This window comes from Spodoptera frugiperda, chromosome 2 (genome assembly GCF_023101765.2).
Source record: "Spodoptera frugiperda isolate SF20-4 chromosome 2, AGI-APGP_CSIRO_Sfru_2.0, whole genome shotgun sequence".
In the NCBI taxonomy this organism is placed as follows: Eukaryota; Metazoa; Arthropoda; class Insecta; order Lepidoptera; family Noctuidae; genus Spodoptera; species Spodoptera frugiperda.
In genome coordinates, this window is record NC_064213.1 from 5,471,594 (window position 1) to 5,615,772 (window position 144,179).

Sequence of the window (144,179 nt, forward strand, 5' to 3'; positions counted from 1 at the left end):
GAAATAAAATAAATATCATACCAGTACTTCAATTAACAGTTACGTAAATAAAACCTAAAGAGGTTGTGTATTTTTCATTTTATTACTTCGTTTATTTATTTTATATGAACAGCGAAGTCACGAGTCACGACTAACTTTAAAAAGTTTTTATATGAGAAATTTTAATGTAATTTTTACTAAATAACTGCTATTGTTTAGTTTCAAGCCAGTGTTATCTGAATGAAAAACGAAAAAAACTGGCAACATTAGCATAGATTGCATAAGTACCCTTTTATGCAAAAAATTAAGTATGTTATGCTTATAAAGATTCACCCGTTAATTACATTAATCCGTTACTATTCTAAAACTGTGGTGTGAATGACTGCTGTCAAGTATTTTAACTTAAATAGTTATCTTGAAGTAGATTTATTTGCATCACATTAATTTTATTCACGTGAAGTTTATATACTTTATATTACCGACTAAATAATGGAAGTAAAATCATTATTTCCTTCCAGTTCCTGCGATTCACCATTTTATTTTCTTAAGGTAAGACATCTAATTATAATATGATAAACATTATTTAGCGGTCGATTGTATTACGTAAGTTTTGTTATACAACAATATCCTTCTCATCATCGGGTAAAAATAGTTTTAAAATATTTAAGAAATCATGTAAATGACAACAGTTTTATAATAACTTTCCAAAATTTTAGGTTATAAGGTTTATAAGTTTTTTTAAATTAGAATTATTTTAAATTTTATATATTCTTTCCTAATATACAGAAACTTTGAAATATTTTACGTACCTACCTTTCATTTCTACTGATCTTTTATGTTTGTTTGTCCTTTACTTGTTACTTATTTTTCCAGGGTTTATTCGATGGAAATGGCGGTTCGCTCGGTAACCGACGCAGTAAACAAGGCAAGTTCTTCGAGCAGTATTCTTTTATTTTAATTCATGGTTACAAAACGACCTTCCAATTAACTGCTGCAGCATAAATTATCTCTAAGTAATCTTATCTTTATACTTAATTAAGTCTCCAAACTCGAGGTTATTTCTAACCTGGCTTGAGAAAGCATTAAATATTGCGTTAGTTCATCGGTTTCTTCCTTACAGAAATTATAGATTCAAGGTGTTTTGTCCGCAGACGCTCTAGAAGCTGTCAAACTGGATCCTGCCGTGCTAGAAGCACAGGTGACGGTGCATTCGAATGACAGAACTGTCAATGCCGCGGACACGAAGCCCGAAGCGGTTTCTAAGAGCAATAAAGGTAAAATTTATAACGTAACTACCACTTAGCTACTCGATCGTGTAGTCATATGAACAAGTTACCTAATTGCCCAATCATTTCTAGCTACCCTTAGTACGAGTTTGTTTTACATTTAAAGTATTCGAAATGACAGCGCGTTCGGCGCTCTGATTGGTTGGTTTATTCTAGTCGGCCAATCAGAACGCGCTCTCATTCTCGCTTTCTCAGAACGTTAAGGAAACTCATACTAAGGGCCAAAGCCAACCGTGCAGCCCAGCATTTTATGAACTGCACACCGACTGCATGCAGACTGCAATGCAACTGCAATCGGACTGCATGTTTGATTAGCAGTCCTATTGCAGTTGTGTCAACTGCATTCAAACTGTCCTTGGACTACAATTTACAGTTGAAATGCAGTCCGTCTGTCTAAAGCCTAACCTGTTACGTTGTCCGCAGCTCCAGAGAACTGTATGTACTGGAACTGGTATCATTATTAAATATAATCAACAAATGACGTCTTTAGCGTTATTATTAACAAAAGGATCGTATGGAATGCTTCCTTTTCACCAAAATAACGCATTATGAATGCTATTAAGGAAATATCGTAAATATGTCATTGAATACTAATATTTTTAGTTTTAAAGAAAAGGTTGTATAAGGTAGCTTACAATATAGAATCTGTATATGTTACATAAATATAAACTAAGACTGTTTAAGGCAGCATATATATGCATAAATTCGTTTGGTTATTAAAAATAGGCAACTAAAACTAGCCTCCAAATATCTGCAATAACAGTTATAGGTATAAATTCGCTATATTTTCGTTATCTTAATTGTTTTTTTTTGCAATATTTTAGATTGATTTGAGACCGTTTTTGGAATTAAATATGCAAGTTGACCGCTTAATATAACGTCACCGTTAATTTAAAACTCTCAACATCATAAACAATAATAAAATGTCAAGTTTGACAAAAGGAAAAAAAAGGATTCTGTAACCTTAGTATGAGTTTTATTTACGTTTAAACGAGAGCACGTTCGGCGCTCTGATTGGTTGGTTAATTCGAGCCGGCCAATCAGAGTGGCGAACGTGCTCTCGTTTCGATTACTTTAAACGTAAAGCAAATTCGTACTAAGGATGCTGCACTGATTAGTCATCTGTGTAAATGGACGCTAGGCCATAAACTAGATTGGATAGGTATATTTTTTAATTTCTTAGACTTTATATTTTTCGCTTATCTAAAGTATAAGCATTGGGATTGCTAAATTTGCTCACTTTTGTTAATTAGGAAAAAACTATCTTACCTAATTGTTTCCATCTTTATTAAATACGGTACATTTGTATAAATTATATTAATCTACTAAAAAAATAATGAATTTTTAATGTAAAAAATTAGACTGATGTATCAGTTTGGAAATTTTGTTTTGAATAAACTAGTTAATTTTATAACATTTAGTTAATTTTATTATAATTTTGTTATTTATTATATTTTTTATTCTTATTAGTAAAGATTTTGCAAACCAATGTTTGATGCATAAAATTATGAAACGATTCGATTAATATTCACGAAAGCGATAGTATCAAAATTAAAGAATAGTGACACTATGTCATTCTTTATCTAAAATATTAAAAAGAAACCGTTTTTATTAAAGGTAATAAACACAAATCAACATAACAACAACGTAAAGATTAAACTGTAAAAATCAAATAAAAAAATAAAAAATATTTCCGTAAACAAGATATTTCTACAATAGCTCATCATGTTATAATAATTTAGTTCCTCGTATTTTCCGGAGCTGCGGACAACGTAACAGGTTACCGGGACTCCGGCTCAAAGCAGGAATAGAAACGGGGTGGTTTACAGTCAGTAAGAGTCTGACACTCCCTCTCGCCTCATCCAAGGCAGAAGCCATAGGATACCCCTTAACCCTAAAAAAATCCTCTTTATTTTGCCTTCAATGTCGGCGTGCAAAAATAATACATACCTAGGTATTAATATTTTTAGAGTGAAAAGTAATGTACAGTCAGAAACAAAAACAGGTGCCATACCTATTCCAACTTCCATACCACCTACATGCGACTTCATACTGTTATCTTTTTGGACTGTTTACAGATTTTACGTGCTAATCAGGCATGTTTTACATTAACATTTATACCAATAATTTCGTAGACTGCCGGAATAATGACAATATAACCATGTAAAATTACATATTTTTTAAATTGTAAAACGTTTTCTTGTTGGTTTGATTGGTTGATCTAGCCTGCGACTGCTGGACAAGGGTCTCGGGTTCGATACCCGGGTCGGGAAAAGTATTACTGGGCTTTTTTCGGTTTTTCGAAAATTTCTTAGTCTGGAATTGTGCCCAGTATATGACAATAGGCTCACCCCCAATTAAGTGGGACTTATAACACAAATGGTGAAAAGTGGGTGTATATAGCGGCATTACGTGCCGTAATATGCACTTCTTCACCTCTTCACCCTTCGGGAATAAAAGGCGTGACCTTGCATAAATGCGTTTTCGTTCAAAAGTTGGGACATTCTTATTACAAAATCGGATGAATTTGGAGGTCCCAATTATGATCTCGAGCAGATATTTAAAAAAATAATCTTAATAATAGCGAAGATTAAATGGACTAGTAGAAAATGTCATGTTATAGACCGAATTTGTAGGTGTTGGAAATTCTTAATTATAATAACGAAAATAAGGTTATATCAATAATATTTTTTATTTTTTCTACCATCATATAACTACTTTAAGCGGTTTTCGACTGTACTAAATCTTATTACAACTGGTTTTTCAACTTAGGCTTTCATTGAGTTATCAATATGCTAATACTAAAATACTTTTCTTAATAGTGGATAGATTGTTATCGAGACTTAGAATTAATTTCGTATTTAAGATAGATCTTATCTAAATCGATATCAAAACTTTCTTAAAAAAAAACAAATAGGTACCTATCGAATGACTACTTTCAATTTATCTGTCCATAGATTTTAATACTAGAAATATAGTTTCCACTCATTTTGTGTAGAATATGTCAACATTAGCTTTTCCTACGCAGTTTTATCAGCTGTTCGGCTCCTATTGATCATAGCGTAATGTTTTATATCTTATAGCCTTGCCCGATAAACGAACTATTTAACGCAAAAAGTTTATTCTATTTGAACCAGTAGTTCTGGAGATAAACAAACTCTTCAGCTTTATACATACACATAAGTATATTATAAAGTTCTGTACTTTACAGTATAAATATTAGTATAGATAAGTAGATTCCAACTATACTCATCAAAACTGTCGACTTAAATGTTATTACTGCCTAGTCGTAAAAAGTTGTACTTAAAATAAATATTTACTTATTTTCAAGTAACATGACGTGTCAATCGCGGTAACGTAACAAAACTGTTGTAACTGTACAGTTATTTTTTGTTTTCGCGTGTGACGTCAACAGTTAACAATTAACAAACGAATAAACGGATAGATTGGTTAGATTAACGACACACAAAACCGCTTTTGATGATTATCCAATGAAAAAAAATGTTTCATAGTTTTACACAGGCATTAGTTCTGAATAGGCAATTAAGTAACTAATTACATACATACTATATGTATAAACAATAAACCTCCTGTATACTAAGTAGATAGGTAAATGCCGTCATTGAATAGTTGGGGGGGTTTCCCGAAAATGCAACGAGAACGGGAAGAATGCAGTTTTTATCCGCATAGGTACTTATAATATCTCGAAAAAACGCTAGTTATAAGTTTTTTTAACGATTTTAAGTCTGCGTTTGGCCACCAACCCGCTTACTGCCAGGACGGTGAAGCGAAGATGTGGCCGAAGATGGAGCACACAGACTTAGAAAGTACCTATTTACTCTGACCTTGAAAATACCCGGGTTGTATTTCTCAGGAAAGATAGAAGCAGGCAGATTGTTCCAATCCCTGGCTGCATGGATTAGGAACGTGGATTCGAACCGTTTCGTTCGCACCCAAGGGAAGTTTATAACTATTAGGTAACTATGTATATATATATATAACTATATGTATGTATATAACTATGCACAGTGGCATTGACATTTTATCGTCATGGGTCGTAGAATTCTGACTAAAAATAAATAAAGAAAATAACTGATTTATTAACCACAAGATTTATTTCTTTATAATATCATACAAACATAAACACAGTCTCACGGTTTGTGTATCTCCAATTAAAAGGATTTTTTACAAATCCTTACAAAAACACATTTAATGTTATAAATATACTGGCGACATTGAACACAAAAATATCATCTATTAATAGATACACAATTTAATATAAACAGTAGAAATAAAATGGTAAAATAGCAAAAATGATTTAACTGATGGTCGTCCTTTCAGATATTTGAATTTATTAATGCTCAAGTTCCGGGTCACATAGTATTTTATAGGTATTATTAAATAAATATAAGGTCATCCTCACTGTCGCATGGAACTTTTAACAGAACTAGAGAAAATGTAATATTTATTTAACATTGTCTGTCATTGTCATTTACTTCTATCAATAAATTAGTTTAGAAGAAAATGTTTTAAATTAAACAATTGCTTACCATCATATTTTATGATTCAACTAATGAAAATGTCCTTGAAGGTTGTAAGCGTAAATTTAAACTATCTTGTAATTTTCAAATGTGAGTAAAATATGTTTGATGTCATTTTTCAGTAGCTAAGCCACCTAAGTCAGAACCAGCGCCATCGCAGTGCCAGAAAGAGAAAACTTTTGAAAACATGGTGAAGCAGCATGAAGCAGCACTCCTATCTTTGACACCTCAACAACTGGAACTCCTGATGAAGTATGCTGATGTCCTCCGCAGACAGAGGATGATCACACAGAAATATTTGGTATGCTTTAACAACATTGTTTGCCTCTGATCATAGGAGACAGTTCAGGCCTATCTTTAAATCAATAAAAACTATTTTTTACACTTATTAGTTGCGATGAAATACTATAGCCGTAGCTCCGTAGCGCGTAGTCGAAGCGCCTAGGTCTTTGCACGCGTATCACCGTTTTTCGGCTATTAATTTCGTAGGTGTGCAAACCGTGGGATTAATTAACTGGCAAATCTACCGCACCGCACTAAAAAAAGTTTCTATAAATACCTACGAGCGCTGCGAGTACACGCTGCTACGCGCTACGAACAACGCCCTACGGACTACGCGCTACGAACTACGCCCTACGGACTACGCGCTACGAGCTACGGCAGAAGTATTTCGGCGCAACTTATCCAAGTGTAAAATCAGGGCTTGTAGATTTAGGCCTGAATTTTTAGGATTGAAAACTTGCCTGTAAATGAGATAAGATTACTTTTTGACAGTGCGAGCTATGCATACATATTATGTATGGTTTTGTTTAAGGAACATTTTACATGACAATGTTTTTTGTGGGGTTACTATTGTTGATCCTAATTAAGTTTTGGTTATAAAAGTATTTCAGTTGGTGATGATGTTGACGATGTTTGTTTCTTATTTTACAGGAGTGTGCATTTTGTAAGAACAACGGGAAGTCATCAGATTGGTACACGTCTCACGCGTTGAAAGATGTTCGTGGGCGTGTTCTGTGTCCAATTTTGCGAAAGTACCACTGCCCTCGCTGCGGCGCCACTGGCAATCAGGCCCACACCATTAAATACTGTCCGGATTTAATATTAGGTGAGCTAAAACAATTTCTCTCTTATAAAGAACAAGTATCAAAAAGGAAATAGGCGGCGTGGATTTTACCGTGTTCCATAAAAAGTGGAAGTCAAAGTCTCGAGCTGACCAGTCCCAGTTGAGAGCGCCCGTTCACAAACATGATACTTACACCAGCACCGCCCAACTCAACCATATTGCAGGGAATCGAGCGATCCAATGCCCGTGCCACCGTCAATAAGACCTTTAAGTGAGCATAACAACACAAATTCATTCACTAGTCTAATTAAATTTTAGTGACACAACTTAAGTGGATAATGATGAACAATTTTAAGTGGACAAACGTAAAATCTGTACCCTTTGGCTTCCTCAAATACCTACTTATGTATGAATAATGCCGGTAGCACTCTGTACTATATAAGTAATCGTTTAAAATTATATGTAACTAGCAAAGTCGGCGAACTCCGTTACGCCACCAATAGTTTACCGTTTTCCTGCTGCTAAACCTCACGGAGCCCGAGATCTTTCCAATGAATGCAAAACTGTGGAAATCGGATCTTGCGTTCTGGAGTTATAGCGTCAGGAAGGAAAACCCGACTTATTTTTATATAATAGATTACTAAGCATCAGACATAATCCAGATTTTTCTTGTTACTATGGCGAATTTTAACTTGGTAAACGTATGTACGGCGTGGCATAGCAACAAGTAAAATGTCTCCGTGCGATGAATTCAATACACCATTCTTTTAATCGAGGTTGCTTCAAAGAGATTGGAATTTAAAAATGGTTCCTCACATTCCTGTTGACATAACGGTAACCTCTTTTAATATTTTAATTTTTCATTATTTATTTAAGCAAACGGGCGTTATAGTTATGTTTTGAATTCCAGGTAATAAATAGGGTTGAGCCTATTGCCATGTACTGGAGACCAATTCGGGCTTTCTTCTATGACTAATAATTTTCGATAAACCGTAAATTTTCACTACCTTTCAAAATCCTTCAGCAATTTTATAAACTTCCTCATTATGTAATACTTTCATAATATTTTTTTCATTAAAAGTTGTTCCTTAAACCCCTTCTAATTTCCATTACCGTTTCTCACATATATTTACATTGAGAATTTTGTCAGAATTGGACCTATGTAAAGTTTTAAGTTACAATATAGAAAAAAATATAAAAAAATAAAGTACCTTTTTTCGTATCCCTTTTTCCCTTATTGTATACGTTTTTTTAAAGGCAACAATAGACCTATCTTAGTTATTTCTAACATATTTGAATAAACAGAGTTGAAATACATATACTTAAGAATGATTAAAAGACAAGAATGAAATAAACTTCTCACCATTATACATGATGTAATAAATAATAATTAATTTTAATTATAATTTTAATTATGTGTAAAAAACACGGCCTCGAGCAGTTTAAACAAACTTTTTTAAATAGATTAACTTAATTAGTAAACTCATGCGCAGTTTTTTAAGTAAACGAAAGAAAATGGTTTAACTGTTTTGTTTTTTTGTTTTGTTTCAGACTCACAAAGTACTTCTTCTGGGAAATCCTCGTGTTAAAATATATATTTGAAAATATAATATTTTAACAAAAATGTATCTAGTATTTTGCTTTAAGATTCCTTGTTTCAAACCCTTATTATTTATGCATGTGCTCTACAGGTTAGGCTCACGCTCAGTGAAACTCATAGCTAGTGAAAAATGTGTTACATAATTACATTGTATGAAAATGTTAAACAAACATTTTCAATAGAATGTACCTACTGAAAAATTTATAAATTTTATTAATAATAGTTAAATTAATATCATATCATCATATCGTCATCAAGGTCCATAATAGAAACGAAATATAGGACTGCCAACGGCTTCGCCCGTATATCTGTGAAATAAAAAGTATCCTGTCACCCAAATCAGCTCATACTGTCTGTATATCAAATTTAATCAAAATCTATTCAGTAATTTCAGCATGATTGACGGACAAACATCCAAACAAACAAACTTTCACATTTATAATAGCCGTCAGGGTTTCATAATTTTATGACAGGAATACGACTGATATAAAATGGTTTGATCGAAGTCCTTGAAACCTTGGTTTGTGCTTTCGATTTATTCCTAAACAAAATACGCCTCTGGCGGATTTGGGTAACAAGAATATAAAGGAAAATAGCTCCAAGGTTGGCTTTGTTATAACTTAGAGAGATATGTGGGTATTTCACCATATTTAACGAAACTCACTTTTTACCAGTTTTATAAATCATAATTATTTTTTACTTCTAACTTTTTCTTAAATGGTTTTAAGGTCAAAAGAGCAGCTGTGATCGCTTACAAGCCTTTTTCTTCCATGAGCCTCTCAATCTTCACCAACAGCCTAGAGCCCATTGCTGATAAAAGACCTCTTCTTGCACGGAGAAGGTTTGATCATTCACCATGTAAACGCCATCAATGCGGGTTGGCGATTTCAAACTTGTAATTAGTCAATGTATTAATAATGCTTGCTCAAGGTTTCTTCACTATGTTTTCCTTCACCTTTTGTCGCAGTGGTGTCTAAATAATCTTAGCAAGTACATATAACTCGGAAAAAGTCACATTAGTACTTGCCGTTGATAGGTTTCAAAGCCGCACGCATGCATGTGAAGCGGGCGTCTTAAATCTCCGGACCACCACGACAATCTCTGTAACCTTTTACCTTACTGTTAGATATATTCCTAGTATTCCAACCCTCGACTATCTGCAAATGGCGTAGACTGTAGAGTATTGTACGTGCCTGTGTCATTAACCTATCAATTTTAATGTTCGTCGAAGAGTTAACGTAAGCCCCAGGTCCTTTACAATGGGCTGATGCCTGATTTGCAGCTGCAGACTACCTAGCGGGTTTATCGGGACTGCGGCTCGAAGGGCAATCGTAGGAACAGGGTGGTTTTTAGTCAGTAAACAGTGGTATTTAGTCAGTGACATTCCCTCTCGCCTCGCCCAAGGCGGGAGAAGTCATTGGATGATTTTCCCCCCATAAAAAAGGTCCTTTGCCATAAGTAGGAGCCTTCAAGAGGTACCTTCTTCAAAAAACATAAAGAGATATATTTTATTTTATTACTCTCAAACATAAGTACGCTACAAATATCTCCAATCAATCTATAACGTGGAGTATCACAAAAGGCATTAAGTACATACTATTACCTACACAATACAGGCAAATTGGACCAATCTCCGGTTCTCAAAACATGCTCAAAATAACTTCTTCTGAAATTAGAACTGTGGCATGTGTAAGACGAATCAATGACTTACTGTATACACGTAGGTATACGCTGATTATTGATAATACGACCCCATTAACCAGCTAAAGTCCATGTTAATACCAAGAAAAAGAATATTAATAACAAGAGTTTTTTTATTTCATTTATTTAATGCTTCATTGATTTGGTGATCATAAGTTTGCTTGATGAGTTGTGGGTCCTAAGTTAATAAATAAAGAAATTTAATTAATTTAATTTAAGACTTATCAAAATTACTTATCACTAACTTGTTCATGCTTCTTTAAAGTAGGCATTCTGCACGGCATGTTAAAAGGATTTTAGAATCATCAGTAACCTTAATATAAGTTTGCTATATGTTAACAAGTAATCGAAACGAAAGCGTGTTCGGCGTTTAATTGGCCGGCTCGAATAAACCGACCAATCAGAGCGCCGAATGCGCTCTCGTTTCGATTTACACAAACTCATACTAAGGGTACTGATGAGTGGAAGTCTCGACGAAGAAATAGAAAAAGGAACACCATGCTTTGACTGCCAATAGAAAACTGTTGAAGACAAATCCTCCGCTAACGTCGGTCACCGGTGACCATCACGGCGTTCAATGTGTTAAATAAAACTAAGGTACAAATGACGTAGAAAACTAACAGTTAAGCAGTTATAGTATTAAATAATAATTATTATGATAATCATCGAATTGTTAGAAAACTCTCATTATTACACACATATCTACTTATTTTTTTTCTTTAGAATTACGTACGTAGTTGGTCGTGTAATGAAATTGAAAACAAAAGGAGATGATAAAAACAATGCGGATTATAAACAGCCATTGTAGTTTCCGATGTAGGTACCTACCGTGCTTAGTAAACGTAATCTGTCCGTGATGTAATTTCTTGTAGGTAATTAGTAATTACTACAATCAGGTCTTAATTGCTCTCGATATTTTTGTGACCACCAAATCACTACATAGTGTAAAACAAAATCGCTTTCTCTGTCCCTATGTCCCTTTGTATAACTCTTTAAAACTATTTTTTTTTCATTTTTTTTTCATCCAATGACTTCTCTTGCCAGGGCAAGGCGAGAGGGAGTGTCAGACTCTTGCTGACTAAAAACCACCCCGTTCCTAATCCTGCTTGTCGAGCCGGAGCCCCGGTAAACCCGCTAGGTAGTCCGCAGCTCCGGATTAAGCATCAGCCCTACTGGGCCCCATCTGTGGTGAACTCTTTAAAACTATGCAACGGATTTTAGATACAGTTTTTTTTAATAGATAGAGTGATTCAAGGGGAAGGTTTATATGTATAATACATGCATAATATATCACCATTGCACCCATACGAAGGTGGGGCGGGTCGCTAATTATATACCAATAAAATATTTAAAATATTTTGAAATTACTGTAGACATTAGAATACATCTATTAATACGCTACGCTTCCTTCAACTTGATGTTGGAACCTTTTTTCCTCAAAAAGTTAGGCGCCTTTTGAAGGTTTTCCCTCGTCAACAAAAAAAGTGTTGTAACTTGTAAAGACTCTTGTAAGAGTCGACTAAGGGGGCACATAAAACACGATACGACGTCGCGTTGTATATAATGATGCGACGTCGTATCGTGCATCGAGTCCGAATCTAATGATTATTTGAATAAATCACATGAACCAATACCATTACTCCAAACGCTTTACGACATTTCTTAAAAAAAGGAAATCAAAGGTGTAATGTTGATTTAACATTATGTTTAAGTTGATTTTATATCTTAGGGACTTCGCGTCGTTTTAAGATACATATCGTGCGTATCATATTTATCTGTGGGAGCACTAAGGAACTAAAGTTACTGTGGTGCACAAGATCCACAAATATGATGAAGTTAAAGAATTAGTAAAGGATTTTAGTCGCTGCCAACCAACCCAATGGAACAAAGGCGTCACATACTTAAGTATGTTTGGACTTTAGGGAAACAATGAAGAATAACACACACACATATACAATCTTACGGTCAGTTTTGGTTACTACTGGTGGTTGTTGACCCCTGAAGAAGTATAGAGCCATTGCCCTGTTCCCGATTGTCTCCAGAAATAGGTGAATCAACTGCCCACTATAATAACTACAAGTAGGTAGGTACTTGCATGTCAATGAACGGAATTGATTAACGCAAAAAAATATAGGAACTATATGTATTCTTCTGATATTAATGTATACGAGTATATTGGACTTTGGTTTTATTTATTTTAGTTCGAAGGTTGTAATATATTGGAAGCGTTCTTAGCAAATAATATTGTGTGTTATAAGATTCGATCCTAGTGCAACAGGAGAGAATGAAATCTGTTTCCATTTTAGGGACGGTTGTGATTCTATTGTCTTTTATTTTCATTTTAAGGTCTCAGCACACATATGGGATCGGAAAGGGATCGTAACCGTAACGCCTTTTGCCTCGCTGTCAACCAGGCGTCAACCTACCGTATGCACGTAACGAAAGCGTATCAGTAGCGCCTGTACGTCAACTCGGCTACGGCTCTAGGCGACACCGCGCTTACGCCTCGCCGTCCCGTCGCGGGAGGGGAAAGGGGAAAGGGTGGACGAAGAGATGTGAGCTCGGGTACGGAGAGGCGTAAGCGCGGGTACGGAGAGACGTAAGTGCGGGGACGGAGAAACGTAAGCGCGGGGACGATGAGCCGTAAGCGCGGGAATTCAAGTTCGGAGCCTGTTCCGAGGCGAGGCGATTACGTTATTATTCCGATTAGTGTGCGTTGCAGTAGGGAGTTTAATACAAACCATTCTGAACGGCTCGAGGCGATACGGTGACGATACCTTTCCGATCCCATATGTGTGCTGAGACCTTTAACTGGACATTCAGCCTCATTAAGTACCCTTAGTACGAGTTTGCTTTACGTTGAACAAAAATGAAACGAGAACGCGTTTGGCGCTCTGATTGGCCGGTTTGTCCGAAGCAACCAATTAGAATGTCGAACGCGCTCGCGTTTCAATCTCGTTAAGTATAGCAAAGTCGTACTAAGGCCACAGGACAGTTATGACTGAAGTGTATGGCAATAAACTCGTCACTAACATGGGTTCAATATCATTGCTAGGGAAAAATGGTATATATGCAGGCACCATGTACCACATCTCCTTCGAAGCAAACCTATAGAGTACCTTTATTACGAGTTTGCTTTACGTTGAACGAAAACCAAACGAGAGCGCGTCCGGCGCTCTGATTGGCCGGTGCGAATGAACTAACCAATCAGAGCGCCGAACGAGCTCTCGTTTCGATTACTTTAAACGTAAAGCAAACTCGTACTAAGGGTACAGAAGATCTTGTCTTTATCGTCATAAGCACTGATGATAATATTACAAAGACATATTTTACGTTTCGCTATTTAAAAACATTAAAATATTATACAATGGCGTAATCACAGCGTAAGACAGCTCGATAAAGATGAGGTCGGTCGGGTCACTAGGTTTTTGGATTTTTGAAAAACTTATCGGTGGTGTTTCTAGACCAATTTTGATATCAATTTATCCTCTTAACTTGACTTACATATTGACTTATATTATATACTGTTATAAAATATTATATAAAAGTGATTGGTTTTATTTATTTTTATTTTGTTTAGTTGATAATCGGTCTGGCTGTTCCAGGATCTCATATAGTAGATCCGTAGCTGCGGACTACTTAGCGGGTTTACCGGGGCTCCGGCTCCAAGGGCAGAAGTAGGAATGGGGTAGTTTTTAGTCAGTAAGTGCTTGACACTCCCTAAAGCCTCGCCCAAGGCGGGAGAAATCATAGGATGATTTCCCCCCCTTTAAAAAAAGGATCTCAAAAGTGAAAATCTGAGACAAACTCATTAAAATATGAAAAAATAGCAATAAAACACATGATATTCAATTGTCTATCTGTTATCTATCAATACGTAAAACTTTAGAAATCGTAGAATCGCTTGTGAAAATCAAGTTCAATCTTAAAAACGACCAAAGTCACGGACAAAACTTAACGTTAAATTACTATTTAACTTAATATATGTATAATACTCGTAAGTACCCATAATAGTACGTCACATTGTTAACAACAACAGCTTTACTTATATCAATTAAAATACCTGAATGAATGCCGCGAATCATGTTTAGAATTGTGACTTACTCAACCACCATACATTTAAATCAAAAGTCACGCAAATATGACCCTTATTGTTAAAAGAAGTATTGATTTGATGTCTCCTTAGTATCAATCGACGGCAACGTGTTGAATATACAATTATGAGTCTTATTTACATATAGAACCGGTATGGTGTGTGGTGTTTTTACCATGAACCTGAGAACAATATCTCGTCACGTAAAGTCATGTTAAGGAACATTTCAAGAATGGTTTCCCTTTGAATGAAAACAGTCTGCCCTAGTGCCAAGGTCACTATTAAATAAATGTGAATAGGTGAGTCTAGTAACGTGTATAGTCTGTAGTACAGGCACGGGCTAATGTAGGCATGGTGTTAAATTAAACATAAAGCTGTGTACACATCTGATGAACAAACATACATAAGTAAATAGGAGTGGAGGACGGAGTAGGAAAAGAAAACACCAATTTATGGCTAAAATTAATGGCTGGTCTTAATTCGGAAATTTGCTAATTAGGTTAATTTTTTATGGAATTAGTAAACGAGCAGAATCCTACTGCTCCTTTTGCGGCCTTTTGGGGGTTATTATTTAAGGATTGTTCGGGGATCGGGAAGATTGGGAAGGGCTGGGCCTCCGGTTACCTCACTCACACAACGCAAGTTGTTTCTCACAGTATAGTTCGAATTGAGTTTATTTTTGACATGAGTTTTTATGGAGTGTCTGTTAAAAATTTTAATCGATACAGAGATTGTAGATTAAAATTGGCCATTGATTTCAGCTTTTAGTCCGTCTGTTAGTTAGATTATGTAAAGTATTAGAAATCATATATTTTAATGAAATTTTTAATGAAAAGTACCTAGCTAGATAAAGCAATATTTTAAGTTTAGTTGCGTAGCGTAGTAACGTTGTATATTCGTTCTTCGTCTATTTTGTACTCCCAGTGACATCAATGATTCATAAGAAACCTGAAAAACGATGTCTAATATTTTTGATAACTCTACATATAAGCTACGTACAAAAATTCAGTCCACTTTCCTATTTGACTACGTCTACGCGGTTAGCGAAGTAGCTCGGCGATCGGTTGCTGCTTCGCGCTACGCAACATGTCGTAGACTCAATTACCTACGAAGCAATTCTTTGTGTTATCTCCAATTTATTGTTTCGGTCTGGGTGTGATGTGCCTGTCAAGTTATGTATTTAAACTTACCAGCCGACAGGAGAAAATCCTAGAGTGAGTCATATTAAAGAAGGCTGGGTTTTATCTTTTAGAAAATTGCCGCAACTGTATATGTTTACAAGATATCAAATCAAATAGCTTATTGTTTTTGTATAAAACGAGTACCTACCTAAAGGTAAGTACTTAAATACCTACACAAGCGCATAAACAATACATAAAAGTACCTACGTAGCACGAATCTTATACCTAGTAGGTGTATATCGTAAAAATAATCCACTACTTTACATGGCCATTAAATTTAAAACTTGAGGTTGTAAGTACCTACTTACAACTGCACAGTAAATGTAAACATCTACTTAAGTACATAGTACATACATATAGTACATAGTAGCTACAGCTACGATGTAGGTACTTACCAAATTTAGTTAGGTCATGTGACCACACGTGCCATTCATACAAAAAGACGATTCGTGGTTTCAAACCATCGTGTTTTCAGTACGGATTTATAAATATTTTGACTTCCGAACCCAAACGAAAACGTGGTTAACGTCAATACTTACAAAACCTATATTTATCACAGTTATTATGAGGTAACTACGTCACGTTACAATAGAAATGTGAATGTATCGGAGTGTTTCAGCGATAATGCGTAACGTAGCGACATGATAAAGTTTTGGGAGGCGTCAAAGATAGGAAGCAGCCATTAGGTAAATGGGTACAGCGTGAGTTCGTTGACCTGTACAGTGTGACGATGAGCCATCGTTCGTGGTGAGGCAGGTCGCGGTCGGGGAACACAACATAATGCCACGTAACTCCCCAAGGTCTCTGAGCTTGACACACAATACCTAACACTGTCTGTGTACACAAATTGCTATTCTCCTACCACGGAGATCGTGTCAGCCTGATCGCATGCGCAATCATTTGTTCTAATTATACACATAAGTCCAACAAAAAGTGACAAGTCATGCGGATACCTAGCTTGTGCATTCTTAGTCAATTTGCAACAACAAATAGATATAAAAAAGGAATTCATTTTATTTTATGTCCGCATGTCGATTTACAATATGAATGAGATGAGGTAATACGTAAAAGTAAATATGTATCTACTTATGTAGGTAATTCAATACTGCACTCAATATTATAAAACCAAACTGTCTCGTCGAACGATACCTACGTAGCCGGGTAGATATATATAGGTATATATGTATGTGTGTATGTATGTAAGCTATTTTCCAGACCGTTCTCGATGCGCTCCGGTCTCTAAAACAGTACCGATAATAAAACACGTGTTTAACAATTTAAACACACTTATTCTTGACAATATTTTCTATTCGTAGTAAAATTAAAGCTTTGTATAATCGTTCCTATTCAATTTATTTAATTAATTAGGCCAATAAATGCTGTTGTCATGTTGAATAAAATTAAAAAATAAAACCTAGATATTTACGTAAGTAGGTAGGTATACAGTCATCGGCTTTCGACACATGTGCATTTGACAACAAAAGAAAAAAAAAACAGCAACTCAATTTAAATGACGCGTTCTCTTGAATTTTAAAATATTCAATTCTCGAATTTAAATTAATGTAAGTATTTGAGTAAAGGTTGGTTCGGTATCATGGTCGTCTAGCTGGTTTGATGGGACGTTTGTCAAGCAGGTTCCAAGACAAAGCTTTCAATTTTATAGTATTTTATCTACCTATTAATATTCTTATTAATTAATTTCAAATAATATTTGAATAAAGTGAAATTGGTCTTTTGTGTTTCTCATCGAGTGTTATTGTTTTTTTGACACAAAACTGTCTGACTATTTTACGGAAAATATCTTCAAACTTTACTACAAGTATAATTTATTTTATCATTGGAAAGACAATGTCTTGTGTCGGCGTCATAATTATGATAATTTATGTTTTACTCACTCATCACGATTATAACCGCGCATTTTTTGTTAATATAAAAACCTTGTACTTAAATTGGTACTTATTACCAGAAAACAGGTATTATTGTGATTCTTGCTACGAAATAATAGCTTACTCTGAATTAATCTTGTTAAAATACGCATAAAAATATGATTTTCATAAAAAATTAGATATTTTAAATTGAAGTAGTAAGTAACGCCATCTAGTGATATCTGCGTGGCACTATCAAGTAAAGTACGGCATTACAAACATCAAGATATCCGATAGAATTTTATGAAACTGTTCTATCCTGTTGGTGTTAGTATCTGTTGTTTGAAATAGATGGCGCTAGCAGTAGCTAAATTGATATCGCTTTAAACTATACGACAGAGGAAAACGTATTGATAATGACGAAACATTATTTCATATTGACTGATATCTTTCGTAATTCTAAATGCTATATCATAAAGTATCATGAATGAACAACAATTAAATTTAATTGGGATACTTAAGAAAGTATAAAGGGGACGCTAACTGTATTGGTATAGAAATAGTTATGTTGTTAATTAGTTTAATTTGATTGTAATACACTTACATACTGTAGATGTCATTAAAAGCTATTGTCGCGTAGCACGATGGGTGTGCTACGAGGCGGCGCTTGCGCCTGGTGCCCGCAGCGCCATCGCTAGGCAGCAGGCAGGCCACTCGTCATTTCGATGTAATAACGAGCAGTCGTGTCGCTACAGGGCTCATTGTAGTTCACACGAAAGCCCTTAATAGTGCCTTTTCAAATGTAGTCCTTTCGTATTAATCAGCGCAAAGGCTTTAGTATCTGAATTTCGAGAGGAAAATCGATGAAATCGTAAGTACATTTTCATTATTTTTTCCATTATTTCTCACTATCGTTCGTAGCATATTGCACAATTTTACTTAGTTTTCAGGAAATAATCGTTTTTTCCGAGAAAATTGTGTTGTATATTCACTGTATTGCATGCAAGTTTGTAAAAGTAGAGTTTGTAATTAACTTTCTCTTCATCGAGATGAAACGTCTCGAGCGACCTTTAACTTCAAAAGCAGGAGAAACGAGTCCAGTGGTTAAATAAACTTAAACCAAATTCAGTATTAAATCCTTGTTCGTGTGTGAGTTGTAAAAGTCATTCATAAAAACGTAGAGCCGTGTACTATGAGCCGTAGAAGAGATATTTGTGACACAATGGTGTCTAGACGCACGGCATCTGACCCCAAATCACTTTATGAACCGAATAACTCCGAACATTGTCCCCTAAACGTGCACGTGGTGGTTATATTTAGAGCACGCCGTGAACCAGACAGCAGACGTGCAAACTTATTCTCACAAAACCGAACATCAAGTTAACATACTTTGTTATTCTATAAGGTTAAATACACAAGAACTTTGTAAAATTATGTTAAAACATATTCAGGAAAATGTTTATTAGTTTCTGCCTTGACTTGAATTGTGTTAAATGCATTTTATGTGTGGTAACGGTGCTTCGCTAATTAGCAGCCTGTGTTACGGCTCGGTTAAACCACAGTATTTTACTTCAGTTGTACCAGCCAGTAAACTCAGTTAGTTCTGTTGCTAGGTGATAAGATTGACCGATTGATAAGTAAATGCCAATGATTCATTCAATTTGGTTCGAAGCGAAAACGACGAACATGAATCAATTACTTCAATTAATAGCTCTGCCTTTTATACAAGTGTTAATTTACAATTTTCTTAGAAGATTAATTAGATTCTTTGTCTTGTTTGCGGAGAAAATGAATAAAATACTTAACTTTACATAAAGTAAGGATCCTGTTAGTACTCGAGTAGTGGAAACTATTCATCCAATAATCATGTATCGTGCGCATGATAAATATTAACACGAGTCATATAATTGTAGTAACTATGTGTTATTATTAGTTACACGTCCCTACGTACAATTCCAATACATACATAGAATACGTAAATTATTACCTACGACTTCACTCCTTATATCTTCTTTATATTAGGATCCAAAAGGTGTCACTCATTGTCACTCGGACTGTCAATATGTTGTATAGGTATACTCACTTAATAAGGTAATTATGAATGCTAAGTACTTTACTTTCATTTCAAAATTATTAGGCAAGACCATATCCAATTTACAGAGGATAACACTATATGTATACTTTTATTCATAAGGAGGTAAACCTTTAAAAGGCTTCAAATGTTTTTAAGGAGAAAAATTAGGGAGCATGGCATTCTTACCACTCTTAAATTTAAAACCCTAGTGGTCATCATCAGCCTCTAAAAGGTGGCACTGGATCCTTGGAATAGATTTCAATATATTGCATAACATGTATTTAATAAGAACACCTATGAATACTCTTTCAGGGAATAATTGAGGTGCGATGTTTGTTAGATATTCTATGATTCATTGAGATATGAAGAGTTGTATGTAGTTTAGTATATTTAGTAGTTATTATGTTGAAAGGTGTGATATGTAGCGTATTCTGAGTAATTGCGATACAGGTGTCATCGTGCCTATACAAACTATGGCTAGGTACTTATTGTGGCTCCGGGGTTGGTCTACTAAGGACCCGGTGCCTCCTTTAGGTGCAGATGGTGGCCACCGGGGAGGTTTTAATGCGGTAAAAATCCCACACTCCCTAGTTTTTCCCTAAAAAGCTAGGCACCTTTTGAAGGTCAACAAAAAAAGGTACTAATTGTGGAATACAGGTAATACCATGGATAATTCAACAGCCATTGCTCATTGCAAGAAAATTCCAAAGCACGTCTGTTTTTGTTCGCAATCAAATCATAATTACTAAACTGATCGGTATGCAGTTTTTACCAAAGAATAGAGCGGTTATTGCTTAGAGGAACATGTGAGTAGTATACAGGAGAAATCATGAGCAGCAAATAAGAAAAACTAAATTACCACGTGATATAACATTATCTATATCTAATTTCTATATAATTTCACTCCATAAAAAATCGCTTTGTAAAAGAATAAACTAGCATAAGCAACATAAAATAAAGAAAATGCATCGTTCATTAAGTACAATCGATTTCCGTTCGGCGTTGTAAATCGATAAGATTCGAAAACGACGGAAATCGATTACTTATGTGTGTTATTGCTAATCGATTTGTTGATGGATTGGTTGACCGCTAGATGTGTTTAACATGATTTACACTTAGTTTATACCAACCAGATTATCCTAACGTCGCATGTACATTATTTATTTTTTGGCTCCGGCTCGAAAAGCAAGAGTAGGGACGAGGTTGTTTCTAGTCAGTCTAATACTCTCTCTTGCGTTGCCCAAAGTAGGAGAAACCATTGGATAATTTCCCCCTTAAAAAAAACAAAATACCTTCTTTAAAAACATCTAAAGTACTTGTCGCCTCTTCGAAATCTCTTAATTACATAGAAAAACATAATATTTCCTAAACTACATTTGGCATCGGCCCTTCTTTTTAAGAACTCCAGTGTTTATTTTTGCTTAAAGTACATACTATACCCTATGTACTACTACATACACATACTATCTATAGTACATAGGTATTAATGTACATTAATGTACCAACCACTACTGCTTCAGTACCAATTCTTCAATTTTGTCCTCAAACTCTCTCTAAACCTTTTATTATCAAACTTAAACTATACAATTTTAAACTGATTACCAGTTCTAGGTAAATGGCTTTACCTTCCTTATTGCACAGGGTGGGAATTGTAAAACAATTCTATTATTATAATTCAATATTTGTCCTTGTACTCTGCTCGTCGGAATGTTATTACGGAGCTGATATTGTTCTAAATTGTCTTTAGTTATTCATTGTATTTCCCGTTGCTTTGTTCGTGTGAAATTTTAGAGGCCTTTACCTGTCTTTCATTGTTTTGCCTTGAACTAGTGAGAAAGTAAAGACGTCTTATCATTGAGTTTTGAAGACGTTGGACTATTGCCAATTGCTAAGGTTTTTTGTCAAAACATTAGCAGTAAATGATTCCCGATGTTTCTGTATTATCTAATCTGTTGTAACCTTTTGTTTTAATAGGGGAATATCATTCAATGAATTCTTTCGTCTTTGGGTGTACAGGCTAAAAACCACCTCGTTCCTTCTCCTGCTTTGAGCCGGAGCCCCGGTAACCTGTTACGTTGTCCGCAGCTCTGGATCGGGCATCAGCCCTACTGGGCCCCATCTGTGGTTAATATGGTGTAACCTACCTACTAGCTCTTTGAAGAAAAATCCTGTTAATTATGACATAGGGAATTTATGGATCTTTCCACTTTTTAACATTCATGGAATTTACCTGCTGATTAACTATACACTTAGTACCTTAGTTGAGTGTTATCAGTTAATTACTTAGTTCACTGGCAGCGGAAGAGTTTTTACATACATGATTGATTAGAGATAAATATGTACATGCATTAATGATTGATTGTTCAGTTATTTTTTTTACGAGACAAGCCCGTCATTTTACCCTAACGACTACAAATTCTGAATGTCAAGAGCTATAATAGAGACTAACCATAAAAAATCGAAACAATGAAGTCTGCTGCGTCCCAGAGACGGTATTTTTTTTTAAATGTGGGATTCATCCAATGATTTCTCTCGGCTTAGGTGAGGCGAGAGGGAGTATCAGACTGTAATTGACTAAAAACCACCGCGATCCCACTCCTCCTTTTCGAACCGGAGCCCCGGTAACCCGCTAGGTAGTCCGAACAGCTCCTAGATTCCAATCACAACTGTCCTAGATTTCATGGGTGCAATAGTGATATATTATGCATGTATTATACATATTAAACTTCCTCTTAAATCACTCTATCTATTAAAAACAACCACATCAAAATCTGTTGCGTAGTTTTAAAGATTTAAGCATACAAAGGGAAATAGGGACAGAAAAAGCGACTTTGTTTTATACTATGTAGTGATCATTTTAATTCCTCTGTACTTATTTGCTTAGTCTAGTTGTTCTGTTCTGTATTTCATTTCTATTTCACAATATTACGTACGACAACCAGCGGCAGGCGTTCAGCACAGTTTGTTAGTTTCACTTCAACAATAGAAATATAAACACGGTCAAGGAAGTTTCATAGTTTGGGAATTTGTGTCCTCTACATAATGGCAATGTGACCGAGAAGAGGTCACGGGAGCTGATTGTTAGAGTATGTGGATAGAGGAGAAATTGACACTTGGTAATTAATTAATATCGTTGGCTTAAGATTATAGGAAGATTCGAAAAACATATCAGGTTGTTTTTTGAGGAGGGAAAATCATCCAATGACTTCTCTCGCTTCGGGCAAGGCGAGAGGGAGTGTCAGACTTACTGACTAAAAACCACTCAGTCCTTACTCCTGCTGCTTGATCGAGCCGGAGCTGTCCAGCCCCAGGAGGAGAGTCCACAGCTCCGGGTCAAACATATCACTTGAGAAACAGAGGTACAAGTACAAAAAATATCTACTTATTAGGTGACTCAGTACTTACCTATAAGTGTTAATTTATTTTTAATTTGTTCTTTTTTTAAACTGTGTTATGTAGTCAATGTTGTGTCATCTTTGCTTTAAAGTCCTAGTTTGACAATTTGGGAGTTCATTGCGACTCTATCTTCGTACACAGAGTTTGACGTCATTACCTTATCAAGTAGGTACCTACTGGAAAAAGTGATTTAATTTTATCTCAGTCTTATGACACGGGCTATAATTGAGTACAATGACGTCACAGACGTCGCCACTACCATCGTCACGCGTCACAAATAAATGTGTAACGAAAAAAAATACTTAACATTCTTCAAACGAATGCCAAGTGACGTCGAATGTTCTAATAGTTCATTCATATTCCGTGTGGCACGATGTCTACCTCGGCGAAATATCGCTGGATGACATTGGACAAAATACTTATTACTATTTGGCATCTTTTATTTTGTTCCTTTTTTCCAATTGGATTTTACCAAAATTATAGATGTACTAAGTAGATCACACACTCTACTACTTAAAGTATATAGTACAATTATGTATAGTACGTTTAAGGAGTCATTAGATCCTACGTCCCTATATTTTATTTACATAAGAGAATATAGCCATTGAGGCAGAGCAAGCTCACTAGTTCTATGGTGACGAAGAAGGAAGACTTTTTGGTCACAAGAAAGTGCCTATAGAGTTTGAAACAAGGATACAAGTAGTTAAACAAGGATAAACCTATTTATAAGTAGATACTAAAGAACAACACATCTCCTAAAATCATATCCATATAGTTAATTAATACAAAATAGAGGTAAAACAAATTAAAAGTAGGAACCGGAACAAAAATGAAATACATACATAATTACAATCCGACCTCAGCGACAAACCAGACACAGTCTGTCGCCATGGTGACAATAGCTTCAATAAAACTTTATCAGATAACATAATGACGTCAGTACTGTGGTTCTTAGCAGTGAGGCCACCGGGAGAGCCGCGATTAATGATAATGATCCTCTCATCTCGAGTCTCAGACACAAAGACAGGTGATCATCACAGCTAATGGCTACTGTCTCAGATGACCGTCGCCCGCGCCGACCTCACTACTATATAATATGGCTATTAAACCGATAACAGTCGAACTCGTTTTTAATGTAACCGATACATTAAAGTATGTTGCCATTGAACACTTGGACATGAAAATCCTTGATGTATTGACGCGGTTTTGTGGTTTCTTAACAAATATTTGTAGTATTTTTTTAGTTAATCATTTCTGTATGTTATAAATGATTTATGAGCCCCTACTTTTTAAGATTAAGCTTGGCATTGTAAAGAATTTCGATGTGTCTATTTTATTATCTCCTTTTTGAAGGGTAAACATAATTATCCCAAGTTTTTGTTACCTAAATTTTTTATGTTTTTGAATTCCTTTAAGTTGCTTTGGAATTTGGATAGAGATAGCCAAGTATTGTTATGTTTTTTTGGTGTGGTACGTTTACTAAGGTATTCCCTTGCGTTTGGGAATGGATCCAATTTTTACATTTTATGGGAACGATAATCATAAAGTAAAGTTGTAAGGTGATTTGACACTGAATCATCAATAGCACATTAAATAGAACTTAGTTGTATGTAAAGCAAATAGTATTTTATGACGTACTTCTAAGCAAATAGAGGTTTAACGCACATATAGGATTTCCCCGTCGATAAGTAGTACTTAAAGCTATTATCTTCTAAACATTTTTGTCTGTCTGTTCAATAGGAACCAGAACCAGTTATTAGCGACCTCGCTGTGATAATGTCATAATAAATTAACAACTATTGCTTTTTTCTAATTGGTTAATTGTCAGGAATGTGCAACGCTATGATTTATTTATTATTTATTTATAAGCAGCGACAGAGATTTGCAGTAACTTTTGTAATACTTTTTTTGTAAGGAAATAATTTACATTGAATATCTTAGAAGGTCTCAAAGATTTTTATTAGTTTTAACCACAGAATAGAGAAGAAGAGATAGAAATAGTATACCGCTTGTGTTAGTATCAGAACCAGCGTGGCAATTTTTCTGAAGCCACGCCCAAATTAACACATCTCCAGGATAATCATAATATGTCACACTAGCAAAATCTTTCTGTGACTGGTCCGTGTTAAATAGCCTTTAAATCAGCCGTCACCACTTTGAAAAAACACATTAATTACATATTAATAGAGTTGACTTTTGTCTACTAATTTTAAAATAAAGAATCTTCTTTTTCAATGCAACATAATTTCAAAAACAAGTTCTGCTACTCGACGCTAGATGTCACTATCATAAATGCATTCAATTACGCTGTATTGCTATCATGTTAAGGTTGACATTTGTTTAACTAGCTACTTTATCGCTTGTATTTTCTCTAGTAATGTTCTGATATCGAAAGCTTACTTATCGATATAATTAAAATGTTCAACACATTTTAATACTCGTATACATTATAATATTTTATCTTTCTATAGAAATAAACATCTTTCCTTGTAAAACTGTAAATATATATGTTTTTCTTTTCTAAACTATAATTTTAAAGAGATAATAGTTGAAGGATTTAGATTTATTAGTATACAGAATAATAAAATAAGTATATATGTATTTAAAGTAAGCAGCGTCCTCTGATAAACTAATGTAGACTTTTCTACATTAGTTTATCACTGTACTAGTTTCAAGTCACATCGGGCGCAGCAAACTGAAACTGGACTGAAAAAGTAGTAGTATCTATCTATCTATCATCATCATCAATAGCCTAAACGTGGCCACTGCTGACCAAAGGCCTCTTCACGCACGGAGAAAGTTTGAGCATTGATCACCATGCTTGCCAAATGTGGGTTGTCGATTTCAAACTTATAATAGGTAATTAGAAAATAATAAGCCCAGGTTTCCTCACGATGTTTTCCTTCACCATTTGTCAGTGGTGTCTTAATGGTCTTAGTTAAGTACATATAACTCGGAAAGAGTCACATGCCGTTCGTAGTATTCTAACAAAATTTGTATTGCAAAAATAAAAAATCACACTTTATATATAAATTATTTTTTTATTACAGTCGTAAGTTACAAAAAATAGAAAATAAAACTGAACATTAAACAAAGTTACTTCCCTTCAGTTGGTGGCCAATATTATATAACGTGATTAGGTATTTCTGCCTGCGCAATCTGGAAATTTTATTGATTATTTATAGTAAAAAATTGCGCATTTTTTTCAGTTATACTCATAATATAATATCTTGTTGTACAACATGGTCCAAACAAATTGTACTAGTTAGTGGCAGGAAACCAATTTTGTCTTCCAGTCATCTCGATCCATTTTCCTTTTATTTCTGGATCCTTCGGAAATCTAAAACAACATAATTAATGTTTAATAGTTACTTATTATCCATTATTTTTGTATTTATCTATATTCGTAATAAAAAGTTTTAATTATATCGACAACTTGTTATCGATAATGTCAATCCCTAAACGGGTAGCAAAATTTTAGATGTCACGAATGAAATCTTCTAGAACAGCAGGTTTGCGTTTGAAAGAAAGTAGACCCTATCATCTTAGACATAAACTTATATTTAGTTTGTAGATTTAAAAAAATATATGTCACTAGTTTTAAGCCAAATATAAATTAAAATAAAATAAAATAGCACTTACCGATGATACGATATACCACTACTAGGCACATTTTTGTCATGGCTTTCATCTTTTGACTATAAAATAGCACATTTCGTCATTTTTATGTTTTTTTCGATTTTTGACGCTATTTTCCAAGTCTAGTTGACGTTATTACAGTCCAACGAAGACTGATATGCGTACAAACGTCTAAATGACGAACATAAGCATATCTGTACTTATCAGGGGCTACGCGTGCCCCGCCTACATACTACTTCTACTTATTTTTCTATGTTCTGTGGTTTTAACAATGTCGATTATGTAGTTAGTTAATCAGAAGAATAGCGTGGAATTCACTAAGAATTTAGTACTAGTCACCCATAATCGGTTGTGGAGAGTAGATAATAAGTTAGTCAATTGCTCCACATAAAAGTCACACTTTCAATAAATTTTGGACTCCAATTTTGAAAAAAAAGAAACTATCTACCACAATAAATCATTGGTAAATAAAACGAACGATAATTCCATCTGAAAAATCCGTAGTAGGTAACTGCGATAAAACAATATCAGAAATTCGAAGCAGATGAGTGTTACGGTGTAATTACTTAGATAAGTCTACTCGTGTAGTGTACAACTGTAGATATACACACAAATATGTATATAGGTACATAGTATTATAAGTGTATGTTTGTTTTGTTACAGATCAGCAGCGGTCTAGATCAGTAGTCGACCGTCTCCCACCGTCTACGAGAGTGTCCTATCCCGATGGGTTGAGAACGCCGACATTTTGTGATAGTGGTCACACCACTCACGCTGTAAGTCACTTTTCATTCATTTACTAGCTGTTTCATACATTATTTTGTCGCCTTTTAAATCTTCCCTGGACTTCTACAAATAATTCAAGACCAAAGTTTGCCAAATCGGTCCAGCGGTTCTCGAGTTTTAGCGAGACTAACGAACAGCAATTGATTTTTATTATATGTATAAGAAGATTACAATAATAATTATTAATATACAATGTTAACTTAGTAACCCCCGTACTCAGAGACATTTAATGATTAGATACTTAAACTATTCTTTAGTAACGATTTTGTTCCGAAAACAATTGGTAAGAACTGGGTTAAGTGATCATTAAATGACTCTGAGTACGGCGGTTAAACTACTAAATTGACAATTAGTACCTAAACAGCGTTAAATATGAACTAGTAACATTAACTTAATAATATTGCTGTCAAATTGTAACATAGAAAAGTTACTTATAATTAATGACGATATACCATTAGCTTGAATGCTGTTTCTAGATCTGTTTTAATGTGTTAATTAATATCAGTAATTAGAAAATCGTTTGTATTTAAAAGACCGATTCATAAAATCGTTTGCATTCAAAAGACATCATTACGCATTAGTCATCGGTAACCGGTACCCTACATTAGCGTAAGGTGGCCTAATTCAACTATGACAGTATTCGGCCAAAGTTTTTCTAATAGTTACATATCGAAATATGAGTCTTATAGAAGACCATCACTATATAGGAAGCACTTAAAAATAAAGCACGTGATTTAAGATAGATAACAGCGAAAAATTCATACTTAACGTCACGCAACAAAAGTCGATGACATCGCGAGATAGAGTCAATTTGTTTGAGATTAAAGTCCTACTTAAAATCTTGTTTTAGGACAATTTACAGATGTAATAGGGGTGCCATCTATACATTGTTCTCACATAATTGAACCAACGAAACATTGTAATTGAGAATTGTATTGTGAACCTGATTGATAAAGAGTACCTAACCTAATTCTATAGAGTTTCTTACTCGTTCTTCTCTATAGGAATCTAGAGGAAGCTTCACTAGAGGACTGACCGACAGACGTAAAAACTCATACAAACCTACATAACCTCACGCCTGTTTTAAATAAAGTAATTAACTAAAAACTTACATTCAAATATTTTAATATAGGTATTATACTTCATAGTATTTGTTACACACTATTACTTCAGGATCGAAAATATGTCGAGTTATACTTATTACTTTTGTATTTAGGACAAAGTTATAAATTTTTAAAATGGTGTTAAATATGAAACAAGCATGAAAGTTTACGTTTTCTACTTATTCTGTTTTAGTAACCTCGTTATAAAAAAATTGCTTGATATCACAGATTTATTTTATTTGTTCGATTAAAAGATGATTCGGCGAATCCACGCTGCATTTGTTTTTGTGAATTTATGTTGCACTTAACCTACATTTGTTTGTAAGGTTGAAAGTTGTTCGTCATGTTTTATTATCCTTAAAACATTGACGAAGACTTATAGCTTATATTGTACATTGTAAATGCGACTTTATCCGTTTCAATTTTAAACCAATTATACTTGTACCAAAAGGCCTAATGAATGTGGCTATTCTACATACAAGTAGTCTTAATTGATGTGCTTGCAAGAAAAGACTGATGACTGTTAATGAAGCGAGTTATGTAAGATTCGTAGCAATTGGCGTTCCATTGTCGCCTTACAGGCGACACAGGGAGACAGGCGTGATGTATGTATTCTATATACATAAGTATTGTTATTGGAAACTAAAAAAGCCGTTAGTATACTACATCTAATAATTGAAAATATTGAAAAATACTGATTTTTTGGTAAAAATAATTCACAAATGATTTTTTTTCTCACCAAAACATTATCAAACATATGAAAAAAGTAATGAATTAGTTAGCCAAGGTTATTAGCTACCGTTTGTCGTTTTTTTTTGTTTCTACGACGCTTACAACCTTTGATATCAAAAAAAGTTAAAAAAATATTAAAATAGCCATAATTTTTAGGGGAGGGGTTTTTATCAAAAAATGCAATCCTAACGTTGTAAATCACCAACTTTATAGGTACACTAAAGAAATACTTCAGCAAAATTACGTCAGTGTTACAATACCGATGTGTTATATAAATAAAATTGTATTTATAATAACATTATCACGACAATACTAACAATGGAACGTGGGGCGGTTGTTAGCAAGTACCTATGTACTATGTATGTGTACTATTAAGTAGTTACACATTTTACTTCACACGGAAACGTGTGTACTTCCTGTAATTGGAAAATGCTACTGAGTTAGGTAGCTGTGCACGTTTGTGAACACAATTATCATGACATTGTATATCTTTGAGTAGGTCTAGACTTCTTAGATATAATAGGTTAGTTGACCAATTTTTATTTTAATGGTCGTCTTTTAGATTATTTCATAATATTTGACACATATTTTTATTTTCTTATGGAAACATACTTTTGAAGATATGATGAATTGAAAAATGGCGGGACGTCACTTCCAGGTACATTTTAAACGCAGGAATGACGTATTTGCTCCTACTTCTAAATTTTGATTCGTTTTATCTAAGTATTGTTTTCTGACAAAATAAAAAATATGTGTCTAATATTGTTTTTATAACCTTATGGACGGACTAAATAGATTTTTCATTTTCATACCCCGCGTCATCATTCCTATTATGTACTTAATACACATAAGTAAGTATTATGTATAATGTATTTAGATCGATTTCAGTCGTGGCGGTAATTTTAATAAAATTCTAAACTCAGACGGGGTTCGAAAGGCTCCGTGATCCACGGTCATTTACAATCACTAGAACAACGATACACTTGATTCTAGTTTGATCAAGTCTAGATTTAAAAATGTCTAGTCATCTACATTTAATATTATACTTTTTGCTGGCACTGGAATCTACAATTATAGTCTTTTGGTTCGTTAATAATTTTTATGAAACCCAATGACATTATTAATCGAGTCAGAATCTCGTTTTGAGTAGATATTTAAAAAATGATATAGCTCTTACGTAGGTACATATACGGATATAAATTCCTAATTAATTTCTTTGAGAATTATTAGAAAGAATTAGCGTATTTATGTTAGAGGTCAGTAGGTATGTTTTTGATTAAATAAATTCATTTTAAGATTGAATTTACACTTCGTCTTGTGTGGCGTAATACGACTGCAGCCAGGCAAAATGTAAACAGATGCGATTTGTATTAAAATGCTATAAGTTAGAAGTTAGAAGTTTAGTTAGTTTTTATTAATGTTCCGGTTTTTATTGGGTGTTGACTATGTATTCAATAACACTCTTAAAACAATTGAACTCATATAGAACTAAACTTGCACAAATTCATTCCTATAAAAATAAAATCGATATTTAACTGTCCCATCCCTATTCGCATTCTATCACGCGCAAGCGCAACGAACGTAATTCGATTTATCGATGTTAATAAATGTGCATAAAAAATGTTTGTCGTCAGTCGCCCCTATGTTCGATGGGGTCCCGTACTGAACAGCGAAGCAGTAGCTAACCAAGGGTCGTTGCCCTTAGCGATCCATTCACTGTTGCAACTGCATTGAACGACACGAGATATGCGTTTGCGCTTGTCGCTGTGCGTTTATCTGGAGATTATTAAGATTTTTGTTTTATTTTTTACGGGTATACTCATCAAATCTTGTATAATATTAGAGATTACTTTAGTTTCCTTGTTGAGATTGCTGCGAAATTTTAGCTTAGAACTAAAGACTATAAGCTAGGTAGTCGTGTGTTGTAAAAACATAGCTAACGAGTCAGATTACATAAATTCTCATTACTAACGGAATTGAGGAACTAGAACTTTTACCACTTTATCTATACATGTCTAATTAAATCACTTTTAGTCTTCAAGCAAAGCATTAAGCATTAATCTTAAGAGAAAGTACATTAACCACAGCTCGGCAAACCTCGGGTGAACTCGACTAATTCCGACACACGTCAAATAGAAAAAAAAAGTATTTAAAAAAACTTTTTATTTTTCGAACGCAAGCAAGCATGCGACGGGCATCTAGAGACAGACAGGACTTTTTTATCCAGACAGGAATTTCCGGTCGTGTGCGAAGTCTCTCGGGGGTCGATTGAGGTTAAAGCTTCCTTAGTGATGGGACACGTGTGATTTTTATCGATATAAATATTGTAGATTGAAGTGGAATAACTGATTGCTACGATAACTGGGTAATAGGGATTGTTATCTGTCTACACGATTAGATGCAATGCTTTTATATGGTTTTGTTCTTTGGCTATGTTTTGTTTGAATCATTAGTAATGTGGGTATGAATGTTATTTGAACGATCTATAAAATGTTCATCATCATCATATAAGCCATAAGTCGTCCACTGCTGAACATAGGCCTCTCCCAATGACTTCCAGACAGGCCGGTTGGAAGCGTCCTGTATCCAGTGGCCCTCAGCGAACATAATCAGGTCGTCTGTCCTCCTTGTAGGTGGACTTCCTACGTTGAGTTTGCCAGTACATACTATAAAATATTATTATTAATTAAATAGGAGTTGATATTTACTTTATTGCTATAATTCGTAGCTAAGTCTCTAAACTTACATTACATAATTTACGCACTTCTTCAATTACATTGTATAAAACCATGATCCCTATGTAAACTTCTATAAATTATCTACAGATAAATTAAATACTTTTCATTATAACATCTTACTGCAGATTTGTTGTACATACAAACGTCAGCATTCAACAATGTTATTACTTTCATAATAACTATCGTGAGACATGCTAAATTAACTAAAAATCACGGTTTACTCACGCATATTAATGAGAAAAGCTTGCAAGTACAGGCAGGCTGCGCGACGTCGCGGCGTCTGCGCACGCTGCTCATGATGAAGAGTCCCTCTGTGACTCGAAACTAATAGAGCTTTTCTCTATTAATGTACGTGAGTAAACCGTGATTTTTAGTTCAATGTTATTATTATATACTTAGAGAAAATAGGTAATTATAATAAAAAAAATATCACGAATTGTTTTATATTTAAAGTTACGTATTTACTAATATTGGCAGTTTTAGTATGCTTGTACGTCCGTACGTGTTTCTATTGACACGACTGATAACATTGGACGTGTTTTCTTTACATAAGACAGTTATAAAAATAGAATGTTTAAGTAAATAGATCTTCAATACGAACAACATTCTACGTTTCATAAAAGGACATGATTTTATTTATAGGTATTATTTTACTCATCTCTATATGTCAAAATCAATTGCTGTTGGTTAGTTTCGCTATAACTCGAGAACCGCTGGACCGATTTGGTAAATTTTGGTTTTAAATTATTTATCTTTGAAGAATTATTGGTGAGAAAAAATGTTTGAGGCGATACGAAGTTAGCCGGGCTTTAATATAATAATGAAATTGATAAACACAATCTGATGTAACCACCTCTGTGCTCATTTCTTCTTGACTTTCTTTTATATTGCGCACTTATGTAATAAATAACATAAAATAATTATGCAAATAAGCATATTCTATCTACATATATTTTGTTCTTGTTCATCATATACGAATATGCTGTATAAGGTACATCTTGTTCATCATATACGAATATACTGAATAAGGTACATCTCCTCACTACGCTGTATGTCTAAAACTAATGTTGAACAGAAATCGCACCATCGGATGCCAACTGTCAAGGGCAGATTTATCTCTAGCTACATAACTGACAGAGTATATGTAAATAATGTTTGCCGTACACAAATACACCTCGATACATGTAGTAAATATATTTTTGCAGCCAGAAATAGAGTCAAAGTAATGTTCTGTCCGGTAACAGTACCCTTAGTACGAAAACGAAACGGGAGCGTGTATAGCGCTCTGATTGGTTGGTTCATTCGCGCCAGCCAATCAGAGCGCCGAGCGCGCTCTCGTTTCGGTTTCGTTCAACGTAAACCAAACTCATACTAAGGCTACTGAACGATCCTGTAGATGCGTGCGTGGCGCACACGCCACTCCCAACCATATTTCATGATTGACCTGTGAGCTCTGAGCTTGCTAAGTACCTCTCTATGACGCAAAATAATATTACTGTAACACCATTCGTATAGTCAGCAACACAATTCATACGTATTCTTATTAAATAATGATTATTTTACGTTAATAAGCACGATTGACGCGGGCGCAGGTTTTCGTTGACAAAGCAGCAGGTGAATGCAATAATACATGTTGATTTTTCATTTATACTCAACGTTTGTCGACGTCACTACAGACTTTACTTACTTAGATAAAATTATCTCGTAATTTATGAACTGATATCCCTAATGTGTATTGTGATTAGATTTAATGCCTCTAATCGGTACCAACTTAGATGTTTGAAGAAAATGTCTAGGTGTCTAAAATGGAAACTCTATATTCCAATACTGTGAATGGTTTAAATACTTATAATATGTTAGTCTAAATTTTAATTGTTCTTGTGGCTTGTTCATCCGCCGGTTATTTTAAGAGGCCAGTAGACTTTTTAATAAAAAATATTTATTTATTACGATTTAGGAATAAAAATATGTACCTTTAACTCTGAGATAAGTACTAAGATGCTAGATCCGCCATTATTTTTATATGTTCTCTGAAATAAGTTATTTAATACAAAGAAAATGAAAATATGAAAATCCCTGGAAACATGGTTCTAAAATGTGAAATACCTATAGCAAACGCTGTTCCTCGAATTTTGGCAATTGATCATGATTTTCAAGTACCCAGTTCTACTGAAGCCTGGGGATTGGTGGATGAACTTTTGGCGGTCAAACAGATATTTACCTTGGAGCAGGGAGAGACACGTGTGAGCATAAATATAGTATACTAGAACATCGTCATAAAATTCATAAAACCGTCCGTATGTGCTGTACAACCCGACTGTATTGATTTACTTTAGATATGTTTACGTATTCGCCGAACGTACTTTTGCAAATTCGGTTCTAATATTTATAATAAAGTAACATAAATTCAGTGAGTGCTACCAGAATAACTCGTCTACGAATAGGTGTTGCTCTTATTTCTGTACCACCTCGGTAATACGGAGCTTGCAATTTTATTCTCCAGTAAGGGAATTATTTCAGTTGCCTATTTCCTTGGCCGTGATCGTCGTATTACGTGTAGTCAGGAACGTCCTCTCACGGATCTCGGGTAAGTCGATACATTATTTAGATGATTGTTTAGAAATCTTAGCTAAAGAAGTGTTCTTTATTAAAAGGTGCGTGATTTGTTATCTAATAGTGTAATGTGAGGTGTGGTGGAATAGGATCCGTGGTCTGGTTGCTATGGCGCTAAGGCTGGTTAGGTAGTGCTCGGGTTGCACCTTACGCGATAAGCACTAAGTACGGAAGCACTTGTACACAAGTGACACTTCGGAGTACATCTACGGCCCACGCACCGTGTCACACGGCAAATCATAGGAAAGCAATGAACTTTTCGTACGAATAAACAACTTTTCTTGTTTAATGTGTTTTCTGATATTTTCATGCGCATCTACCGTGCATTCGTGATGAATAAAATGTGAACATTAAAGATTACTTACTTACGTTTATATGTTTTCTGTTATGATGTTCAAAGGTTACCTTGCAATACTGAAATAGCAATGATTTTTGAACTAAAGAAAGTACGTATTTATGAGTATTGTGTGTCTTAACGTATAGGTATTTTATTTATAAACTAGCGACCCGCCCCAGCTTCACATGGGTACAATGGTGATTATATTATGCATGTATTATACATATGAACCTTAAATCTGTTAAACACTATTACACTATCTATTAAAAAAGCCGAATCAAAATCCGTTGCGTAGTTTTAAAGATTTAAGCATACAAAGAGACATAGGGACAGAGAAAACGACTTTGTTTTATACTATGTAATGAAGTAAAGTGCACAACTGGCATAATAAAGTCGGGAAAAAATATTTTGGTTTGTTACGGAACAATTCGAAAGGGCTTGAATGTAGTACGGCAGGCGTAACGAGTAGCATTGTGTTCATGAAATACGGTTTGAACTGATCTGATGTTATAATACATGCTTGCATTGTATGCAGCCTACAACGGGTACAACCACACGATTCTACGTTTGTATCGATTGTTCATTGTGAGCAGTTTGTAAATGTATTGCACTCAAACTGGGTTACTACTGAAATGGGAAGCGATGATATAAGTAGGTTGATATAACTTTGTTTATCCAAAAAAAAAAAAATGTATAGAGATGAACCACCAGAAAAGTAGAGATGGTCCCATCGGTTTTTACATATTTCTTTGGCTTCATCTATGTTTAAACATCTATCTGGTCATGCACACATGTTGGCTATGAGTAACCCTTCCATTTCAGTGCCTCGCCAATGGTTCATTTTACATGATTTAAGCGGCCATTCACGGCGTTGTTATATTATTAGAAAAAAAAAACTAAAATATTATTTAAAACCAATTCAAAATCTGAGTGTAAACTTTAATGCCATCTTTTTATAATGTACAATTAAATTGTCTAATTAATAAATCTGTGTTCTAGAATATGATAATGGTTTAGATAATAAAACTGATGTCGAATCGAGGTTATAACTTAACGATTTTTGTAGACTTTTCATTGCTTCATTAAGTAATAATAATGTTATTGTTAATATGCCATAATCAAAGTTGATCTTTAGTTAAAATCTAATCCGAAGTTCTCTTTGAAGTAACTGTCATACGGTATATTGCTCTTGAAAGAATTTGACGATCTTTTTAATCTGGAATAGTGGGTCAGAATCTCATCATAAACCTAGCCTTTCCAGACAATTCTAGGTTTCTCGAACAAACGCGTGCAATTATTATTCACACAGATATTGTTGCCTAGGTAAGTTAAGTTTCCTTAGCCATTTATAGGTATTAATTAGCCTGAGATCTTACTCCACGTGTCTGTTAGGTAGTGTATGATTACAGGTTCGATCCATTGTCAGTGCACACACACTTAAAAACTGCCTATCTAGGCATATGTTATAGGAAACAACTGATTTTATATCATACTCCTATTAAAAGTAGGTACATATTGAATTGCCAAGTTTTGTCACATGTAAATCAATTGTTGTTTTTAAAGACGTTAGATCCAAAGTAAACGAAGTGATTTGGAACCAGAATACGATAAAATGTGATAGTGAGAGTAAATTAAACTGTAAGTACATATAATTCAATTGTTTCTATAAAGATTTGGTCGTATCTAAGTATTGTTTAAATATACGTAGCCCCAATGAAAAGTTTGGTATATAACAAAAACAATTTTTATATTATAACTTTCGTGAGACATACTAAATTATTTCTAATGTTTTTCGTCCTACTCACGTAATTATTTGAGGAGGAACTCGACTAGTTTCAAGCCATGCTAGAGGCTCACACTATGCGGCGACTATCGCGCTGCTACTGCGACAGTCGCCGCGTCGTGTGTCGCGGAATGCTGCTCATGAACATGAGCATCTAGCATGGCTTGAAACTAGTCGAGATCTTCGTCAAATAATTACATGTAGAAAATGGGAATACCTGGCTTAAGTCTTGTTGTACTAATTAAAGCCTGGTTGAGAATGTTTATTTGAATTTTTGTTAATAGTTACTTTTCTCATTACCGATGTTATCAAAGTTTTCTTACAGTAATTTGTTTTTACATTTGCTGAAACAAATTATTTGTTACGATACAATTATCTGTTCTTTTTTAAATACCTACATCTAAAGTGTGGGATGTATTTATTTAATTTGGCATTGGCAACTAAATAACCTTTACAGTCTGTTAAATTACGATTGCACTGTGATATTTATAGAACGATTGTAGGTATTTCTCACTTTTACCACATGTTTTCTGTAATTTCAGTACCTTTAGTGCTTTGTAATGAAATATTTAGTCGTGTGGAAATTCAGGGAACTGTTTTAATAGATATTGTTAATACACTATGTAGGTACGGCTTATTCAGGAAACTGTTTGAGATGGTTCGACCAATTTCAAGCCAAGACAAGGTCTTATAATCATGAGCAGTAGATTAGTTACGATTAGAACGATGAGGTTTACGCCGGTTTCAGGATTCAGGTTATTTTAACGGATTTATTTTTATAGGTAGCTTATTTAATACTCTATTCTATTTATCCGATTTTAGAATCCTACCTAACCCAAACTACCTGTACCTAGAGTACCTACGTATAAAAGTCGTCAATTTATTTGCCAGATATTTCAGTTTTAGTAATTAAACACTGTTATAGATAACGTGAGAGCGCAATCCATAGACATTAGAGTATCTTTTATTGGTACAATGATAACAAAGTATATCTACCCGACTACTGAAGTTTTCTACCAGTTATAACTAAGATCTACGAACATACACACAAACGGATATTGAACAGTGAACTTGAGGCACCCGAAAGTGCTAGAACGTTATATGAACAATTTTTTTTTGTAAGTAAAACTTTACTTTGCGTACGCGCCGGTTATCACGCCTGCGCAGTGGTCCCTACGGAAATTTCTCCCGTTTTATCAGTGCAAGGTGTAATGTTTGTGTTTTGCGTAGGAATGTTACTAGTGTTTGTGTTTCTTTGGATTTATCTAGGTATTATGTTATGGCACAACAGTTTCGCAGATAATCCTCTAATGTCCTGTGATAATAATAACATTGCTGTTGTGTTAGACACATTATCGTACAATGGAAAAGCGATGTTTAGTGCAAACTTTGTTGATAACCGCGTATTTTTAGCTTTATCTAATAGGTGTCAAAATAGTTTTCCTCTGAGATGTTTCTAATTATAAATTATGCAGTGTCGCAGTTTACCTTAGTAGGTAAACTTGTTCTTTATTTAGGTACATAATAAACACATTACTCACATTTCTCAAAGGATATTTACCTACATCAAACTAGAATGATAAGAGTGTGTGAAATCTACTTAAGCTAAAATAAAGGCCACCAAACATAGTACATGCGTAAAAACTGTTTAGAAAGTTCTAGAAAAAGTTCGTTAACGTTAAAAAAATAAACAAATGACAATCTATGAACATTCTTGTACTTCCAAATACAAACTGCGTATAAAAGCAAGAATAGAGCATAAACAAACTATTCGAAATTTAAACGAATGACAATAGACAAATGTCAATTAGTTTGACAGACGTTCCAAAGTACTAAATTCCCGCCAATAACATGAATCAAGCATGGTAATGGTCGCATGCACAGATAAATAATATTGCCAGTAGCGAGTAGTGCAACGATCTCTATGACCCTAACTACTTATCTGTCCATGCTCTGATCACTGTCTTGCGTAGATAGATACTTCATGTTCTATATGGAATGCAATGCAAAAATTGTTTCGACGTTTCTTTAATATTAATACCTGTTTTTTAGCATTGCATATTCAGTTTACGTTAGTCAGTTAGGTAACTAAAAAGACACTTATCCAGAGGTGGTACTTGATCCTGATATTTTTGAGCGGTTTTGTATATCTTAGGTATATCTATATAACAAAAAGAGATGTAAAAGATGTCTGTTCAGATTAACTTAGGTATCCTGATTGCTTTCTTTGACTTGTTTGCTTAGGGATAAACTTAAAGCATTAACTGCCGAAAGAAAACTGTTGAAGTCTATCCAAAATCCAAATTGGTGGCGGTTAACGTGTTAAAAGGCTATTTCATAATTAAATACCTTGTAGGGATAGTTTAGGCTTTAATCAGTCAGGTGATTCAAGGTTAGGTACCTAAATTGGTCCTAAAGTTAAATAAACTACCTACCGTTTATTTTTTAAGCGTCATTACTAAGGAAAAGACTGCAATAAAAGTTTGTTTACAGATCTAAATTCGTATGTACATTGACGTACCACCAGTGGGTGATGATAGTGACGTGGCTTTTCATGATTACTTATTGTTCAAAACAACAAATGTTTGCGAAAACTTCTGAAATTATGTTACCTACATTTTTCTCTTTTTTGATGACGGGAAATCTTCAGAATTTAACTAGCTTTTTGGGGGTACTAGGGAGTATGGGTTTTTGTATCACTAAAACCACCTCGGTAGCCACCTTTAACACCTGTAAGGGGCAACAAGTCCTCTTAGTAGACCTGCTGCGGAGGCCCCATAATGTTACCTACCTAATTAAGTTCCAACAGATAGTACATTATATCGTAAAATAAGTCATTTAATGTAATATTTTTCCTTTCAACATGATTCATTCGAAACCATCCATAATGCAAACGACGCGACGTACCTAATTAAATTGTCGAATTAAATAGGCTTTGACTCATAATATTGTATATATATGTCGAAATAAATTAACTTTGACTCATAATATTGTCTCTATTGTTTCAGATATAAAAGGAAAGTTAATTGGGAAATTGGTGCTAAAGTACACCTTAAAAATACCTGGCCGAAGAGCTATAACCAATGAAGACTCCGAGCGCAGCATTCGGAGCACAATCGTCATCTCTACCGTGAACAACTGGCCCCACCATCACAATTTTGATGGTCACTCTCCCGCTGGAGAAAATTATCTACACGCACTGTCACTTCATTATTATTAAGTTTCTAAACATCTTCTTTATTTTGTAGTCTATTTATATATCTTTATATTTCAACTTGTAATCAAAAGTTTGAATAATGAGCAAGATTTTAAAAGTCGTCGGGGCCTCTTGGCTCCAGACGAAGATTAGCTCCTACATCCTTGGGATCCTCGGCATTTTATCAATCTTGGCCCTGTTTGTCGGACAAATTGAAAGGTTAGTACAATAAAAGTTAATCACTATAGTAAATACAGGAAACTGTCTTAATCTCTCGACCAAGGAGAACAATCTCAGACTATAATTGCGTTGCAAATCAAACAAAATATCTTGTTTACTGCGCTGCAATTACTCTCCTTATCAGAATCTGAATGCCATCATTATGAAACTGCTTACCTTTTAACATCAACTGTAACTTTGTATACAATTATATTTCTAATATCTCTTTATGTATTTATAACAGAATTCAAGAAGATGGGAATTATGCAGCAACTGTGTTCTTTTCTAACAAAACTGGATATCGCATCGAGTACTGGGGACAGAGCAATGAACTGACTGACATTCCCCGAGGAGTAGCGCGCGCTTACTTCAGAATGGACATTGATACAACCGGGTAAGCATAATATTATGAAAAAGCTTTACTATATTTTAAAACCCAACGGAGAAAAGTGCATGAAAATACTTCTAAAGTTGGATTTTAAATCATATCTTCATTGCCTTTGAATCTATTTCTAATAGTGTTGCCCAAATTCAGTCTTGGTCTTGCAGTCTTGGTCTTGTTCTTGCGTTTTTGCAAGACCAAGACCAAGAACAAGACCGCGTATTTTTAGCAAGACCAAGACCAAGACTGACCGTGCAAGACTTGAGCAAGAACAAGACATAGCCTGCAAGACTCTTGCGTCTTGCAGCTAGGACTTCGCGCTATTTCACTGAGTAGTTAGGTGTAACAGTTCGGTGTATAGGTAGGTACGCTTAGGAATTCAATGAGACGCAAAAAAACTGTATCAAAGAATATGAAAAACTGGACCTATGCGCATTACGACTAATACTATAAACATAGCGAATAAAAAAATATCTATTAAAATCAAACTGAGTGCATGCATAGTTATGTTTTAACCATCGGCACTTTGATAATGCGGCATCAAAGGTTTTGTACTTACTTCTCAAAGAAATTTGCCGCTTTTCGGAAGTACATGGTTATGATACACGCGCCGGCGGCTTCTTTTGAAATCTAAAACAATCGTTGCCGCCACGCCGAAATCATAACATTTGACACTATTTGATTGCCGCCATAGGGCGTAGGTATACTCATGCAAAATAATTTCGAATTTTAAGAGTACCTACAGGTGTTCCAAGGAATAAATAAGTTTCAGAGTGCTTAGAATGAAAATGAATACATTATACTGATCACGCAAGTAGTATTATGATTAGGATAAAATGGTAAGGATAGGTAGTAGATGTCATGTTAATTCATTCTAGTAAGTATATATTATAATATTGATTACTTTTATGGTTTTTTTACATGTTTTAGCAAATGTAAGCTTATAAATCATAAATGTTTATTAAGAAACAGTTACTTCCATGGAAAACGACATATAGGTCAGTTGATTTTTCGAATTTCTTAAATCTTCAGTTATTTATTAATCTGCTTGATCTTTACTATGGCTATGTTAATTCAAGCTCACAATGTTCCAATTCTAATACGTTTTTCTAAGATTTAAAGTAAACTTTAATAAATAGTAATAGGCTAATAGGTAATTGCAAGACTTGCAAGACTCTTGCTGCAAGACCAAGACCAAGACCAAGACTGGCAGCGCAAGACCAAGACCAAGACCAAGACCAGGTGTATTGGCGCAAGACCAAGACCAAGACTGGCTAAGTCTCGTCTTGTTCTTGCATTTGGGCAACACTAATTTCTAACCTTTTTTATAATAACTATCGTGAGATATGTCTTACGATAGTATGATTAAATTAACTAAAAATCACGATTTACTTACTCATGTAAATTAATAGAGAAAAGCTCTACTAATACTACTACAATACGCGCACGTCTGTGCACGCTGCTTATAATGAAGTCCCTCTGTAACTTGAAACTCTACTAGTTTCAAGCTTTTTCTCTATTCCTAACTTTTTCTGCCAATATACAAATACCTTATTCCAAATTTTATCATTTCTAGCTGGTCTCTCCTGGAAATTGAGACTGACCCGTCCTATTCTGATGAACACCAAGCTTATGCGGCGGGCATTGTAGAGGGCGCTCTAACCTGGTCCTTAATCCACACACACATAGAAAACACCATTACATCAAAGTGTGAGGAAGATCCTTCTACAATGAAAGAGTGTAATAAGTTCAAGGACGCTCTTGATAAGTCGGTTGATATCTGGAAGGCGCATGCTGCTGAAAGAAGTGGAGAAGATCCGTTCTGGCATCATGTAAGTTGAATGTTTTGTTTATAAGCTGGAATCATCGCATCAACCTACCTAGTATCTTAGCTTAACTGCCACACTCAGAGTCATTTAACCCGTTGTCTGTCGGAACGCAGATCTACGCGAGACACAATGTGTTTTCTATTGTGTCTTATATACCGACATACAACCCAACTAACATTAAGCGCTAATATAAGAGTTATAACAGCTATATAAAGGAGCTAAACAGAACCTAAGGTCATCAATAAGTGCTATCACATAGGAGTTATAGCGAGCTATAACTCTATTATACCCCTGGATTGGGCACAAGTTCTTATAGCCTTAGGTTCCACAGTGGCGATATAGTGGAGTTACAGAATGAATTTAAGAGCTATAGTAGAGCAATTGTGGAGGTTCAGTAGCGCTAACTGAGACTTAAAGCGCTGTAAGAGTAGTATTTAAGTGACTAGTGACACCTCAAGCGGTATGGTAGAGCTACATGCTGCTTTGAGCGCTATAAAGGGAGCAAATGTATGAATATAAACTCCGTAAGTGGCATAGTAGATCTATGATGTACCTTACTTACTGTTTGAGCGGTTAGAGGGTGGCAATAAGGTAAATTGTAACACCTTGAGTTGCAGTATAGATCTACAATAAGAAATTTTAGCGTCTAATTTACTTTTTTTCATAGCCGGCTAATGCGGTATGTTTTATTTTATAACGTTGCAATATGTTAAATGAATGAAGATTTATCAAACAACCATAACACATTTTGTGTTTACGAAAATAAATGGCGGAGTTGGGTGTATTATTTTAAATCGTTGTTAGTGGAAGCTGAAGCGGAATTTTCATTGCGAAGGTAAGTTTACTGTGAATATGTGTATATATTATTGGCAAATAATTGAAGCGCCCACTCTTTGTTGTGTATTTATCTAATAAAATGTTTTGCTTCACATGGAGAAAAACATTTTTTTACTAAATATGTAACAAAACTTTGCCTATTGACTTTTGTCGGGACCCTGGTATTAGAACGCTAGAAAAATAAATATCTTCATTGTATTAAGTTTTCGTTTCGTACGTTTTACGGTTTTTACTTAACTTCATTAGGTATCTAAAAATGGTGGCCTTTGACGCTTTTGAGAGGAACTATGTTGCGACGCCATTTTACGTTCGTCACGTGACCAATTAGAGGTACTAAAGTGGTAACGAACTCAATAATTCAACCTTAAGTAATATAGAAGCTATATTTGACACTACAAGTTCTATAATAGGGAGAAATATCGCTACTATTCAGCCCTAAATCATACAAGGGAGTTTTGTATCACTTTAGGAGTTTGGTGTTGTAAAAGATTTAATGAACACCATTGTAGAGCTAGTAGCGTTAAATGCTCCTTTTGTGCAACTATCAGCGCTCCGAAAGAGTTTGTGGTAGCTTGCTTAGAACTTTAGAAGTTAATAGTAAATGTTAATTTCTTATATAGATCTTATAGTCGTAAAATTCGCTCAAAGCTATAACACAGAAGCTTTGGTCTGTATTGTAGGGATAATAATCGCTGCTCTACGCGTTTAACCTCCATATATTGCTCTTATAAAACTGCTTTGTTACTATAAGCGTTATATTTTATTACTAACACTCTTTTGGCGCCTGAATCTATAATTGCAGCTACTATTCTACCTTCATAACACTTTAGGTTCTAAAGTAAGCTCTATTTGCAGCCATAATGTTTGTTGGGAAGGGGTTAATGGTTACTTAAACCACCCTTAGCAATCGTTTTCGATACAAAATCGTTTCTAAGGACTAGTTTAAGTTATCATTAAATGTCTCTGAGTACGGCAGTAAGTGTGATTTTTTTGTTATGCTAGTTAAGAATTGTGTTATTAAAATGGAACTAAATAATCTTAATGGTGAAATATGGGGAATAACAGGATGGAATTTCTAAATGAAGGAATTCATATATCCGATAACAACGTATACCAACAAAGCAGTTTTCCTGGTAGTACCACTAATAAACAATAACACGATACAAATAATTTGCGTATGGGAAAACCTGATAAAAATATTTATGGTAGATATTTCCTCGCACGTATCATACGTGCGGATCTTAACTACGGACTAATATTTGCGAAGAGCTGACATAAATTACGTAACAACTGGACCAAAACAAAAACAAGCATGACTGGAGAAATAAAATTAAACTAGGTACATACATACATACATAACCTCACCCCTGTCTCCCATGGGGGTAGCCAATTGCCACGGTTCTTACACACTTCTATCGCTTCATCAACAGTCATCAGTCTTTTCATGCATGCTCGTCGGTTAAAGGTACTTTTGGGTGTGGCAGAAGAAGCATGAAAGCAGGATTAATGCGGTGGAAATGAGAGCCTTGAGAAGTATGTGTGGAGTAAAATTGAGTGATCGAGTGAAAAATAGTGTTGTTAGAGAAAAGTGTGGCTTGAAAGACGATGTAGTGACAAGGATTGAAAAGGGAATGTTACGACGGTTTGGACATGTAAACGCTAGGTATATATAAATCATATTTTTTTCTTGTTCTCAGGTATCTTTACACTACACACAAATAAGCGGTATATTCACTGGCTGGAAACATGGTGTTGACCGCAGTATGAAAGAATATGAGACCGACATCTCAGACTTATACTGGCTAAACTCCGTATCAGAAGCAATAGAAATCCAACGCAAAATGAACATCACGTTGGAAGACGAAGGTTTAGAAGCTATTCCTCATCTGTCCAGTGCCTTCTTAAGAGTTGTTGATGATAAGAAAAATGATGGGACTCCCACTAAGAAGCTTTATGTTTCGCAAAATGCGGCTGGAAGGTAAGATTAACAAATAGTCCATTAAATCATCAGTGTCAGTGTTTATTGCATAGCAGACTAAGGCCCCAGTTATTTTTTGAATTGGTTAGAGTCCTTTATTCTCCCTTCACTACTTATTATTAATTCAATTTTCTACATAATCATTTACTAGTTAGAAGGTAAAACACCGCAATCTTGATACTTTTACTCCTCGCCATTTCTCACGATTCTTAGCAGTGTCTTTAAACACTACATCTTATTGCTCTTTTACCACATTATTCTTCTAGTTTTTTGAAGTAGCTCTAACACCAATTCCTACAATTCCAGCTACTCATCAATGACACGTATCCTGAAGAAGTACAAATTGAACTATCACAAGACTGCTAAAGACGCCGACCTAGTTCCTGGGACATCGGTGCATTTCTCTGGATACCCTGGCTCCATCACCAGCCAGGACGAGTTCTACATCGTGAAGGGAGAGGAGCACCGGCTGGCTGTCACTGGAACTGCTCTACGGAACTATAATGCTAAACTGTGGAAGGAAGTTAATATTACGGAGCAAGTGAGTAATTTCTACTGGTTATTACCAAAATTGTTATTATGATTGTAACTCTGTATGTCTCTTGCGATTTCTTTAAACGATTGTGATATAAGTTTATAGAGAATAGACCTCGGGAAGTCTATCTACATACAGAATAAACGGAACGCTTCCAAACGCCGCAAACAGGGGATGGTAAAAACGGAATTCAATGTTGATTTTATGCAATAATAGTTGTAATCAGCTGCTTAAGACTGATGTTGCATGAATAACCCGAAAACTAAAATGATTAAAATTATAAAAACAATTAATTTTGTAGCGTTTTTCGGGAGCGTTCCGTTTAAACCCTATATGGGACACACTCATTTTGACAAAATTTTGCGCGGTATTATTACATTTTGAACAGTTTAGTGAGTGATAGGTAAGTTCTTTAAGTAGGTACTACGGTAGGTCAGTAAGGTAAACGTGACGTAGTAAGTACCTTCTTAAAGAAAACGATTGATATCTACTTAATTAACACCTCATTAAGTGCCTATTAAATCAACGGTACATTGATAACTATAAGTACGAACGAATTGTTCGTCATAATTAATTACCGTACGTGATACGAGTATCTTTGTGACTCTCCTTTCTGACATTTACTTTGCATCCGATATGTTATGTCCACAACGTGCGCGCACGCATTGTTTGTGCGGCGCGGCGCCGGCACATGCAACTGCGCATGTTTAAGGCCATTATACTAAGATGAATAACGTGTTCTCTATTACACGCGAACCTGTCTTTATTGACGACAATCATGATTATTTAAGTAAGGCATATTGCACACGCACGATGTTTTGTTGTTTGTAAAAGTATGTTGTGTTCATGGCAGATAAAATTGGTACCTCCTAAAAAAGTATACTTTCGACTTTTACTACTATTGCAAGGTTGATCTAGGTATATCTGAATTAGAACACGATGTCACAGAATAATAAGTACGGTACCATGTTTGATAAGATGGGTACCTATTGAGAGTATTAAGTTTTTATCTCTCATTCTAGTACCCCGAAAACACATTGAACCGAACTCACATCATCATCATCATCCATGATCATCATATCAGCTACAAGAAATCCTCTCTGAATATACATACATGGATCAGCCCCAATGACTTCCAGCTTCACCGGTTGGAAAACGTTTCTATAAAGTTCTGTATAACTATTGGCATTTTCTAATGAAGTTATATTTTTCTCAGGTACCTCTGGGTCCGAGAGTGTCAGCAGCTAATCATCTGGCGACGAACGTGAGCACATGGGGTCATATTCTGGCAACCAGTAACTCTGGAACAGCGAGCAAACAGTGGCTCATTGTAGACTTCAACCGATTCGACCATCTACATGCGTTGGCGCCTCGCCCCGTGGTTACTAAGCCGGTCCACAATGAAGTCGTCACTGAAAGCACTGTAGACAAGTAAGTTCTAAAAATATTCTGTTTAATGGACTCTCAAAAACTTTGATCTTAGTAAAACTGCCAAAATGATGACTACCGACGCATTCATTACTGATTAGTACCTACTATCGGAGAATAATAATTAGCCTTTAGCGGTTTTCTGTCGGCAGTCAAACTCCTAATATGTACTATAAAACTTCTAAATGTCATGAATTAATATTTCGTTCTCTTTTGCAGGGACGTCAGGCACATCGTAGTATATCGCAACAACAATGGCCACTCAAAGGGTCTACTAGCACTGGTTGAACAGGTACCAGGGCGCACACACTCCGCCGACCTGTCTGACGCTTTCTTGGAACAGGGCTACTGGGCCACTTATGGACTACCCTTCTTCAAAGTAAGTCATATTAAGTATCTTTACTTATTGTACCTACGAAGTAAAACACACTGTACATCCAAGTTCCCACAACATATCTATGTTCAAGATATTTAAAAAATAAATACTAGATTGATTTCGAAAAGTCCATTTTACTAAATAGTAATAGAGTAACACTTGAGGACTGCATTGCTTTACTGTAGGCTGCCATTCTGTCACTTAACTTATCTTAACTGAAAATTGATTTACCTAATTTGGTTTATTTTCAGGATATCGCAGAAATAACACACATCGACAAAATGCAAGAACAGTACGGGAACATCTTTTCCGAAACGGAGTCGCCTCGAGCGATGCTATTTAAGCGAGGACATCAAAACGCGACGACATTGGACAGCATAATATCGCTAATGAGACAGAACAACATGACTGAGGCAAATAGTACGGACCATGAGGATATTGATGATTGTGAAGATGTTGATGATGTTGACTGTATACTTCGCGAGCAAGGCTACTGGTCAGTCGTAGGAGTTAGAGGAGACATCACCAGACATTACTCAGAACCTTACGGAGTTATCGACACTAAAGTCGTCAGTGGTAAGTTTGTTTTGTCAATTTCTGTTACCAATAGAGTAATTGATGAAAATTAAGCTTTATCGTGTCAAAGCAATATTGATTATAAGTTCACAGGATTTATTTTTTGTTTACAGGAGCCCTAAACGAGACCAACTTGGACTTTTTCGCGATATCCGGACCACCGTACACAGAAATCCAACCAAACGCAACTAAAACATTGATAAACAAAGGAAACATTGCGCCAATCTACACAGAACTGATAAACAACAAGAGCAACATGAGTGGAATCGAAATAAGGGACTTGGTGATACATGAACAGGAGAAAGCAGCTGAAGATAAACTGGAACTTCTAAACAAAGACCTGATAAAACCTTTTGACTGGTCAGAAAGTGAATTCAAAAACGACACACATAACGGTCTACCAGACAGGTGGGCATTTAGCCTATACTCGCCTAAATGGTCGTGGTGAATCTCCAAGTCAATTTATCATATCGTTTTTCATAATAATTTGTTTTAATTTAATTTTAAGCCCTGAGTTCATCACTTCCAACTAGCAAATAAGAAAATTGGGACTAAAAATATTAGCACGCCTTTTTTTAAGTTTGACAAAAGCGATGATATACCTAATGATCTTTTGTTGATTCGACGCCATTCCGTTTAGACTTGAATCAAGTGCTTATAGCAAATTCTGTTCGTAGGTAATTGTATTTCAATGTTTATTTTAAGATTATTTATTGGATCTATGTTCGTTCCGTTTATGTTCGTTTGTATATTTGTCTTATAAGTGTTTTAGTTACTGTTTCTGTGTCTAGATCAGAACTTGGGTAACCACAAGGACTGTCGTCAAATGTTAGGAGAAATGACTATGCGTATTTAAGTATCAACCTATCTTCATAATTTTAATGAAATGTATGTCTACAAAATCATCTCCAAATCATTTTATCATTTCGACCAAGATTATTTTCATTAGAAATTATATTATTTGATGAATTCACAAAATGGCTCTGTACTTTATCGATGTACTTATAGAATATTTATATTTTTATAAATTATTTTTACATCTACTTACTGACTTTGTGAAGCATCAAGCTGTGACTTTAAATGTACCATGTGCCTATTTATTGTGATGTTAATAAAAATGAAGTGACTTATACATTTGATTTTGCTCTCGAAAATAAATAATTCCAACATAATATTCCTATGATTATTTTCTTATTTATTATCATTGTAATTTATAAGTAAATAATGTTCTTTTTCCTTGATTCCTGAATTGAAGTTTGAAAGGTATCTTAATCTCAAATAACTACCAAAGCAAGATTCTATCGTCTCAGTGGATGGATCGTGGGGATCCAACCAAGTAAGGGATCTCGAGTTTGATTCCAATTCCAGTCGGAAAAACTTTTCATCATTGAATACCTATACCTATTTAACAAACTGTGCACCCTTGTCTACCCCTGTGATGTGATGGGCCTCTTGTTGTATAGGAAAAGTAATAATTGGACCTGCTTGTTAGATTCTAGCTTGATGGTTATAAAATCTGTGGATATCTGACATTGCTGTCATTCAAAAACTGTTACTTTTATAAGCAGCTTTTCTGAAGTAATTTTTACTTACAGTTTCTTTAAAATATCTTATCTTTCATTGTGTATAATAATATATCAAAATAATAATACATAAATCTACCAACAAATTCCGGAGAACGACAACCATGAACTTCAATCACAGAGGTATTCTTTTGATAGGTTTTATTTTAAAATATTTAATGGTATTCGATATTTTCTTGTTTATAAGCATGATACGGGCAGTAAGAACCTACATTAACCCACGTGTGGACTTGGAAGATAATAATTATTATAAATATTTTAAGATGATGTTAAATTCTGGAACTGTCTCAGTACTTATAACTCGGTAGTTCGATTAGAAGTTGCAAAATTATAATTCACAGTAAAAATGGAACTGGGAACTGAGGCTGCGCTTTTATTTATTAGCCATGATTAAATTTAAATACGTCTTTAAAGTGGGATTTTGTCATATAATCTCAAATATCCCAACTTGACTAATTTTATGATCTAAAATCGAATAAGAATTCGATTTATTCTTATTGAGACATATTTTTATACATGGCAACACCACCGCGAACTGTCAAAATCTACCATGAGTCATATGATTGTCAATTTATTTGTCATCAGTTTGTTTTGATGTTGTATTTTGCAATTATTGGGAAGTGGTAGTTATATTTTTATAATAAACGTATAATTAACATATTTTACAATGGATTTCTTCTTTGGCAAGCAACCAACAGTCAAAGGTAAGTGTCTAGAAATTAGTTCAACATTTTTCCTTAATCCATATCATAAAGATTTGATTTGCAAGATTATTCAAGATTCCAGCTACTTAGAAACGTAATAATCACAGAATCAAGCACATTAATTTAATCTAAATAAGCCAACGAGTTGATTTAACAAAACTACGCTAACTTGGAAACAAAACTATCAAGATGGCATTGTGATACTATTTGATTATCACAGTATTACTACAAGGTCGCATCTTAGTGGCTAGACGACAAATATATTATAGGCGATGAGTAATTCTATTTTTTAACAGAACAGGTTACAATTGCGTTCTGTCGTCATTATAAAGTGTAGCAGAATTGTCTTTACAATTTACATTCCTAAGTATTTGAGAAAAAAAACAAATTAAATGCTTTAATGCTCCTAAGCTCCTTTTACGATAGACAACTAGACATATTTAAGTTTCACTCGAATATGTTGTTACTTACGCATTGCTTAAAAATATAACAATGTTTTAAACATAAACCTACATACATAAAACCTCATTCAAATCAAACATTATGAAAATAAACAAACTGATAACACATTAGTCTATGAGTCACATATCTATGAGTAATAATGACTATATCCTACATACCTATGCTTTCTCTTACAGAACAACAAAGACAAAATGATAGAGAGCTCCGCAAGGCTGCTCGGGACTTGGAGAGAGATAAAGCAGCCTTAGAAAGAGAAGAGAAAAAACTTGTATGTATTTACGTGAAGTTTATTACATTTTAGAGACATAAAGAAATTCACCATCACTGGTACTAATTCCCACTAAGCTTATGCCAAACTATAGTTAGCCGCTCCTTAGATGGCAAACAGATGATGAACATGATGGAGCGATTTGCCTACTGCATGCATCGCATTTGAGATTAAACAATGATGTTTGATTCCCAATGTTGAGATACCGTGAATAATTGTTTAATTATTGAAACAAAAGATACAACAACTTTTTTGCAACTTTTTGCAACTATTTCCACGCACACCATGAAGCTTATATGGTAGATTCTACTGTACAGTATTAGTTGTTTACCAAGCAATTACTAATTCTGTTTTATGAGATGTAGACTTCAATCCTACATTGAAAGTTTCCATCAATATGATGATGATGGCTTGTTCCATTTAGGGTATCGATAGTTAGTCTAGATCAGATAAAAAGATACTGGCTGTCCTAAGGAACTCACTGTGATACCTATGCCAAAATAAACGATTGTTTTTAAATATTTATTTATTTTTTACTTTTTTGTTTCCAGGAAAATGAGATTAAGAAGATGGCTAAAGAAGGCAACAATGAAGGTTGCAAAATATTAGCAAAACAACTGGTGCAGATGAGGAAACAGAAAGCTAGGATTTATAGTGCTAATAGTAAGGTAATGATACAAATGTTACTTATGTTAATCTCAGTAAGCTGCGTGACGTCGCAGCGTCTGTGCACGCTGCTTATGATGAAGAGTCCTTCTGTGACTTGAAACTAGTAGAGCTTTTCTTAATTGATTTATGTGAGCATAAAATCTTTATACATACATATAAGAATGCACTGATAGCTTAAGGTATATATTTTCATGTCTGAATAAAAAGGCTATAAATAAATAAATAAATATCTACATATATGTCTACTAAAATTAATTAATTTTCATTACAGATATCAAGTGTACAAATACAAAATAAGACGATGGGAGCAAACATAGCAATTGCAGGTGCGATGGGTACCACCGCTAAAACTATGGATAGCATGAATAAGGTCATGAATCCACAACAGATAGCTAAAGACATGGAGGCCTTTAGACAAGCTAATGCTAAGATGGATATGACAGATGAAATGAGTAAGTATTTATTCAGTGCTAGAGAGCCGCCCCAGCTGCGCGTGGTGATATATTATGCATGTATTATACATAAAAACCTTCCTCTTGAATCACTCTATCTTTTAAAAAAACCGCATCAAAATCCTTTGCATAGTGTTAAAGATTTAAGCATACAAAGGGAAATAGGGGCAGAGAAAGCGACTTTGTTTTAAAATATGGGGTGAAGAATGTAGACTGTCAGTTTTGGCTGTTTAGAAATTCCAGTTAAAGCTTCTTGTGCCATTTGGAAAGTAAAAGACGTATGTCATCAAGCCAGTTGCAGTCCTAAGTTTATTTTGTTTATTTTAGTTCGCATCGCTGACCGGTAATTAGTGAAGGATATTTAAACATGTGATGGTACTCAAATTATAAACAACTATCCCAAAGAGACTTTTTTTGTATACTCATTAGTTTTCTTTTTATCATGAGTACAATCACATGTTTAAATATTGTTCACTAATTACCAGTCACCCTATATAGATTAGTTCACATAGTTTGCGCACAAGTATGAAAAACTTTGCGAACTTAATTTAGCTCTTGGTCTGCAAATAAATTAACTCACCACTAAATCTTATTTCTAGATTCTTAATATTATTTTTTTTCCTTCAGTTTCAGACACTCTAGACGACATCATGGATGAATCTGGTGACGAGGAAGAGACTGAAGGCATTGTCAACAAGGTGCTCGATGAAATCGGCATCGAAATCAGTGGAAAGGTAATTATATTTTTATTTTTGTACTGGTGAAGCCTGGTAAATATCAGAAATCCTTTCAGAAATACAATAATTGGATGCTAAAGAAAAGGTGAAATTTTCGAAATTCAATTGCCACTAGTGACACAGCTAGTGAGACTTAAGATCCCATCCCATGGATGTTTTGACATTACCAAACCAAATAATATTATTTTCTCTTGGTTAAAAGATCTTTATCTTTTCCATTTTCATATTACCATTTATACTAGTATGTGGTATATACTAGTACCTACTAGTAATATACCTATTTTTAACTCTGCATCGTAAATCCTCGTTTACTTAACGTAGCAATGAGTAAATTAAACAAATAAATCTCTACTCATGGTCACTGGTAAACAAGGACGGATGGGGATAAATATCACCGGCCGCACAAATATTTGTAGCGTGTGGGGATGTAATGTGACCTTCAATGTATGGTATGGATGTGTATGTGCACCGGTCATTCAAATGTGCGGTCATTTTGGCGGTTTTTAGGGCATAAAATTTTAGTTAGTAGTATATTTAGGTTTTTGTGCTCAAATTAATAAGAGCGATTAGGTTAAAAAAGTATTTTTAAGGTCTACAAGTTAGAACTTATTACTTTATACTATTATCTCCTTTATAATGAACATTTTAATTTTAGGAGCCTCTTTATAGTATAATCACTCTAAGTATTTATTTTAATGTAGTCATTTAAAAAAAATAAGTTTATTGTTTTTGCTCGTTTTTGTTATGATAAGCCGGTAAATGACCATACAGAACACCTGATGATAAGCAACGAAACGCAACGCAAGCGTTGTTTCACGTCGGTTTTCTGTAAGGCCTTGGTATCACTCCGGTTGAGCCGGCCCATTCGTGCCGAAGCATGGCTCTCTCACACTTTAAAATAAACCTATTCCTTTTATTTTTGCAGATGGCGGGTGCCCCATCAGTGGCTCGCAACAAACTTGGAGAATCAACCAAAGATGCGGATAAAGAACTCATGGAACAATTAGCTAAGCTAAAGTCCTAGAATATTATTAACTGTTAATTATTACAAGTAAATAATATAATTAATTATCGCGCACATGAAATATAATCTCTATTTGTGAATTTATTCTTTTTTACAATGAATCATGTTTAATTTAATGTTTAAAGCAAATAAATAAGCTGTTTTTGTTATTATTTTTCTATTGTAATTATGAGTTCCGTTATTTTAATTATGGCAACTTTGTATTAATCTCGACAATAGACTGAATACACAGGAATTATTGAATTAAAGTTTAAAATTTTTGGAGTAAATCACAAAATTATAAAAAAAACACTACGTACGTAATTTAACGTACGTCAATGTATACAAAATTATAAAAAAAAACAATGTATGCCACCGGCTTTTTTGACCTGGTAAGCCGCCATTTTGTTACTTACATTTTTCATACTGGCCGCCTCGAATGCTACCGGCATAATTAATAATTAATAGTATAGTGTATTTATTATTTTGTAGATGTTAATAAATACTTAATTTGCATTTCTTAGAAACTATCGGTGTTCGAAAATACAAAAATTGTGCTGCTTTAAATGTATGATTAGAATTAATATGTACTGTTCCCGCCCTTTTCTTTTTCTTCTACACTTAATTTGAAATGAGAACACGTCCGATTTGTATAAAATTATTGTTATTATTGTTTTGTTTAACTTACGAGAGCCTATAATGTGAAAATAGAATGCTAACTGTGATATTTTTGTATTATATGCTACGGGTGAACTTAGTACGCATTTTTATTCCATATCTGATACCTAATATAATTTTCATACCATAATATAGAACTATAAGGTAAGCCATGAATTCTTGCATTTTTTTAATTTGGCGAGAGCGAATGGTTGTTACGTTTGTCATTCGTCGAGTAATCCTTTTTTGGAAATGGGATGGGGTCTCATCATCAAAGTCAAAGTCAAAATCATTTATTTCAAATAGACCAGAAAGGCACTTTTGAACGTCAAAGCAAATATAATAATATTAATAACGTCTGTCTGTCGGTCAGTCCTCTAGTGAAGCTATTTGCTCGTTCCAAAGTGTAGATTCCTATGGAGAAGAACGAGCAAGAAACTCCATAGGTTACTCTTTTTCAATCAGATTTACAATACAATTCTTGGTTACATTGTTTCGACTACTTCAACTATGAGAGAACAATGTAAAACTAATATACAGTCGAAGCGATAGAAAAAGAAAATAACCTAGAGGACAATAAAAATTAATGCAGTCCGGAGCTGACCAGTCCCAATTGACGGTGCCCGTTCTCGAACATGACATGTACACCAGCACCGCCCAACTCAACCATGTTGCAGGGAATCGAGCGATCCAATGCCCGTGCCACCGCCAATGAGACCTTTGAGTGAGCATGACAACTCCAAGCTGACATTAATGCATTCTACTAGTCTAATTTGATTTTAGTTAATTACAGGGCTCTCACATTTACAATGATTGTATAAAGTAGAGAACACATCGATCAGTCTGTAACTGTCCTATTTGCTGCGGAAATCGAATGCCTGTTCTTACACAGAGAAGGAATAAGCATTAATATCTACGCAAGCTCAATGATGTACAATTTTAAACTTAAAATTTGAAATTATAAAGTTTATCGAGTAGGTAGGTATAATGATTTATATTATGTAGACAACTACCTATTTATTCACTAATGTGTAGTCAAACAAAATGCTGCCAAGTAAAAAAATATCCGCGTCATAAAAAACAATTTAAAAGTCTTTAATGCATATTTTACGAAAGACCTTGGGGGCTAAACACAGGGTGGTGTTTTGTGGTAACTACCAAGCATTAGTCAGGTAGGTATGACGAGTTGACCGCGTCATTGATATGCAAGGGGCGACAATCATTTACTTTAAATTTTAATTAATTTAACTCCCTTTGTTTACTCTTTCGATAATGTCTCAAGAAACTGGATAAGGGTAAATTCACGTTACAGTTTAGTAAAGAATACAGCGAATGACAGTTGCTTTTAGTTGTAATTCGTAAACATGACGATTCCAGACCATCTTTTTGATGAAGGAATTAATAACACCCTGTTTGATCGTGACATGAGGCATATACAGCAAAACAAAACGGTGTACGAAAAGACTCAGCGTGATTATGTAAGTACCTGTTTTTGATTACGTAGTACCTACGTTCTTGTAATTAGATTGTTTTGCTCTTTTTCATGCATAACTTCACGCTATTTGTTCCTAAAAGGATAGCTCACTGTATAAATGTAGGAATTGTAGAAAACTAAAAACTGTAAAATAGTGTCCAGTGTATGACAACAATCTCACCCTATTGGCTCCCTTTACTTTTTGGAATCGTAACATAATTCATTATATATTAATGTATTAGGAGCAAGAACAACGGGATCTGCTATCATCTCAAGATGGAGACACGTGTGAGATCCACGATCAGTTCTACAGGGACCATAAACTACTGCTCGTGTTGTTTCGAGCGCTTGCAGTCATGCCCATCACTCGCTCTCGACCAGGTTTGAAGTTACTTTTTATGAGTTAGGTAATTATTTCTTGTGGACAATATGTGTTATTTTTTTTTGAGCGGGGTATGTCAACCAATGACTTCTTCCACCTTGTGTGAGGCGAGAGAAAGTGTCAGACTCTTACTGCCTAAAAACCAGCCCATTCCTACTCTTGCTTCAAGCCGGGTGCTTCAGTAACCCGCACGAACATGGTAGAACATCAGCCCTACTGGGCCCCATTGCTACTGGGTCGCATGGTACGTGATCCGTCGTTCGCACGGGATACGAGATGTAGATGATTATTTTAAAGATTAGTAAAAAAAATCTTATGCCAAAGTAGGTAGGTTCGTTTCCTAAGTAGGGTTAAAAAATTAAGGAGTTATTGATTTTTTAGGAAATCCTTAGTAAAGTAAAAGAAAAAGATGTTTCTTGGAAAGTCTTAGAAATTTAAATAGGAAATTGGAAGACTTCTTCGTATAATCTTATTTTCTTATTTGCAACTTTATTTTTATTTTAGGCACGATTACATTTAGCTGGAAATCCAGAGCCACGATGTACGCGGTATGTTTCTACATCGCTGCCACCGCCGTTGTTCTAATCGTGGGATATGAGCGGATAATGATACTCCGATCAATTCGACGCTTCGACGACTATATTTATGCCATTCTTTTCGTCATTTTCCTCGTTCCGCATTTCTGGATACCATTTGTGGGTTGGGGCGTGGCTCATCAAGTCGCTATTTACAAAACTAATTGGGGGAAATTTCAGGTACGTGTGTAAGTATGGATATAACTATGTATTACGTGAAACACGTGAGACTAAATAAGAAGTCTGAAATCATGTGTTACCCATATTGCCATAATTTTTTGGGAGAAAGTTAATTATGTTGCTAGCTACTCTTTGGTCTAAGCTATGTATATGTTACGGGTTCTAAGGTCTTGGGGCTTCATACTTGCTAAATGGGGACTAACCGATCAACACCATCGGTACGAAAGAAATAAGCCGCACCATTCTTTTCTTCCATACTTATACCTTATACAAGATACTTATACCTTAAGTACAAAAGAGCTGTAAGAAATGTAATGTAATAACCACGTCAATAACCACACATCTGTGGCTTAATTCCCCTTCTATTTATAGGTCAGATACTACCGGGTTACCGGCGAAAATCTTCAATTTCCCAACTTGAAGACTACAATCGTCATCATTAGCGTGGGCTGTTTGTTGCTCGCCGTGTGTTTCCTGCTCAGTCTCTGTATATTAATGGATGGATTCCTCCTGATACACACTTCAGCATACTATCATATCATAACTATGATCAATATGAATTGTGCTCTCTGGTACATAAACTGCAAAGGGATTAAGATTGCTTCGCAAAGCCTCTCGGAATGTTTTCGTAGGGTAATGTATCTGTTGTTTATTTTGTAGTCTAACATCAAATAATAAGCTAGTTAATTAGAACACTGATTATGTTTTGTCTGTTAAACAAGAGCTGTCTTGTACTAGGTGTATTCTTTGTAGCTCTTATTAGAATCGCACCTTTGATTCACCAACCATTTAAATGTAATTGTATAATATTTATTTTTTTATCTCATTATCACTAAACCATGTACAGACCTGCGGACAACCTAGCGGGTTTACCGGGGCTCCGACTCCAAGGACAGGAGTAAGAACGGGGTGGTTATTAATCAGTGAGAGTCTGAAAATCCCTCTCGCCTCGCCTAAGGCCGGGGAAGTCATTGGTGATTTTCCATGTGCAAACAATTGTATTTAGTTGAAAGACAACGTATGATACAGGAAAAAACCTGTAGTAGTGACAAAATTTTGTTAAAAAAAACCATTACTTTACATTTTATTGTAATGTAACTAACTAACTTTAATCGTAATATAACTAACTAAGTAAAATGTACTTCAACAAAACCGTAGGAGTTCTGAACAAACACATCTCTATCATTTCACATCAAATACTGAAAAATATCAGACAAAAAGCCACTGACATTTTAATTTCCACATCATCCTCGTACGCTAAAAGGTTATCTAGTATTTGGAGAAGCGATTCAAATGGGAGAGTGAGGAATATTTGCGTTTTCATGTAATATTATTTTCCAGTTAACACGTGTAATAACATTTCTACAGATGTTCATCAAACTAGTTACTACGAATAAACAGTGAGAACATTTTTCAGTGCATATACAAGGGGCGTTTGAAAAGTCTGTGCAAAGTCAGAGAGATAGCATCCATGGAGCGTATCGAGGTTATGCCTAGTTAGTAGCGTCTTAACTGGAAGACCACACACCAAGTTTCAGCCAGATCGGTCTATTTCTTTGTGTTTGGCATTCGTTTGAATCGAAATTAGTCGAGTGATTTTCAAAAAATGGACGAAAAGGAATTTCGTATGTTGACTAAACACTATTTATTTGAAAGACAAAACGTCCTCAGGAGGCTAAAGAAAAGCTTATACCTAACATTATGGAGACTCTGCACCTTCGATTAGAAGAGTTTATAAGTGGTTTGCAAAAGTGTTTTGAGAGAAGAGATCAACAAACTAGAGCAGCGTTGGACGAAGTGTATAAGCCTAAAAGGAGACTATCTTAAAAACTAAAAACGGTTTACCCCAAAAAAGTAAGAGTTTTAATTTTTGCACGGACTTTTCAAACGACCATTGGATATATTATAACAGACATTGTATATCTACTTCTTGGAATTTAGAATACATGGTTGCACGTGTAACTGTTAGAGGGTGCTCAACTAGTTTCAATTCATAACCGGGGTTCATAATCTTGTACATCTTTATGGTAATCTATTCGTGGACGCAACGCAACTGCTCGACGCCTTTTATCCCCGATAGGGGTATGTGGACTGCTCGCATTACCTTGACGGTACGAAAATGTTTTTTTGCTCATACTAAATGTTGATCGTACTCCACTATCAAGCAAGCGGACATTAGTGTTATATAGATCAAAATTGTAAAAAAGGCGTAGCCTATTACCTTAATACTAAGTTTTAGATCTACGTAATTCATAACATGTTGTTTTATGTAACTTACAGACGTTTATCCGAATTATGCTATTACTGAGTTCTCTTTAAATTTTTTTCGTGAAAACCTATAGAAAAGCCCACTAATACAGGTGGCAGCCGGTGTCCAAGACACACTTCTGACTCCATGTGACGGCTTCGCATTTGCGACCAACACAAACTAAGCAGGTAATTATTATACGTAATATATTTTAAGGCTTCGTATAACTTTCGTCAGGACGTGGAACAAGAATGTTCAGCGCAGTTGATATCTCGGTACCGGTATCTATGGCTGAACCTATCCGAGCTGCTGCAGTCACTAGGAAATGCTTATGCAAGAACTTATTCCACCTATTGCCTGTTCATGTGAGTTGTGTTTAGCTATTATGCATCCTAAGATTTATTTTTGTAGGGGATAATGCGAAAGAGTGAAGTTATGTACAGTATGCCTAAACTAACCCAGTAGGACTGATGCCTGATTCGGAACTGCGGATTACCTAGCGAGTTTACCGGGGCTCCGGCTCGAAAAGCAGGAGTAAAAACGGGGTGGTTTTTAGTCAGTAAAAGTTTGACACTCCCTCTCGCCTCGCCCAAGGCGAGAGAAGTACATTGGATGATTTTTCCCCTAATAAAATCGTTGTTTTAGCACAAATCCTATTCCAATTTAAAGAAGAAGTAAGGACCTACTAATAAACGAAGTTTTATCTTTCATTCCTTAAACTAGGTTTGCGAACATAACGATAGCAGTATACGGAGCCCTGTCAGAGATAGTTGACCACGGGTTTGGGTTCAGCTTCAAAGAAATGGGCCTATTCGTCGACGCAGCCTACTGCTCGACTCTTTTCTTCATATTTGTGGACTGCTCGCATAAATCGACCTTGACGGTATGAAAATGTTTTAGTTTTTTCATTAGATACCTACTAAACTGTTGATGATAAAACTCCATTATCAAGCAAGCGGACATTATTATATAGATCAAAAAGGCGTATATGTATTAAGTTTTAGCATCTACGTAATTCATAATATGTTGTTCTATGTAACCTACACACGTTTATCAGAAGTTCTTTTTCAATACTTTTGCCTTTGTAATTCTACAGATAAGTCATTCTTATAGGTAGCAGCCGGTGTCCAAGACACACTTCTGTCCATTGACGTCTTAGCAGTGGATAGACCCACACAAAAAGAGGTAATTTTGTAACTTATTTATATGAGCTACGCATACAGCTACGGCGTAGGTGATGTGCTACGAAATCGTAGTTTCGTAGTAATAGACTACGCCTTTTCTATATTTGGTTTTATAAAAGATTTATAAATATAAATGTATTTTTGGTATATAAGGAGGGATTTCCAGGTTGATAAGCTCATCGACCTGTCTAGTTACATATTATATTTACTGAGTAAAGATTAGGACAAGTGCAATTACTCTGCCATCTTATCTCTTAAAAGTCTTTAAAGCTCAAACTCGACCTGATTTAAAGGGAATTAGTTTTAAATGCGTGCGATTTAAAGAAGGAGTTCTTACCTATTGTGCTACTTGATTGGATTAAAGGTAAATCTACACTTGAGGCGGCCATGACGCAACATTATATTCATCGTGGCCCCGCACTAGTTTACCTAGTTATAAAATAGGTTCCTAATTACAAACAAAGTTCTACCTATAGGTAGTCAAAGCTGTTTAGTTTGACTATGAATATTACATTCAAAGGTATCTTGTAGTCTTAATAATAAAGTCCCGAGGTAGTAGGACAAGCTAACCTCAACGTAGTCAGGCAAGGAAGAAGTAGTCAGTTACAATTCAGGAACTTTGAAGTTAGAACTAATACATATTCATAAATGATAACTTATGACTTGCTGAGGCTACACCACACCACACTAGACGAGCCAGGTACTATCACGCGATATAAGCGTGCCTTACAGAATTTAGTTTTTTTTGGCGATAAAGCTAGGAGATGGGTCATTCTGATTGTAAATAATATCGCTGTCCAAATTTCAACAAATCGTCAAATACAACAAGGTATAATCATAGAAGTTGACGTGATTCTTGTAGACCTTTTTTATTTAGGGAACGATTGACATGAAACAAACACTAAATAAATTTACTCACACTAAACACAGCGATTACTGCTCTAAAACAGCACGTCTGTTGTGAAACTATGCCACATAATCTAATACTATCCTACTATTAGAAGTTATTGATTATTTCATGTTCTATAGAATCTAGAAATTACTTAGTATTTCCTATATTTTAGTTGTTTATCTAGTGGTCCTTGTGAAACAATCAGTTGTAGAATTATGTTTAAGATAGATTATGTATATAGAATTATCTTTCTGTAGAGGATTACAGTCCGTATTGTTGTCTCTCAGAGATGTCTCTGTCAAAGAGATAGGGCACGGTTATATTGTATATGGTTTAAAATTGTGGAGTCATCAAGTAAAGAGTTGTAAATTAATAATTCATAAGATATGTATTGAATTTGAAAATCAAAATTATACGAATATCATTTTCGATCAGTACTCAGATCAATTGTAAAAGCGAGGGAATGTGAAGAGTTCGTCTAAATATTAAGTTTGTTTCGCATTTAACGTTACTTAAATACTACTACTAAGTAGTGGTTTGTAACATTTAAGTGTGGCAGAGCCATGTTTTGGCACAACATTACGGAGTGATACCACGGTATCTATTTAAACGGTAAATATTATTTGTTTATTTTTCTTTGTTGTGGTTTAAGTTATAGTAAGTTGTACATATTTATTTATTACTTATCTAAGAGTACATTTATATAGTAATAGTTATTTAACTTCAACCCTATAAAAAAAAAGTTCAACTTGACTTCACATTATTACGTATCACGTGCTGCATAGCTAGCATTTCCTTATTTACTACCCCAACAGAAGTTCAATGACCCCCAGTATTATTAATCAAACGAATCATGCGTAAAAACTGCGTAAGTAATCCACTCGGTAAAAATATTTGACGCATAAATTGTCGAGGGTTTTTTATCATGATGACGAAGCAAGAATCAATATTAAGTAATGGAGTGATAATAAATCTATGTAAGAGTTATATTATTGTGATTTTCAGTTGTAGAAAAAAAAAGAAAAACTAACGAACTTTATGAGGTTCGGGATTAGTTTTTCAAGTTTTACAAACAGTTACTGGGGCTCCGGTTCAACGCAGGAGAAGGAATGGGGTGGTTTTAGTGAGTGAGGGTCTGACACTCCGTCTTGCCTCACCCAAGGCGAGAGAAGTCTTTGGATGACTTTCTCCGATCAAAAATAGTCTTACAAAGCTTAATTTTACTTTATAATAGTTTCGAATATTATCAAATATAAATTAATACGGGTATCCATTGGCGGCGCTGATCGCTTACCATCAGGTGATCCGTAAGCTCGTTTGCCTTCTATCGCATAAAAAAACACAGAATCAGTAATCTTGACTTATGTGTATGTGTTCTTAACACAGGAGTTAATCTAAGATAAATAATCAGGGAAAAATACTCTAGTAGAAGAACTACTAGAGTATTTATTAAAATGAATTCATTTAATTATTTTCAGATAGACCACTTCATCCAGGCTATAGAGATGAACCCAGCTGTGGTGAGCTTGAAAGGATATGCTCATGTCAACAGAGAACTACTTACTTCGGTCAGTTACTTATCCATTCATTGTCTATTATTTTATATTATACAAATATATCATTGAACAGTTGCACAACTGTAAAGTTTAGGAAACCTGTCCTAATTGATATTGGTCGGTACGGTGGCTGGTAACCGGCTTTCACGTTACATCCACAAATTGTTGTTTCGCGTCTTGGTGTCATGTGACCTTAAATGTTTGTAAACGCACCCACGATACAGGAGAAAATTCTAATGTAGGGCAATGTTTTGTAAAAAAAAAGAAAACGAGAAAGATTTTCAAATTACCTTTAATAAACTTATTAACATTTTGTAACCAATTATGCACACACTATTAACAAAATAATTCTTAAAATGGTGAGCGTACATTTCTGTGTAGGCAGACAATTTTATGACGAATTTGAAGAAAAGAGGCGTGTTACATTACGTCAATAGATGTAGTAAATGAGTAATTTTCAGCATCCTTTGTTATAGCCTCTTTAAACAATTTATGTCTGAGATAAAATCCCTGGGGAAGCAAACATCCTATTCAAAATCGATTGGGTTCGACTAATATCACGTTTCAAAGTATTTTTGGCAAGAAATTGAAAGCTCAGGCAACTTGTGGAGCGTTCAGCCGTCCTATTAGTGTCATGTGGTGCGCTGTGAAATCGACTAACTGACAGAATATCAATGAATACGTTTTAGATACGTGTACCTAATACTTGTGTTGGGTGAAGGGTGCTACTCCTTGGTATTGCGTATTCCACGATTTTGTGGACAGTTTTGCGAATTTAAAATGGTTGTCTGTTGTTATAAGTACCGAATAACGTAACGTCACGCCTTTTATCCCCGAAGGCAGAGGTGCTCATTACGACACGTAATGTCGTTATACAATGTACACCCACTTTTCACCATTTGTGTTATAAGTCCCATGTAATAGGTGGTGAGCCTATTGCCCTATGCGAAACAAAATTCCAGACTCCGTGCTATTACTGAGAAATTTACGATAAACCGAAAAAAGCCCAGTAATTCTCTGCCCGAGCCGGCAATCGAACCCCTTGTCCGGCAGTCGCACTTGTGACCACTCGACCAACGAGGCAGTCGTTGTAGTACCGAATAGTTTGTTTTAATCCAGTTTCTGAAGTTGTACCTACTTAAGATAACTGCCATGTATGATAATTATAATGATTTTGGTTTTCAGGCAATCAGCATGATAGCTATCTACCTGATAGTACTACTGCAGTTCAAGATCTCACTTCCAAAAGACCCTCAGATCGTTGGGACATAATTATAGGGAAGTTACATGTTTTAGCTTCAATTGTACCGTTAGAACAAAGTATAAATATTAAGATGTATGTACTTACTTGTCCAAAGTAGTAACATATTATTAGTATTTCGATAGTGTGTCACAATATATGTACATTTTCAATATCATAATGTAATACCATTTAGATACTAAGTAGATCATCAATCATCCATCGAATCTTAAAATATACCTAAATAAATGTACTATACATGTATAAATGTACTAAAATATTCATGTAAACTATTTGTGAAAAAATGTTTCATTCATTTCATATTTTATGTTTCAGCAGCAGCATTTAACAATGAAATGGATTTTAACATTTAACCAATTTAACTCGTATCTCTATTCAAAATATATACCTGCAATGTATTTTTCTTTACGATATACGATTTTTAGATTTCCACCTAAAGATTTTTTTTTACAATACACGAAATTTTAAATGTACCTAGTTTGATTTATATTTATAACAGCTATATATTTCTTTTTTACAGTAAAACTGAGAATGAAATTTAGCCTACAAGGAAGGTTTGACTTATAATTATCGTACTACATTTAAACACAAAATACATATTGTAGATAACGTCTTAGATTTAAAACATAAACAAATGAGTTAAGTAAAAGTGCTCTAGTTTTAGAGTAACATACAATAAAATATCTGCAGCTAATATTGTTGTATTTTATTATACCTCACTCTTTCTTAAGCGGTCAATAATACATACCTTCAAGTAAATAATATAGTAAGTAGTAGTATAAAAGCAATTTATAATCCTAAAATAGTTTTAAAAAATGGAGTTTTAATGTTCTATTTGTCATGTCGATATGAGGAATTTTCTAGAAATGAAATACGTTATTAATGAAGAATTTGTGTCCAAGTACTTAGGGAATGTCTCATTGGTGTCATTTGGATTAGGTACTATGAGTATATATGTCTGTCTGTTGAACGGATGGGTCTCGGGTGTCGCCCACAATCTACTCAGCAATGTTGTGACAGCTACAATGGGATTCATTAATCAACTTTTCCAATTTCCAACGAATCTATCTCTGTTATCAATAAGTTTAGGGAAAAATCCTCTTCAACGAAATTCTAATGAAGATTGTTTGATTCCTCGTGTATTACTGTTAACATGAAATTGTCTGTGTGTATGTTTAAAACGATATGTTGAGTTAGTAAATCATTTATAAGAGTAAAATGTGTTTATTTATTTCACGATTTTAATTCTATTCGAATAATGAAAATAACAAAAATCATGATAAACAAAGAATAAAACGAAATAAATTTTAATTTACAGTAAATTTTATTTTATACTAACACAATATTTTTAATTATTAAAGCTATACTGCGTTCGTCGAGTCAGCTAGCTACGTAATAAATTACACACACCGATATTCAATATACAGAAGTGCATAAAAATCTAGGCCTTTAATAAATAACACTCGACTTTATTGTATGTATAAAAATATCAATTTACTAATTGGATTAAGCTACGGTCGGCTTGCTTGCAGCTATGGCGCGCGGGCTAATTCAAAATACTATAATGACATCGAAACTATGTAAAATGTAACTTGTTGGTGTAGAAACAATAACCAAAAAATATCTAGACTTATCATCATCACTTACCATCAGGCGAGATAGCGGCCAAACGTCGGCCCATTCAATATAAAAAAAAATTCTTACTGCTTACTTTAGTATAGACTACTAAATGTTTGTTCCGGCTAATCTCTAAAATGGCTGGACTGATTTTGGCAGGACTGTTATTAGGTAGCTGATATCTTAGGCGACTGTTATTTTAGAAAAAATCAAAATCCCAAATTCTGTCAGAAGTAATTATTCTATGCGGACGAAGTCGCAGGCAACAGCTAGTCACGCCTCTGTCTCTTAGAAGTACTAACCTAGAAATAAACAACAAACCGTCTCTTACTATAATGCTTAATATGCTTACATATTTCTTCAGCTTCTAGTTCTATCACATTCATGCATCCAGTCAAGCAGGCACGCCGGTTATAAGTATGCTACACCCGGTATTATCCTCTCCAATATAAAGTCAAAGTCAAAATTATTTATTTCAAATATACCGGGAAGGCACTTTTGGATGTCAAAGAAAATATTAATATCACGTAGTTATGTATATAAATATAATTTTCAGCATAAAGATTACTATTCTTATTCTGATCCCTAGCTTCCAAACGTAAAACAATACATACTTATTGGTGAAATGTAATGCGAAATGAATTGAAAGATGTATGTATGTAGGTAATACAATACGTAAGGAGCGTGTACTTGTCCCGCATCGAACGACGCTCCGTCACGCCTATACGTACAATTTCCACGCACTACACAGTATAGTCGACCATAAAAACGTTTTACTTTTAATATTAACTCGTAGTAATTTAAACATTCAATAAGGGTGAAAATAGCACCAATCGTTTTTCAATCATCGTGTTCATTAGTCGAGAGATGTGCACTTGCACATAAGCAGTGGACATCTCTCGACTAATCAAGACGCCTGCCTTTGATTATCAAGTGGTAATCAAAGGCTTTCTCGCGATATTTATCAGAATCTGCTAGTTGAATTTGATCGCGGCTAACCGCGATCATTGAAAAATTTAGAGGATATTTTTTTAAATTCATTATTACATTTTAGAGACTGACTTCCTATACAATTAAAGCATCACTGTGATTTTCGATATTTTACCGCCTATAGTGGGGAAAGTTATAAAAAAAATATGGCAAGCATATTTTTGTAGTCGACTATACATCGTCCTATGATTGTATTACCTGCTTTGTATTTACTCGTAGGTATGTTATTTGAACCGCACTCTGTGTAACATGTTCCTACGCGAATATCAAAACGTGACGTTTAATATAAACCATTATTTTCGTAACGTGTGACGGGAAACTAACACCCAGTGATAAAATTGGAAAGAAGTTTTCTGTTGGATCTATATACAACGTCACGCCGTTTACCCCGAAGGGGTAGGCAGATGTGCACATTACTACACGTAATACCGCTATACAATGTACACCTACTTTTCACCATTTGTGTTATAAGTATCACGTAATAGGGGATGAGCCTATTGTCATATACTGGGCACAGTTCCAGACTCCGTACTACTGCTGAAAAATATTCGTAAAACCGAAAAATGCCCAGTAATTCTTTGCCCGATCTAGGTATCGAACCCGAGACCTTTTGTCCGGCAATCGCACTTGCGACCACTCGACCAACGAGGCAGTCGTTATGAATGAAATGTATTCAATTTACGTTTAAATACTTATTATTTAGTTTAAGTTACATAACTTTGGTCTTAATTCTATAAGCCTGAAACCGGCCTAAAATAACTCATATAAAAACAATATTAGATAAGTTTGTCCAACGAAAATTACAAACCAACAGAATACGGATATAATCCATTGTTTCAATGTACGCATTGAATGTGTATTTGATTGAATATATAGGATTGGCATAAATTGGATGAGAATTTTATTGAAAAGCCCTGTGGCATTTGCCTATCGATGTTTACTGGCTACAATATACAAAGGTGGTATCTAAATTACACAAACGGAAAACCTAAAATTAAATCATATTGTTCTCACGGTTAATTGAAAACGTTATGATATTTGGATATTTGTACGAGTAAGATTATTATTGGTTTGAGAAATCAGTGTCAGTTTGTGGGAAGTCGTGATTTTCGTAGAGTTCCAAGTTTTTGATTTGTTTTTGAAGTCTTTGCAAGTTTTTGCTATGAGTTTGTATTGTATAGGGTTTTAGGTACCAATGTTAGAAATTACACATTTGTATCTAGCTTTTTTTTACATTTAATAGATTGACGTTTGGCCGCTATCTCGCCTGATGGTAAGTGATGATGCGGCCTACGATAGAGCACGTCTGCCCATAAGCAACCTATTCACTCGGGCCTTGAAGATATACAGATTATACTCACCAGAAAACATAGACTCCGGCAAAGAATTCCATTCCCTAATTCCATTTCCTATTGTACAAGGAAGCTTGAAGCGAAGCACTTCGTGCGAGTGGGTGGGATATCTACCATGAAGCGATGGCGCTTCGCCGATTGTCTTGTGGTTCGATGATGAAAAGGACTGGGGGAATCATGTCTAACTCTCCAAAATGTATCCTTCCCTTGTAATGTAGCTCTTCAGAAATTCCAAGTTATGACGTAAAACGAAGTAATACAACTCGACTTGTAACCTTTTGTCTTATAAATGAAAAAAATAAGTAACAAACAAACTATTTAGTAATTTTCCTTGAACAAGAAAAATAAGCTTGTCAGCTGTGTCCCCCAAGTTTGTACTGACGCAATATAGTGACATCACTTGGTAGCGTATCTTGCGGTGATTCGTATCAGTAGCCGCACTCATTGAGCGTCAAGTGCGGTTATTAAGTGTTGAGGGCACTCTAGATAATGGGATTGCCACAAAACGCATACATTCGTCATGACACACAATGAAATGTTATCTGACCTTCTTAATTTTATTGATTTCGCTACCGGCGTCAATTTTTTCGAGTACTTTATCGCAACTATTGATACACCTACGACCTCTCGAGCGCACCTATGCTCTACTTAAAACCTATTACTATAAAGCTTTGTATAAATATTGTTAAGAGCAACGCTATTGATATTTTGATGGTTGAAATAAAAATAATCAATACTGATATCCTATGTATTAAAGCATTAACTGCTGAAAGAAAACTGTTGAAGGCAAATCCTCCGCTAAGCGTCGGTTACCAGTGTCCGACGTGGCGCTTAGCGTATTAATTACCAATTTACTAGCCCATAGGCCATACTACTGTCATTTTTCGCATATGTCCTATTTTGGCAAGCCCTTCCATTCGGGCACAAATTCAGCAGAACCAATATTATTAACTAATCCGAATAATACCTCACAAAAGCAAAGGTTTTTATGCTTAGGACTCGCTTAACCACCAAACCTAGGCAGCTAATAGCGTGCAGTACTCACGTATAAAACCTCAATCAATAGATATTAGTGAAAATTATACTTTCGATAAAAACCTTCGTGCCAGCTGCCGGCGCCATATAATAACTGGTTTCAGAAAAAAACCGATTGATATATTGCCAGTACGTTTGTTCTAATAATAAGATACGATGTAAAATGATCTAAATTGATGTTTTATAGTGTAATTAGACCCCGTTGATAAAGTACCACTTTTTAAAAGGAAAATACTTTATTTATCCGATCCGCCCCAGCTTCGTATGGGTGCAATGGTGATATATTATGCATAAAATTTATTGTATTATTTATGATATATTTATACATAAAAACGTTCCTCTTAAATCACTCTATCTATTTAAAAAACCACATCAAAATCCGTTGCGTCATTTTATAGATTTAAGCATACCAAGGGACATAGGGACAGAGAAAGCGAGCTTTTTTCATACTATGTAGTGATTTCCTTTCTGTTGTATTTAAGAATAAATAATACCATTTTTGTTTTTCATTCGTTTATTAATGAAAGGCCCAAAATAAATTTTACGTTAATCGATTCTGTAGCTGTAAGCACAGGATCTGTAATGCGGTCATGTTCAATTACGAAGCTCAAATATTTGATATCGATTTTAATAATTAAGAAGGAATTTTATCTGGAAATTAATTACTAGTGGAAACTATTAATAGCTAGAAGATAGAGATTTGTAGTTTGATAAACATAATAAGAGCGAAAGATTTTAGGTAAGATTGAGTTTTATATGGACAAATTTTAGGCCACGGTAATTACTAAAGTAAGTAATTAAGTAAGATGATATTTGCTACTAGCCGTCTCTAGGTTCCTGATCACAGTTTTAAGACATGTCTAAATCGGAAACTTTTAAAAGTGACTTATAATAATAATGCTTTTAAAGCCTCGACCAACACCTATGTAGGCTAACATAGAGGTAGGTTGAAAACAGTACAATTCTGGACACGGCGCGTATTGTCCAGAAATTCCTCACTCTTAGAGCTCTCTCTCGTTACTGGTGGGCTACGCACTTATTATATTTTTAAATGAATATTTTTTTTTCTAATTAAATATTTAAAATTGTATTAAACAAGTATGATAAATGAAAAGAATAAATCCTAACATGCTTTTAAAAATGCTCAATTTTAAATACAGACACTGACCGCTTCTAAAGCGAAGCAAGCATATCCTAAACAATCGCCACTTACCTCAAGAGTAAAAGTACCGTAAGTAAATCTGAGTCAAAACAAAAAACTGATCGATGGCGTACTGGAACGAGTGGTGACAAACGCGTTAGGTATGTCCTCCGTCCGTGTGCTCGCAGCATCATTAGACAACGTTCATCAGGCGCCAACCGTCAATTAAAAGGCAGGACACACCGTGATGGAAATATTAATAGGCGTAAGATACACTGTGGGGAAGCGTGGGTCATAAGGGGGTTATGTATGATACTGGCGGTCACTTCTGTTCAATTTTTTGGTGCCCGGTATATGGCAATAGCTCATCACCATCATTACATGGGACTTACAACATAAATTGTAAAAAATGCGTCTACAATTTACAGTGGCATTACGTACCATAATGTGCACCTCGTCTACCCCTTCGGGGATAAAGGGCAATACAATATAAATAAATAAGATTTTTTTAATCAGATGTATTGTTGTATCTTCTATCCGAAATTAACTTTAACTGGTTGAATGATAAAGGTTGTGGTAAAGAACTATCTCCTATTCTAACAAAACGTACTCAGGTCAGTCAACTAGAAGAGTTAAGAATGACTGGCAGTGTCATATTTTACCATTATTAACTGCGACCCCTTAAATATCTGTTAAGTGTGGGGGTTTTTATAACTTTTTAAATGTTTGTTTGCTGTTTTCCGATAAAAGATAAAGTAAACTAACAAATCACCCACGATTGACCCGTACCCATTCAATGTGCACTATGCTTAAACAAAAATATCCCACTGTTGTTAATAAAGATGAGATGAACGTGTCTCGCATACATTCGGACACTCAAACACTTGCAAATGTTTACAAAATAACCGCAAGTGACCGAAGCTCTTGGTGAAATATGAAAATTTTCACACGAAGTGCCACTTAATTTTATACGTGACAGATTAGGGGGTCGCGAAAATGATAAACATGGCCGCTATGATCGTTGAGACGAGTTAACATCTTTTGTTAGCTGTTTAGTGACTAACATTATGTTGTTCAATTATTTTGTTGCCTGCTGTTCCTTTGAATGATTGGAATTATGACTGCTGAGTTGATCGGTGTTTGATATCTAGGCCGAGCAAAGCATTCTAGATATATTTTGTTTGTCGATCTGGTGATAAGGGTCAGAAATCAGAAGACAGTCAACAAACTAAGGCCAATGAGGAAATGTATGTATACAGTATGGAGATCACTCATATGATTTAAATGAAACTACAAGTAGTACTCGTCCACAGAAGCATAATACAACTAAATATTTCAACGCATTAAATTCTGTGTGAACAGCTCTATGTCCATTGACCACAGAAGAGCTTTAATGTTGTAGGTTGGCTAGGAATGTTACGTACACGCGGTGCTGTTGTTATAATGCCGTATTAGTAAAGAGTGTTCAAATTAGCTCATAGAGAATAATGCCGTTTTTGGCTTACCTACTGGGCCTATTTCGCTCATTTTTCGTATATCGCCAGCCAAGATGATGACAAATATGTGGCTTAAATTACGTCATAAGAGGTTTCCCCATACGGTATACGTAACTTTTCAAAGAAAATTGAAAATGAAAACCATTTTAAAAGTTATAAAACGCTGCACCATTGTTACCTACGTTATTTGAAGGGACAAAATCGTTTAACACAAATAACCTCTACTGTTTGAAACATTGTTGCTAAACGAGATTTAACGACAGTCACATTAGTATTATGACAACGTACATACAACATATTACCTCAAATATTAGTTATTATTAGCCTTACATTTACCTTTGTTCGCTTTTAGATAATAATATTTTTTTCATGTTTCAAAAGTCAAGCCATGACGCACCTGTATGAATAAAATCTAAACATTAAAAACATTTTTTTTAAAGTACGAATTTAGACTTTAAATTATCAGCACAAAGTTCTAATTCATGCTAAATAGTAAACTTTTTAAGTAGCGTAAACTAATTTAATTGGACCCTATACATTCATAGTTCGATCCGAAAGTCAATTTGAATTTACGTCCAAGAAGAACCTTAAAAAAAACAATTAATTTTTTTACCAAACTTTTCGATCAAGTCCTTCTTCACACAAATGAAAATCATTAGAACTTAAATAACTAAGTTAATTTGATTTTCGAAAAAAGTTTTGAAAAACAATTTGGGTGGCAAACGACGAAGATGTGTCCAATCAGCTGCCAGTCCTTTATCAAGGAAAGAAAAAATGTCAGAAACGTTTTGGACATCCTAAAGTCTGCACATTTATTTATATTGGGTTTTTTTTTAGAGGGGAAAATCATCCAATTACTTCTCCTGCCCTGGGCGAGGCGAGAGGGAGTGTCAGACTCTTACTGACTAAAAACCACCCCGTTCCTACTCCTGCTTGTTGAGCCGGAGCCCCGGTAAACCCGCTAGGTAGTCCACAGCTCCGGATTTATACTGGGTAGGGACTAAATATAAACACCGTTGAAGTTTGCTTAAACTCAGTTAATTAAGGCTAAACCGAACTAGAATAATGTTGGTCAAAGTTTGTGCATGTTTACAAAAACTGGCCCTGTTCTATAGTTAGGTTAGGTTGGCTATTGTATTAATCATTGTGAAGGAAAATTAATTGTTTAGTATACTTTGGTCATAATTATTATGTACATCCAGACTATATTTACTTAACAGTTTAAATATAATTTTCGTTTTCTATAGATAGAGTCTATCTAATTGAATGTCCATTACGTTCAACATTCACTGTTAGCTAAAACAAAATTCTTTTACGATCCTTCATTTACTAGAAGTAGCATTCTCTATTAGACATTTATTGGCTTATAATAACTGATCCACCCCAAAAAATGCTGCTCAACTATTAAATATATCATTGCAACATTTTTAGAACATTTACGAGTCCTTAAACAAAAATGTTTGAAACACTACTAAATTCAATTTTACTTGTAGTTCAACTTTAAAAGACTGACACGCTGCCTGCCTACGAGATGTGTTAACCTTCGGGTAACTTATAAAATGTACCTTGTCAAGTTTTAAATAAGGGTCAAACGTATCGTTCAGATATATAAATATGATAAATAACACTTTTAGTGAAAAAGTGTTTATATTAACTAATTAATCAGTGAATTACAAATTACCTTTTTTGCATTAACTGGCTGCTCCACAAAGAAAGCGAGTTTACTGACTTATAGAATCTGACCAGGTAATCAGGCCAGCCACATTGACTAAGGTGTAGAATTGGTAAGTTCTTTCCATGTGAATTGAGTCCACGCTTTGTAGGCTTACAATATTATTAGCGAAAAAACGCTGCTACTCGCTACGAGCTATGTGCTACGAACAACGAGCTACGGCTACAGTATTTCACCGCAACTTAAGTGTGTAATTAGGGCTAACATATTTCTTATATCGACACGTCCTAAGTATAAGTAAGTAACTGAAAAAGTTAAATTTTACAGGAGAGCGAATTTAAGATTGCAAAAATTATAAATTGTCATATCTTTGTCATTTTAAGGATTTATGGTTTGAAATTTAGTAACTGAGTTTAAAATTAAGTACAGTTTATGTTTACAAGGAAATTTTGTTTGTAAAGGTTTATGGTTTTGTTTTATAACACATAGATAATTTTACTCCGGTCTTAGAATGTATCAAAATACTCTAACTGCCACATCCACACTTTTTCAATGGAATATTTATCGAATATTTTACGCGATATCCATGGAATAAGTAGTTAAGTGCATTTTACAATTAAAATTGAATCCAGTGTATAAATGTGTAACTACGTAGATACACACTTATGCACCGGGAATGGCTAAAATTCCATAATAATTATCATTAGGACTTACCTTGTCTAGGTGACGAATAAATCTCATTTGGTGGTGACATGGTGAGATTCTGTCGCCTTTTAATTGCATTTTGCTTTAACGATACTAAGAATTTATAGCGTTCACTATATTAATAAAATATAACGCACCGCTCGCGCGTGCCGCTCGCTGTTACCGCGAAGAACTGAGCGAGCGGCAGATGCCCGCACCCCGCGTCTCGATCCCCCGCGTACTACTATTTAACTGGAACTTCCATATTTGTACGTTGTATTTATTTCCTAGCTAATTCAGATAAATACTTATGCGTCTGAAAAAAACCATGTTCGGCTGTTACAATTTTTTTTATATTTTTTTATTGGATAGATACAGGTACGTTGAAGCTAAAAATGCAATAAAAACCATTTCGTGTATCTGGCAGATACATACTTATACTTAGCGGGTGTCGATATGTATGGATAGAAAGTTAAGTTTAAATGTTTGATTACTTTTTGACAGTGTGAGCTAAAGGGTCTCAGCAACATATACATTTCTTTTTGTTAATAGTTAACTATTACGACAAATGTTTACATGACTTAAATCGTTCCTTATCGAATTATTTTTTTTTTTTAACATTAGTCACATCATATCAACATAACATAATTATATTGGATAAATACAGAAATGAAACGTTACAAAAACATCGAGCCTTCATTTCCAGTGCTATTATAGCATTACCATGCATTGACAGTCAACAGCAAATGACACAAAAACGTAATACTCGCTTAAAATGAAGGAACCAATTTGTTATTGTCGGGAATGTAAGCACAATAAACAAGAAATGGCGGGCCAAATGACGAACATAAATAAAAATTAGTCTTCAGTGGATGAACAACGAACTTCTGGTAGATGTGTGCCCTTTACTTTGCAATTGAAAATGACAGCGTGAACTCAGAAGCTATGAAAATAGATAGACACGTGTATTATAATTAGATAGACTGTATGGATGAGGCTTTCATGTCCTGATAGAGTGTGTCCGGAATGAAAGTTATATATATATTACCGTGACACCATGGTGGCGCAACCAGTCACTGCTACCAACGAAATGTATACAGCTCTATAGAGAGTTACTCATCTAGTGTCCGCTTGGTTGCGCATCTATATGGCGGCATAGAAGGTTTAAGGGTAGCGCATCCAGGCTGGTCGCGCCACCACCACACGCCACACGTCTAGTTTGATAGCATGCGGATAACACGGTGGCGCTACTGGTTGCGCCGCCATGGCGGCCCGGTGAAATATAAACCTAAGAGTATAATATTACATAATAATATGTCAACAGCACTTTTACTTCAACTCAATACTATTTTTAACTCATGTCTACGCAAAACAAAAACCAAATCGTATTTTTTATTCTGAATGAAAGGCTATTTCAGACTTATAGTCTATCTCAATGACATATATCAATCGAATAATATCAGTCATCCTATATTGTATTTTGGCCATTTTTATGGCAGGGGAAACCTTTAAAAGGCGCCTAGCTTTTTGGGGATAAAAGACAAGTAAAAGGGGGATTTTTACCTCACTAAAATCACCCCGTTGGCCAAGGCCACTCTTAACACCTGTAAGGGGCACCGAGTCCTCTTAATAATCGCTAGTTTCACATGTATATATGTATGTTTATATGTACCTATGAAAGTATATTGTATATATTACTGGTATATAAAGATGCTCACATATCTAAGGTTTCCACACCCAATTCTAGGAAAACCTGGAAAGGTAAAGTTCAGAAATCTCAGAATCAATTAGACTTCATTATTTTATACTTAATATTTTATGTACGGTACCTATTTATTATACGAAATACTACGAAAACAATTATGCATGTACATCACATGGCATTAGCTTGTTTCTCCCTGAAGGGGTAGGTAGAGGTGCTGATATCCTTATAGCGGCTACACATCTTAGAATTTAAGTGTACTGTCGAACTATACAGAGCAATGCCGCGGATGAATACTAGTACAGTAAAATAAGTACAAACGGCCGTACTCAGAGCCATTTAAAGGTTACTTAACGCAGTCCTGAGTGAATGTTTTCGGAACGATATCGTTACTAAGGAATAGTTTAAGTACTTAATCATTAAATGTCTCTGAATGTGGCAATAATGGTCATGGCATGGTCATAATGGCATCTTAATAAGGTCAAGTCTAATTATATTAGTTCTTCGAAAATTTCTATTTGAAACAAAAATTGGCTTGAGAAACGAATGTGGGTGTTCATCAAAATAGTTAAACTTATAAAAGTGTCAAATAACAAAGTTTTAGTTTAGTTAACCACTTGTACCGAGAAAACTGAATTTTGTGGGATTTCTATTTAACGTTAGCGATATGTTAGAGTTACCTAACAACTTCTTAATTGAATGGTTCTATATAAAACTAATAGGTACTCAACTAGTTTATGATTCTTAATTTTAGTTCTTCTTTATATTTAGTTTTTCTTTAAGTTGTTTATAATTAATTTTTTGTGGTCTATAATATCAATAATCATAAATGTCTGTACAACTTTATTTGATAGAAGAAAAAGTATTTTTGTGTCGTTAAATGATGACTACCTAATTTTTTAATACGGTATTTATTTAAATGATTATTAAGTAATTTCTATGAAACAAGATGTCGACATACATCTTGTACATCTTGATCTGTATAGATCTATATATTTTTTAAATAAAGTAAGAAAATGTAAGTAGAGAAACTATAATTTATAACACCAAGGATTACAAAAAATATATAAAAATATATAAAAAGGTACTACATATTCCTATTGGATTTTTTTCTTGTAGACATGTGGCAGGAAAAGTCATTATAACTGACGACACAGCGTGTAACAAAATACATAAAATTAACCTAAATAAAAAACTATTACTACGATTTCAATTCTAAATCACCTACAAGTCTATACTAAACATAACAGAAAATGCAACACACGAAACAACCGCAAACATTATCATACTAAAACTAAAAACTACACCAACAAACACCATAATTAATTAACGAACACATTTTTAAAATTAAAACTAAAACATATGTTTGAACTTAGAACATGGAAAAAGGTGGCCAGTTATTGCAAGCAGGCGGAGTGCCGCCCGCCCGCCCTCCCGAGCCGCCCAAAGCTACGTATTGGATATATAAAGCGGGACGGAGGCTTCAGCGGCACAACGCAACACAACCACTGGCAACCACGAGCTCTCCTCTTCCCATCTACGTCAACACAGGTTCGTACGATAATTTTATTATATTTAATTTTATTTATTTTATTATTTTTATTTTTACTTGAAATGAAAAGTGACTTTGACATAAAAAATAGTGAAGTTATCTAATATTTAATTTGATCTGTGCAATATTTAAACGTGCTGTATAATATGTCATAATAATAAATTCTTTGAACATTGTTCGGGTAAAATTTTAAAACGTCATAAAAAAATAACTTTGTGAATAGTAATCGCTAACTTTACTAACTGACTAAAAACAGTTGGCCACAATATTTGAATTAATCTTAAAAGCGTTTATTATCTGTAATGAAAATCATTTTTATAAATAAAAAAGTGATAGTTCCATTTAATAAATGAACTAAACTTAACACTATGCACAGAAATTATGTGTCATTCATGGGGGTCTAATTTTATAACTTTGCTTTTTTTCTTTCCTTTTTTTATAACTTCGCCCGTTGCATGTGAGTTAACTTTACCCGTTTTACGCGACTTAAAAATATAACGAAAAGTGCCTTAATATTATATACAATGATGAAATAGTACTGCAATATTTTATTCAAAATGAATTTAATAAATTTATATTATAATACTCATAATTACATGAAGTTTTGATCCGTACTGTAACTAAAGAAAAGTGCAAGTTTCATTTATACAACTCTGCATACCCCCGCAGCGAATAAAACACATAATCGTGTGGCAATATCAACAGTTAATATAACGTACAATTGAATTCTTTATTGACGACTATATCAGACAATCTTTCAGGTCGTTTCAGTAAACTTCCGTTTTAATACGGACCTCATATCCGGTAGATGATGGTTATACTCCCATTTTATTTCTACTTCTTGTGGTCAGTGCAAGCCTTGTGTGGCTTGCTGATCGATTATTGGTTGAATTGCATTGCAATTTAAAAATGTTTTTAGAGTTGTGAATTTATAATAAATAAAATTAAATAAAGTTGATAAAATAATTATTTATTTATTTATTAACACGAAAAAAGAGTCATCTTTGTATCAGATTTAAAAAAAAATATTTAAGTTTGGTAAAATAATAAGCACGTAGTATTCACCACGCGTTCACGATACTTAACTCCGCGGCATTTAAGAAGAGGATTAGCGTTCACGTATGTAATTAAAAATAATTAATAATAATGAGAGTTGATGAGTATACTCTTTTATACAATACTAGCTGACCCGGCAAACGTTGTTTTGTCATATAAATTATTTCAAAAAGATTTAAGACTAAATAATCCTTATCACTTCTTTAGGCGTATGAAAAATAGATGATAACCGATTCTCAGACCTGCTAAATACGCATATAAAATTCGGTACAAAACGGTAAAGCCGTTTCGGAGGAGTACGGTAACTAATATTGTGACATGGAAATTTTATATATTTATGAGATAAAAATATCTTTTCAAGTTATTTCACCGTCAAACTTATAACAGATGTTATTTATAACCGTTCCAATAAGTACCTATAGGTAATTAATTATAAGAAACCATTAGCACTCACTATTAATTTCTGTCTTATTTTTCCTTTTTATTCTAATATAAAAAGGTTCTTAGGCCACAATCGAGAAAATTTTCACTAGTCATTATAATAAAAAGGTTTCAACAGTCATGTCGTGTTAGACTCACTTTCCGCTACCTTTAACCTCTCGATTTCTTTATAATTTAAAAAAAATATTCTCTTTCATCAAAAGGCTTACTTATTTTGTATAAAACTAGAAGACTGCGCGTTTGTCGCGGTGGCTAGGTGGCTGACTTGCAACGTATAGCGAGTTCGATTCTTACACAGAGCAACTCTTTGTGTGGTCCATAAATTGTTGTTTCGGGTCTGGGTGTAAACGCACCTACGACATAGGAGATAATCCTAGTGTGGAGCAAGGTTTTATTTAAAAAAGCATCTAAAATTCCGGTCGTATAAAACAGAGATTCCTAGGTTAGGGCAACTACAGTTTAGTAATCAAATATTAAAGTTATGTGTGAACGGAATACATTTATTTCGTCGCCATCATTACTTTTCCCGTGGGTGTAGTAAGAGCCAGCTTTTCACAAACTAGGCAGCGGTCTCTGAGAATACTGAATTTTTAACATACATACATAACGTCACGCTTGTCTCCCATGGGGGGAGGCAAAGACTATGGAACGCCAATTGCTACGAATCTCGCCTGTTAAGTAAGTTTCGATTTCTAAAACAGCTATTTTCAAACCAACTACCAAGATTGGAAATAAAAATTGGGGGAAGATCATTCAATTCCTTCTCCCGCCTCGAGCGAGGCGAGAGTCGGACTCTTACTGACTAAAAACTACCCAGTTCCTACTCCTGCTTTAAGCTGGAGCCCCGGTAAACCCGCTAGGTAGTCCGTAGCTCCGGATAAGATTGGAAATCATCTCTCTCTTAAGTTGAGAAGGCTCATAGTCCACCAGTGAATATCCTACGACAATCGTAGTAATAAAATAAAATAATACTATTTGGTCATCAATAGCGTAGCCTAACAATATTATTTGTTCATACTTTTTTACCAAAAAAATACAATGACGTGTTACCCGTTATTACGGTACTTCATCTCAATAAGATACTTATCTAAAAATAAATCGTCCTGACCTGTGTGTTACCAACATACTTCTATATTTGGATTAAAAATTGGTTCAAGCCAATCAACGGCAACGTTTTGATAACTTGCACGTGTAACTCCTTACAACCCGGTTCTAGGGAACAACGAATTGAATAAATGACATGATTGATCTATCTCACGACCTCTATATCTATACTAGTATCGCCCGCGGCTTCATCTATGAAGAAATATATTTTTTACATAATATTATATATATTTTTTATAACGTCACGCCTTTAATCCCCGAAAGGGTAGGCAGAGATGCACATTATGGCATGTAATGCCAATGTACACCCACATTTCTATCATAATTTTTACGTAAAAATAGATTATATATAAAACGTCTCAAGTAAATTTCGATCTTAAAAGGTACATTAGGATAAAAGTAGCCTATGTTACTAACTAAAAAGTACCTAGGACTTAATTTTTTTTAAATTAATCAAGTAATTTTTCGGTGGTTATATAGTATACTAACAAATAACAATCAACAATCTATTTTTCCTGTTTATATATAACCTTCGTTCGTCGGCTTCGTCCGCAAAGTCTAAGGAAAAGGTTTATTATATCACTGTTCAACCTTCTTATAATCTCTAAACATAAAAAGCCATACCTACCATATATAAACGCAACAAACACACTCGTATCAGTATATATGTACGTTCGTAATTCGTTTTAGTAAATACCAATGTCACGCCTTTTTATCCTTGAAGGGTTAGGCAGAGATGCACTTTACGGTATGTAATGCCACTTTTCACCATTTGTGTTATAAGTCCCATGTAATAGAAGTTGAGCCTATTGCTATAGATACAGCCAGTATCTATATATTGGGCATGATTCCAGACACCACTGAAATATTTTCGGAAAACTGAAAAAAGCCTAGTATCTAATACTTTGTCCGACCCGGGAATCGAACTTGCGGCCACTCGACCAATGAGGCAACCGTTTTAGTATATCTATGTATATTAGGTATCTACCTAAATACATTCTAATATAGGTGCACGCTTAGACACTTTATTTGAAAGATACAGGGTGTGTTATTAAGTTATCCCATTTATTATACCTGACATATTGATGTCGTAGCGGCATTCACTTTAGTTATAAGTATACATTACTGTCGATGAAGTCAAGTGGTAGGTAATCAGCCATATTGACTTTCGATCGCGATGTATATGAATAGAACAGGAGAATATTATTAGTCTTCATGAACGAGGGTATGAGCTTTATTTATAACGCAATAGCGTCTATTATCTAATAAGACAATTAGACCTAAAAAGAGGTGTGAAAATAGAATCTTAGTCGATCAGTGCGTTGATGTCTTTATAATCACGTTACTTTTTTAATTTTACATTTTCGATCTTCTGTCATAAAACACACTTAAATTACCTTATTAGTTAACATCTTTCATACAATAAATTAATTTGATAATTATAACTAATTAAAAAACCGAATTAATTTAAAATACTCACTCTCGTTCCTGAAAATACTCCGACAAAAAAAAACATTTTATAATTGAATCTTGATACTTATAACGTCCGCTGGCTGTTTTAATTAACTGTATGTAATTAAAATTAAGCGCTCACTTCATTATTATTATATAATAATTGTGAAATGTGTAAAAGAACATAAAAATAACAAGAAAATAACTGGACTGCGTGAATATAATCTAATGAAACATAATGAATTCAAAGCTAGCCTTTATTATGGTATAAGTCATAACAGAATGCAATTTTAAAATGATTGCATTTTATACGAGTTATGGGATCAGCAGAATGGTAGTGGTAATGGTACTATGTCAGCTCCGTTATTAAGTTAAAAGACGATATAATATAGTGAAAATATCGTTTCAATGTCAAACCAGTATTCATTTCAATAAATCCTGAATTAGGCACTTTGGAAACGTCAAATTACATTGTCCGTCAGTCTGTCTGAATCATAAAAAAAATAGAATAATTATAATCTTCGTGAGACGAAAGACGTCCACTGCTAAACACGGGCTTTCCCCTTAGTTCTCCACTATGAACAACAACTCACCACTTGCATCCAATAGCTGCCCAGCGATGATGCACCATGGAATCGAAATTATCCTCCAGTGGCAAGGAATATTCCACGGCTGTAACAAATGTTATCAGAATCTACTAGTATCAGAGATGGCGATGTATGTGAAAAATGAATTTCCTTGTTTTCCTGCCTTTCTCTTGAAATTTTACCTGAATTTTGCTTTAAACCTCGCGGAGCCCGAGACCTTTCCAACGAATGCAAAACCGTGGAAATCGGTTTGTGCGTTCTGGAGTTATAGCATCAGGAAGGAAAACCCGACTTATTTTTATATTAGAGAATGAACGACTACGACTTTAGTGACGTCACTAGGTACACGTCACTTATTAATGAAAATACATTTATTGTTTTAATTGAATGTGAGCCATCTAGCGTTATTCCCACTACGAGTATTATTAAGGAAGTTTTTTGAAATAATAAACCAATAGTCAATTAGTGGTCCATGCGAAATTATAACAATGCAATTACAAAATAAATACAAATACAAACAGTCATTAATTTTGTGTACAGGGAACATGTCTGTAGGCTGAGTAGAATAAAATAATTGGAGTGAAATTGGATATTCGTAAATTATTTTTTAACTCCCAGTGTTTTAAGTTTGTGATAAAATTTATATATTTTAGGAAATCGCGTTGTGAATTGTGGTGTTTATTATAGGAGTATATAAAAGGTAATTAATATAGTATGTAAAAGTCATTAGATATCTTAAAATAAGTTATTCAGATTTTCTCAGTTTAATGTTACAGTTTAAGGCATTTAAAAAGAACAATTTATAAAATCAAACAATTATTTTTCACTTCTAACGCAATAGTTATCAATAATTAAAGTTTATTTCATCATATATACCAAAAGGATAAATGAGCTTCTATATCAACACGTAAAACACACCGATCTTCGTATGCAACCACAAACAGATATAGGTTTTCTTAAGACGCACCATTGGAAATTCCTATCTCCAGCATTGAACGAAGAGCTGCGAACTACCTAGCGGGCTTACCGGGGCTCCGGCTCGACAAGCAGGAGTAGGAACGGGGTGGCTTTTAGTCAGTAAGAGTCTGACACTCCCTCTCGCCTCGCCCTGGCGTCATTGGATGATTTTCTCCCCTCAAAAAATACGAACGAAAACTTATGATGATAAGGTTTTTGTGTTTATATTTGTGTACTTACGGTGTCTTCTCCTTGGTGCAGATCAGGTGAAAAGATGCGTGGTGCTGGCGGAGCGCTGGCTGTGGCCGTCGCCGCGTTGCTGGTCTGCTGCAGTGCAGATCCCCATCAGGTAAGGAAACTTACAGGATTTATGACTTGAAATTAGAAATGCCAAGGAAGCCATGGTGGATAACATATTATTGGCATTTATATATGTAAGTATATGTAAGTATATATACTTATACAAATGTATATATAAGTATATATACATTTGTATATGTAAGTCGTTGGGTTTTTCTTCAGCAGTTTTTAGTGTATCGAACAAATGCTTTAAATCAATTATTATTATGACCAAGCAATTTTGTATCTTACATTTATGTATGTATTCGATGTATTCTACAATCATTGCGACGCATCTATAGTTTTCGTATCGGCAGATAAAAATTTTAAGTTAATGTCCATAAGCTACATTGTTTAGAAATTGACACGTTTCGCTTTAACTCCTCAATGTATAGCTCTTTTAAAAGGTGCAATAGTAAGAAAATAAATATTATTTCAAATCAATAAAATGCTCTTAAAGTAAATCGACAACCGCTTCCAATCTCTTGAGTGGACAAAAATCACGATTGTGAGATATAGCACAGAGCACAGCATATTATTGTGTACCAATAAACGATATATGTATACGTATAGTATACAGGTATACAATCATATACTTTCCAATCGTCCAGCGCTTCCCACCCTCAATACTCGTATTTAATCCACTTTATTTTATATAATCTTCTTGCACTCTCTGAATTAAACTTTTATATTAAAATAGAAGCTATTTAACAGAGACATTTTATTCATTTTCAATTTAAAACATTGAAAATAATTCCCTTATTAGAAGTAAGTTAATTGTCTTAACAACACACTACATTCCTATACCTTAGAGGTTCATTCAATATGTACTAAGTACAAGTTATAACGTGTTCACATTAGTTATTCACGTGGCTATTCGTATCGGAAACTTAACTAAGTAACATGAACATGTTAACATACTTACACGCTATTAACTTATAAATATTAAAGCATTACATGCATTAGTATCAAGGTACTAAGGTTTAAATAAACAGCTACACTTCTAGATGGTTATTTTATTTTCTAAATTGAAGATAAAAGCAGCCCTCAATCAAGAACTAAATGCCACTACTTAGGGCAGTTATTCAGACCAGTGACCCGTTTAATGCACACAATTTTATAAAAGTACACTCAAAAATTGAACGGATTTTGCCAACTGCCGTCCATTTTGTTTCCACGCGATTCTGCGTATCCCCAACACAGCCAGAATATTAATTGGCTACAAATTCTGATTGGATGGCTCTAACGAGAAAATATAATCATAACTAAAGCCTCCAATTAGATACTAATCGGTTTGTAATCGATCCTGTAGTAAAAATATAGATAGAAACATTAGAATCGATTTGCGAAGGTACAACCCTAATTTTGTTTTCTTAGAATAAAATTTATCTTTATCTAGAATCAATAGTAAAGCAATGAATTATTCTTACCAAGTTGAATACGGTAACAACCATTACTGATTTGAATTGACTTTTGTCGTAAACTATGTTTTAACGATGTAACCATATCGAGACTACATTTCAGTGTCTTGTAAATAATGAATTAAACTAACATAAGTACCTAGGTACTTTGTTTTTCAAAGACATTAGGTACACGAGTTTAGGTTGGTTTGTAGGTATTAGTTGCCTTGTATAAATATACAAATGTTGACGTTTACTTGACCTTTCGTTTATACATAGTAGTGGACAAACTATGAGTTTTAGGCGAATTTAAACCTAGCATATAATCTTTGTAAAATAAAATTGTATTAAATTAAACACGTTTAAAAGTGAACACCTGGGGTAAAATGTTGACTTTACTTTTTAATGTATAAAATGCAAGCTACGTAAACAACATGATAATAAGGACGTTGATACCATTCCTACGGGACAGCAAGTAATTACAACAACAGCAGTAGGTATACTACCTATTAGCTGCTTCGTCGCTCTACATTACAGAACACTACCTTTTTTTCTACGTAGCTTTTAGATATTTCTACTGAAGCGTCTGTTTTATATGGCCACAAATAAAACTAAAGGTTAAGCCGTCTTCAAACATAATTAACTCGTTTGGCTACCAAAATACATAATGTTTAACAATACATACATAAGTTAAACTAACTTGTTTCTGTCCACACTTCACTTTAAGTATGGCGTTAAATAAATACACGACGCCATGTTGTACTCAGTCTAATAACAAAATGGCCGCTCCAAAATAGATAATTAAATTTTGAAAAATAGTCATGTTATTTAATTTTTGAATAGAATCGTGATTAATGAGAACGTCGTGAAAAGCGTAGGCACACTGTCTATTCTCTATTCTAATCTGCGACTAAAATAACAAACCTTATATTATAATGAAAGTATAATTAGTTTTGATAAAATTTTTAAAACAAAACTATCTTTTATTATTGAGGTCATGAATTTGCGAATAGAAAAATTTTTTTAATAAGAGTTCGTAATTTTTAATTCTTAATTTTGTAGAACATGCAAGTCACATTCATAGCAACGGCATTTTAACGCTTCTATCTTGTCTAAAATTGCTTTTTTTATACAGGAGCAGGATGTAAGTGGTAATGACCACTCCGCGGAGCGCTACGATGCCGCCGGTAAGTCAACTCCTTACACGCACACCGCACACATCACAAACTTCCACAGTTATTCAATATTCATGTCTGCACACTGTATGCCAACACGAATGATACTTACCTGGCACGTATGTAATATAACTATCCAGCGGGAAATTTAAAGAAAAACAATCAATATTGGATTATGTTTGAATTGAAACTACTACTAAATATAGTAACTATTTTGATTCAGTAACTAAACACTTTAACGTGTAGATGACAGAGTCCAAAATAAGCTGAGCTCTGAGTGTTGGAAAAGCATTAATAATGTGAGGTCATTTTATACTGTCACCTGTAGCTACATACCATTGAGGTGTGGTGACTTAGAGCGGTCAAAGTAGTTCACGTATAACGTGTGGTCTAAGCGTGTTACGTACTGAAGTTTAGCGTGTTTGTAGTTTGTATAACATGTACTTTGACTTGTACCCCTATTTAGTAGTGTTAAAGTTATTAAACTAATAAGTTGTTTAGATATATTATTACAGAATACTAGTCAAACAATCATTAATTAAAAAATAATCAGGTATTTCATCAAATTTTTGTTCATACGCTGGATAGAAAAGAATAATAATCCACATGTTGATTGTACACAAGCACATTTCTTGTATAAGTATTAAGTAATATTCACACAATCAATGCGCACCAATTCCACGTTTTAGAAACTACACTCCGTGTTACCAGCACAGCACAGTTTAATGTTCTGTGACGTCCAACGTCTGATGTGATACCAAAGGTTTACGACCCTGACGGACAAAAGGCGTTTCACACAGCACTAAAATTATTTGCACTTCCCTGTATTTAAAATAACACTCACGAATACGTCGAAAATTGCACTTAGTTTGTTAATAAACCCCTTTTTGTGCACCAATACCATTCAGGTGATGGGATATTGCACCAATCACACACAGTACGTCTTTGCACAAGATTCAATCACGAAGCTTTTATACACGGTGCATATATGTTTCTGCACAATGTATGGTGAGTACTAATTTATGTTATGCACAAACAATATATGTTTAGCTAAAGTAAGACATCTCTGCTTCAAGTTAAGATTGCTTGAATTTGTTACAGATTATAAACAAAAGGAACTCGAAGATTTCCTCCGCTTCCTGGTCCACTACGAAAATAAGTACGAAGACCGCAACTTGAATGGCATCGGTGGAAACTCTCTGCTTGGAAGGAACACCAACGGTCTCGGTGGAAGCTCCCTATTGGGCAGGAACCTTGGGAACCTCGGAGGCAGTTCTCTGGTGGGCAGGGAGTTGCACTACGGCGGCAGGAACACCCATGGCCTCGGTGGCTCGACCCTCGTGGGTAGAGAAGCCGAAGGAGAGAAAAGGATGTACTCCAGATTTGTCGACTCTCTTGGAGGCGGTAACTTTGTTCGTAACCTGGACTCTATTGGGGGAGGGAATTTTGTGAGGAACCTCGACTCCATCGGAGGCAGCAACTTCGTGAAGAAAAACCTTGACCAGCTCGGCGGGCCGAACCTTGTCAAGAAGAACCTGGACTCTTTGGGCGGAGGCAACTTCGTCAGGAACCTCGACTCCATCGGCGGCGGCAACTTCGTGCGTGAACTGGACTCCATAGGAGGCTCCAACTTCGTTTAAACATTTCATCCCATATCTCTGATCATTTTACCCTTGGTAATATTTTCTCATACAACGTATACATTGTGATATCCCTAAGAAAATTTTATTTATTGAAATTTTGTCATTGTTTAACATTCGGTGTTGATGTTTTTAAATAAATACTTTGCAGCCTAAATGTTTATTTTCTTTCTACATTCCATGATCCTTGAATACGATTCGAATTATATTGCAATTAATTGTGCTTATCGACACGTAGACTGTGACTCAGGTAAGATTAAGTGCTGAAGTATTGAATACCATTTGGATTGTCCATTTCTTCTTGTAACTGATTGTTGGATGCGTGCATGTAGGCCACAAGACTCGTACCTTGGACGACGGCAACTTAGTAAGAGAAGTTCGAGAGGTGCGCCACCCTGGATATGTGCCATACCTCCTCTCCAGACGATTCGACTTCACCAGGTAAATAAAATTAAATAAGTGATCATATCATCTTACAAAAACATTTTCATCTACAAATAATTCCAAGAGAAAATTCATAGAAAACGAAATACAATTCTCCCATTTGATGTTGACTTTAATTCTAAAATTTCTTTAGAAAATGTAATTTAATCGGTCACTAGAGAACACAGTGACACTGAAATATTGATGCTCTTATTAAACTTGTCTTATAAAACTCAAATATAATAGAATTTGATGGCTTGTCCAATATCAAAATAATGTTTTACCTAGTCTATTATGGGTGCTTTTCCACCAGAGATGTGCTATGTCGCAAGTAAACTATGTGACGGTGTCTGGTACTAAGCTATATAGCTGTGCGAGGAAGATGTACAGCTCGAGTATGCGATGTATTGATAATAGGGAAGTCATCCATGACATATCTTTCCTAAAAAAAAACATAGCTAAGCTGAATCCGTTTCCACCAGTACTAATATGTGTACCAATGAATATAATTGGTGCAAGACGATCGCATCCACAGTAACGTAGCATAGTCAATCTCTGGTGGAAAACCGTCGGTAAGACTATTAAACAACAATACAAAATATGTGACAGTTTTACTATATTACCCGAACAAAACAAAAAGAAATGAACCATAATTCATGTGTAACAGATATCATAATTAATCATTTAATTGGTTCGACCCTTGCACGACTTATCTATGTACCTTCATGTTAATAAGAAAATGTAATTACGAGAAAGCTTATATGTCGCACATTGAAAGTAAAATATTATCTGATTCAATAGCCAATTACTTGATTATTCCTCGGAGGTATTCTGTGAAACACCCTGCTGTGTTGCATTGACGTATATAGGGTGCACGGCAAATCAGTTCTTATTGACTGAATTCATACTTTCTTCGAAGTTACAAAATAGCTTGGAGAAACTTGAATGTCATCCAATAATTGTGAGCTTTCAAAATATGGCATGGTACATGTCTGGTTAATCCAGTCTTTCAATAATACTCAGATAAAATGTATTATGTTTTATTCTTCTCCGTGAATTTTATTTCTTCTAAAAACTACACCTACTATGTTCCTTCCGCCTCATATAGAATTCGTCAACAAATCACCCAACACTCTCTTTTCAAACTCATATTTTCACATAAACTTGGGTTCTAGTTGTCTAGTGCCAAAGTTGCTATCACAGTTCTCTATCATTTGGATATCACAAACTTCACCAACATCATTTAACATGCCGAACCAACTTATTTTCTCTTTTTTTTATGAAACAAGCAGGTAATCGAGCAGACGTATTACCTGATGGTAAGCAATCGCCGCCGCCCATGGACAGTTGAAACACCAGAGGCGTTACAAGTGCGTTGCCGGTTTATTGGGAGTTAGGAATTTAAGGGTTGTTGTTCGGGAATCGGGGATGGGGAAGATTGGGAAGGGGGGAATTGGGCCTCCGGTAACCGCACTCACGTTTTTATATTTTCTCACAAAACATTACTTTTAGACCAAAATCTTAATAATTATGAATCGTACATTACTTTGTACAGTCCATATGGAAGCAAACGCGAGCCTTGGGCGCTTGCACCGATCGAGTTCAGGGGATACTACGGAGATGGTCTCCCCAAGCGTAATTTCGACGAGATCGACCGGTAAGCGTATTACACCTCTTTTTTCCTTTTCTTTTTTACTCTTTTGTAGCTTGTAACGGGAACGTTGTATAGTATGAAAGATGACACGAAGACCATAAAATATTGTCGTAAGTTCGTAACTACTGCAGGCTATATCTGAATTTATTGATTTTATAAACTGACCCAATTTTATACCTAGATTATAATAGATGTCATCATCATCATCATCATCAGCCTATAGCAGTCCACTGCTGGACATAGGCCTCCCCAATTGTTCGCCACTTAGCTCTATCACTATAATAGATGTGTAATTTCTGATTCTCAACTTTTCATTCAGGTTTAGGTTTAGAATATCTTTATTTCTCATAAAAATCACATACATAATTATATCATATATACTGAGAAACAGTGTTTTACATAAAAGCAATTTAGAGCCCACAGTAGTATGGACTTAAATAACAATAACGTTTAATTCAAAATTTTAAATATTATACAAAGCTCTATTCAGAAACTTTATAAAATATATTTTTGGAAAATAAAATGTTCTCCTTCAAAAATATGTTCCACATCCTATTTAGCCACTTAAATAACAGCTTTCATAAACACGTTGTAATCAATTTACGTCCTAAAGCAATATTGGGATGTTTTTGTGAAAACACTAGGGAACACGCTTCAGTGTATACGATTTGTATCAAGAATTTGCGAAATTCTATTGACCGATACAGTCGAAATTGCTTTGACATTTTCATCCTGAATATATCAATGGTGACCTGTCGTTTTCATATGTTTAAGGTTCTTGTACATAATGTTTAAAAACCCTCTTAGTACGTTTGTTTTCCTTTAAAAATTTGATAAGTTCTTATTATATAGAATTTATTACAGTCTCACCACGGAGAATAATTATAAATATCATAGAATGGAACCAAATATTATAATTTGTAATTTTCATTTACATATTTTGCTTATTTCCATTCTAATACTTAGATCCTGAGAAGTTACTAAGTTATTCAAGTCCCAACTCCCAAGACAGTTAGTTACAACCAAAACTATATTCAGTAACTGATTTCTAAATTCATATAGACTTAAACACGTACCTAATGCCCGAGGCTACATAACTTTATAGACGTATAGACTTTTTATCCCACGGGAATGCGAGAGAAACCGCTGGCAGAAGCTAGTTCATTCATATTTTTCAAGAAAATACTAGAATTGGAACTTGATCGCACCATGATCACGGATAAACAGTTTATCCGTGATCATGGCGCTTGCAACAGTGCCGAAATATCGGAAACTCATAAAAATTTAAAAACATGGTAAATATCCCATTTTAAGTTCCAATTGTAGTGTTAGTGACCATGTCAGTTTAAAAACTTATTTCAAGAAAATGTTTACTGCGCTATGTTATGATAATGTAGAGTTTAATTATCTTTTTATTCTAGTGTAAAAAGGTAAATAGAATAAATAATCTATTATAATGATTCGCGTCTCCTACGAACAAAACATTTCTAGAGTTCAAACCCCCCAAACACTATTTTAAAAGGAAACAACAAATCATTTTACAGCCTCTTTTACTCAAACAAAAACGTTAAAACGAAAAACACGATTTCCTATATAAATTCAATAGTCGTACAAATTCTTTAACAAGGGTTAAAATGTTTCTATTGTCAAAATTTGTGAGCCCCAAGTCCCTAAATCCCAAGTATTTTTACGACCCATTAAATAGGAACAAAAAACTATTTAAGGCACGTGTGAAAAATTTACCATCTAATACAAAACGTACAAAAATTTTACTTGTCTTTTCATACGTAAATATCTTATTACCTACTACTATATGCAAAGAAAATTGGTGTTTCGTATATTTTACCAATAAAAGCCCAAGCCGCATTAAGGAAACGTGGTGATTAACGCTCAAACCTTCTCCTTGTAAGACGAGGCCTTTGGTCAGCAGTGGCTTTATGATGTTATGTGTGATGTACCATTAAAAGATTATATAAAAGTGGATAATATAATTGATGTAATAGAATTTTAAGCAACAACTATATTTTTGATAACTTCTACTCATTTCAAAATTATGAACAAGAACAATACGCTTCGTATCTAAAATAGATATTATTTTGTTAAATAAGATCTTTAGACAAGTTCACCAAAAAGGTTCGTATAATTACACCAACAATCGGACGTAATTAGGGAGCTCAGTATTTCCGTTCCTTAAGACGTCGGCGGACCTCAAATGTTTATTTTCTTCCCGTAAATAAGAATACTTATTTACAATGTGACCTGTTGAATATACATAGGTTTATTTGTCTATCAAACTGGAATATAAATTACAGTATTTCTTCGATGATGATTATTTTAGCCCCTTTTAAACAATGCGCAAAACGCTAGTCAAATCGAGTAAATATAAAGATGAATATTATTATGTTATCGGCTTACTCGCGTGACTGTTTGACGCGGAACTTGACCAGTTTCAAGCCATGCTAGAGGCTCATATTCATGAGCAGCATTGATCTACATACATATGTTAGCAGTTACGTGAGCAAGCCGATAACATAACAAATAATTTAGTATGTCTCACGAATGTTACAATAAAATAATAGAAAGATCAATATACTGAAATAAACTTTGACATAATAGATCGAATATCAGTGTTAAATCGATACACCAATCGTTCTATTCATATATTCGATGAAACTACCGCTCATACAATTTACCTCATAACGATAGCCAAATACATTCTTTACACTGCTTCTTTATACATTAGCAACTATCTAATACAAACCTATTTCCCCCAGATCCGGCCTGGACACGTTCGTGAAGAAACGCAACTTCGACGAGATCGACCGTTCATCAATGCCGTTCCCCTACGCGACCAAACGCTTCTACCATCTGTACGGAACCAATGACATTGATACCCCTGTGTAAGCCGCGTTCAGCGACCGATTAGCACTCGAACAACTACACACTAGATGTGAAACATTCCCAACACTTATAAATAGATATTTCATGGATAGATTCGTTTGTCGTGTAAGCAAAAGGTTTTGGGAATTTCGGAGTCGAACAAAGTATATTTAAGTTTAATAGATATAGCACCAGCTTGCTTCTTACTACATATATAAAACTCATAATATAATTAATAAAAATTGCGTGTTACTTTCAATATACCGACCCTTTCAGGAGTAAAATATATGATGGTAATGTTAAATACTCCTTGATTCGTCGAACTATTATGAATGGAAACATAAATGCGGAAATACTACGATTAGAATACACTCTCTCTATATCACTGTAGGAGTTCTACACCATTGCGTATCTAGTAGTTTCTCGTCGGGGCATCCTAAAACAACAGTTGATTCAACAACTAATATCCAATTCAATGCAAACGATCACTTGAACTCATGAATATACGTTAGAACTCGAATATGCTAAAGCATTCCTTGTGTTGCAGCTCAAGCTTCGACAAGAAGAGGTACCGACCTGACTACCCCATGGACGAGATTGACCTGTCACACTTCCCCATCGGTTCAAAGAGGTCCCAAGACGACTATCCTCTCGTTCCCCGCAATTTACTGTAAACAAAAGAATCCAGCTACCGTCCTATATACAAAGCATTATGTCCACAATTCCACATAACAGTCTTAGCTCGCTCAGAACTCTGTGATTGTCTAATAAAACATTTCGTGTGTTTCGCTAATGGTTTTCTCTTTATCTTTCTTCGATACTAAAGTTTTTATTTTTTCTAAATTAAAGTTTTAATGATGTTACGTATAAACTTTTGTCTAAAGTTGATTCTTTAACTTGGTCTTCAACACTCTACGTGTATCAATATCTTATAGAATCTAGTACTTTCTCATTCCTAAAGTATCTAGTTTAGATAATTATTAGACTTATAATATATTATGATATTGTACATTTCTCTGATATTATAAATTGTAGTAAAATTTTAATGTGTAAGGAGGGAGAGGTTTAGATTCGTATCTAAATATTATATCAGTATTATCGAGAAACCCTTAGAAAATAACATTAAAAAATTGTACCTGTATATTTATGTTTACCTTGCATTGTGTATGTAAAAGTTTAAGTTGAATTTGAGTATAAATTATTATGAAATAAATAATAAAAAGATTATGAATATTTTTATTTGTTTTAATTCTTAATTAACTAAAAATCACGGTTTACTCACGTATTATTAACCCGTAATATGTCGAAAGCGCAGATCTATGCGATACACAAAGTGCTTACTATTGTGTCTCATATACTGGCATACAAGACGTTCATAGAGAAAAGCTCTACTAGTTTCGAGTCACAGAGGAAGTCTTTATCATGAGCAATTGTAAATTCAGTATATCTCACGATAGTTATTATAAAAATATGTTTCAATTCCTATTTCGTTCTCTGTCGAAGAGAAGAGACTCAGTTTCAAATATAATTAATGTTAAAGTTTGTTCAGCATCCTGTATAAATTACTGAAAAGGCCGCGTCCCTTATCTCACTGTTGGTTACACAAGGCACAAACACTGAATAATAACTCGCCGTCGGCTGTAACAAATAGTTTCCATAAGAACATTATTTTTACTTTGAAACCTTAATTACGGAAAGCCATTCTAATTACAATTTTAAATCCTCCTACCACAAAACATAATTTCGAAAGCCGAGAAGTTTTCTTTGAGAAATAATAAGTTAACGAAATTGTTGGTATTCAAAAGAGTTTCAATTCCTTTTCGTGTTATACTCTAAATAGGTGGTGGAAAGTTTCAAACAATGTCTTTGGTACTTGAGAAACTTGACCGGTTCGTTAATTTGAGTAATATTCAATTATTGAATGGCTATCGAACTCTGAGGTCTAAATTTGATTTAAACCTTTATAAGGCATAAAAAATTTACCAAGTTAAAATAAAACTTTTTGTGGTTTATTAAAAAAAATATTAAAATTTTGTAATATTCACTGAACTTTTCGTTGAAGGAAACATGGTGGTAAAAATATTCCCTTTGCCTTATAAAAAAAAAGGTTAAACTATTTTAGGTATATAAAGGTATAGTTTTGAAAGCCTCCTTGCCTTGTTGATTGGCAGGACTGCTGAATAAGAGGTCTAAGATCCGGGTTGGCCAAAGTATTGTCAATGTGTGTTTCAAAAATTTCTGTACAATAAGCACGGATTTCCATTACACGAAGCTTGTAAGATGACTAGTGAAAAGTGGGTGTTACATTGTATTTTTTTTTCCTCTACAGGTAAACTTGTTACTGCTAGTTAGTTAGGCCACTTTGGGGAAGAAACGTGATATTATATTTTACTAGCAATTCTCCATCCTACAACGTGTATCCTAACATTTCTCAGAATTTTAACAATAATACTTATTGTATTACACAAATAACAAGAAGAAACCTCGTTTCAAACAAAAAATAATAAACATTAACCATTAACCATGTTCGCTTAAGGGCCACAGGTGATTTAAAAACAATAAAAACTAAGTGTTAAGGTGATAGGGTCTGTATTTGCTTGCAAGGATGTCGGTTAACTTAAAGAGGTGTTGCTTCGAATACGTTTATTTCAATACTAGCTTTTGCCCGCGACTTCGTTCGCGTGGAATAGTGACTTCCGGCAAATTTTTGGTTTTAACCACATAGTTCCCGATCTCGCGGGATCTCTTCAAAAATGAGATGTGGAAGATATTCCAGGGAACTCTTCAAAAATCAACATAATGAGCTCTTTTTTTTTTTTTTTTTTTTTTTCAGGGGGGAAAATCATCCAATGACTTCTCTCGCCAGGGCAAAGCGAGAGGGAGTGTCAGACTCTTACTGACTAAAAACCACCCCGTTCCTACTCCTGCTTGTCGAGCCGGAGCCCCGGTAAACCCGCTAGGTAGTCCGCAGCTCCGGATTAAGCATCAGCCCTACTGGGCCCCATCTGTGGTGGTCTGATGGCTCTTTGAGGCGCGCGCGAAACGCAACGCGCCGCACGCACGGGTCTGGTTCTGGTCGGGCGGCGAGCTACCCTTGCTCGCCGTCCGCAGACCCGCACTTACGGTGGCCGGAGATCGTCACGCGATCCCCGACGCCCGGAGTGTCTTTCGCGTCGGCTAGGGCGTGAGGAAGTTCGTTCCCTCACGCGTCCCGCCTCCTCCTTAGCTAGCATAACTGCTTCGCAGAAGGAGGAGACGGCATCCCAGTCCCCCTCGCTCCGCACCATGGTCTGAACCAAAGCCGGACGCGAGAGGTCGCCGTCGCCGATCACTTCCCTGAGGGCACGGCGGTGCTCAGCCCACGCAGGGCAGACCGCAACCGTGTGTTCCACCGTGTCCTCCGGGCGGTCTTCGCAGTGATGACACCCGGGCGTTTCCTCCCGCCCAATCAAAAACAGGAACCTACCGAAACTCCCATGTCCGGTAAGCACCTGCGTCAGGCGGTAGGTGAGGACGCCATGGCGCCTCTCTAGCCACTCCTCAAAGAGGGGACTTACCGCTGTAATGACAGCGAGCCCAGCCCTCGGTTGCGACAGTCGTTGCTGCCAATCCGCCATGAGATCGCGCCGGAGCTCGTCCCGCCACGCACTAATCTGGCGTAATGAGCTCTGCGTTTGAATTTAATAGATGTATACTCACTTAGGGCATTGAAAAAATAGTTTAAAAACGGACTTAAACTAACTTAAGGCAGTTGTCCCACCAACGGCGTGTGAACGACTATCGGCTATTTTCTCGCTCAAGAAACGTACAATAGATATACTTTCCGTGTAAACAAAAGAGATGCATATAAAAATAGTTGATCGCTGACTGTTCACACTGCCGGCGAGTGCTCGCTTCACTTGTTTGTTTTTGTTTTCACTCGTTTTCACTCGTTTCTAGTTCTAGCTCTACTCGTTACTCGTTCATCGTTGCCGGTGGGACAACTGCCTAAAACTAAAGAAAGCTACGAATTACGCATTTATAACAATTAAAAAAGAAACTATATTACAACCTATCCTCTATGCTATAATAACCAAGCTTAAACTAAATAATTTAAAAGAAACGACTTAAATCTAATCTAATTAAAAAAAAAATTAGACTTACAATTTTATTAAAAAAACTAACTACAGTAACTACTAATAATCGATATCAAACTAAACCTACGTTAAATAGTTTAACCAAAAAACCAGGAAAACCGAACAAATAAACTTATTAATTGACAAATACAACGAAACCAATTTAGAATATACGAAACAGCAGGACCACTACAGACAAATAATCATACGACTGATAATACACTTCTTCTACGATAGTACCGAAGCGCTCGGCCGATACCCAACCAAATGAATGTAACGAAACCATAGCGCGATCTATTTCGATCCCAACGCCATCTATCGAGGATAAAGACAACTTGGATTATTTATTTATACTCCGTTCGGGCATTTTCTTTGTACTAAAAGTTTAATTATATTGATATTATTTTTTTCATACCTTTTTACTATTTATTTACTTTTTTTCGATGAATTAAAACAATAACATGAACCAAAGTCGTGTAACGATCGACATAGAATTATCTATACTCCGTTAGAGCATTTTCTTTGTACTAAATGTTTTATTATATTGATATTATTTTTTTCATACCTTTTTACTATTTATTTACTTTTTTTCGATAAATTAAAACAATAACATGAACCGAAGTCGTGTAACGATCGACATAGAATTATTTATAAATAATTTATTTCTTATTTTTATTTTTTGATTTTTGAAATAAAAATATATCTATGTCCTTTCTAAGGTTCTAAACTATATCTGTACCAAATTTCAACCAAATCCGTCAAATAGTTGCGGAGATTAATGGTATAAGCATAGAATGTTCGACGTGATTCTTTAATTTGACATAACTTTTTTATTTATGAACCGATTGACATGAAACAAACACTAAATGTAAATTTAAGCATCCCACAATATATTCGTGAAAACCGCATCCAACTCGGATCAGCCGTTTCTGAGATTAGCGCGCACAGACGAACAGACAAACAGACAAACAGACAAACAGACAAACAGACAAACAGACAAACAGACAAACAGACAAAAAAAAAGTTAATTACATTTTTGGGTTCGACATCGACATAACAATAACCCCTGCTATTTTTTTTATTTTTATTTTCAATGTACAGACAGCACTTTTCTACGATTTTATTATATGTATAGACTAAATTAGCTACTAGTTTTTACATATTTAAACCAAAGACCTTTATTATTAATTAAGATATACATTGTCAAGAATATATGCACAAGTCATATATACTGCAACTTATTAACGGGTGAATTTCAACAAATACCATTTTTTTTATCATATCGGTGCTTTTTTTGTTTATGTACATATTTTGCTTATTTTTTAGGTTTTATGTAATCTTTAGGATAGTATATATTCCCAAATTTAACATCATCAACATATCATGTAAAACTTAGAAGAAAAATCAGTTTGAATTCTGGTTTCCACCGATATGATAAACCGTCACCGATTTTTTTTTTATGTACACCGATATGAAAAGGTTATCCACCGATATGATAAATTTATCCACCGAAATGATAAACTTATCCACCGAAATGATAACATATCCAGCGATATGATAATCTATCTATCTTTGAAATATAGTTAGTACTAGCTGGTGCCCGCGAACTCCGTTTCGCCAAGAGATGTTAATGCGCCAACAGAAGATAAAAAACTATTATAATAGAGTCATTTCCGTATGTTTTTAAAGTGAAGGTGTTGCATGCCAGTTAAATAACCACTTCTCATATATGTTGATCAGGACACTTTGTACTTCCACCATACCGAACGTCGAAATACATCGCAATAAGCCTAAAGAATTTCTTTATACACCACATTTGATGTTCTACCTGTAGGAGCCAATACAAACAAATTATCGGAGCTAGTGACACGCGAGAAAGCCACATAAAGCTGTCCGTGTGAAAAACAGCTCGTCCTAAGATCGACACCAGCGGCTCGAAGTGTCTGACCTTGTGACTTGTTAATGGTCATCGCAAAACATGGAGTAACGGGAAACTGCACGCGCTTAAATTGAAATGGGAAATGATTTGGGATTAGCGGTATGCGTGGTATAAATACTACTTCACCAGATCCACAACCCGTGAGAATTTCGGCTTCTATGATATTACTTCGAAGTGCAATTACTTTTAGCCGAGTTCCATTGCACAGCTTAGGGGTGTTAAATTACGAAGCAACATTATGGGAATGCCTACTTTTAAAGTAATATTATGTGCGGGGAGTCCAGGTGCAGCGAGAGAGTTTAAAAATTCAACCGGGTAATTTGTAACATCCATTTGATCTACCACTGTATTTATAGACCGGTATACAACTTGGTCTCCTTCAATTCGCTCTAGAATAATTTGGTTGATGGCAGCGGCTTGGTCATTTTTGGGCGTAAGTATTGCTCGCTCACAAAGCCATGAATTGTCTTGACCTATTAATTGGGAAACATCACCATAAACCAAATCAATGAGTTCCTCCACCGAAGCAACAATTTTACATAGGTTGTCGGGTAGAGTTACTGAATTACTTGATTCGGGAAATGAGCCTTCGCCGATTTTTAATAAAACTCCAGAAAATTCCTGCGCACTGGGGTTTCCACCTAAGTGAGCCCTCATGTTCTGCGTCAAGCTCAATTTTTCTATCCGAAGCCAAAGCACGGAGCGTTTTAGACATGCCCCGACCTCATCAGCTCTAGTTCCTCTGGTAATCACGGGTAGAGTCTGACGAAAATCGCCACAAAATAAAACTGTAACCCCTCCCATAACGTGATCATTTCGCCGGATATCTTGTAGAGTGCGATTAACGGCTTCCACGGCCTTTTTGTTCGCCATCGTACACTCGTCCCAAACGATTAGGCTGCACTCTGCAAGAATCTTTGCCTTTTCGCTATTTCGGGATATGGCACAAACTGGTGTTTCATTTATATCTAGGTCCAAAGGTATCTTAAACATGGAATGGGCGGTCTTACCTCCTGGAAGTAAAGTGGCTGCAATACCCGAAGAGGCGACTGCTAGTGCTATTTTTTCTTGTCTTCGCACTTCAGCAAGTAGCAGTCTAGTTAAAAACGTTTTTCCTGTACCACCAGGGGCGTCAAGAAAAAATATTCCACCATCCTGTTGACTGACACTTCTCAAAATTCGTTCATACACAGACTTTTGTTCATTTGTGAGGGTGCCAATATTATTGTTCACGATTTCGGCCATCGCGGCACGATCATAATTTGTCTCCGCTGCATACTCTCGACCAACACGCCGAACTTCAGTGGTTTCCTGCGGCTCTGGAAGACCATAATGACTCAAAGGATTGCCACCTATTGAAATCACAATATCTTGAAGTGAACAAAGGCAACGATTAATAATACGCTCGTCAGACTCTGCCACACTATCTCCATCAGCGCGCCTAGCCGCAAAACGAAAATCTTCGGATAGATGCCGTTGGTATTTTTCCCATAGCTGCATTGGATGGGCAAGTCCGCAGAACACTATCATGATTGCAAACAAATGTCGCAATCGGATGGGAGTGTCGCTGACTACGGCCTCTTCAAGAGTGTCGTCCCAATTTCGATCGTCATCTAGCAGACGCAATGCGCTGCAAGCTTCGTGAAAGGTGGAATGCTCAACACCATTAACAGTTTTTAAATATGTGTAAGAAGTAGCTCCCCGGACTGTGTGCAGTAAAAGACGCAAGTAATAACATTCATTATTACTCGGATGAATCGTGTACACTCGTCCTAGTGCATGCTCGCGATATACTCCTGGAAACCCTTCCACCGGCTGTCCCCGTCGGCGTCTATTAATGTTAAATGGGAGTTTTAGCCAGTATTGAACTGTTACCGCCTTCACCGCGTGGAGGTACTCCCAGCTTATGTTATTATTGTTATTTACATAATCACGGGACCACAGGGTCCCGGACCTTTGGAAGGCGTACGAGGGGCCGAAGCCAACTCGCAGAGGCCCGTTGAACAATTTTAATCTAAATGTAATGGGACATCAGCCGGCGATTATCCCTGTATGCACTATGGAAGTACACCAAAGGACAATCCCCGGTTGATGCAGGACTATTGTGAGATATGGTAAAAGGAAATGTTAGGGATATGGGTGTGGGTGGCTGTGGAATAGTTAACCGGTTAACTATGGGGACTATGGCCCCTGCCCCTGACCAATATTGAAAAATACGGATAAACAGGCAGGGGGTGACTCGCAAACTCAATAGTGGGCCCCCTGAAACGGCCGCTAGCATGTAGCGACAAGGGAAGCAACATCCGTTGAGCTGCTTGAGGAAGGGAGGGCATCCCACGGCTATCAGAGCAATCCCGGAAGTACGGTCAAGACCCCTACCAGCATCTTACTGGGATACGTCCTTCCCCCAAGTGGAGCTGAAGGCAACTCCACTCTTGCGAATCTCCACTCAAACCAGCCGATTAAGGCAAGAGTGAGGTAGGAGAGGCCACTCCGGATAGTCACGAGTACTAACCGGAGTTAAAAAGTAGGGCCTCTCCCGGGAGTCAGGTCCGTGGGGTCGCCACTGCCCAACAGCTCGCCACTATTATTATGATTCTTTAAACAGGTAAATGTCACAAAACGAAGGGCAATTCACGTAAAAAGCGTTAATTTTCATCGATTTAGCTTCAAAATTAACGGAGTTTCATGGAAACTTACCCCCCCTTTTTCAGCCCCTATTAGGCATATTTTCCAAAAATCCTCATTGCATCATTCTTAATTTGTAACCAAATAGCCGAATATTAATTTTAATCGAATTAGCTTCAAAACTGACGGAGTTTCATACAAACTTACTCCTCCCCTTTTTACCCCTTAAAGGGCGAATTTCCAAAAAAAGGATAGTCTATATGTTAGCGAGGACTAATAGCTATATAACAAAAAAAGTTTCATCAAAATCCGTCCAGTAGTTTTTGCGTGAAAAGCGAACAACAAACAGACAGACAGACAGACAGACAAAAATTTTTTAAATCATGTTTTTCGCTTCTATTGGTTGAATAAAGATCCCCCATCTTATTTTTTCTTAAATATCTGTAATGTACAGACATGGAGTTGTTATAATTTTATTATATGTATAGATTAACGTTTTGTAAAAAGTCATAAAACAAAAGTTGTTGTTTATGGTGTCACTAATATAGTCCTGAGAGGTTGTTAGTGTTTTACCAATAACCCAATACTAATAAATCATTATTAGTATTATATAGTAAGTTTTTATAATAACCGCAGCCACATCAACATCGCTCCGGCGCTGGCGCCGCGACCGCACCGCACGAAATTACACAGGATCTACCGATATGATAAAAAGACACCGAGATGATAAAACAATCCACCGTTATGATAAAGCAATCCACCGACATGATAAAACAATCCACCGATATGATAAAGCATACACCGATGTGAAAGAAACTGTACGTCCATAACACCGATATGATAACCTAGGACACCGATTGAATTTTCTTATCATTTCGGTGTAAATTATCATATCGGTGGTAAAAAATGCCACCGATTACACCGATATGAGAACACCGACGTGAGAAAAAACACACGTTTTAGAAGATTAAAGAAAATGTATTATATTTAGGATAAATTGAGTAACAGCCAATGTAGTTAATTCACTTGCTGATGCTGTTAGAACCAAACAATAATAATAAAACTACTCATTACACTGAAAAAATGGAACCACCGATAACATAAAATAATTGTCCGGGAGCAACTGAAATGGCATACTTACGTTATTGGCGGGAAAATGCAGCGACTTGACACGCGTCCGTCTTCACTGCGCGCTAGCGCACACTAACGAGGGAAATAATATTGGGGTGGGGACGCTGTCGGACCCGCCGATGTAAAGTTAGGATTAAATTACTTTTGGCCACCGATATGAGAGCATTTTTCGAGACAAGTATGTTTGTGCCTCTCAGTAATTATAAACGTCGGTTATGTATTAAAATATGCTCTATGTTAATAATAAAACTAATAGTCTATTAAATAAAATTAGTTACATACTTAACTTACTTATTTTTACAAGTGTATAAGCATTTTTGTCAGTAAAAAAAGTAGAGGGACAGCCACCGATATGAGAAAAATTGAGGTTTATGTATTTTTTTCTACCCTTATATATAGTCCTAGGCAAATTATATTTTTGCCACAACCCAATAACTGCCTATTGAATACAAAAAAAAATAATCCAGAACAATATTTCTTTTTTCAAATACGAATTTCACTAAAGACAAAAAAAAAGTCATTTGGGAAATTCACCCTAACATGAAATGAATACATTTAAGCATAACAAATATTGTTGTGAATTGTTGATTAGAAAATTAAACATTAAATATCACTGTCTATAGGCAAAGGACATAACTTATTAAAGCTACGCTTAACTATATTATCACCACTCTTAACACTGTACACTCTTGTGATCCCATCGTCGCCTGGGTGCTTAGCAACAATCCGACCCAGTGCCCATTTGCCTGGAGGGAGTTGATCATTCTTGATGAGGACAATATTTCCAATGTCAAAAATCTCCAAGTAATTTCTGCATGTACCTCCATCGCGACAGGTGATTAATTGGAACATCTTCAAGATTGGGTTGTGGTACAGTGATTGGTGCCTCGCCAATTAAAAAATGGCCTGGTGTTAAGGGTGTGATGCTATCCGTGTCGTCATTATCTATTGGGCTGAGTGGTCTTGAGTTTAGACATGCCTCAATTTGACAAAGAAGTGTGCTCATTTCCTCGAATGTCAGGTGATTGGTCAGAATCCTCTTCATGTGGTATTTCATGGACTTCACCCCCGCCTCCCATAAACCACCGACATGAGGGCTGTAGGCAGGTATGAAATGCCATTGCGTTCCATCCAGTGCAAGAGACTCTGCTACTGGTCCTTCAATTTGAAATTTTGCCTCCTTCCATGCTGCCGCTAGCTCCTTATTGGCTCCAACAAAGTTTCTACCCTGGTCACTCCAGATGTGTGAGCATCTTCCACGTCTGGCAACGAACCGCTTGAAAGCTCCGATGAACGATTCGGTCGTAAGATCACCGACCAATTCTAGGTGGATGGCTTTGGTGGACATACAAACAAACACGGCGACATAAGCCTTATTTGTTCTGACACCTCTGCCCTTTGAAGCTAACACTTGATATGGTCCAGCAAAATCGACTCCACTATTCAGAAATGGTTTGGCTGGAGTAACTCTGGCCTTAGGTAAGTCACCCATAATTTGATTTTTAGTTGCAGCACTGTGTCTTGAGCATATCAAACATTTATGGATTCTGTGTTTGATCATGTTTTTTGCCTTTATGATCCAATATTTAGTTCTTAGATAGGCTATCATCATTTGTATTCCACCGTGCAATGACTTGAGATGAGCATCCACAATAAGTATGGATAAGTTGGAGTGATTGTCTAATATGATTGGATTTTTAGCATTCTCCGAGATATCCGCGTGGCGCAATCTACCGCCCACCCTGAGAATGTTGTCGTGGTCTAGGTAAGGGTTTAGGGACTTTAATTTGCTGTCTCCTTTCACTTCCTTTCCCTTAATTAAATTTGTAATTTCATCATGAAATCTTTCTCTTTGTGTAATTTTAATGCAAACATTTAGTGCTTCATCTATTTCTTCGGTAGTTATGTCTTTATCTTTATTTTGCATTTTCTTGCCCTTAAGAAACCTTTTACAGTAAATTATTGATTTTAAAAGTTCTTCTAAATTATCAAATTGTTTGTCAAGGCTTTCTTTTTGCTCTTCTAGTTTTAAATTTGACTGTACTGGTTCTCTTCTTTCTAAATGTGTAGTTAGGTTGTTAGGTCTATTGAATGTAAGTGTCCTTTGTCTTAGCCATTTTGGGCCCTTCCACCATTGCTCATCTTCCTTTAACTCGAGAATATGCTCTCCGCGTGACGCAACATCAGCAGGATTGTCGCTTGTTTGTACGTGAAACCAATTAGTACCAGTGTTATCTAAGATTTCGACCACTCGGTTTCTCACAAATACCTGCCACCTTGTGGGGTCACCAAGTAGCCACGAGAGCATAATGGTGGAATCAGTCCATGCGTATATATTGTCATCAGGTATTCTCATCGCTATTTTGATTTGTTTCAGTAATCGAGATAAGATAAGAGCACCGCACAACTCTAACCTTGGAAGAGAGACGGGCTTAACTGGTGCTACTCGAGTCTTTGCAGCTATGATTTGTGTTTGTACTTCTTTGGTTTCTTGTGTGACTCTGACGTAAGCAACAGCTGCGTAAGCTTTGGTGGAGGCATCACAAAACCCGTGAACTTCTATTTTCGAATTATTGTTGATTGTAGTTCCCAGCCATCTTTGTACTTCGATTTCGCTCAAATTTTGAAGACTATCTCTTAGAGTAATCCAGTCTCTGCCTATTTCTGTGTCCACTTCTTCATCCCAGCCGATTCCTCGTAACCATAGGGATTGTATCAATAGTTTGGTTGATAACATAGCAGGAGCTAGCCAACCCAATGGGTCGAATAGTCGTTGGACGTCGGCGAGAATTGTGCGTTTGGTTATCGTGTTGGTTATAGGAGGTAAGTTAAGGCTATACTGAAACACGTCTTTGCCCATGTTCCAGCGAAGGCCTAAAGCTGTGATGGTGCCATGAATGGTAATGTCTAGACTAGCATGTGATGTTCGTTTTGCAGGTTCAAATTGTCTCAAGAAATCAGCGTCGTTTGAGCACCATTTCTGTAGTGTAAATCCTCCTTTCTGTAGAATCGCTTCTACGTTTTTTGCAATGTGTATTGCATCTTCTAGATTGTCATGTGACGCCATTAGATCATCAACGTAGAAGTCCTCTTTGATCATTTTTGCGGCTTCCGGGCAAACCGCACCTTCATCATTTGCAACTTGATGCAATGTTCGAACGGCTAAGTAAGGTGCAGATGCTGTGCCGAACGTAACACGCGTAAGTCTGTAGTCTTTGACTGGTTGGCTAGGGTCACTTCTCCAAACTATTCTTTGTAAGTCTTTGTCTTCTTTCGTCACTAAGATCATGCGGTACATACGTTGTACATCAGCCACAAAACAAATTCTTCTCATGCGCCATCTCATGATGAGGCTTCTCATGTCAGTTTGTAACTGAGGTCCTACTAGAAGTTCATCGTTCAATGAAATGCCGTTGTTGCCCTTTTGTGAGGCGTTGAAGACTATACGCACTTTTGTTGTTTCCTTCTCTTCTTTTACTACTGCGTGGTGTGGTAGATAAACGCTTTCTTTATTAATTTCTTCCTTTGGTACCTCTTCCATGTGATCCATATTTATATATTCATCCATAACCTTTATGTATTCTGTTCTTAGTGTAGGATTCTTCTCTAGTCTCTTCTCTAATTGATTAAGTCTCTTCATAGCTATATCTCTTGTTCCTCCTTGTGTTGATAGTAACTTATTGACTCTTGTTGGTAGTTTGACTATATATCGTCCGTCTTCTGTTCTTGAGTGAGTGGATTGGTATATTTCTTCACATTTTCTTTCGTCTTGAGTTAGTGTAGTTTCACCTTCCGTGTCCAACTCCCACATTGATTTCAACATCTTGTCTAAATTAAGGCTGTGGTGCATCACAATCAATTCACTGGTATTCCCTTTCTCATGTATGTTTCCAAACAAGATCCACCCAAGGCTGGTATTTTGAGCACATGGAGAACCTGGGGGACCTTTGATAATATCGCTTCTTAATATTTGAGCACATACTTCGACACCTAGCAGCAGATCAATTCTTCCTCGTTTATTGAAGCCTGGGTCGGCTAAGATGAGACCTTCTAGATGAGACCAGGTGTTGGTTGGGATGGTGTGTGATGGTAAATGCGTAGTGATTCGCGTTGACATAACATAAGCCTTAATTCTTAACTTGAAACTGTCGTCGTGCCTTGATCGCAGCTCGATGTAAGCAGCGTGTTTAACGGCAGTTGTGGTCGAGCCAACACCGTTGATTGTTGCGTGTGTAGGCATTCTCTTCAGTCGCAACAGTTGGGCAGCTCTCTCACTAATGAACGTAGCCTGGGAGCCCTGGTCAACCAGCGCACGTAGTATAGTTACTCTTCCAGAGTCGTCACAAACTGGCACTAGTGCTGTAGCTAAGAGTGCGGTACATGTACTATTGGCGAAATGCGCTGCGAGCTCAACTTGTTCAATAGCTTCCTTTGATTTGGTTTGTTCTTCACTAAGATGTTTATTGTCTGATTGATTAGTTGTACTTGTGTTTGCATATTGGTGAACAAGAGAATGATGGCGCTTGTGACATATGCGGCAGGACATGTTCAACCGACACTTTCTTGCTGAGTGTCCCGGCGCCAAACAATTGAAACATAGCTGGTACTTCTTCACATAATCACACCTCTCTGTTGGTTCCATTTGAGTAAAATTCTTACAATGGCATAGCGTGTGATTATCCTTGCAAAGTATACAGGTTCTTGTTTTGGTAGCGGTAGGTATTGTAGAGGCGTGGACTGTATATTCTTTACCTCGTGAGCTTGATGGTTTATCTCTTGAAGGGTTGGCATTCAATTCTAAAGCGCGAAATTTACTTTGTAAAAACTTCACAAGTTCCTCCCACTTAGGTAACTCCTCGAAATTATCTTTGCACGCTAATTGTTCCCATTCGCGATGTGATTCTGGATCCAGCTTCTGCACGGTCATGAATATGATGAATGGATCCCATGAATCAGTTGACACGTTCAGGTTTGATAAACTATTGAGGCACTCACTTGTCGTGTCTAATAATGTCTTCAGAGGCGGCCTTAGGGGTGGCGAACAGGGCAATCGCCCGGGGCCTCGCTCTTGCAAGGGCCTCGCGCTACACAACCCAAGCAAATTTAAAAAAATATAGATTTTTAAAACTTTTTATTTTGATCCTTAATTACCTACTTATTCAGGTTATAACATAGCGGTAAATTAAAATAAAGTTAGTTACTTAACTAATTCCATTAAAATTACTAAAACAGTTTTAATTTTACAATAATGTCTTGGCAGTGTACTTCCAACGCATTTGTTGCAAAATTACAATAGAAATTTCTAACAGTGTAATTGATAGTACTTACTCGAATATCGCGCCTCAAAATACTTGAAGATCTGTTTTTTAATCGTATAGCATTCGGGTCAGCTCGGGAGTCGAGACAGTTAATGTTCTGCTATTCTATCTCTCGGGGCATCCCCGCGATTCATTTCGTTCGTCAACTCTTAACAGAATAATCTAACGAATGAGCTACGTCATTTTCGATGGAAAGAATAGCAAGGGCTGAAAGCCGATCTTGTGTCATCGAATTCCTCAAATATGTTTTAATGATTTTAAGCCTCGAAAAACTCCTTTCAGCAGACGCAACTGTAACAGGTGTGGTGGCAATAATTCTCAGGACTATTTCGATAGTGGGGTAAACTTCGGTTATTTTTTTCTATTATGTATTTCAGCACCGAGATAATTTCGTCGTTTCCTTCATACACACGAATGAACATATTCAGTTCTTCGTACAATTCATGTCCATCAATATCACATGATTCTCCTACTGTCATAGATATTTGCAAGTCGCTGCATCGTTTCAAAAGTTCACTATCACTAATTTCCTTTAATCTTTTTGTATTGTACACTAGCTTTTGCCCGCGACTTCGTTCGCGTGGAATAGTGACTTCCGGCAAATTTTTGGTTTTAACCACATAGTTCCCGATCTCGCGGAATCTCTTCAAAAATGAGATGTAGAAGATATTCCAGGGAACTCTTCAAAAATCAACATAATGAGCTCTGCGTTTGAATTTAATAGACGTATACTCACTTAGGGCATTGAAAATATTATAATCTTTCCGAACTTAAGATGAAAACTAACTTAAAACTAAAGAAAGCTACGAATTACGAATTTATAACAATTAAAAAAGAAATTATATTACAACCTATATTCTATGCTATAATAACCAAGCTTAAACTAAATAATTTAAAAGAAACGACTTAAATCTAATCTAGCTAATTAATTAAGAAATTAGACTTACAATTTTATTAAAAAAACTAACTACAGTAACTACTAATAATCGATATCAAACTAAACCTACGTCAAATAGTTTAACCAAAAAACCAGGAAAACCCAACAAATAAACTTATTAATTGACAAATACAACGAAACCAATTTAGAATATACGAAACAGCAGGACCACTTCAGACAAATAATCATACGACTGATAATACACTTTTTCTACGATAGTACCGAAGCGCTCGGCCGATACCCAACCAAATGAATGTAACGAAACCATAGCGCGATCTATTTCGATCCGAAATCGAAAGACAACTTGGATTATTTATTTATACTCCGTTCGGGCATATTATTTTTTTCATACCTTTTTACTATTTATTTACTTTTTTTCGATGAATTAAAACAATAACATGAACCGAAGTCGTGTAACGATCGACATAGAATTATCTATACTCCGTTAGAGCATTTTCTTTGTACTAAATGTTTTATTATATTGATATTATTTTTTTCATACCTTTTTACTATTTATTTACTTTTTTTCGATGAATTAAAACAATAACATGAACCGAAGTCGTGTAACGATCGACATAGAATTATTTATAAATAATTTATTTCTTATTTTTATTTTTTGATTTTTGAAATAAAAATATATCTATGTCCTTTCTAAGGTTCTAAACTATATCTGTACCAAATTTCAACCAAATCCGTCAAATAGTTGCGGAGATTAATGGTTTAAGCATAGAATGTTCGACGTGATTCTTTAATTTGACATAACTTTTTTATTTATGAACCGATTGACATGAAACAAACACTAAATGTAAATTTAAGCATCCCACAATATATTCGTGAAAACCGCATCCAACTCGGATCAGCCGTTTCTGAGATTAGCGCGCACAGACGAACAGACAAACAGACAAATAGACAAACAGACAAACAGACAAAAAAAAAGTTAATTACATTTTTGGGTTCGACATCGACATTACAATAACCCCTGCTATTTTTTTTATTTTTATTTTCAATGTACAGACAGCACTTTTCTACGATTTTATTATATGTATAGATATAGATAGATGAAACCAAATATGCTCTCATGGTGTTTAAGTGCCTCAAACCTAGGATGACAGCTTGCGCGCACGTTGTCGACAATAACATAAAAATAGTTTATTTTGAAAATCTCTTCCGCATTCAATTCATGAACTTCATCTTTCCCTTCATAATCAAAATGCCTTTTTTACGTCGTCTTCTGACTTCTTTAAACTGTCTGTCAATCTCATTTTCCCTCTCTCTCGCTGTTACAAGAGATGACTGAAAACCATTTTCTCGATAATTATCGAGCCAATTGATGAATGCGTCTAGGTGTTGTATAGCCACATCTATGTATATATATGTGTGATTCGAGTGAGACAAGCGGCAACTTTATAGATTTAGTAAAGTTAATAGCCCGATTTGACCCCGTGCTGAGACTAGTTAGATTATTCTGTTTTAATTAAAAATTTTAGTCTTAGGAAAAGTCGCAAACATCAATTTTAAAATGTATCATCTCTGTATTTGTTAATTTTGCAAATCTTTCAAAGTAAGTATAACTTTAGTATTTCTCGTCAAACATAACAAGTACCTAAACCAAACAACCAGACCTACTTTCGCATCACATACTTTTTACGAAGGACAAAGGGCCTCGCAAAGACCTGCCGCCCGGAGCCTCGCAATGGGTAAGGCCGCCGCTGAATGTCTTTATATTGTTGGCAGACTGAAACGTGATCTTCTTTTGCATCACTAGTTTTCGAATGAGAGAATTCACTATAATTCGTCGGTTACCATATCTATCTCGTAACAAGTCCCAAGCTTGATCATAATTACTTTCCGTGATTTGTATGTGCTTAAGTAACGTTTCTGCTTCTCCAGTGAGGCTACACTTCAAGTAGTGAAGTTTTTGAACTTTGGATAGTGTGGTATTGTTGTGGACTAACGATGTGAAAAGATCTTTGAACGTAGTCCAATCTTCATAATTTCCCGCAAAAGTGGGTAACCGTATTTGAGGCAGCTTAATATTTCCTTCTTGAGTTGTGCCACTACTATACGTAACATCACTTATTTTCGGGTTCACCACGTTCGCTAGAAGATCCTTCAAATCGCCTTGTAGACATAAGTATAAATCTTCAACAACAAAGTAGTCCTCATTCGCAAAATACGAAACTTCGTTCTTCTTTTCTTTAGGAACCACCTTCAATAAATTATATTGTGCCGTAGTAAATTTCTTCCAGTATTCTTCATTAGATTGCAATCGCGTTTCAATATATCCTTTCGTTAGTCTTTGTTTTGGACATTTCTTGATATTAATCTGCGCCTTTTGTAGTAATGACGCAACATTTTCTAATTCCATAAGCAATTGGTCCACTGAAGATGTCATTTTGCCAAAAAAATGCAATATAGGTCACGTATTTGAAGAGATAATCCAATCGTAATTCCTTTGTAGCACACTCGTTAATTACTTTTTGCTAATATTTGCAGAAGTCACTCATAGCAAACCAGTTTCTTATCTAAGGAATGCGGCGCTTTGTATTCGCACTGACCGCTAGATCACTCAGGTAGCTGCGATTATCCGGCTCGAAGGACCATATGTTAAGGTGATAGGGTCTGTATTTGCTTGCAAGGATGTCGGTTAACTTAAAGAGGTGTTGCTTCGAATGCGTTTATTTCAATACTAAATTAGCTACTAGTTTTTACATATTTAAACCTTGTGACACACACATAGATAAAGTTGCACACATGCATGCGGCGCACTGCTTTACTTTAATAATTCGAACACTAAGTAATTAAGACAACGATATTGTATAGAGGTGCATAGAACTCATCTACCTACAGACAAAATGTCAACCAAAGCTTCGAAGTTTCTTCCTTATACCGAGATAACTAGGTACCATGAAAACTTAGGTGAGGAAAAGTCAAATTCAATCTAGTTGATAGAAACCTATGTACAGCTACGTACATTGCCGACTATTCAAATAGTCACGTAGAGAGATTAAACGAATCACAGTCCACGAAACGGCTCATAAAAGTAAGGTGTGCCGAGATTGTGGCGACAAATGGCGACAAAATGGCCGATGACTAACGTTTCTAAGTAATTAAAGTTCGCGTTGGAACGCAATCTAACTAAACAATCTAAAGTGTGACAAATAACTGGCGGTGGCACCACATTCGATTAAAAACTGAGACTCAGTTTCGAAGTAAATCAACACAACAATAAACTTGGTTGCAGGTGGAATTGGGGATACATGTGTGGGACGTATGTCTGTGTGTGTGTCTTCAGGTTTCTAGTTACTTACTTCTAGTTAGGCAGTTGTCCCACCGGCAACGATGAACGAGTAACGAGTAGAGCTAGAACTAGAAACGAGTGAAAACGAGTGAAAACAAAAACAAACAAGTGAAGCGAGCACTCGCCGGCAGTGTGAACAGTCAGCGATCAACTATTTGTATATGCATCTCTTTTGTTTACACGGAAAGTATATCTATTGTACGTTTCTTGAGCGAGAAAATAGCCGATAGTTAGTCGTTCACTCGCCGTTGGTGGGACAACTGCCTTAGGGGGTGTTCTATCTAAGGCTGGGAACATACGAATGTACTGATTAATGTATTAATCAAGTGGAAACTATCATTTACTTTTCTTCTTATTTCGTTGCGGGATCCAAGAGAGTCCTTCATGTCCCTGGGACGCGCTGGACTTCAATGCTCCGGTAGTCCGGTATGGTAGGAAGTGGTGGGCTTGTCCCATAAAAAAAGTAATGTGTTTCAAATGTATAATTTTCCAAATAAAAAAATATTACAATAAACACTAAACAACAAATGCTTTTAAATAAAAATAATATACGAATAAATGTTTTTGCCTACAAAAAACGTGTTCAATAAAATAATAATTTTACACTTTAACTGTATTAAGGACTATTTATGTAATAATTATATAAACAATACAGTTATAATATTGAACCCTTGGAAAACATATTTCTATTATAATATCGATGTTTCATATAATTGAGTGGTTTAGGATTTAGTATATATTTTCGTGTTAGGTTGGACTGTCGGTACAGTTTATACATAGAAATGGTGGGTGCTGATATAGTGCGGGCTGCGGTCGTCGCTACCTTGATCGCCTGGTGCACTGCTTATCCTGACAGGGTACTCATACTTTTACATTACTTTCTCCTCTATAGTTTTTTGTTTTTAACTTGGCTCCACACTAGGATTATATCCTGTGACGTGGTTGCGTTTAGAATCATACAAATCCACAAGACTTGGAAACTATAGTTTGTCAGTAACACAAAAGATTGTTCCGTGCAGCTATCGAACCCGCAAGTAGCGCAGCAATTCCTTATCTAACCAATGATTTTTTAACCATATTTATAATGCAATTACAGTATTAAGTTTGTATTTGACTGATTTCTGTGCTGCTTCTTCATACACCTTGATGTCAGGTCTACAAGGACATCACAGCTCTAAAAGGACTCCAAAATTGTTACCTGTTATAATACTTTTCATCTCTACTATATAAAAATCAATTGTTGTTCGTTATCTCTATATATAAAAATCAATTTGTTGTTCGTTAGTCTCACTAAAACTCGAGATCGACTGGACCAATTTGGGTAATTTTGTCTTGAATGATTTGTGGAAGTCCAGGGAAGGTGAGAACAAAATGTTTGAGGCGGCACGTAGTTGCCTGTATGTAGGTATTCATAAAATGGTAATTACTATCTACTATTAAACTTTATTAATGAATTTATTTTTTTACAAACAGGTACTAAACCGGCGTTACGACAACAATAACAACAACAACGATGCAAATCTCGAATATTCATACAGTAAGTTGTTGATGAGTTACATGCTACAAATATACTAACTTTTCTATTAAATCATATCACTTTAATGCATCCATAGCACAATGTGGTCTACAATTTTCTACAGTAATGTTTCAAATATTCCAAAGTAAGAAGGGTCAATCTCCAAAACGTTTGAATATCATTATTTACAATCACTTACCATTAAGTATTTATATCTGAAAAGCGCCAGAGTGATCACACGAGTACGCCCGTTTAACCAATATAGCAAATAGAATTATAAGGGCCTGTTTCACCACCCTCATTATGTATAAGTACTCGATAAACTTATGTAGCAGATAGTCCACACTAACAACGTGCCATATTAGAGATCGAAATGAGACCACATTCAGCGCTCTGATTGGCCGGCTCCAGAAAATCAACCAATCAGATCGGTGATCGCTGTCTCGTTAAACATAAAACTAACACAATTGTTCAAGATCATATTTTTTTCAATAATTTAATTATTTATTTATTTCACGTACAGGAAGCTTGCTGTCTAATAATGCCCTGAATGACAACCATAACAACCTGCGTTCAAATCCGAATAATAACAATTTGAATAATCTGAACAATCTGAATAATGGTCTGAACAACAACAACCTACGTTCACATCCGGATAATAATAATTTGAATAATCTGAATAATAATAATAATTTGGATAATCTGAACAACCTGAATAACCGACGTTATAAAGGTGCAGCAGTAGCCGCCGGGTAAGTTGACACTCTATATAAAGAAATGTATATTATTATAGAAACTCTCTCGATAGTGTGGCCGTAGCATTAATAAATAAAAAAAAATCTCAAAGCCAAAAAACACATTGAACCTTCAATGGTGAGGTGTTAAATGAGAAAGTTTGTTTTGTTAGGATGTTTATCCGTCAATCACGCTGTAACTACTGAACGGATTTTGATGAAATTTAGTATACAGACAGGATATGAGCTGACATGGGTGATAGGATACTTTTTATCTCATGGGAACGCGGGCGAAGCCGCTGATAGAAGCTAGTATGAAATTAATTACAATACATGCACTTTTTAAAACTACTGCACATAAATTTACTTTACCTATGAATCAAATAAAGCCATCCTAGAGGCTCATATTCTGAATGCTGAAACTATTGCGATCCTCGTCAAATAACTACGTGAGGAAGTCAAGAAACATCATAATTCATATGTAGTCCATAAATAAATTCTACATGTCTTATTATGGTAATTAAATTGTTTTTTTTTAACCACAGTCCAGCTCCAGTCCGACCTCCGACAGCGGAAGAACTTAGGAATCTCCCTATAATCCATCACCGTGCGAAGTAAGTAAAATGCCAAATTTACATTCTTAATTTTTATGGGATAAGGCTTCAAACGAGCAGAAGGTTTACCTGATGATAAGCAATCGGCACCGCCCATGGACTACAGTACTAAAAGATTTACAAATGCATTTCTCGCCTTTGGGGTGAGAGTGACAGATACGGCGAAACATAACGCAAGCGTTGTTTCACGCCGGTTCTCTGCATGGTAGTGGTATCATTCCAGACGAACGATTTCATTATTACCAAAGCTTGGTATTGCTTTAAATCCTCAATTACTAACTAGGTTTGAAATGTTAATTTTTGAGAAACACAGATATAACAATTAGCTGTCTTCAGGGGCGGACAGATTCTTAACAGACTCCGTCTTTAATTCTTCAAGGGATTTGCGATGGTTCACACCTTCAGTCAGATTCGTCAATTATTTTACTTCTTTAATTTTGATTACTATCGACAAAAATGAGTATTTATAGTACAAACTGCTTTTAAACAATATGTTTAGGTGTGATTATAATCGTGTTCAATCACATAGTCTTCTTTATGTCCATAGACACGGCCATAACCCAGAAATACACACGAAGAAACAAAGCCCTCCCCAGTAAGAAAAAAAAAAATATTTCATTTCTCTATAATATATCGCCAGCAATTTTTTATATGTCGTACGTCGACTTAACATACGTCATTGTAACATATCAATGATTAAATACACCTAATGTGCCTCGACTGACTGTCAATGTAATTTAAACTTTATTTATATTTCATTTTTAGCCCGCATCACACAAGACACAACTAAAACCCAGCAGCCGCACGACGCCCGAACCATAGTATAAAAACTAACCCGATGACCCGAACTTCTTGTATAATATAATTAAATATTATGATTGCATTGTAATCATGTTTTTTTTTTATTATTTTTCCACCAATATTACCTACTTATCAGCTGAAACTAGGATATTAGTGAAAAAGATGAAATAGTAATGTCAGTGTGCTTCGATCTCACACCTCCTTACATTAGACCAAGAATTAGATAGTTATTTTGTATTCCGTAATAGTTTCTATAAAATTTATTCAAATTCAACGATGGTACTCACTATTCATATACATAGAAATCTACACTTTGGAACGAGCAAATAGCTTCACTGGAGGACTGACCGATAGACATTTTATTTTCTTTATATTGTAATATTTGCTTTAACGTTCAAAAATGCTTTCTCGGTCTATTTAAAATAAATAATTTTGACTTTGACTTTGACCTACCTACAACAGTCTGCGTGGCGAACAGTGATGACGTCCCAACGAGATTTTTGTGATAACAATTTCAAACTTTAAAGTGTTAAATTGCATTTGTGTAGTGATAATGTGCATGAAACACTGAAAGGATTGATTTAGACTATTAAAACCCAACATATACTAAAGCAATGATTGTTTGTTTGGACGTCTCTAAGTGAGTCGGCGATGCACAGTGGGTATTAATTTATATAAGGAACGAATTTGTTTTTTAACTCGAAATTAAATTGTGATGTTTTATTTCGATATCATAACTACAAACTTTCACATATGTCAATTTAAAGTATACGTAACTCCTAAACAGCTAGATCAATTGTAATGAATTTTGCGGCGGACTAGAAGGTTTGGATTTATTTATAAAATTTACACAAGCAAAAGTGCTGGAAAAACTACTAACTTCTATATTATCAATCGATCTACAGCTAAAAATTAACGATTTGCTGGTTATAAAGGTTATGTAGCACATAATTGAGTTTTACTGTGATTATAAAAACACCCGAACACAGTATGCGTTGATTGTACAGTTCACACATAATGAAGACTGAGTCAATCATATTACACACTGTGGTCACTACCTTACTAGTGTATTGCTCAGCTTCTCCATACAAAGTAAAAGAAATCTTCTTACAAAACGTGAATATGAAAAGAGGAGGCCTATGATCAGTAGTGGAATAAGTTCGGGATAAATATTTTTTTTAATTTTCCTATCTATAACTAACAGGTGATAGATATTGTCATTCATGCTCCAAGGATCCATGATGGTAGAGGTAAGTCGTTTGTTAACACATTGAAAGCCGTGGTGGTCACCGGTGACCGACGTTAGCGGAGGATTTGCCTTTACGTGAATTCGCCTTTACGCTTTACTTTACTTTACTTTGTCGCTATCATATTTTATTAATATAACAGCCAAAAACTTGGCTAAACAGGTTGCTCCTATTGAGCAACATTCAAATATTGACATAGCTCAAAATAATTCTATTAGTATTGACATTCCCCATAATTTAAATTAAAAAATAAGACAAGAGAGTCCACCTCTTGCAAATATAACAGTAATGTTATCAATCTGGTTCACCAAAATATACAAGGTTTTTTGAGTAAGGAATTAGAAATAGAACTATTTTTAAATTGTAATAGTATTGATATTATGTGCATTACTGAGCATTGGTTGAAATCTCATCAACTAATGTTCAACTTTGGTAATCATCAGATTGGTAGCTCGTTCAGCAGGGAGAACGCTATACATGGTGGTTCACTAATTTTACTAAACAACAAACTTAAATTTAAAGAACGCAAGGATATAGTTAGTTACTCTGTTGAACGTACTGTTGAAATAGCCTGTGTGGAATTAGAGCGGTTTATTGTTTTAAGTGTGTATAGACCACCTACTGGTTTGTATGACTGTTTTGAAACAGTATTAGATGAAGTACTAAATAAACTCAGTAGTTCAAATAAATTCATCATTACTTGTGGCGATTTTAATGTAAATTTGTTAGAAAATTCTAGTTTAAGTACAAAAATTGTAAGTTTATTTGCCTCATTTAACCTCACGAACCTGTTTCTGGAGCCCACTAGGATAACTCCTACTAGTGCCACTTGCCTAGATAATATTTATACTGACATTGTACCAACTAATAAACAAATAATATCATTGCTTGATTCAGATCATTGTGGACAATTAATTTCAATAACAAATAAAGTAAATAAAGTGTCGAAACCACATATTATTGTTAACCCAAAGACTGAAAGACGCATTGAAACTTTCAAATCTAAACTCACTGACAAAATACCTTTATTATTAAGGAATAAAAATTCTAATAACTTGTGTGATGAATTTTTTAACATTTACCATACCGAGTTTAAGTCCACCTTCACACCTAAAACCATACCAGCTCATGGCAATGCGTCTTTCAATCAATGGGCAACTACTGGCATCTATAAGAGTAGGAAACGCCTATATGAACTTTATAACGAGAGAACATATATTAATACAACTGAATTTAGTGAATATGTAAAGAAATATTCTAAATTATTTAAAAAAGTTTGCTCAATTGCAAAATCGTTATACTTGAGCTCTAAAATAAAAAACAGTGACAATGTAATTAAAGCGACCTGGAGTATTATTAACAGTGAAACAGGGAGGTCTAAAGAGAAGAGTAGTGAATTTAGTCTTATAATTGATAATAATGTAATTAAATCGGATGCCAAATTCGCAGCTGCATTTGAAAACTTCTTTTCGGACGTTCCTGTATCCACTACTAAGTCTTTGAACTCATCTCCCACAGTTGCAGAATCTTTACTAAAAGAAAATGTTGCAGCTTGCAATTTAGGCTTCTCTTTCGAACACATAGATTATACAGATATTGTCAAAACGTTCCATACCTTGAACAAGAAAAAGACTGCAGATCTGTGGGGTAATTCTGTGTAAACTCAAACGTGGACAATTAGTCAGTGATCATGTAAATAGTGCTCTCTCAAAAATAGTACGCTGGTTTAGTGCCAATAATTTATTACTTAATGAATCAAAAACTAAATGCATTAAATTCACAACACCAAATGTTAGACATGTGAAAACCAGCGTGCTAATCAAGGGCGAGGAGTTGGACCCTGTAGATTCAACTGTCTTTTTAGGTAAGCTGGACGCTAAGCTACAGTGGGCTCCACACGTAGATAAGTTGTCGAAAAGACTCAGCTCTGCAGCATATGCCGTTAAAAAAATTAGAAATTTGACCGATGTAAATACAGCGCGATTAGTATACTTTAGTTATTTTCATAGTATCATGTCATATGGTATCCTCCTGTGGGGAAATGCTGCTGACATTCAGTCTGTCTTTGTGCTGCAGAAAAGAGCCATTCGATCAATTTATAATCTTAGTCCGAGGCACTCTCTTAGGGAATTATTTAAAGAAATTAATATATTGACTGTTCCTTCTCAATACATTTATGAAAATGTAGTGTATGCTCACAAAAACATTAATTTATTCAAAAAGTATTGTGATATACATAATATAAACACTAGAAATAAAAACAAATATATTGTTCCCACTACTAGACTTAAGAAAATAAGTGGTTCGTTCAGATGTCAATGCATACGCTTTTACAATAAAATTCCCAGCGATATTCAAAGTTTGAGCCTGAATAAATTTAAAAATGTTATTAAAGAAAAACTGTATAGTAAAGCTTTTTATAAAATTAAAGACTACTTAGATGATAGTCAGGCTTGGGAGTGAGCCGCTATAATGTCCACACAGGTCATGTTGACATGTTTGTAACACAAGTTACATTTTTATACAATTTGACATGATATATATTAATATCATTCGATATTTTTTTGTTTTCACATATTATTTTTAAAATTGTTAGTTTGAGGACCGTGCGAGAGTTTGCCTAGTCATTTCACTTTTAGTTAATTATGTTCTGACAGTGTGAGCATTTGTGTGGCCTACCCAAATGTTCTTTTGGTAGGTATTGTTCGTCGGATCATTCAGCAACAGCCGTCAGCTGAGCTCATTGTAAACTGACACATGCGTGCTGCCATCTGAACAGGTCCGCTCAAACTGCTGTGGTTCTTTCCTCAAAAGACCACTACAGAATAAACTTGCACGGTTCTCCGACATCTTTAATTGATTTTGTCTGGACTTTAAAAGAGACTATGACCTCTGAGTTTGTTTCGGCATTTCTTCTCAGAGTAGTCGGATAGGAAATGCCGGCCTCATCTAGCTATTTGAAATATTGACGTGTAAAAGTGTTATTTTATAATCTATTTACAGAAATAAATATCATTTATCATTTATCATTTATCATTTATTATCATTTAACAGTTGTCTATTGGCAGTCAAAAACTTAAGTACACGTGCACTGTATACCTAACTAGCTGTTGCCCACAGTGTCGCTCATGTTAAGAAGTATTATTATTAATGGATTATATTAAAATCCTTTATTAATCGATGCCTACATAATAATAGCTTTATGCATGCAAATTCTCAGCCTGATTGGTTTAAAATTGACAAAGTGTCCTTTAGGGGTAGAATTTATCAAGATCCTTTTTTAGCGACAACGCCTACGTCATCCGGATCGGGCTGTGCGTTGATAAATATCAATCGATAGTAGGTAAGCCATCCATCATAGCACACATACAAAGCACGCATCTTTTCTTATAAAAAGACATAACTTATCTGAATCCGTTTCCACCAGTGATAAGCTAAGTGTACAAATGAATATGATTGGTGGAAGCCAAATGCATCTACAGCAACGTAGCATGACACATCTCTGGTGGAAAAGCACGCTAAGCGTCAGTTCATATCTGACGGAACATGCAGCGCGTATTATCGATCACGTAACGCCAGAACAGACAAATGTATAGAAAAACACTTGACCGTTCACACTGGACCGATGATACGTTAGTGCAACCAATGATACGCTCGACGTATTTTACGTCAGATATGAACCGACCCTTCTAAAAGATGACACCATTTTGTTAAAGATATAATTAACGTTTATATATATTGTTTTGTATAGGTGACTTACCTATATATAGTTTTTCTGGTTTACCTTGCGTTTTTATATACCAAATTTAAATCAGTAAAAGAACGGTCGTCAATAAATAATTAATTGGCATTGATTTTAACTCGTTCTTTGATTTTATTTTATGCGTACAGGGCACACAAATAATTTAAAAAGAAGAGCACAGCATCTCCTTTCAGAAGATGTACCCAATGACCAGCACAGACCAAGCAAACCCAGGTTGGTTGAAATTATCAGTAGGTGAACCTTCTTTAATCTGTTGATTTAATTTTTAACTAGCTTTTGCCCGCGACTTCGTTCGCGTGGAATAGTGACTTCCGGCAAATTTTTGGTTTTAACCACATAGTTCCCGATCTCGCGGGATCTCTTCAAAAATGAGATGTGGAAGATATTCCAGGGAACTCTTCAAAAATCAACATAATGAGCTCTGCGTTTGAATTTAATAGATGTATACTCACTTAGGGCATTGAAAAAATAGTTTAAAAACGGACTTAAACTAACTTAAAACTAAAGAAAGCTACGAATTACGAATTTATAACAATTAAAAAAGAAACTATATTACAACCTATCCTCTATGCTATAATAACCAAGCTTAAACTAAATAATTTAAAAGAAACGACTTAAATCTAATCTAATTAATTTATAAATTAGACTTACAATTTTATTAAAAAAACTAACTACAGTAACTACTAATAATCGATATCAAACTAAACCTACGTTAAATAGTTTAACCAGAAAACCAGGAAAACCCAACAAATAAACTTATTAATTGACAAATACAACGAAACCAATTTAGAATATACGAAACAGCAGGACCACTACAGACAAATAATCATACGACTGATAATACACTTTTTCTACGATAGTACCGAAGCGCTCGGCCGATACCCAACCAAATGAATGTAACGAAACCATAGCGCGATCTATTTCGATCTATCGAGGATAAAGACAACTTGGATTATTTATTTATACTCCGTTCGGGCATTTTCTTTGTACTAAAAGTTTAATTATATTGATATTATTTTTTTCATACCTTTTTACTATTTATTTACTTTTTTTCGATGAATTAAAACAATAACATGAACCGAAGTCGTGTAACGATCGACATAGAATTATCTATACTCCGTTAGAGCATTTTCTTTGTACTAAATGTTTTATTATATTGATATTATTTTTTTCATACCTTTTTACTATTTATTTACTTTTTTTCGATGAATTAAAACAATAACATGAACCGAAGTCGTGTAACGATCGACATAGAATTATTTATAAATAATTTATTTCTTATTTTTATTTTTTGATTTTTGAAATAAAAATATATCTATGTCCTTTCTAAGGTTCTAAACTATATCTGTACCAAATTTCAACCAAATCCGTCAAATAGTTGCGGAGATTAATGGTATAAGCATAGAATGTTCGACGTGATTCTTTAATTTGACATAACTTTTTTATTTATGAACCGATTGACATGAAACAAACACTAAATGTAAATTTAAGCATCCCACAATATATTCGTGAAAACCGCATCCAACTCGGATCAGCCGTTTCTGAGATTAGCGCGCACAGACGAACAGACAAACAGACAAACAGACAAACAGACAAACAGACAAACAGACAAACAGACAAAAAAAAAGTTAATTACATTTTTGGGTTCGACATCGACATAACAATAACCCCTGCTATTTTTTTTATTTTTATTTTCAATGTACAGACAGCACTTTTCTACGATTTTATTATATGTATAGATACATTTGTAGCTGCAGAAAGTTCTGCACAGAGAGGAGTGGACATAGGCGTAGCCAGGTTTTAGTATCGGGAGGGGTTCAAGAAAGTCGACCAAAAAAAAAAGAAAAAAAAAACTAAATTTCCTTCATACATGAGAGAAAAGAAAACAATTTATGTAATAAACAGATTCATAGATAGTCATTAGAGACCTTTGCCAAACAGGGGATGTACTAAGCTAATCAGAAAAATAACGTTCTGTAATGTCTACGTACGTATTTTGGGGGGGGGTTGTGCCTATGCAGCAGTTCAGTATTTCATTGCAAAATTAGTATGCGGATTATTTGTTACTAGCAAAACAGTCGAGCATTATGTTTTTTACTAATAGCTTTTAAAAAAACTATTTGCAGGTTGCCGCCATTGAACTGCCATAATTTCGACGAAATCGACGCCTCCAATCTGCCCCTCTTTGTATCACGTTGCAAGAAGAAGCGATTGTAAGGAACTATTTTTTAATTACATACCTACCTACATTATGTATAAGTTGTGCGATTTCTTAAAAAAGATGGAAGGCCCAATGCACCAAATCTAGTATTTAGGTCAATTTACAAAAAAAAAAAATCTTTGTCTTTATCTTTAATTTAAACTTACCGTATTTATCTGTTTTCAGACGGATTCACAAGCACGATTCAAGATGAAATCCGCCTTCTGCACAACTGTATACCAGACTTACTTTATTTAGATTATTTAAATAAAACGATCCAGTCGACATAACATATTATGTTATTAGGTAACAAGTCTGAAGAATTAACCGTTAAAATATGTATAATAAAAATGTTAATAAATATTGTGGTTTTATTTATTTCCGATTCAATTTACGTACGTAAAGCCGATTTTTTCCTGAGTGTAAGATTCGACGCGCATAACGCCCGTATTATGTTACAATTTATTTGACATTGTACAATTTACATTCGCTTTGTTAACTCAGTCACATATGGTGCATAAAATCATATAACTGCCATGAAATTCAAGAGAAAAGTGATGGATTACTGGACAATGAAACTATGTACTTTCTTTAGACGATACGACAATCATCACTACATAGTTGACTGCACGGTTGGCACGGTGGCTGGGCTGCGGTGAAACGTGTCGCGGGTTCGATTCCAGCATGGAACAACCCTTCATGTGAGCCACAAATTGTTGTACCGGGTCAAGGCGTGATGTGTATGTGTACTTGTATGTTTGTTAACGCACCCACGACACAGGAGAAAATCCTAATGTGGGGCAATGTTTTTTAGAAAAAAATAGTGTGCTTAAATCTTTAAAACTACGCAACGGATTTTAATACAGATTTTTTTAATAAATAGAGTAATTCAAGAGGAAGGTTTATATGTATAATATATCACCATTGCTCGCTAGTTGATTATATACATAAATAACTATTGTAGTTTACTGCATTGTAACACATATTCCCAGAAATTCTTTATCCAGGATTCCCTATACTTTAGATAACTGAACAGTCCATTAAAGTTACTTAGATCTTGTGCACTGACGATTAAACGCTGGGGTGCCTAATCGATTACCTATTTTAATAATGATTTCTTTGTAATCGTACGCACGTAACGATCTCCGAATTTTAACTACCTTTGTTATACGCACTGCCTGCGGCGATTCGCCAATATTACTTTTTCGTATTCGCGAAAATAAATTTATGAAGAAAATAAATTATTTTCACACAATAGCACGGTACAAAGTGATCGTAGTAGTCCATTAATAACTACATATTATGACGTCGTAGACCGTAGTCATCCAGAGTCGTGAACAGCCTAGCGGGTTATTAGGGCTCCGGCTCGAAAAGGCAGGAGTAGGAACGGGGTGGTTTTTAGTCAGTAAGACTCTGACATTGCCTCTCGCTTCGCCCAAAGAATGTTCCAAGGAGAAACATTGCAAGACCTTCCCTTTCAAAAAATAAGCTGTAGTAATCATCATAATGATAAAACGTTGATATTATGGCCACGTTTGTCAGGCAACTTCGGAATCATAATTAGATTAGAGCTTGCTGCTGTCCATTGCTCGGTGACAGGTGACTGGTCCAATGAAATTATCCAAATTAAATAATCGATGTCGACATTAAGAGTATGGTTAAACCCTAATGAGTTTATGTTTACATCATTTTGGTGTATACGTATGTACCACGTTTAGCCGTAAGCATACCCGTGGTTGCATTCGATAGTTACGGACGGCAGCAAATCTTTTGAAACTTATAATTAATTTTCCACTCTTTCTTTACGTAATAAAGTCGAAAATGTATTGTAGAAATTAGAGGTAGCTTGTGAGTGATACTTTTATAAATTACTATATTTTAGTATCAGAATGTAGTTGCAAAGCCAGTCGATATCAATAGGGTCTTTATTTACAACACAAGGTGTACACAAAACACTCCCGAAAAGCGTTACGAAAATCTTTAATTTTTATCATTTTAATTGTTTTTGTTTTCGTGTAATTCACGCAACATCAGCCTTAAAATGTACTGATTACAACTATTATTACATAAAATAAACATTGAATTTCTTAATTTTTTTAAATAAGACTCTCCTTTACTATCATCACCTGTTTGCGGCGTTCGGGAGCGTTCTGTTTACACCCTGTACACTCGTATGTACTATACTATTGCTATAATATATACTATACACTATTTGAATTAACCAATACAATAATTTCGAATTATTGTATTAGATATTGTATTTTTATCTCTAATCCAAGTTCAATACTGAGGCGTAACTGATATTTATATAAACACCGTACTTACAATATTAACACTTGAATTACAAAATTTGCAATAACATGTCGATGTTGCATGTAATTGGGTGGTAGTGAGCTCAGTATAAATACGTTGTCGGTGTGTGTGGTAGGTGCAGTTGTAGAAGTGTGGAAATAATGAGGAGTACAGGCATAGTGCGGGCTGTGACATTTGGTGTCTTACTTATCTGCTGCTCTGCCTATCCTTACGAGGTAAGAACTTAATGATAATATTATCAAGCTCACTATCAAAATCAAACTTATTGATTTAGTGGTAAGGTTGAAATTGCCTATTACTTCTATCGAAATATAATAGATATAAATCTGTTTAAGACTCTTAACACATTGGACGCCGTGGTGGTCACCGGTGACTGACGTTAGCGGAGGATTTGCCTTCAACAGTTTTCTATTGGCAGTCAAAGACTTAATCGACCATTACTTAAAAGACAATAATCATTTGATAGCCATATTCAAGGATTACTTAAATGCTATCAATTAGATCAGTTATTCAGATCAACGACCCGTAGAAAATACAGACAATTTATCGACATAAATGCGGAAAATATATACAAATATTATAAAAGAAAGGTTATCACAGGCGGTTTAATGCTGACAATTTAAGTGTTAAAGTAAAATAAGTACCGAGATATTGTAATCGATAAACTGCTATAAGTCAATGCAAATTGGTCGAAGCGTCAAGCTTCAACAACTACTACAAAATTGCAACAAGCAATTACAATATTGTGTGTATGTGTGTTGGAAGGAAAATGCGATGCGAAAGTTTATTATAAAATGAAGTCAGTCAAAAATCTATACATATAATAAAACTGTAGGAGTGTAAATTGTGTACATTAAAAATACTTATAAAAAAAATAGTAACTAGTAAGGGTGTTACTAGATAGACACCGAACTCAAAACCGTGATTCATTTTTTTACAAACGATGTGGCTCTTAATTATGTTAATCTGAATATTAATAACTGTCATCCACGCAAATATAAGAGTCTATGTTACATATAAAATGAAAATCCGCTCAAAAACGAAAGGGGAAACAAGCTTTAGATAGAGGGTGCGTCCAGTACATGTGTACTTACCCAAGTTCTCCACTTAAATACCCAATCATGTGGACACTATTTATACAGAGGAAATCTGTCTTATCTCTGTTTGTACAGCTAACTAGAGTTTGTATTTTCAAATATGGTCTAAAAGTTATGAAATGTGCCCATAGTCAGTGTTTTATGTATAATGTAGATACATATTAATAGTACATTATCTGAACGGAGCAGCCGGTAAACGAGCAAACGGATCACCTGATGGTAAGCAATCGCCGTTACCATGGACACCCGAGACACTACAGGCGTTACAAGGGCGTTGCCAGCCTTTTGGGAGTTTGAAATTTAAGGGTTATTGGGTACCTAATCGGGGAATGAGAAGATTAAAAAGGCCTCCGGTAACGTCACTCACACAACGCAAGCGTTGTTTCACGTCGGTTTTCTGTGAGGCCGTCATCACTCCGGTCAAGCCGACCCATTCGTACCGAAGCATGGCTCTCCCACACTTAAGTTTGCTATTATAGTTTTCTTGCATTTTTGCTGTAGTGAACATACGGATTGATAATGATGATAATGAGAATAAGTCGAGTTTTTCCTATTTTCAAAGCTAACATAACTTTATTTTCACAGGACATAATCCTCTCCGGTCACAAAGCGAGGGTCTACGATGTGGAAGGTATATCAACACAAATGTGACGAAAACTTTATTCTTTAAATTACCTATACAGCACTTTTTACATAATACAAAGACAAGCACGTAACTTTCACTACACGGTAAGAGAATCTTCTTAGGCGAAGAAGGAGTGAGAAGTAATTTGCAATAGGACCACCATTTAGATTATACGTAACATGACATATTATTGATTCTAAATTACATTTTCCTTAACAACAGTCTTAATGGTTAGAGAGTTTCATAAAAAAAAAAATCATAATTTCCATTAATTTGGAGCTCGTCAATCTGTATGAAACGCTTAAATACTCTTTAATAACATTTTATTGATAGTTATTCTATTCTCATTTTTTTATTTTCTTGTGTGTAGGATACACGCCTCATGTCCCGGTGACCAGCAGCAGCTTGTTAAGACAATCATCGAAGACGATATTTACAAAGTACCCGCTCGCTGATTATACTACTGATAATAATCTAAGGTTAGTGGAAACTTATCATTTTTATATCATCCACTCATACTATATTAGACATACATATTATATTTCAAATATAATTCAAAATACATTTTAAATACCAATTTTTTCGTGTATGTGTGTAATCTAACCAATTTCGTAAATCAATCGGTTTTAATGCAAATTTTATTAAAGGCACGTCCATAAATATCTGTTTGTAAAGGTATGGGAACACAAATTCGCGAGGTCCACCTCATCAAGTTGTACCTTCACATCAACAATCTCGCGGAGTCCAACAGCATCCAATACAGTAAGGAACATTTTTTTATTATAACTACAAGCAATGCCCATCAACAGCCTGTAACAGTCCACAAATATATTGTACTCTCTTTGTAGACAGCAAATTATAAGCAATCAAAATTGAAACTGACATGTCTCTCTACTTAAACACAGACATCAGCACAACGCCCAAGATCCTGTTGCACAGCTACCACCACACTTAGTTCGTCGCCAACCTCAGTAAGGAACTTAACCTAATCAATCGTACTGCCTCTTAACTCTAAAGTAGAATAAAAATAAGAAGAGATTTCCAAATCTCCATTTAAACACAGGTCCCAGCACATTGCCCGCGCTCCTGGTGCACAGCTACCGCCACACTTAGTTCATCAACAACCTCAGTAAGTAATTTAACCTGACCTTAATAACAGCCTGAACCTCTTATTACTTCTAAAGAAGATTAAAGTGATTATTAAAACAAGAAAAAACTATATAATTTATTTAAACACAGACACCACGCTCCTGCTGCACAGCTACCGCCACACTTAGTTCATCAACAACAACCTCAGTAAGTAACCTAACCTAACCTAACAAAACTAAGTCTTCTAGTCAGATTAAGTACCTTTATCTAATTACCTCTGGAATAGATCAAAACGTTTTATAAAACAAAAATACTACAAAATCTCTTTACTTACACACAGATACCACGCTCCTGTGGCACAGTCACCGCCACACTTAGTTCATCAACGACAACCTCAGTAAGTAACTTAACCTAATCAGACTGAACTTAAATCTAACTACCTTTGAAGTATATGAAAACATTTATTAAACAAAAATACTAACAAAATCTCTCTATTGAAACACAGGCACCACGCTCCTGCTGCACAGCTACCGCCACACTTAGTTCATCAACGACAACCTCTGTAAGTAACCTAACCTAGTCAAACTGAACCTATTTCTAATTTCCTCTGAAATTGATCAAAATGTATATAAAACAAAAATACTACAATGTATCTCTATTTAAACACAGACAACCCGTTCCTGCTGCACAGCTACCGCCACACTTAGTTCATCAACGACAACCTCTGTAAGTAACCTAACCTAGTCAAACTGAACCTATTTCTAATTTCCTCTAAAATTGATCAAAATGTATATAAAACAAAAATACTACAATGTATCTCTATTTAAACACAGACAACCCGTTCCTGCTGCACAGCTACCGCCACACTTAGTTCATCAACGACAACCTCTGTAAGTAACCTAACCTAGTCAAACTGAACCTATTTCTAATTTCCTCTAAAATTGATCAAAATGTATATAAAACAAAAATACTACAATGTATCTCTATTTAAACACAGACAACCCGTTCCTGTTGCACAGCTACCGCCACACTTAGTTCATCAACGACAACCTCCGTAAGTAACCTAACCTAGTCAAACTGAAACTATATCTAACTAGCAAACCCGGCGAACTCCGTTTCGCCACCTATGATTTTCCCTGTTTCCCTGCTTTTCTCTTAAATTATTATTTTGCTATAAACCTCACGGAGCCCGAGACCTTTCCAACGAATGCAAAACCGTGGAAATCGGTTCGTGCGTTCTGGAGTTATAGCGTCAGGAAGGAAAACTCAACTTATTTTTATATTATAGATTACCTCTAAAATAAAACGTTTATAAAAATAAAAATACTACAAAACCACTGTCTATTTAAACATAGACAACATACTCCTGCTGCACAGCTACCGCCACACTTAGTTCACCAACAACAACCTCAGTAAATAACTTAACCTAACCTAGACAGACCGAACCTATATCTAATTACCTTATTTTAGAAAATAAAACGTTTATAAAACAAAAATACAAACAAACGTCTCTGTATTTACACACAGGCACCACGCTCCTGTTGCACAGCTACCGCCACACTTAGTTCATCAACGACAACCTCCGTAAGGAACTTAACCTCTAATTACATTCGTAGTAAATCAAAGAACGATAAAAATAATAAAATACTACAAAATTATTATTATATAATGTACCGTACTGAAAAAGAAGTATAAAGGAGATTCATCTTCTAAAAAGTATGAAACAAGAATTTCGTATGTTTGTTTTTTCTTTTAATTTTTTGCATTTGGACTTGCTCTGTTGTCAAGTTGTCGCAAATAATCTCTGAATACGTTTTCAATGACTAGTGCTAGAATGACTAATCATATGTTTTTGTTCAAATGCAGGTATCCAAAGCATCAAGGCAACCCACAACAACCGCCACGTTACCAATCACCACACGCACCTCAGTAATATCCGTCAATATTTTTTTTTATATTTTATGGTTTACTCATATGATTGTTTGACAAAGTAAACAATCAGGAAATTAAGGCACGCTAGGGGCTATGCATAAGCAGCATTGCACAACACAGGATTTAAAAAAAATCGATAACAATACTCTAAAATAGTTTGGACGTGTTACAAATTTACAATAAAGAATGAAAGAAATGAATAGAAGTTGTAAAAGAATTAAAGAAAGTAACTTTTTTTGGTAGGTTAGTTTCATAAATATCTGAATTTTTAAAGTAAGCAGATAAAATGAATTATCTCTGTTTGACAACAGACAGCAGAGATACCCACAATTGATGAACCGCAGTATCGTAGAAGATAACTCCTTACATGAGCCACAGGAGATCCATCATGAGATGTCACTACCGTAAGTAATCATGTTTTTTTAATTTAATATTATTTCGTTAAGAGGTTGGAGAGGACATGGTTGGAGATGGATCACTGTGTTGACCAATTTCTTACATGCCATGGCAACTTTAAAAGTTTTTATTATAAGTTTCGTAAGACATACTAAATTAATTATAATGTTATCGGCTTACTCACGTCGCAGAATGCTGCTCATGTATATGAGCCTCTAGTATGGCTTGAAACTAGTCGAGTTCCTCGTCAATCAGTTACGTGGGTAAGCCGATAACATAACAAATTGTTTTTATTTAAACTCATTGATTCACCATACTGCCAATGTTCGACAGCGGAGTTGCAATATGAGCAGTCACTTATAGTTCAAATTAATGAAAATTACACCTGCTATATAATTTTTTAATGCAAATTACACACTATTTAATTGTTTGCACACAGTCACATCGCGTCCCGGTACTACGAATACATAGACGCGCTCAACAGGTGAGGCGGATTTGTTTACAAACACATTTATTTATTATTTATACAATATCGACGGTTAAAAGGAAATAGCGTATAAGCCACAAAAAATGGAATGTTCAGGAGAGCCGTTTAAACTCGTCGGTCGTCGTAAGAATACTAGGAAAATGTTTTTTTTTTTTTTGCTAGGGTATAAAAGCCAAAAATGTCATCGTAGAGCCATGAGAGTAAGCGCATTCGAAAGAGCGGAAAAATTTACGTAGGATAGCATAATAAACTCATTTTTGACCAAAATGTCGCTTATACCCTATTTCCTTTTAACCGTCGATATGCTTAATTGTACACATGTAAGTAAGTAATTAAGTAACATTTAAATTACATTTGTGATTAGTACTTGATTCACTCACGTCGATGACGTCACAGAGAATACAACAGTAAACTTAATTTAAACTTTGTCTATTTCTATTTCAGCGAATTTGACGATTGAAAACTTCCTAGAAAATACGCCTACGATTTTGTAATAAACTTTTTTTAACAAAACTTCAATAAAATGTAGTTTTCATCGCTCTACTAAAATATACAGAAAATGTCAACGAGCCTTATTAACAAAAATAGTATTAAGGTAAGTACCTGCCTACCTACGTATTAATACATTACTAAGAAAGTTAGAGACTATATATTATCCAGAATAGAAATTAAAGACTATGTGTCCTTTCCATCTTAGCACGTCATCAATGTGGTTTCAAATATACACTCTAATTTACCCACTTACAAGCAACCACATTTTAATTGCTTGTCAATGATAAAACGAATAAATCTATCTATACTTATAATAAATCTGTAGAGAGGTCAATTCTGTACATGAAATATATTTCTAAAATAACTATCAGCGGGTGATTAGTGATCGATACTGACTCCAAAAATGCAATCAGAAAAATTTTTGTCTGTCTGTCTGTCTGTCTGTCTGTCTGTCTGTCTGTATGTTCTTTATAGAAATAAAAACCACTCGACAGATTTCAATGAAACTTGGTACAATTGTTCTTCATACTCCTAGGCAGGTTATAGTATACTTTTCATCACGCTACGATCAATAGGAGCAGAGCAGTGAAGGGAAATGTTGGGAAAACAGGAGAACTTACTCCATTTTTTAAGCTTCCGTCGCGTGTGCAGCCTTAATGGTTAAAGCTACACAGAAATCATGTATGACGGAAATGTTCTTCTTAAAATTGCCTAAAAAATATTCTACGACAGCAAATGTCTATCTTTTATGGTTGACTCGCAATAACACGTATAACTCCCGATAGCTTAGCAGTTTGGAACTTTCTGATTATATATCTACTCTTACATTTATAATTATAAACGTAAGAGTAGTAAGAGTAGAACACTTTCATTCATACATTCATTCATTCATATTAGAATAAATCTGTAGAAGGGTCAATTCTGTACATTGAAAATATTGAAAGAATAAATAGCAGGGGGCGTTACTGGATCGATACCAAACCCAAATATGTGATTATTTTTTTTTTTGTCTGTCTGTCTGTTTGTTCAGGCATCACGTGAAAACTAACGGTTCTAAAACTTGGTATAGTTATACCTTATTATATCCTGGGCATAAACTAGGATACTTTTTATCCTGGAAAAATATGTAGAAAAAAATCTTTATTCCTCAGTTTTATTCTACAGAACGCGAGCTCAATAGCAGTAGCTCAATAAAGGGATCTCCTTAATTATTATTGGCTTCGCCGTATTTGGGTCCAATAGCTATTTATAAGATGTCATTGTCAGAGTTACTCAAAATGGATAAATAAAACTTCCATGCGAAGACCGACATCCGCGCGGACGGAGTCGCGGGCGGAAGCTAGTACAGTGAATAAAGTAATGTATAAGGAATATCATACACCTAAATAACGCAATATAAAAAGACCATAAATGTGTCTATTGAAACGGCTCAAATTACCTCCACTTTCTATCCTAAAGAGGCATTGAAGACTTTAAAATAAAGAGTTTCCGAAGAACGTCGGAGATAACGGTAAATAGCAGTTAAGTGCTAAAAGGAGAGCAAACATTACGCGGCTGCCTGTTGCTTCGGAGCTTCGGAAGCACACTCGGTAAATAATTGACCAGCACTTCATTAAAACTTCGTTAAAGTAGGCGTTAAGTGCTCCCACAATTCTTGACCTGAAACTTTTTGACCGTAATTTGATAAAAATCCATTTTAACTCACGATGTCACTTTAAGAGAAAAATGTCGTTTCGTTAGTTTAATGTGATAATTAAGTGTATCTCCTAAGCAAAAGGTCTTGTGTTAACCTCACGTATGCTGGTATATAAGACACAATAGAAAACACATTGTGTCTCGTGTGGCTTAACAAGGGTTAAAGCCTAGATCACGCCAATAGCATTACATTTGTGTTTGTCTTGTTTAGTTGGTGAAACCTATCACCTTGTCATTGTTTAATAAATAAACTAACGTAGTTTGGTTCAATAGCTATAAAAACAGAACGCTGATTCTAAAACTAATAAATAAATTCGAAAAAAATTTAATACTTTTAAAATAAAGTAAATTAGAAATTACGATTCCAAAACAAGTCTTGATTGGTAATGGCTGGCAGAACGACAATTTTATTCCAAAGGTATTAATTAGGATACCTAATGCGAGCTAATCCGCAAATCTCCTATATCACAAAAATATATTTTCTCCATCTGTGGTAAGTTTATCAAGGTCTTTTTTCAAGTTTCTCGAATTTAAAAGAGATTTATGAAGTTCGTAACTGATAGACGTCTGATTTTGGTATGATTAAATAAACTTTTTTAGATAACTAACGAAACTTCTCTAGCAGGCAATCTGACTTCAAACTTTTTCGTGTTAGGAACGAATCTGCGAATGTCTACGATAATATTTAGTAAACTGTGCTCTTACATAAGTAAACGTGAAGCAGGCGCAAATTAAGGGTACAGATTTATATTTATAAAATTACAAGATATCGCTACCAAATTATATTAGGCTAGCAAATGAGATGACACGTCTATGCATTATCACAGTAACAGTATCTGTTTTTACATTGATACTGATTTAATCACAGATAGGGTATCATCGTATCGACACGCCTTTTATCCCAGAAGGGGTAGGCAGAAATACACATTATTATATTAGACACGCCAGTAAAGGCAATGCCACTGCACAATGTACACCCACTTTTCACCATTTATGTTTCTCAGCACAATTCCAGACTGCGTGCTACTACTGAGAAATTTTTGATATTCCGAAACAAGCCCAACAATACTTTGCCCGACCCGGGATCCCTTGCCCGGCAGTCGCACTTGCGACCACTCGACAAACGATACAGTATCACAGATAAGGTTTTAAGACTTAACGGCTTTATATTCTTTCTGACACAATGGAATGAATCTTCAAGACTATTCTGGTTCAATACTTCAAAATCCGCGGACATATTACACACACTCATTGTACCAACGAGACTGTTTATGCCAACCAACTAAATATACACAAAAACCCAAAGAATACGAGTATCAACATAATATATGTAAGTATCTGCTCTTAATGAAACCATCAATCTGCCCCGGAACATTAATTTGACACATTGTCCATGTCTTTATCCTATGGGTAGTTTACACCAAGTTACAGGTCAATAACCCTTACATAAAATTACCCATCCCCGATTCCCCAACAACCCTTAAATTCCTTACCCCTTAAAGCTGGGCAACGCACTTGTAACGCCTCTAGTGTTTTTGGTGTCCATGGCGGCGGAAATAAAATTGCTTACCAGCAGGTGATCCGTTTGCTTGTTTACCGACTTATATAAAAAAACAAAGAAATTATAAAACTCTGCCTCACCGGTCATGTGGCCATAGGTATGAGTAGTGACCGGTAATCTTGGTTTCGATTCCCAGGTCGGATAAAGATATTATCAGAAATTAGGAATTGTACTCTGTATGTGGCTTGCCCTCTCACACATACGATTCGACATTTGAGTAAGATAAGTTTTGTATATCCTTTCGGAGACTCAAAATTTCGCATTGCAAATTCTATAAAACCTAATTGTGAAATAACTACATTCATTGCTAAGAGACTTGTTCCAATAATACAATAACACAAAACAAAAACCGCAAAATGCACTAAACACGATCAAATAGTTTATTCATTATGTAAGCCGGGGGCGAACTAAAACAATTGCGGATCTACAACGTCATTGTTTTAGTTTATTTCATACAAACACAAACACTACGGATAGTTGACATGAATACAAAATGTTCCGCACAAAACCTGAATGATGGAACACAATATTTGATGAATGAGTCGTAGATACCAGCTAGTACCCTAATAAATCAAATACAGCTTAGCTATGTTCTGTCTAAAATTTAATATTTTTTATAAAATATAAAAACTGCTTGCATTTTCGTGCCATCCTTTGAAAAAACTGTTGTCAAAACTGAATGTTAATTGTCGTAGTAAATTCGTAGCGGTCTCGTAGCAATCTCGTAGCGCTTTCGTAGCTGCAGCGTAACCACCTCATAGCCATTGGGTAGACTGGGATTTGGTTTAATTAATGAATTATTCCTTAAACAGAGAAGCTGTTTTAGTAATATAAATGTCAAAGGACTATGAATTATGTACTTTTAATAGTAAAATCTGACCCAAATACAGGTTCAATTTTCAGACAAAGTTTATACAGTTACTAGTCTCAGTTTTTATAACAAGATTTAGACGTTAAATCTATTCACAAACAAAAGCTACTGAATATCACACCAAGACGAATCTAGTTTATAAATCGTCTAAACTCCAGTACAGTATCAAAAAACACAATGGGATTCCCTTAAGTTCTCTTTATCATCTTCATAGCTGTCCTTCGAAGCTGAAAATCGAAAAGAAACATGTAATGACAAACAACAAATCCTCTATAACGAGGGTTCGTAGAACAAACAAATAAAAAACGAAACTATCATATCATATACTATCTTCATATCTATATACATATAGTATATAAAATGTGTATGGGTGTCTGGTTACGTGATACTTATTGATTGGTATAAAATTGACAGGAAACTGGCGAAAATATTTTGCCGTGACAGATTCACTGTTATTTTATGGTGTTGTTAATACCATGTCCATTGGCCGATTGGTTTTTTGGAACACCATGTTTGTGGGTGGACTCTATTTAATGAATATTACAAATACATACTTGATTTTATCTATGGTTTTGTGTTCCAAATTCGTTCTTTCTTTCAAGTTGTTTGGAGTACTTTGTTTTATATTGACTGCACGGTTGGCGCGGTAGCTAGGCAACTGGCTGCCGCGTAATGTTAGCAGGCTTGATTTCCGCACGGAACAACTCTTTGTGTGATCCACAAATTATTGTTTCGGTTCTGGGTATCATGTGTATATGAACTTTTATGTTTTTAAATGCACCCCCGACACCGGAGAAAATCCTAGAAGCAATGTTTTTTTATATAAAAAATAATATGTAATTTAATATCAAAATGCAATTTTCTGCAGCTTTCTGACTAAACTAGTGTTATCATAAAAATATGAAAGTTAAAGCGAGCGTCTCTAGAGAGATATTGAGTCATTACAAGAGCTAACATCTATTAGCAACAGGTAATCTCCAACCTCTTCATTATAGAGGAAAAGACAAGCCATTTCTCTTATAAAAACTTAATTTTCTCACTTTAATGGTGTGGCTATACAAAGGAAAGTAATTACACTTGAGTATTATGTGTCTAAGTACCTAAGTACATAATAAGGTCGTGTTTTACATTCTAGAAACAAAATTAGGAAGACGAATCTTCGAAACAAAGTCTAGTTACCAAAAGTCACACCTTTGCAACCTTTGCTTGGTTAACGGGTTCAATTCCCGACTCAGGTAAAAAATATTTCGAAGATATCTGTAATAAACATGAGTAAACTGAAAAAATATACTAAACCTAAAATGATGACCACATTCAATACCTTTTACAAATAATATTCAAACAACGACCTATTTATTTAGGCTATCTCGTGATACCACAAAATTTCTAAAGCCGCAAAGCCAAGATTTATCTTCATAATACATACGTAATTTGCAAATAATAAAATCGGCTACGTAATGTAAACCTTCACCAATTATATTTAGTAAAAGAAATAATTAGTTTTACATAACAAATTGAATGATGTAACGTTACAAAATGATCTTTATTGAAGTGTAATAAGATTTGAAAAGGTCTGGAAAGGCGGTTTTTTGAGGAAATGGACGGACAGAATTACGTGCAACGATTACTCTAGTAATCGCGTGGCCTTCCCTTTGCGCGAGGTCAAGAGCCTACGATTTTATGGAAGAATACTTTTCGATGACGACACTTTAATAGAGGACGCCTCTTATTTTTATTTATTTACAACGTCAGACCTGGTACTAGTCTTGTAAAATAAGGCAATCTATTACTATTATTAGTTTCACTTCCAAATATAAATCATTACCAATATTAAGAACTCTGAGTATTTTTGTTTCTTTATTTATTTATTTATTTAACATTCATGTATAATGTACACTAGGGTGTCCCAGCCAACAAGGGCGAAAAATTTTTTTTCGATTTTAAGTACGCATACCCTCTATATTTTTTCTATTTGACCATAATAACTAAAATAAAAAATATCAATGGTATTGGATAACGGGAACCCGTGCCGACTTGATGTCAAAGTTTCAAGAAAAATTTTGTATGGAGATTGTAAGGAAAATCACTTAAATTTAGCTTTAATGTTATAAATTGTTATTTTTTATTATTTTAAATATTTATTTATTATTAAAATAATATTATATATAAAATTTCCTCTTTAATGGCATTCTTCTACAGTCAGGATATTTCAGTCTGTGTTCCTGTGCGCAATGTAGTAACAACTGTTTTTGTTTCTATTCAAGTGTGACTTTTTTCGTGGAAATCTTGCATTAATTTCACTGCTCCCTCATTGGCTGTATCATTAACGGCTTTCAGTATTAAAATTTGTGTTTTATTTGTAGTAGCATTCTTTGACCTTGAATAGGACCTAATGTAGGAATTATAGTCATCAATTTTAAAACGATCGAACAAAGCTTTGATTTTGGAGGAGTTACATATGGAATAATCGACAATGTTCAGTCCAAGTGCCTCAATAGTGACCGCCTGAAGGACACGTTGGAACATATTGGTGTAGAGGTGGCCGTGTGCCCTGTATGGGCTGAGCACCGCCGTGTCCTCAGGGATGTGCTCGGCGACGGCGACCTCTCGCGTCCGACACTGTTTCAATCCATGGTGCGGAGCGAGGGAGACTGGGATGCGATCTCCTCCTTCTGCGAAGCAGTCATGCTAGCTAAGGAAGAAGCGGGACGCGTAAGGAAACGAACCTCCTCAAGACCCAGCCGTCGCGAGAGGCACTCCGGGCGTCAGGGATCGCGCAACGATCTCTGGCCACCGTAAGTGCGGGTCTGCGGACGGCGAGCAAAAGGTAGCTCGTCGCCCGACCAGAACCAGACCCGTGCGGCACAAAGAGCCATCAGACCACCATACATGGGCCCAGTAGCTCTGGAGCTGCGGCCTACCTAGCGAGTTTACCGAGGATCCGGTTTTTGTCCACTTCAGCTAAGTGACCAGGCCTGCCAGACTCTTTCTGTCGCTGCAAGAAGATCCCATCTTTATCTATCTTTATTGAGCGTCAAATCTGATATGCAATGTCAAATAAATTGTCCAAATTAGAAATAAACTTGATGAGGCCGTTTAAATAAGTCTTGGGTTTTGTTCGCATTTTTTTCGTAGATCTCTCCAAACTTGGTATAAAAGGTTACTAGCTTCTTAACTCAGTCGGGTGATGCTTTAGTTGATATACGGGCTTTTTCCTAATAAATAATGCACTCACGAATAGTTAGGTTTGGACTTTCATTGATTATATTGTCTTCGCGAATGTTGTAAAACAAAACTGCCAATACTTGGCCATTGGAGGGCAATTTCGAACCGGTAATTTAATGTTTTACATCATCTATCAAGAATATGCACTTTTTAGAACTGCGTAATACCCCTGACATCTTGACTAAACGAAAACAATATGCTCACTAATAAATCAAACAAGTAATAACTAGCATTGCGATACGATAACTCCGACGCGCCAAAATATGCAAGTACTGACATGTATCAAGGCAAGTCGGCACGGGTTACCATGCTTCTAGGTAAATGAAACTTTATATACGTGTATTTTGACACTATTCGAAAATAATTAGAGGGTATGCGTTCAAAAATAACGACTTTTATTTTTTTGGGACACCCTAATGTACACCCACAAAAGACAATATTAACAAAGACAACACATTAAAACAAAGAAACTGCATATCCCTAAAGGATTTTCTTCCTGCAAACCTGCATCAGGAAAAGCAATAATGAAAACAAACACTGTGTATATACAAGATAACAAAAAAACACAAAGTAACTAAATGAAAACCTAAAACGTAGGATGTGTCAATACAGCTACTGCTTACCTAAACTACTACTTACCTAAACTATTTTATTCTAATTCTTCTATTAAAATTATTCCATTTCAGAACTTGGCAGCCACACTAATTATTTAATATTATTAATATAATTACTTACATAAATCGAACCTATTACATACCTATAAGGTTTTTTAACTTGAAACGTAGAACACGTGCAAATTCGATCATGTTTGACAGTGTAATCATTATGTAGATGCATTCGAAATGTAGCAACCATACTAACGGAAGAACCCCAGGAAACTTCCATATAATTATAGTTTGACTCATCATTAATATTAAACATTAGATCATTAATATCTCTATGAATAACAGATCTACAGATCCTTATAAACATTTCTCTTTGACCTTAACGTCAACTTAATATGCATCGCCAGTCAAATCTTGTTGCAAGGGACCCTACGATCAATCATTAATTCGCCTGATAGATTGGATTTTGACCCGCATAAATTATAGACGACAAATTGACTCGATCTCAAGTTTAGAAAACTTTCGACAATACTTGTAAAGTCAGCGTGCTTGACTTGAGATGTCGATTTCAAACTTAGAAGTCTGTGGATTATAGATCACGGTCAGTAAATAAATAAATAATTTGTTTTATATATTTATTTATTATAAAAATCTTCTTACACTCTTATGAAAGGATTTTCCCAATTCAAGAGTGAGTGAGTGTACAAAATAAACTTAAAGAACTAAGAAGAAATTATACAAAAAAAAGAGAAAAAAGAAATACAAAACACAATATTAATAAAGAAACCCTTACCTAACCTATGTACCTATTATAAAAACTACTAAATTATCTTACATAATAACCATAACTACAACTAACCTAAAATAAATTAAGTACATAAGCAACTATTCACCATCATAACTTAAACAATAATACATTTGTGAATTATTCAATCATTCAATTTTTTTTATTATTCTACTAGCTTTTGCCCGCGACTTCGTTCGCGTGGAATAGTGACTTCCGGCAAATTTTTGGTTTTAACCACATAGTTCCCGATCTCGCGGGATCTCTTCAAAAATGAGATGTGGAAGATATTCCAGGGAACTCTTCAAAAATCAACATAATGAGCTCTGCGTTTGAATTTAATAGATGTATACTCACTTAGGGCATTGAAAAAATAGTTTAAAAACGGACTTAAACTAACTTAAAACTAAAGAAAGCTACGAATTACGAATTTATAACAATTAAAAAAGAAACTATATTACAACCTATCCTCTATGCTATAATAACCAAGCTTAAACTAAATAATTTAAAAGAAACGACTTAAATCTAATCTAATTAATTTATAAATTAGACTTACAATTTTATTAAAAAAACTAACTACAGTAACTACTAATAATCGATATCAAACTAAACCTACGTTAAATAGTTTAACCAAAAAACCAGGAAAACCCAACAAATAAACTTATTAATTGACAAATACAACGAAACCAATTTAGAATATACGAAACAGCAGGACCACTACAGACAAATAATCATACGACTGATAATACACTTTTTCTACGATAGTACCGAAGCGCTCGGCCGATACCCAACCAAATGAATGTAACGAAACCATAGCGCGATCTATTTCGATCTATCGAGGATAAAGACAACTTGGATTATTTATTTATACTCCGTTCGGGCATTTTCTTTGTACTAAAAGTTTAATTATATTGATATTATTTTTTTCATACCTTTTTACTATTTATTTACTTTTTTTCGATGAATTAAAACAATAACATGAACCGAAGTCGTGTAACGATCGACATAGAATTATCTATACTCCGTTAGAGCATTTTCTTTGTACTAAATGTTTTATTATATTGATATTATTTTTTTCATACCTTTTTACTATTTATTTACTTTTTTCGATAAATTAAAACAATAACATGAACCGAAGTCGTGTAACGATCGACATAGAATTATTTATAAATAATTTATTTCTTATTTTTAATTTTTAATTTTTGAAATAAAAATATATCTATGTTCTTTCTAAGGTTCTAAACTATATCTGTACCAAATTTCAACCAAATCCGTCAAATAGTTGCGGAGATTAATGGTATAAGCATAGAATGTTCGACGTGATTCTTTAATTTGACATAACTTTTTTATTTATGAACCGATTGACATGAAACAAACACTAAATGTAAATTTAAGCATCCCACAATATATTCGTGAAAACCGCATCCAACTCGGATCAGCCGTTTCTGAGATTAGCGCGCACAGACGAACAGACAAACAGACAAACAGACAAACAGACAAAAAAGAAGTTAATTACATTTTTGGGTTCGACATCGACATAACAATAACCCCTGCTATTTTTTTTATTTTTATTTTCAATGTACAGACAGCACTTTTCTACGATTTTATTATATGTATAGATATAGATTGTATTACTGCTATTTGTCGTAAATTAATACCCGTCGCGACTTTTGATCTACCAACCTTTATGAAGGTTTTAATGGGTTTTGCTTATGGGAAACCCTCTCTTTGAAGTTTGATTTAAATAATCTGAATTATCATGACAGATTTGATTTACTTCAAGGCAACTAAAGTGACTATCACAACTACTAGTATTTAAATCCACCAGGGACTATTTAATATTTATGTGAGAATACCGTTTCAGGTTGCGGCTTTGTGCACTTTACTGTCATAAAAAATGCATCTCTGAATCCAGGTCATTATCTAGTTAGCTAAGTGTTCGTTAATGAGTTGATAAATAAATCATTCTTAATCTGATCGTATTGGGTTTTACTGACCACACGATTAAAACTGATCACAACAAAAAGAAGTATTTTTAAACCTCGGTAAGAAGTATAAAGGTAGACAGAGGTAAGTACATAATATTTCAAGTGACCAGTTACTGATCGCTTACGATCAGGTGATGATATGTCTGCTCGTTTTCCCTCTACTCCAAAAAAAATGTCTTCCAGTAATGTTATGAATTCCCTTGAAATTGAAGTTCAACCTATGGATATAACCTGTAAATCAGATGCATTTATATTGCACAAGAAATCGTGCTACTACTGGGCATTTAAGGAAAACCGAAAAATCAAGGAAACGTCAAATTAGGCTAGGTACATTAAATAGATTATTACGTATACGTTTGTCGTCTAAAACAGATATCCGCGTTTGTAATAACCTTTCTAAGTTCGACAATAAGTATCTACGCATATACAAGTAACTTGTAAAATTATAGAAACTTACATAAATCCTTATCATGACAGTGAGTCGAGATGTTGTTTTTTTGGCACTTTACGTACATTCCAAGCAATAAGTATACGTAAAGTTTAGAGGAAAGAGAAATATTATGGTGTGAATACTGGATGTGTTATGAGAGGGGATGAAAGTCAAGAGACTAGGGATAGATTTATCAGTAAAGGAATTTAATGAAATTTAAAGATTTTAACAAGACCTTTTTTTTAATTTATATTTTGCTCAAACTCAGAGTAAAGAAGGAAATTATGAAAGAAATCAACACGTTTACGTTGCTCTAATTTCAAAAGAAATAGCAGGGCAAATGATGAATAGTAAATATACTCCTTCTTAATATTATACTTCCCTTTTAAGTAAATAAACAAGATGTGTTACACTTGACAATCTCAACAAATTGTCAAAAAATAAATAAAAACATAAAACGCAAATAGATCTCTTAAACACGACCCAGTTAATAACGCAAGGAGGTCGCAATTGTGTTCAAAATAAAATATTTTATATTTATATTTACAACGAAAGATGTTTTACATAAAATAAGTAGAGGTATAAAATGTCAGTAACAATAGATCACGTTTCAGTTGCCTTGAAAATGTTCCAAAATTTCAATGTTTTCCATTTTCATTTGAAATATTTACGTCGAAGACGTTCAGTTTCACTCGGGTAAGCTTTCATATAAAATTCTCTCAGCGAAATCGTTTCATTTAAAAATCATTGTTAGGCTTTATAATACTGCTGTTTCAGGAAAATGGGTAATCTTGGTGTTACCTATACTTTTCTAGATTCTACGAAAGAGTTTACAAACTTGTTCAAATATTACATTCTTAAGTCGTTGCCCCATTCTAAGAATACTCATATATGCCTGCACAAAAATATTGGTTTTAAAAATCACTACAAATCTAATCACACTAATATTTAAAAAGTTTGTTTGTTGGATGTTTTTCCGTCAATCACGTTGAAACTACTAAACGAATTCAGCAAAAATTTAGTACTTTCTTAGATAATAATTTAGACACCACAGACAAACGGTGAAGGAAAACATCGTGAGGAAACCTGGGCTTATAATCTCTAATTATAAGTTTGAAATCGCCAACCCGCAGTAAGGACTTTGGTCAGCAATGACCACTAATAGGCTGATGATGTGATGTGTGAGACAGAATATGAGCTGACTTAGGTGATGGAGATTTTTATTTTCATCCCTCTGAAACACGAGCGACGCCGCTGGCAGAATCTTCATAAATTCGTTGTATTCATAAATTCATTTGAAACTAGTTATACTATCTACCATTCTCTTCTGAACTGGTATAACTAGCTAAATCTCACTATTATTGTAACATTGTTAGAGTTTCAAACCTCTAACTGACTCGTTACAACTTCAGTGAATACTCGTTATGAGTACAGTTCTGCTACATACCTCCGTTTGACAGTCAGTCTATTCGAAGCTAACGATGATTTTACGGCAAAAAATATTCAATTTTATTTTGTTAGCAGTAAAGTTGAAAATCTATTGGAGAGTTGGATGAGTATGATGTTTGTGAGAATTTTTGTTTACACATTGGTCAGATACTACTATAAGTTGTGAATCAAACAAACAGTTAATCTATGAATTAAATACAGGGTTTATTAAAACTAAGCTGACTCAGTACGAGTTTGCTTTACGTTTAAAGTAATCGAAACTGATTGGTTGGTTTATTCAAGCCGGCCAATCAGAGCTGAGCTACGCAGCATGAGGTTACTTACTAATCATTGTACCAATCATATCCTCCAAAATTATCATATCTAATACTGGATACAATATTTATGGCAC

The 144,179-nt window shown here is 35.0% G+C and overlaps 9 protein-coding genes and 2 long non-coding RNA genes across 37 annotated transcripts; 8 read left to right on the top strand and 3 right to left on the bottom strand.

Annotated features, from left to right (window-relative positions):
- The first annotated feature begins 214 nt into the window (after positions 1 to 214).
- Positions 215 to 8,500, top strand: LOC118268947 (uncharacterized). Of its 2 annotated transcripts, none has more exons than XM_035583783.2 (6): positions 215 to 528; positions 853 to 904; positions 1,131 to 1,253; positions 5,932 to 6,107; positions 6,740 to 6,914; positions 8,424 to 8,500. In XM_035583783.2, the coding sequence occupies exons 1-6, from the start codon at positions 469 to 471 to the stop codon at positions 8,459 to 8,461; spliced, it is 624 nt and encodes a 207-aa protein (XP_035439676.2). In that variant the 5' UTR covers positions 215 to 468; the 3' UTR covers positions 8,462 to 8,500. The 2 variants fall into 2 exon arrangements, with proteins under 2 accessions (XP_035439676.2, XP_035439675.2); XM_035583782.2 differs by having other exon boundaries at positions 232 to 528; positions 5,929 to 6,107.
- A 9,510-nt stretch (positions 8,501 to 18,010) lies between these two features.
- Positions 18,011 to 49,043, top strand: LOC118268914 (putative phospholipase B-like lamina ancestor). The gene is made up of 11 exons (XM_050699901.1): positions 18,011 to 18,183; positions 27,085 to 27,197; positions 39,522 to 39,928; positions 40,173 to 40,322; positions 41,887 to 42,142; positions 44,674 to 44,954; positions 45,261 to 45,495; positions 46,706 to 46,920; positions 47,137 to 47,296; positions 47,545 to 47,869; positions 47,983 to 49,043. Exons 3-11 carry the CDS (start codon positions 39,810 to 39,812, stop codon positions 48,315 to 48,317), a joined length of 2,076 nt encoding a protein of 691 aa, XP_050555858.1. The 5' UTR covers positions 18,011 to 18,183; positions 27,085 to 27,197; positions 39,522 to 39,809; the 3' UTR covers positions 48,318 to 49,043.
- A 400-nt stretch (positions 49,044 to 49,443) lies between these two features.
- Positions 49,444 to 54,504, top strand: LOC118268944 (charged multivesicular body protein 2b). 2 transcript variants are annotated; one of them, XM_050700061.1, is made up of 6 exons: positions 49,444 to 49,575; positions 50,795 to 50,886; positions 51,438 to 51,554; positions 51,827 to 52,007; positions 52,635 to 52,741; positions 53,670 to 54,504. In XM_050700061.1, exons 1-6 carry the CDS (start codon positions 49,557 to 49,559, stop codon positions 53,766 to 53,768), a joined length of 615 nt encoding a protein of 204 aa, XP_050556018.1. In that variant the 5' UTR covers positions 49,444 to 49,556; the 3' UTR covers positions 53,769 to 54,504. The 2 variants fall into 2 exon arrangements, with proteins under 2 accessions (XP_050556018.1, XP_050556012.1); XM_050700055.1 differs by lacking the exon at positions 49,444 to 49,575 and adding an exon at positions 50,000 to 50,156.
- LOC126911674 (uncharacterized) lies at positions 54,322 to 96,142 on the bottom strand. Its single transcript, XR_007706184.1, has 2 exons — positions 95,161 to 96,142; positions 54,322 to 54,525 (listed from the first exon to the last, which is right to left on the bottom strand). It is a non-coding gene; the product is annotated as an uncharacterized LOC126911674 (long non-coding RNA).
- LOC118268930 (gustatory and odorant receptor 22-like) lies at positions 55,452 to 64,337 on the top strand. Its single transcript, XM_050700104.1, has 9 exons — positions 55,452 to 55,882; positions 56,121 to 56,259; positions 56,765 to 57,015; positions 57,388 to 57,648; positions 59,501 to 59,628; positions 59,987 to 60,146; positions 60,377 to 60,448; positions 62,818 to 62,907; positions 64,081 to 64,337. Exons 1-9 carry the CDS (start codon positions 55,769 to 55,771, stop codon positions 64,165 to 64,167), a joined length of 1,302 nt encoding a protein of 433 aa, XP_050556061.1. The 5' UTR covers positions 55,452 to 55,768; the 3' UTR covers positions 64,168 to 64,337.
- On the top strand, positions 77,280 to 93,740 carry LOC118268957 (orcokinin peptides). The gene is made up of 8 exons (XM_050700120.1): positions 77,280 to 77,396; positions 83,256 to 83,343; positions 85,869 to 85,920; positions 87,010 to 87,510; positions 87,926 to 87,989; positions 89,527 to 89,628; positions 92,400 to 92,525; positions 93,053 to 93,740. The coding sequence occupies exons 2-8, from the start codon at positions 83,269 to 83,271 to the stop codon at positions 93,177 to 93,179; spliced, it is 1,047 nt and encodes a 348-aa protein (XP_050556077.1). The 5' UTR covers positions 77,280 to 77,396; positions 83,256 to 83,268; the 3' UTR covers positions 93,180 to 93,740.
- Positions 96,143 to 98,745: 2,603 nt separating the features above from the next.
- Positions 98,746 to 102,827, bottom strand: LOC118282422 (ATP-dependent DNA helicase pif1). Its single transcript, XM_050699492.1, has 2 exons — positions 102,329 to 102,827; positions 98,746 to 101,883 (listed from the first exon to the last, which is right to left on the bottom strand). The coding sequence occupies exon 2, from the start codon at positions 100,087 to 100,089 to the stop codon at positions 98,746 to 98,748; it is 1,344 nt and encodes a 447-aa protein (XP_050555449.1). The 5' UTR covers positions 100,090 to 101,883; positions 102,329 to 102,827.
- A 281-nt stretch (positions 102,828 to 103,108) lies between these two features.
- Positions 103,109 to 107,245, bottom strand: LOC126911595 (uncharacterized). The gene has a single exon (XM_050699504.1). The coding sequence runs from the start codon at positions 107,243 to 107,245 to the stop codon at positions 103,109 to 103,111; it is 4,137 nt and encodes a 1,378-aa protein (XP_050555461.1).
- Positions 107,246 to 112,607: 5,362 nt separating this feature from the next.
- Positions 112,608 to 115,627, top strand: LOC118268952 (probable serine/threonine-protein kinase fhkB). Of its 2 annotated transcripts, none has more exons than XM_050700075.1 (5): positions 112,608 to 112,731; positions 113,348 to 113,411; positions 113,914 to 114,142; positions 114,670 to 114,738; positions 115,286 to 115,354. In XM_050700075.1, the coding sequence occupies exons 1-5, from the start codon at positions 112,657 to 112,659 to the stop codon at positions 115,335 to 115,337; spliced, it is 489 nt and encodes a 162-aa protein (XP_050556032.1). In that variant the 5' UTR covers positions 112,608 to 112,656; the 3' UTR covers positions 115,338 to 115,354. The 2 variants fall into 2 exon arrangements, with proteins under 2 accessions (XP_050556032.1, XP_035439681.2); XM_035583788.2 differs by lacking the exon at positions 115,286 to 115,354 and adding an exon at positions 115,504 to 115,627 and having other exon boundaries at positions 112,624 to 112,731.
- Positions 115,628 to 122,554: 6,927 nt separating this feature from the next.
- Positions 122,555 to 123,112, top strand: LOC126911673 (uncharacterized). The gene is made up of 2 exons (XR_007706183.1): positions 122,555 to 122,762; positions 122,936 to 123,112. It is a non-coding gene; the product is annotated as an uncharacterized LOC126911673 (long non-coding RNA).
- A 1,377-nt stretch (positions 123,113 to 124,489) lies between these two features.
- LOC118268932 (uncharacterized) lies at positions 124,490 to 131,201 on the top strand. 24 transcript variants are annotated; one of them, XM_050699946.1, is made up of 18 exons: positions 124,490 to 124,590; positions 125,178 to 125,277; positions 126,745 to 126,790; positions 127,155 to 127,263; positions 127,460 to 127,546; positions 127,690 to 127,755; positions 127,848 to 127,913; positions 128,024 to 128,080; positions 128,214 to 128,270; positions 128,379 to 128,435; positions 128,543 to 128,599; positions 128,707 to 128,763; positions 128,871 to 128,927; positions 129,401 to 129,457; positions 129,740 to 129,802; positions 130,117 to 130,209; positions 130,641 to 130,685; positions 131,133 to 131,201. In XM_050699946.1, the coding sequence occupies exons 2-18, from the start codon at positions 125,203 to 125,205 to the stop codon at positions 131,146 to 131,148; spliced, it is 1,065 nt and encodes a 354-aa protein (XP_050555903.1). In that variant the 5' UTR covers positions 124,490 to 124,590; positions 125,178 to 125,202; the 3' UTR covers positions 131,149 to 131,201. The 24 variants fall into 24 exon arrangements, with proteins under 24 accessions (XP_050555903.1, XP_050555979.1, XP_050556006.1 ...); XM_050699937.1 differs by having other exon boundaries at positions 124,502 to 124,590; positions 125,029 to 125,277; XM_050699970.1 differs by lacking the exon at positions 129,401 to 129,457 and having other exon boundaries at positions 124,496 to 124,590; positions 125,029 to 125,277.
- The last annotated feature ends 12,978 nt before the right edge of the window (positions 131,202 to 144,179 follow it).

Excerpts from the sequence above, each read along its gene's own strand:
- LOC118268947 (XM_035583782.2), top strand. The coding sequence starts at position 469 with ATGGAAGTAAAATCATTATTTCCTTCCAGTTCCTGCGATTCACCATTT. Across the intron at positions 529-852 it reads CACCATTTTATTTTCTTAAG|GGTTTATTCGATGGAAATGG; the intron begins GTAAGACATCTA and ends TTATTTTTCCAG. Across the intron at positions 1,254-5,928 it reads GGTTTCTAAGAGCAATAAAG|TAGCTAAGCCACCTAAGTCA; the intron begins GTAAAATTTATA and ends GTCATTTTTCAG.
- LOC126911595 (XM_050699504.1), bottom strand. The coding sequence starts at position 107,245 with ATGACCGTGCAGAAGCTGGATCCAGAATCACATCGCGAATGGGAACAA.
- LOC118268952 (XM_050700075.1), top strand. The coding sequence starts at position 112,657 with ATGGTGGGTGCTGATATAGTGCGGGCTGCGGTCGTCGCTACCTTGATC. Across the intron at positions 112,732-113,347 it reads GCACTGCTTATCCTGACAGG|GTACTAAACCGGCGTTACGA; the intron begins GTACTCATACTT and ends TTTTACAAACAG. Across the intron at positions 114,739-115,285 it reads ATAATCCATCACCGTGCGAA|ACACGGCCATAACCCAGAAA; the intron begins GTAAGTAAAATG and ends TTATGTCCATAG.
- LOC118268930 (XM_050700104.1), top strand. The coding sequence starts at position 55,769 with ATGACGATTCCAGACCATCTTTTTGATGAAGGAATTAATAACACCCTG. Across the intron at positions 57,649-59,500 it reads TCTCGGAATGTTTTCGTAGG|GACGTGGAACAAGAATGTTC; the intron begins GTAATGTATCTG and ends AACTTTCGTCAG. Across the intron at positions 59,629-59,986 it reads TCCACCTATTGCCTGTTCAT|GTTTGCGAACATAACGATAG; the intron begins GTGAGTTGTGTT and ends TCCTTAAACTAG.
- LOC118268914 (XM_050699901.1), top strand. The coding sequence starts at position 39,810 with ATGAGCAAGATTTTAAAAGTCGTCGGGGCCTCTTGGCTCCAGACGAAG. Across the intron at positions 45,496-46,705 it reads AAGTTAATATTACGGAGCAA|GTACCTCTGGGTCCGAGAGT; the intron begins GTGAGTAATTTC and ends TATTTTTCTCAG. Across the intron at positions 46,921-47,136 it reads ACTGAAAGCACTGTAGACAA|GGACGTCAGGCACATCGTAG; the intron begins GTAAGTTCTAAA and ends TCTCTTTTGCAG.
- LOC118268932 (XM_050699946.1), top strand. The coding sequence starts at position 125,203 with ATGAGGAGTACAGGCATAGTGCGGGCTGTGACATTTGGTGTCTTACTT. Across the intron at positions 127,756-127,847 it reads TTAGTTCGTCGCCAACCTCA|GTCCCAGCACATTGCCCGCG; the intron begins GTAAGGAACTTA and ends ATTTAAACACAG. Across the intron at positions 128,081-128,213 it reads GTTCATCAACAACAACCTCA|ATACCACGCTCCTGTGGCAC; the intron begins GTAAGTAACCTA and ends ACTTACACACAG.
- LOC118282422 (XM_050699492.1), bottom strand. The coding sequence starts at position 100,089 with ATGATAGTGTTCTGCGGACTTGCCCATCCAATGCAGCTATGGGAAAAA.
- LOC118268957 (XM_050700120.1), top strand. The coding sequence starts at position 83,269 with ATGCGTGGTGCTGGCGGAGCGCTGGCTGTGGCCGTCGCCGCGTTGCTG. Across the intron at positions 83,344-85,868 it reads GCAGTGCAGATCCCCATCAG|GAGCAGGATGTAAGTGGTAA; the intron begins GTAAGGAAACTT and ends TTTTTTATACAG. Across the intron at positions 92,526-93,052 it reads AATGACATTGATACCCCTGT|CTCAAGCTTCGACAAGAAGA; the intron begins GTAAGCCGCGTT and ends CTTGTGTTGCAG.
- LOC118268944 (XM_050700055.1), top strand. The coding sequence starts at position 50,120 with ATGGATTTCTTCTTTGGCAAGCAACCAACAGTCAAAG. Across the intron at positions 50,887-51,437 it reads AAAGAGAAGAGAAAAAACTT|GAAAATGAGATTAAGAAGAT; the intron begins GTATGTATTTAC and ends TTTTGTTTCCAG. Across the intron at positions 51,555-51,826 it reads TTTATAGTGCTAATAGTAAG|ATATCAAGTGTACAAATACA; the intron begins GTAATGATACAA and ends TTTTCATTACAG.